At 46.6% G+C, this 144,179-nt stretch overlaps 3 protein-coding genes and 2 pseudogenes across 5 annotated transcripts in view; 2 read left to right on the forward strand and 3 right to left on the reverse strand.

Annotated features, from left to right (window-relative positions):
- SLC28A1 (solute carrier family 28 member 1) overlaps positions 1–19,747 on the reverse strand; it is a 97,454-nt gene extending 77,707 nt beyond the window's left edge. The window contains exons 1-6 of one of the 2 annotated variants that reach the window (XM_025391996.1): positions 19,631–19,747; positions 17,589–17,702; positions 16,520–16,631; positions 15,514–15,602; positions 13,998–14,089; positions 3,024–3,207 (exon numbers count right to left, since the gene is read on the reverse strand). In XM_025391996.1, coding sequence (XP_025247781.1) covers positions 3,024–3,207; positions 13,998–14,089; positions 15,514–15,602; positions 16,520–16,615 — 461 coding nt within the window. In that variant the 5' untranslated portion in view covers positions 16,616–16,631; positions 17,589–17,702; positions 19,631–19,747. The remainder of the gene's footprint in view (positions 1–3,023; positions 3,208–13,997; positions 14,090–15,513; positions 15,603–16,519; positions 16,632–17,588; positions 17,703–19,630) is intronic. The other variant, XM_025391995.1, reaches the window with a different exon arrangement.
- Positions 19,748–30,607: 10,860 nt separating this feature from the next.
- ALPK3 (alpha kinase 3) lies at positions 30,608–91,109 on the reverse strand. The gene is given in 19 exon segments (XM_025392047.1): positions 30,608–35,953; positions 36,701–36,749; positions 39,403–39,626; positions 40,433–40,521; positions 41,141–41,421; positions 43,938–43,973; positions 44,107–44,234; positions 44,626–44,773; positions 45,494–47,639; positions 66,398–67,652; positions 68,253–68,370; positions 80,034–80,155; positions 84,597–84,635; positions 90,343–90,514; positions 90,517–90,694; positions 90,696–90,749; positions 90,751–90,832; positions 90,834–90,955; positions 90,957–91,109. Coding segments are annotated over 19 exon segments (5,742 nt in total). The 3' UTR covers positions 30,608–35,607.
- Positions 51,439–51,556, forward strand: LOC112629596 (annotated as a pseudogene).
- A 10,489-nt stretch (positions 91,110–101,598) lies between the features above and the next one.
- The window catches only part of ZNF592 (zinc finger protein 592), a 56,851-nt gene continuing 14,270 nt past the window's right edge, over positions 101,599–144,179 (reverse strand). The window contains exons 2-11 of the mRNA XM_025392236.1: positions 143,673–143,781; positions 131,584–131,713; positions 125,053–127,291; positions 119,029–119,207; positions 109,939–110,115; positions 109,504–109,663; positions 109,103–109,390; positions 108,768–108,880; positions 108,001–108,136; positions 101,599–106,138 (exon numbers count right to left, since the gene is read on the reverse strand). Of these exons, the coding sequence (XP_025248021.1) occupies positions 105,608–106,138; positions 108,001–108,136; positions 108,768–108,880; positions 109,103–109,390; positions 109,504–109,663; positions 109,939–110,115; positions 119,029–119,207; positions 125,053–127,272 (3,804 nt within the window). The 5' untranslated portion in view covers positions 127,273–127,291; positions 131,584–131,713; positions 143,673–143,781 and the 3' untranslated portion in view covers positions 101,599–105,607. The remainder of the gene's footprint in view (positions 106,139–108,000; positions 108,137–108,767; positions 108,881–109,102; positions 109,391–109,503; positions 109,664–109,938; positions 110,116–119,028; positions 119,208–125,052; positions 127,292–131,583; positions 131,714–143,672; positions 143,782–144,179) is intronic.
- Positions 113,343–114,201, forward strand: LOC112629102 (annotated as a pseudogene). Its single transcript, XR_003120532.1, has 2 exons — positions 113,343–113,472; positions 113,525–114,201. The product of XR_003120532.1 is annotated as a centrosomal protein of 70 kDa-like (transcript).

Raw genomic sequence — 144,179 nt, forward strand, 5'->3', positions numbered from 1 at the left:
CTATTATTAGCAGCAACATGGACGGAATTGGAGATCATTATGTTAAGTGAAATAAGCCAAGCACAGAAAGACAAATACTGCATGTTCTCACTCATATGTGGGAGCTTAAAAAGTAGATCTTATGAAGACAGACAGTAGTTTGGTTGTTACCAGAGACTCTGAAGGGGAGGAGGGAGGTGGGATGACAAGAAGTTGATTAATGGGTACAAATATATAGTTTGAGAGAAGAAATAAGACCTAGTGACAGATAGATGAGTAAGGTGGCTACAGTGTACAATAATGTATTGCATATTTCAAAATAGCTAGGAGAATTTGAATAGTTCTAATATAAAGAAAGACAAATATTTAATTTGATGGATATCCCAAGTATGCTGATTTGATCTTTACAAATTATATGAATGTATTAAATTATCACATGTACCCTGAAACTATGCACATTTATTAGGTTGGTGCAAAATGTATTGCATAACGGCAAAACCACAATCACTTTTGCACCAACCTAATAATATTATGCAGCAATTTTTTAAAGTGTATTTTTGTTTGGTTGGTTGGTTTGGTTTTTTTTTTTTTTTCTTTTTTTTTTTTTTTTTTTGAGACAAAGTCTCACTCTGTCACGCAGGCTGGAGTACAGTGGTGCAATCTCGGCTCACTGCAACCTCCGCTTCCCAGGTTCAAGGGATTCTCCTGCCTCTGCCTCCTGAGTAGCTGGAATTACAGGTGCATACCACCACACCCAGCTTTTTTTTTTTTTTTTTTTTTTTTGTATTTTTAGTAGAGACAGGGTTTCACTGTGTTAGCCAGGATGGTCTTGATCTCCTGACCTCATGATCCACCCGCCTCAGCCTCCCAAAGTGCTGGGATTACAGGCTTGAGCCACCATGCCTGGCCAAAAGTGTATGGTTTAATGGTTTTTAGTATAGTTACAGATTTGTGCAACCATTATCGTAATCCTAGGATATTTTCATCAGCCCAAAATGAAGCCCCAAACCACTGGCGGTCACTACCTCCTCTTCCCATCCACCCTAGCAATCACTAATCAACTCTCTGTCTCCACAGATTTCCCATCACTAATCAACTCTCTGTCTCCACAGATTTGCCCATTCTGGACATTTCACATAAATGGAATCATGCAGTATATGGTTCTTTAAAACTGGCTTCTTTCACTGAGCATGATGTTCTCAAGGTTTATCATTATTGTAGTATTTATCAAGACTACATTCCTTTTCATGGCCAAATAATATTCTATTGTATGGATATATAGATTTTCTTTATCCATTTTCCAGTTGATGAACATATGTGTAGTTTTCACTTTTTGGCTATTATGATTAATGCTATATGAAGATTTGTGCACAAGTTTTTATGTGGACATATATTTTTATTTCTCTTAGGTATATACCTAGGAGTGGAATTTCTGGGTCATATGGTAAGTCCATGTTTAACATTTTGAGGAACTGCCTAACCATTTTCTTTTTTCTTTCTTTTTTTTTTTTTGAGACAGAGTTTTGCTCTTGTTGGAGCAATGGTGCTGGAGTGCAATGGTGCGATCTCGACTCACTGCAACCTCTGCCTTCCGGTTTCAAGCAATTCTCCTGCCTCAGCCTCCCAAGTAGCTGAGATTACAGGCGCCCACCACCATGCCTGGCTAATTTTTGGATTTTTAGTAGAGACAGGGTTTCGCCATGTTGGCCAGGCTGGTCTCGAACTCCTGACCTCTTGATCCTCCCACCTTGGCCTCCCAAAGTGCTGCGATTACGGGCATGAGCCACCATGCCTGGTCAGCCATTTTCTAAAGCAACTGCACTGTTTTGCATTTCTGCCAGCAGTGTCTCAGGGTTTCAATTTCTCCACATCTTTGTCAACACTTGTTATCATCTATCTTATTGATTATGGCCATCTGACTGAATATGAAGTGGTATCTTATTGTGGCTTTGCTTTGCATTTCCATGATGGCTACTGATGTTGAGCACATTTTCATGTGATTTTTGGCTGAAATGGGTTGTCTTTTTATGGTTGAGTTGTAATTCTGCATACAGTTTCTTTTTGCAGACATATGATTTGTACATCTTTTCTCTCATTCCATGAGTTGTCTTTTCACTTTTTTGATAGTGTGCGTTGCATCAAAAAGTTTTTAGTTTTTATGAAGTCCAGTTTATCTGCATGCATTTTTTTAAAGGAAACTTCGTATCAGTCCCTCAAGTGGAAAACCATCATCAATGACTTGTCATAGAAAACCATTGTAAACATAAATCACAAATGTATTTAATAAAGAGAAGTTAAATGTAACAGTAAATGTACTTATAAATAAAATTTTAAATGTGTTCATCCACAGGCTGGCTCAAATCATTTTGCTGTGGTATGTGGATTTCACTTTGGGAAAGTGAGAGTCACCCCTGTACCCTTGCATCCCCCTGACTTAGTCTTTGGGTATCTTTGGCCACCAGCTTCTTCATCAACAAAATAGAGTACTGAAATAGATTGGTGGTCTTCAGACTTTTTTTTTAAGCCATAGAAACCGTTTTCTTCCCCCCAGCCAATTTTTTTTGCGAACCTTGGCTTACAAAACACATAAGACTCTGCTGGCTACATCAGAATTCCCTGGAGGCTAATGAAAAATACTAGCACCTGGACCCCGATCGAGCCTGCTGAATCCCACTCCAGGGATGGTCCCTGCGGCTTTTTGTCTCACACTGCCCAGGTGATGTCTCACACTGCCCAGGTGATCTCAGGGAGGTACTGATTTGGGCCCTCCTTGCTCCAGGAGCTGGGATCCCTGAATGCAGGAAACTGTTGAGTTCAGTTTTCATCCACCACAGTCACCTGCTGTAACTGGGACTACGAACTGGTGAAACACCAAAAGATGCTGCTATGTTTGAAGTCACCCACAAGCTCCTGCCCTGGGGCCCTGGAGAGTTCTCCATGACACAGAGCCTTCCTCTTCCTCCAGCCCTGGCCATAACCCTGGAGCCAACCCCTCAGCTCACGGGCCCTCCCTTGTCCTGCCTCAGAGCTGTGAGCTCACTCACCTCTTAAACCAGAGCAGCAGGCGAGGATGGTCCTGAGGCTTGAGAAACCTCCTTAGCTTTGGCCCCAGAAACCGTTTCAGCAGGCGGTGGCCCAGGAACGTGAGGACCACACAAGTGAGGACAAACAGAGCCAGGGCCCTCTGGAAATCCAGGAGGCAGGCCACCAGCAGGAAGGCAGCGAACGCTGGGGGACGAGAGAGAGGAGGGGTCAATGGCCGCGACATCACCTCTTCAGGCCCCTGCAGCCCCGCCCATGGACTCCACCTTACTCCACCCAGATCGTGGAGGGCAGGAAACTCACCCAACCTCACTGAGCCTATTTCCTCATCTGGAAATGAAAACAACCATCACTACTGTGTCAAAAGTAGTTAGGAGTTACTGGCAGAAGGCATTGTGAAAGGGCCTTGTAAACTGTAAAGTGCTTACCAAATATGAAGGAGATGTGTAAGGAGGCCGCAAAGCCAAACAGCAAGAGGTGCTGGGCATCAGTGGAACATCTGCTGTGGTCCAGCGCCATGCTAGGCCCCGTGGAGGAAGGAGACGAGCCCATCAGCTACTCCATGAAGGAGTTCACATATGTGTGCTGGGACTGCGTCCTGAAATGTTCATCAATGACCGCGCTTCCTAGAGTTTCCTTTCCCTTTTTGCTCTTCTCTCCTTTGAGCCACTCAGCCAGTACATGCTTATGCCTCAGAAAGGCGCTGAGGGGGAGATGTCTCTCCCTAGATTTTTTTTTTTTTTTTTTTTTGAGACAGGGTCTCACTTTGTCGCCCAGGCTGGAGCACTATCTCGGCTGACTGCAACCTCCGCCTCCTGGGTCAAAGCAGTGCTTCTGCCTTAGCCTCTCGAGTAGCTGGGATTACAGGTACCCACCACCAAGGCTGGCTAATTTCTGTATTTTTGGTAGAGACAGGGTTTCGTCATGTTGCTCAGGCTGGTGTTGAACTCCTGGGCTCAAGTGATCCGCCCACCTCAGCCTCCCAAAGTGCTGCGATTATGCGCCTGGCCTCTCCCTGGCTTTGGAATTTCAGAATCCAGGATCCTCAAAGAATGGAAAGGATGCTTAACCATGGATAAAAAATGTGATCTGAAACATCACGAATAAAGGTAAGTTCTACCCAACCGCTCTGCTACCAGGCAATAACAAGGACAATGGTATCACAGAGAAAGCACCTGAGCCTGGCAAGGCTGCCAAGCCAGGTGTGTTTGCAGCATTGCAAGCAGCGAAGCCTTGTGCCTGGCTTCCTGGTGGAGCCCCAGGGAGGTCCCAGGACTGCAGAGAGAGGAATGCCCACGCGGTGCATGGCAAGCCAGTGAGGCTCTGCAGGCACCAAAACAGCTGAAGTGGTCTCCATGAGAGGCCTGAAAAGGAGAGAGGTGGGAGACCAGAATGAGCCCACCATGGGGAAGAGGGCGTCGCCATGGTCACCTGCAAGGATGGAGGACCCAGGACCAGCTGGAGAAGTGGACAAGTGAGGAGATACTTGAGGAGTAATAATAGATAAGCCCCCCTGGTAACCCCCAGAGAAAGGGATGAAGGAAGATTCCAACTGGACAGAAATTGAGTTCCCGTCACTCGCTGGAATGATAAAATTGAGGGAGAAGATAAGTTGAGTCATAAAACATAAAATGACCCTTCTCTCACATGGAAGCTTGTGGGCCAGAGTTCCAACCTGAACGGGTGTCACTGAGACACATAGGTGGAGCCCCACAGGGTGGTGCTGGGGCTGCTGGTACCAGCCGTGGAGGTTCAGGGGAGGCGGACCTGGCCAGGGAGAGGATCCGTGGTCGCCAGGAGGTGAGCTTAGCACTTCAGATGCACTTTCACAATGAATCCTCACAAGACCCCTATAAGGTGGGGTCTACAGTGATGCCCACTTGGAGAGCGAGGCCTCTGAGGCCAGCCAAGATGAGTGCCTCACACAGGGAGGGCATGGGGCGAGGAGGCCAAGAAGGTCTGTGCACCTCAGGTCCTGTGCTTTGTGGTTGAGGCGGGCCAGGAAGGCTGGGGGAGTCTGGGTAGACCAGGACAGGGACTCAGGGAGAGGGGGCAGTGTGGAGGAGTCCTGCAGGCAGGGCACAAGGACAGTAGTACTCTTGGAAGTATTTTATTCATCTAGGATCCATTCACAGGGATTGGTTTGGGGACGGGCAGGACCTGAGCTAAGCTCCTTGAAGAACTCCCTGGGACTTTGACTGGAACAGCCAGCAAGAGGCACCCCCTTCTTCTAAGACTGGGGACACCAAGGCCATCCTTGTTAGTCTGGTGCCAGGGCTGTCGCTGTACCCATGGAGAAGGCCTACCTGAGGTGAGCAAGCCACTGTCACAGATCAGGAGCCAAGTCCTGAGAATGTGAGCTTCATTTCTCTATCACAGCTATTCCCAGAACATCTGTGAACAGCCTCCCCAGGAAAGAGGTGATGTAATAAAGATATTGAAAAGCCAGAGAAATCAAAGTCACCCAGAGACAGTCACTGCTGACCATTGCAAGAGATCATTTAATGATTCAGTTTGCATTCCTGAAAGCCATGGCAAACGTGGAAATAGGATGAGAGGGATAATTTTCATTCTCTACTGAGAGAATTCAATTGTTCTTCAAGAGAAACAAATTGGATCTGAGTGAAGGAGGCAGCCAAGGAAACAGAGACGGTCCTGGCTTCAGACCCTGCCAAAAGTGGACGTCACCATCTCTAGGAGGAAGCTGTGAGGAAGCTGTGAGGGACATGGACCCACCCCATCTCAGCAGATGACCCTACTTTAAAGTTCACCAAGCAGACCAGGTCATTGCTGTCACCTCTCTCACTGTCTTTCCCCTCCAGAGCACCTATAATGAGCTCTGCATCTGTACCCATCCTCCTTTTTCTTTTTTCAAAATTTATTTTTATTTTTAAAATTTTTTGTAGAGGTTGAGTCTTGCTGTGTGGCCCAGGCTGGTCTCGAACTCCTGGGCTCAAACAATCCTCCCACTGCAGCCTTCCGAAGTGCTGGGATTACAGGCATGAACCACCTGCCATGCCTGGCCCCTCTTTAATTCCAACCTGTCAGGATGAGGTGAACTTGCTCCTGAAAAGACCCACCCCTCCCTGTGGGGTGGGGAGCTCTTCTACTCTGTGCCAGGGGACCTTGCTCCATCGGTCATCTTTTCATCTCCCATTCCTTCACGTTCCTTCTACAAACTCCCCACCTCAGCTCCTACACACAAAGTGTCTCCCACCCTAAACTCATGCTCATCCTTGACACTTGGTCACATGCTGCCCATTCATCCTCCCCGCCTGACCTCATAAAAATTGATCAAGGCTGGGCGTAGTGGCTCACGCCTGTAATCCCAGCACTTTGGGAGGCTGAGGAGGTGGATCACGAGGTCAGGAGATCAAGATCATCCTGGCTAACACGGTGAAACCCTGTCTCTACTAAAAATAAAAAATATTAGCCGGGCGTGGTGGCAGGCGCCTGTAGTCCCAGCTACTCAGGAGGCTGAGGCAGGAGAATGGTGTGAACCCGGAAGGCAGAGGTTGCAGTGAGCCGAGATAGCACCACTGCACTCCAGCCTGGGTGACAGAGCAAGACTCCATCTCAAAAAATTAATAAAAAAGGTTGGTTCCAAGATGGCCGAGTAGGAACAGCTCCAGTCTGCAGCTCTCAGCGTGAGCGATGCAATAGATGGGTGATTTCTGCATTTCCAACTGAGGTACCAGGTTCATCTCACTGGGGCTCTCACTGGGGCTTGTCAGACAGTTGATGCAGCCCACTTAGCAGGGCGGGGCATCGCCTCACCCAGGAAGTGCAAGGGGTCAGGGAATTCCATTCCCCAGCAAAGGGAAGCCATGACAGACGGTACCTGGAAAATCAGCACACTCCCACCCTAATACTGTGCTTTTCCAATGGCCTTAGCAAACGGTGCACCAGGAGATTATATCCTGTGCCTGACCTGGAGGGTCCCACACCCACGGAGCCTCGCTCACTACTAGCACAGCAGTCTGAGATCAAACTGCAAGGCAGCAGTGAGGTTGGGGGAGGGGTGTCCACCATTGCTGAGGCTTGAGTAGGTAAATAAAGCAGTCCAGAAGCTGGAACTGGGTGGAGCCCACCACAGCTCAAGGAGGCCTCCCTGCCTCTGTAGACTCCACCTCTGGGGGCAGGGCATAGCTGAACAAAAGGCAGCAGAAACTTCTGCAGGCTTAAACGTCCCGTCTGACAGCTTTGAAGAGAGTAGTGGTCCTCCCAGCACAGAGTTTGAGATCTGAGAATGGACACTCTGCCTCCTCAAGTGGGTCCCTGACTCCCAGTACCCTAACTGGGAGACACCTCCCAGTAGGGGCCAACTGACACCTCCTACGGCTGGATGCCCCTCTGAGATGAAGCTTCCAGAGGCAGGATCAGGCAGCAACATCTGCCGTTCTGCAATATTTGTGGTTCTGAAGCCTCTGCTGGTGATACCCAGGCAAACAGGGTCTGGAGTGGACCTCCAGCAAACTCCAACAGACCTGCAGCTGAGGGTCCTGACTGCTAGAAGGAAAACTAACAAACAGAAAGGACATCCACACCAAAACCCCATCTGTACATCACCATCATCAAAGACCAAAGGTAGATAAAACCACAAAGATGGGGAGAAACCAGAGCAGAAAAGCTGAAAATTCTAAAAATCAGAGTGCCTCTTCTCCTCCAAAGGAATGCAGCTCCTTGCCAGCAATGGAACAAAGCTGGATGGAGCATGACTTTGATGGCTTGAGAGAAGAAGACTTCAGACAATTGGTAATAACAAACTTCTCTGAGCTAAAGGAGGATGTTCGAACCCATCGCAAAGAAGCTAAAAACCTTGAAAAAAGATTAGACGAATGGCTAACTAGAATAAACAGTGTAGAGAAGTCTTAAATGACCTGATGGAGCTGAAAACCGTGGCACAAGAACTATGTGATGTATGCACAAGCTTCAGTTGCCGATTTGATCAAGTAGAAGAAAGGGTATTAGTGATTGAAGATCAAATGAATGAAATGAAGCAAGAAGAGAAGTTTAGAGAAAAAAGAGTAAAAAGAAACAAATAAAGCCTCCAAGAAATATGGGACTATGTGAAAAGACCAAATCTACGTCTGACTGCTATACCTGAAAGTGACAGGGAGAATGGAACCAAGTTGGAAAACATTCTTCAGGATTTTATCCAGGAGAACTTCCCCAACCTAGTGAGGCAGGCCAACTTTCAAATTCAGGAAATACAGTGAATGCCACAAAGATACTCCTTGAGAAGAGCAACTCCAAGACACATAATTGTCAGATTCACCAAAGTTGAAATGAAGGAAAAAATATTAAGGGCAGCCAGAGAGAAAGGCTGGGTTACTCACAAAGGGAAGCCCATCAGACTAACAGTGGATCTCGCAGCAGAAACCCTATAAGCCAGAAGAGAGTGGGGGGCAATATTCTACATTCTTAAAGAAAAGAATTTTCAAACCAGAATTTCATATCCAGCCAAACTAAGCTTCATAAGTGAAGGAGAAATAAAATCCTTTACAGACAAACAAATGCTGAGAGCTTTTATCACCACAAGGCCTGCCTTACAAGAGCTCCTGAAGGAAGCACTAAACATGGAAAGGAACAACTGGTATCAGCCACTGCAAAAACATGCCAAATTGTAAAGACCATCAATGCTATGAAGAAACTGCATCAATGAATGGGCAAAATAACCAGCTAACATCATAATGACAGGATCAAATTCACACATAACAATATTAACCCTAAATGTAAATGGGCTAAATGCTCCAATTAAAAGACACAGACGGGCAAATTGGATAAAGAGTCAAGACCCATCGGTGTGCTGTATTCAGGAGACCCATCTCACGTGCAGAGACACACACAAGCTCAAAATAAAGGAATGGAGGAAGATCTACCAAGCAAATGGAAAACAAAAAAAGGCAGGGGTTGCAATCCTAGTCTCTGATAAAACAGACTTTAAACCAACAAAGATCAAAAGAGACAAAGAAGGCCATTACATAATGGTAAAGGGATCAATTCAACAAGAAGAGCTAACTACCCTAAATATATATGCACCCAATACAGGAGCACCCACATTCATAAAGCAAGTCCTTAGAGGCCTACAAAGAGACTTAGACTCTCACACAATAATAATAGGAGACCTTAACACCCCACTGTCAACATTAGACAGATCAATGAGACAGAAAGTTAACAATGAGATCCAGGAATTGAACTCAGCTCTGAACCAAGTGGACCTAATAGACATCTACAGAACTCTCCACCCCAAATCAACAGAATATATATTCTTCTCAGCACCACATCACACTCATTCCAAAATTGACCACATAGTCGGAAGTAAAGCACTCCTCAGTAAATGTAAAAGAACAGAAATTATAACAAACTGTCTCTCAGACCACAGTGCAATCAAACTAGAACTCAGGATTCAGAAACTCACTCAAAACCGCCCAACTACATGGAAACTGAACAACCTGCTCCTGAATAACTACTGGATACATAACGAAATGAAGGCAGAAATAAAGATGTTCTTTGAAACCAATGAGAACAAAGACACAACATACCAGAATCTCTGGGACACATTTAAAGCAGTGTGTAGAGGGAAATTTATAGCACTAAATGCCCACAAGAGAAAGCAGGAAAGATCTAAAATGGACACCCTAATATCACAATGAAAAGAACTAGAGAAGCAAGATCAAACATATTCAAAAGCTAGCAGAAGGCAAGAAATAACTAAGATCAGAGCAGAACTGAAGGAGATAGAGACACAAAAAACCCTTCAAAAAATCAATGAATCCAGGAGCTGGTTTTTTAATTGATAGACCACTAGCAAGCTTAATAAAGAAGAAAAGAGAGAAGAATCAAATGGACACAGTAAAAAATGATAAAGGGGATATCACCACCGATCCCACAGAACTACAAACTACCATCAGAGAATATGATAAACACCTCTACACAAATAAACTAGAAAATCTAGAAGAAATGGATAAATTCCTGGACACATACACTCTCCCAACACTAAACCAGGAAGAAGTTGAATCCCTAAATAGACCAATAACAGGCTCTGAAATTGAGGCAACAGTTAATAGCCTACCAACCAAAAAAAGTCCCGGACCAGACAGATTCACAACCGAATTCTACCAGAGGTACAAAGAGGAGCTGGTACCATTCCTTCTGAAATTATTCCAATCAGTAGAAAAAGAGGGAATCCTCTCTAATTCATTTTATGAGGCCAACATCATCCTGATACCAAAGCCTGGCAGAGACACAACAAAAAAAAAGAGAATTTTAGACCAAAATCCCTGATGAACATCGATGCAAAAATCCTCAATAAAATACTGGCAAACCGAATCCAGCAGCACATCAAAAAGCTTATCCACCACGAACAAGTTGGCTTCATCCCTGGGATGCAAGGCTGGTTCAACGTATGCAAATCAACAAACATAATCCATCATATAAACAGAACCAAAGACAAAAACCACATGATTATCTCAATAGATGCAGAAAAGGCCTTTGACAAAATTCAGCAGCCCTTCATGCTAAAAACCTCTCAGTAAACTAGGTATTGATGGAACGATCTCAAAATAATAAGAGCTATTTATGACAAACCCACAGCCAATATGATACCGAATGGGCAAAAACTGGAAGCATTCCCTTTGAAAACTGGCATAAGACAGGGATGCCCTCTCTCACCACTCCTATTCAACACAGTGTTGGAAGTTCTGGCCAGGGCAATCAGGCAGGAGAAAGAAATAAAGGGTATTCAATTAGGAAAAGAGGGAGTCAGATTGTTCCTGTTTGCAGATGACATGATTGTATATTTAGAAAACCCCATCGTCTCAGCCTAAAATCTCCTTAAGCTAATAAGCAACTTCAGCAAAGTCTCAGGATACAAAATCAATGTGCAAAAATCACGAGCGTTCCTATACACCAATAACAGACAAACAGAGAGCCAAATCATAAGTGAACTCCCATTCACAATTGCTTCAAAGAGAATAAAATACCTAGGAATCCAACTTATAAGGGATGTGAAGGACCTCTTCAAGGAGAACTACAAACCACTGCTCAACTAAATAAAAGAGGACACACACAAATGGAAGAACATTCCATGCTCATGGAGAGGAAGAATCAATATTGTGAAAATGGCCATACTACCCAAGGTAATTTATAGATTCAATGCCATCCCAATCAAGCTACCATGACTTTCTTCACAGAACTGGAAAAAAAACTACTTTAAAGTTTATACAGAACAAAAAAAGAGCCTGCATTGCCAAGACAATCCTAAGCCAAAAGAACAAAGCTGGAGGCATCATGCTACCTGACTTCAAACTATACTATGAGGCTGCAGTAACCAAAACAGCATGGTACTGGTACCAAAAGAGAGATACAGACCAATGGAACAGAATAGAGCGCTTGGAAATAATACCACACATCTACAACCATCTGTTCTTTGACAAATCTGGCAAAAATAAGAAATGGGGAAAGGATTCCCTATTTAATAAATGGTGCTGGGAAAACTGGCTAGCCATATGTAGAAAGCTGAAACTGGATCCTTTCCTTACACCTTATATGAAAATTAATTCAAGATGGATTAAATACTTAAATGTTAGACCCAAAACCATAAAAACCCTAGAAGAAAGCCTAGGCAATACCATTTAGGCCATAGGCATGGGCAAGGACTTCATGTCTAAAACACCAAAAGCAATGGCAACAAAAGCCAAAATTGACAAATGGGATCTAATTAAACTAAAGAGCTTCTGCACAGCAAAAGTAACTACCATCAGAGTGAACAGGCAACCTACAGAATGGGAGAAAATTTTTACAATCTACCCATCTGACAAAGGGCTAATATCCAGAATCTACAAAGAACTTTACAAATTTACAAGCAAAAATCAAACAACCCCATCAAAAAGTGGGCAAAGGATATGAACAGACACTTCTCAAAAGAAGACATTTATGCAGCCAGCAGACACGTGAAAAAATGCTCATCATCACTGTCCATCAGAGAAATGCAAATCCAAACCACAATGTGATACCATCTCACACCAGTTAGAATGGCGATCATTAAAAAGTCAGGAAACAACAGGTGCTGGAGAGGATTTGGAGAAATAGGAACGCTTTTACACTGTTGGTGAGACTGTGAACTAGTTCAACCATTGTGGAAGACAGCATGGCGATTTCTCAAGGATCTAGAACTAGAAATACCATTTGACCCAGCCATCCCATTACTGGGCATATACCCAAAGGATTACAAATCATGCTGCTATAAAGACACATGCACACATATGTTTATTGTAGCACTATTTACAATAGCAAAGACTTGGAACCAACCCAAATGTCCATCAATGATAGACTAGATTAAGAAAATGCGGCATGTATACACTATGGAATACTATGCAGCCATAAAAAAGGATGAGTTCATGTCCTTTGTAGGGACATGGATGAAGATGGAAACCATCATTCTGAGCAAACTATTGCAAGGACAGAAAACCAAACACTGCATGTTCTCACTCATAGGTGGGAACTGAACAGTGAGAACACTTGGACACAGGGTGGGGAACATCACACACTGGGGTCGTCATGGGGTGGGCGGTGGGGGAAGAATAGCATTAGGAAATATACCTAATGTAAATGACAAGTTAATGGGTGCAGCACACTAACATTGCACATGTATACATATGTAACAAACTTGCATGTTGTGCACATGTACCCTAGAACTTAAGGTATAATAATTAAAAAAAAAAATTGATCCCAAAAGCCATTTACACTTGCTGTCTGCACAGCCTCTTCTCCCATCTGCTCAAATTCAGTTTCTGCACCTACACCCTAAGTCATCAACGGCCTCCTTGTCCCAAAATCGGTGGACATGGCTCATTTTGTCCTGCAGGTCTTGCAGAGATGCTGCTGATCTTTCCCTCCTTGAAACCCTTGCTCCTTTGGCTGCCACCAACCCCTTCTGTGTGGCTGGTCTCCAGGCTTCTGTCCTTGACCCACTTCTCAATTCATTCTCCAAGTGTGCCTGGGGAGCCTCCTCTCTCTCTCAGATGGCCTGGCAGTGGTACCTCCAACAAACTGCCCAAATTATCCCCCTTCCTTCCAAGACTCCCTCCTGCACGCATGTTCTCTAGCTCTGTGGAAGCCACCATCATCCTCCCATTACCCGAGCAGGCCCCTGGGGCAGCCCTGATTCAGGGTTTCCTTCGTCCTGCACATCCAGTCATTCCCAAGTGCAGCTAGTATTGCTTCCCTAGGACCTCTTCCATTGCCCCCGCCCACCTTCCCCAGCTTCATTCTCACACAGGCACTGCAGCCCTCAATGTCTCCTTCTCCCCATCTTTCCTGCCCTCCTTCCAGGGTCCCACAGTGTGAATTCCACCTTGATGCTTCCCTGTTCAAACCCTTCAGTGGCTCTCTCTGGCCTTGAGGGTAAAATCTAAGTCCCTGAGCATCCTCCCATCTCCCTACCCACTCCCCATCCCGGGCCCTTTCCTATCCCTCCAGCCCCATCCCCTGGCACTCCTTGTCTAGAACTTTACCCTCCAGACCTTAGAGTGCAGACATCGAGGTTTATCAAAACCCACACCCTGCCAGTTTTCACCTTTGCTCCTGTGACTCCTCTGTGTGGAGTGCCTTTGCCCTCCTTAGTGTCCTTCCCCTACACCTGGCTAACTCCTACTCAGCCTGTGAGACTCCAATGTCACCTCCTCCTGGAAGTCCTCCCTGACCATCCCCCATCCCTCCTTGGTGCTCCCAGATGACATGCTGCATTATGTGGAAATATTTCTTCCCCCTCCCTTACTGATGAGGGAGTGCCTTGGGAACAAGATCTGGCCTGGTTTAATGGATGCCTCAGTACCCAGCAAGGGAACTGGCCCTGAGTTGGTGCTCAACAACCATTTGTTGAATGACTGGGTAAGTGAATAATCCTGCCCTGAGACATGGATAACTGAGGCAGGAGTCATCGTGTCCTGGGTAGTGCTGGGCCCTAGGCTCACCAGTGCAGAGCAGGCCTGTGCTGATCCATCGAAACAGCTGCATGTGCTCCCTGCAGAAACTTCTGGCTCTCAGGGCTGGCTGCAGGTTCCTCCTGGGAACAGGACCAGTAGGGTCCATGAGTGCATGAGCAGACCCCACCTGGGGGAGATCCTCAGCACCTCCACTCAGGTATGTCCCTGGTAAAGTGGCAACAGGGGCAAGCCAGGGCTTGCCTTGACATCCTCACAGGGTTGCAGGGCAACCCCAGCTCAGGGCGAACAGAGAAATGGCTCAGGCCTTCCTGCCTCTGTGGCAGCACCTACAGGCCCCCCTACCCCAGTGATAGTCCCTGCCTCCAGGGCTGGGGAGGAAGTTCACTGAAAAGGCAGAACCTCATCAACATACAGAAATGTGGCTGGGGGGCGCGGTGGCTCATGCCAGTAATCCCAGCACTTTGGGAGGCCCAGGAGGGTGGATCGCTTGAGCCCAGGAGTTTGAGACTAGCCTGGGCAACCTGACAAACCCCGTCTCTACCAAAAATACAAAAATTAGCTGGGCAGGTGGCGTGCATCTGTAGTCCCAGCTACTCAAGAAGCTGAGGCAGGAGAATCGCTTGAGCCCAGGAGGGGCTGAACCAAGATCATGCCACTGCACTCCAGCCCAGGCAACAGAGTGAGACCTGCCTCAAAAAAAAAAAAAAAAAAAAAAAGAGAGAGAGGAAGGAAGGAAGGAAGGAAAGAATGAAGGAAGGAAAAGCAAGAAAGAAAGAAAGACAAACACGGATGGCTGCCTCCCCTTCCCTGTCGTTCATCCACGTGCCCATGGGACACACATTGAGCCTACTCAATGCTAATTGGAATCCACCCACCAGCTGCCATTTTAAGGAGCCTCTCGCCCCCTCTCAGTCCCCACCTCCCACCTCCTGAGAGGGTTGGGGAGGCATTCTTCCCATACCCCCTGCCCAGGCAGAGAAACGGAATCCCTCCCCCACCACCACCCCCTACCCATCACGGTGTCCTTAGCTCCACATCTGGCCAGCAAGGACCCAGACTGCCCAGACATCAGGAGGCAGAGTTCTAGGCTCACCTCAGACACTTGCTGCCTATGCCACCCAGGCTGGTCCCTTCCCCTCTCTGGGCTTCCACCTCCCCGTGTAAAATCAGGGGCCTTGCCCAGTTCAGGATTTTTAACCGGAGTCTTGGGACTCCCCAAGGTACCCCAGAGACTGAATGGGGGGAGAAGGCAGAAGGGGAGGTTGAGAGGGAGGTCTAGCTGGTTCAGAGCAGGCCCCACGGTATATACTGGGGTTCCTGATGGGATTTCATGTGAGCTGCTCAAAAGCAGGTGGGGAGCCCATGATTTGGCTCACCCTTGAGTCTAATGTGCTTGTGTGTGTTGGCTAAAGCGCCTTTATTCCTTCCTTCAACAAAGGTTCACGTCCCCACAACTCCCATCCGCCAGTAGGCCCGGCTCCACATCCTGTTCCCAAGCAGCCTCCACCCCAGGCCCACCCTTGTCTCTCCAGAGATCACCTACCACCTGGAGAAGCGCTTCGGCGCCGCCTCGCTCCAGTTGCTCCTGATCTCGGTGGCGCTCAAGTCGCTCCCAGGGAGCTGGCCTTCCTCCTACAGCCAGCAGGGGGCTGTCAGGGCAGCCTGCCCCTTACCCGCCCACAGGAACTTACAGCCAGGGGTCGGGGGCCACAGTGAGACCCTGGCTGAGGAGGGGACTGGGCTGGGGCACAGGGAGGAATTAGAAGGCTACTGAACTGAATTCTGCAAGGCAGGCACTGAGCACCTACTGTGTGCAGAGGGCTCTGCCAGACACATCCTGCCCTCAGCGAGCTCATGGTCTGCGCAGGGACAGACACCTGCCGCCCAGCTGTGACTGGAAGGGACTGAGAGGAGGCCTGTAAGGGAGGCCCCAGGCAGGGCTACCTCAACGCATGACCTCAGGGCACCATGCACCCCCGAGTCTGTGGAGCTGTTTTGGGTGGGGGGTGGGCATTCTTGCAGATGACAGCATGAAAGGAGCACCCCAAGAGACAAGGGCAGTGAAGGGGAGGGGGCTTTGTCAGAGCAGGCTGGGAGGGTGCAGGGTATCCTACTAGACTCCAAGTTCTGGGTGGTGTGCCTCGACATGACCTGGCCACTTGAAAGCAAGGACAAGGCTCCTTGAAGGCTGAGATTTCCTTAGAGACCCCCTCCCCCGTCATCTGGTTTTTATTCTCATTCTGTAGGTAACAGCTCAAGTGTCACTTCCTCATTGGGGCCTGCCCTGCCCTTTCAGACTAGGACTTTCAGACTATAGTGCACACAGTACGTGCTTAGTCAATGTATAATGACTGAAATAAAGGGGGCTGCCTTGTGTTGAGGAGGCCAACACACTGGGAGGTTCCTAACTGTGTGAGCAAGGAGGTGAGAAGGAGGCAGAAGAATGGGGTGTGAGGGAAGGTGGTGAGCAAAAGCCTCACCCCCTCGGCAGCCAGACTCAAGTCAAAGAGGCTGAGGGGTCAGGATGACTGATGGGGAAGGGTACAGACCAGGCTTTCCAAGAAATCAGCCCCCATGTTCTCCAGACCCTTGGCCACAGGTGTGAGAGAGATGGACTGTCTTCGTCTTGAGGGGTCGTTCTCCATGTTCCAGACCTTCCAGCTGAAAGACAAATCAGCGAGGCCCAGCGCTGAGAGGGAGGCCAGGCAGGGCCCAGGTTAGGGGCCTGGGCAAGTGGGAGAGGGCGGAGTTGGGGGAGCAGATGCCTGGCACAGCCAGAGCCCTGCCTGGGGGCCACCTGTGCCATCCCAGAGCTCGCCCCTCCTTGTGACTGGGACTGCAGCCTTGGCTTCCCAGCACATGGATGAGGTACCCCTTCCTTTTTCTAGAGACTGGGTCTCCCTATGTTGCCCAGGCTGGTCTCCAACTCCTGGGCTCAAGCAGTCCTCCCACCTTAGCCTCCCAAAGTGTTGGGATTACAGGTATGAACCACCACCCCAGCCTGCACCCACATCTGAACCTGTGAGAGGCAAGTCCTTGTGAACTCTGGGAGTTCCAGGCAGAAACAGCAAATTCTGCCCACTTCATAGAGAAGGAAAGTAAGGAATTATATACAGCATGCATATGTATCTGATACAGGCATTTTTCTGAAGAGAGGACCTAGCTTTCATCACTCCCTACAATGGGTTAAAACTATTACCATTAAGCGAGATCTTCATTGTATTCTACTTTTCCATCTCTGAAAGATGGAGGTGCAACATCCTTAAAGGCATCATTCCAGTCCCTGGATCCAACTATACCTGAAACCAATCCTACCCCTGGACTTTTCCATTGCAAAAATCAATATAGTTCATTTTTTGCTGAAGCTCAGTTCATAGGCTTAAATTCCTCTGTAAATAAGAGTGCTAACTAACACCTCCTCTCTCCCTACTCTTGTTCCCACTCCTTTTTCTCCCCTTGGGGAATGCCCTACTCCATCCAAATGTAAGCCCAGTTAGGCTGACATACTCAGAGACTCGTGTACGTGCATGCACACACACAGGCAGAGCCTGGAAATGCCCCAGATCACACACAGACACACAGCGGCGCACACAGAGGCAGGGCCCTGTTTCTACTCACGTATCTGCGGTGAACAGGTCGCTCTCAGAGAGAGAGAAGAACACGTCTTTGTGGGGACAAGCTGGATCCAACCTGCTTTTGCTCTGGCTTGCCTTGTCACTTCAGCAGAAATTCCTGGGCAGAGTCCAGGGTCGGAGTAGGTTGGGCCTGCCACCCAGTTCTGCCCAGCGCCTCCCCAGAGGCCAGGGCCACAGCCAGGGTGGGAACCCCAGCCCCATCTCAGGGATACAGGAAGCAGGCCCACTTGCAACCTGGCTCCCTGAAGCTCCTGCCCACTGGCTGCTGCTTCTCCAGCAGAGATGCCCTCCTCTGCCCTCTCCCCAGTTCCCAAACTGACCTCTTCCAGGCCTACTAAGGTCACCTCTTCCAGGAAGCCACCTATGTGATTATTTCCCTCCCCCTCCTTGCCTCCCGTGGCCTCCTTTCCCCAGCCAGGCTGTTAGCTTTCTGCATTTTATCTTTCATTTTGCATCTTGATCTATCTCCCTTTCTCACCTAATGGGGATTTATTATAACAGCAACCAATTTTCCTATGCTGGAAAATGAGGAAAGCAGTGTAGCTGTCAGAAATAGTAAAAGTGTTTCAGGTCTGTCAAGAAAACAAAACCAAATCACACCATTTCCCCTTCATTTCATCTTTGTTAAATGAATGCCTAAGCCAACAGCGTGCAAAGTGAAGGACTGAACGCTTTAGTTTTTCAGTCCTCAAACTAAACATTAAACTCATCTGATGGGATTGACAATATCTCTTTAATAATTAATGGTATGCACTCAGGACAAAATCCTTTATGATGCATAAATACTTCCTAGTACTGGCACATCCTGGTTGTTTTGGAAGTTTGGGGAGGATGGTGGATGGATACCCCCTCTCTTTGAAAACATTTTTTCTTCATCTGTCATTTGAATTACCAAAGCATTACAAGTGCATCACTAAACATTGAAACACTGGAGAAATATACAGAATAAGGGTTTAAATCCCCAGAGTCTGAGCCCCCAGGGATGACCACTGTTGAGTTTGTGGCATTTTTCTCCTTTTTTTTTTTTTTTTTTTGAGATGGAATTTCACTCTTGTTGCCCAGGCTGGAGTGCAATGGTGCGACCTTGGCTCACCACAACCTCTACCTCCCAGATTCAAGCGATTCTCCTGCCTCAGCCTCCCAAGTAGCTGGGATTACAGGCATGCACCACCACGCCTGGTTAATTTTGTATTTTTAGTAAAGACAGGGTTTCTCCATGTTGGTCAGGCTGGTCTCGAACTCCCGACCTCAGGTGATCCACCCACCTCGGCCTCCCAAAGTGCCGGGATTACAGGCATGAGCCACTGCACCCAGCCTTTTCTCTCCACTTTTTTTTCCTAAATGTGTCTTATTTTATGTTACTCATTTTCCAACAGGGGATCACACAGTAACAGTGTTCTCATAATTTCATTATTCTAGCAGTATTCCACACACTGTTGAGAGCCCATGTGTTACCGTGATTGAAAACCAGCCAAAAAGCAAGACTCTACCTTTAAAAAAAAAGACGGGAGGAGGGGCGGACACGGTGCCTCACACCTGTACTCCCAGCACTTTGGGAGGCCAAGGCGGTCACATCACTTGAGGCCAGGAGTTTGAGACCAGCCTGGCCAACATGGTGAAACCCCCTCTCTACTAAAAATACAAAAATTAGCCAAGCATGGTGGCAGGTGTCTGTAGTCCCAGCTACTCGGGAGGCTGAGGCAGGAGAATTGCTTGAACCTGACAGGTGGAGGCTGCAGTGAGCAGAGATCACGCCACTGAGCTCCAGGCTGGGCGACAGAGTGAGACTCTACCTCAAAAAAAAGAAAAGAAAAGAAAACTAAATGTTGTCTCTGAGCAGGACTCCTGTCTCTGTGGGTGGTCACCACAGGGATGGGCCCGGAGCTGTCCTTGAAGGGATCTTCACCAAGCCCCAGTGAAGGAAAAAAGGACACCACCTGCTTTTCCACTTTGCCCCATGCTACCCACTTCCCCTCCTTTCTCCAGTCCCGCCTTCCCTCCTCTCCTACTGTCGTTAACTCTCACCCTTGTTTCTGTCGGCATCCAGAGGGAAGCCAGGAGCACAACACGTCCAGCAGCAACCATGCTTGCTTCGAAACATTCCCAACATTGCAGCTTATAACCAACATCGTTGTTGGCCCTAATCTCTACAACAAGGATTTAATGGGCTGTGTGTCTTGGGGTGGATCTTGAGCTTGGAGCCCAAAGATCTCTACTCCTGACTGTCAAAGTTAACTTGCTGCCTCAACTGGCGGTGGGTACTAGAACCTATGAGGAGTCAATGTGCTCCTACTTGGGAAGTACCTGGCAGGGAGTCCAGCAGCACCAGGCTGGCAGGTGTTATTGCTGTCCCGGGTGTCATCCGGGGCTGTTCTGACACACTGCTCCCCTCCTCCAGGCCAGGATACTCCGGGCTTCTCCCCTGCTCCTCCCCTCAAGGAGGCATGGCCAGCAAGGATCCCAGCCCCCAGTAAGGATCCCAGCCCCTTTTCAGGTGGAATTTGGTGAAAAGTCACAGGCTGGGGAGTTGGGAGGCTGGATAGATTGGGGTGGAGACCCCAGGGAAAGACCAACAGCTAGAGGACCTCAGGTGTCCTGGCTGCACCCATCCAGCTGTAGGACCTCAGCACATCCCTGGGCTTCTTGGTGGCCTGTTTCCTGAGGAAACAGTCTCTGAGGCCCGGCACACCCACTGGGGCCCGCTGAGTGAGACCCAGAGCTGAGCTAGGCCAGGGCAGAGTGGGGAGAGGACCGCATAAATATGCATAGATAATTTCCCTCACCATCCAGCAGAGCTCAGAAGGGTTGACAGTAAAGGGGCTGCTCTGCCCCTCCAACTCTGTCCCATTCCTCAGAGGCAACCACCTAACTTTTATGGTTTTAGTTCTTCTGCAGGCCACCTCCTGTTTTAGGGAATGATTAGTCAAAGAGCTGGAGAGAATTCCTTCTCGCCAGGCTCTGACATAATAGGTTATTTTATAAGTAGTGAGTGAAACATTCAAAAGCACAAGAACTATCAGAAGAGTTGCTCAGCAACCCCTTTATTTTCTTCTCATGATTCTGCCCACATTCATTTCTTAGCTCTTCACAGGCAAGGTCTCTTTCGTTGCATTGATTTGTGTATCCAAGCACTGGGCAAATAAAGAGGCTCATCCCTCGTCAAGTTCCATGAACATGACCTCATCATTCTTCTCTCCTAAACCTGGGATGATTGGCAGAAAGGGCATCCATACAACTTTTTCTTCTGCATTTGGCATTGAAAAATGGACTTCCTGTAGTCTCTAGTAGAAATATTGGAAAGTAGCAATAATCCTAGCACTTTGGGAGGCCAAGGCGGGTAGATCGCTTGAGCCCAGGACTTCAAGACAAGCCTGGGCAACATAGGGAGACCCTGTCTCTACAAAAAAAATAGAAAAAATTAGACAGCTGTGGTGGTGTGCACCTGTAATCCCAGTCACTCGGGAGGCTGAGGTGGGAGGATCATTTAAGCCTGGGAAGTCAAGGCTGCAGTGAACCATAATCACACCACTGCACTCCAGCCTGGGCGACAGGAGTGAGAACCTGTTTTAAAAAACAAAACAAAACAAACAAAAAAATGATGACATAGAGTTAAATACAAAGACTAAAGAAATACCTTGGGCTTTTATACTCTTTACTTGTAACTCTTCTAGTTTTCCTGTGGGAATGGACTAGCCTAAGTGTTAGAGCACACTGCTCTCCTGGCAACTACAGAGCCAGTTCAGCTGGTCCCAGGAGAAGAAAGCATTCCAGTACCCCAAAGGCTGGAATCTCCCAGTCTGCTTGGCATGATTATCCAATGGTCTCCGATATAGTTTACTCCTTGACCCACTCTACTCACTGAGAACATCTGGGCACACATGGTCATTATCCAATACAAAATGCAAGGCCAAGTCTGGGGCTCATCTACGGCAGCAGCAAGAGGCCTGGTAGAACTAGGATGCCTGGCCCCACCTGCAGGAGTGCTTAAGGCCACCAGGCAGGGCAAATTTTACCCAAGCAGTTCAGAGATCACTGTTCCCAAATATTTAATATTTAATTGATTGCACTTATAAAGTGTATTTCCCTTGTTGTTGTTTTACCTTCTATTCCTCTTGCCTCTCCAGCTCATATTAGCATTTTATTTATTTAGTTGTTTATTTATTTATTTTTGAGCCAGGGTCTCACTCTGTCTCCCTGGCTGGCGTGCAGTGGCACAAAATCAGCTCACTACAGTCTTGACCTCCCAGCAATCCTCCCACCTCAGCCTCCAGAGTAGCTGGGACTACAGACGTGCACCATATGCCAGCTAATTTTTTTCTGTTTTTAAAAAATTTCATCCCAGTTATTCTAATATTTATTTATTTACTTATTTTGTAGAGACGGGGTCTTACCATGTTGCCCAGGTCTAGAACTCCTGGGCTCAAGTGATCCTCCTGCCCCAGTCTCCCAAAGTGCTGGGATTACAGGTGTAAGCCACTGTGCCCAGCCTCATATCAGCTTTTCATATAGTGAGAAACTGAGATAGTTCCTTTTCAGTTTGATCCAGATCAAGATGTTCTGCAAACCAAGGGTCTTAATTCATGTTATGCTCTTGGGTTCAGGGGTGATGTTCCTGTCTATTACAGGTTTTATACTAAAAGCTATATCTTCCTTCTAAAGTACACTTCCTCCAGCTATTGGCCGGGGCCGTGGAGACTATTAATTTGGATTTCCTTTGCCTTATTGATCAAGTCACAGTTGATAAGCTGATTTGCTATACAGGCAAAAATGATTCCGTGATTGTTCCATCTTCTCCCCCTGTCAGAGAAGTGGTCCGATATGGCCCTCACTGGGCCTAAGGGCGAAGCCAGATACTTTTACAGGAGTAATCATGGAGAGGACTTAAGGCCTCTGGGAGGAGCCAGGAAAACAATTTACCAAAGACCAGCAGGGTCCATACAGAAGTGCTGACAAGTAGGGCACCACAAATTCAATACAATTGTTAGGTAGAACAAAAACGGACACCTGGTGTCCTGCTGTGGAGTCAAAGGCGTGGCTGCGTCTTTCACTCTACTCTCACTGGCAATCTCACTGTTCTTCCTGGATGGGCCTGCCAATCAGACACCATGACTCACTTAGAAACACTCCTTTCCATTTCACTACGCCTGTAGAAGCAAGAAAGGTTCCTGATTCCCAGGGCTGTGTTCTGTGGCCGTGGAAACCTGACCCATCACAGAAGCTCAATACTGGCCAGCTCATGGGCTGGGAGCCTCAGCTGTAGCATTTCCTGTTGGTTCCCACCAGTCTCCTTCCCCAGGGCAGTGCTGGTCCCCACAGGGATGAGAGCTGGAAATGTAGTACTCAGGGGCTTGGGCAGAGAGCTTTGTTAGCCACCCCACCCTCAGGAAATGGAGAGGCGCTGGAGCTCACAGGTTGGAGGGGAAGAGCAGTGTGTGAGGGGCCCTGAGATGGATCCTGTAGTTCCAGGAGATGGTGACAACAATGGTACCAGCTGGCACACTTAAGAGCTTGGCAGATGCCAGGATCTGTGATAAAAGCCTTACCTGCACTATCTCAATGAACCCTCACAATAACCCAGTGAGGTAGGCACTGGCTACCGTTTCCCCTACCTGTCCTCCATGGAGGCGTGTGACTGGGGAGCCAGTACCAGAAAGGGAGCAACTATTGAGAAGTTGGCCAGCCTGAGGTAAAGCCAGGGGCCACCGCACTGCATGCTAGTATTTGGAAGATCTGAGCTGGCTCTTGAGGTGTCTGCCCCATGTGACCATCTCATTGGCTGTACGGCAGGCAGGATGGATTTTGGACCCACGCTTGGACTCTACTGCTGTGGACTGTGTTCTCTGGTCAGACTCTGTGTCATCAGGGTTACTGTGCCTCTGAATGACTTCCTGGGTAAGACCCAGTGTGAATTTTGCAAGGGTTGATTTACTGGGCAGTCAGCCCCATATCCTGAATAAGAATTCAGCTGCTCCAAGGCTATACGTTTTGCCACGATAGAAAAGATGAGGCCGGGCACGGTGGCTCAAGCCTGTAATCCCAGCACTTTGGGAGGCCGAGGCGGGTGGATCACAAGGTCAGGAGATCGAGACTATCCTGGCTAACATGGTGAAACCCCGTCTCTACTAAAAATACAAAAAACTAGCCGGGCGCCGTAGCGGGCGCCTGTAGTCCCAGCTACTTGGGAGGCTGAGGCGGGAGAATGGCGTGACCCCGGGGGGCGGAGCTTGCAGTGAGCCGAGATCGCGCCACTGCACTCCAGCCTGGGAGACACAGTGAGACTCCGTCTCAAAAAAAAAAAAAAAAAAAAAAAAAAAAGAAAAGATGAGCCCTCACGCAGTGGCTCACGCCTGTGATCCTAGCACTTTGGGAGGCCAAGGCGGGCAGATCACTTGAGGTCAGGAGTTCAAGACCAGCCTGATCAACATGGTGAAACCCAGTCTGTACTAAAAATATAAAAATTAGGTGGGCATGATGGTGCATACCTGTAGTCTCAGCTACTTGGGAGGCTGAGGAAGGAGAATTGCTTGAGCCCAGGAGGCGGAGGTTATAGTGAACCAAGATCACACCACTGCACCGCAGCCTGGGCGACAGAGCAAAGCTCTATTTCCAAAAAGAAAAAAAAAAGAAAAAAGAAGAGCCGCCAGTGTGGTAGCGCATGCCTGTGGCCCTGGCTACTTGGGAGGCTGAGGTGGGAGTATTGCTTGAGTCCTGGAGTTCGAGGCTGCAGTGAGCCATGATAACACCACTGCACTCCAGCCTGGGCAATACAGCAAGATCCTGAAAAAAAAAAAGAAAGAAAGAGAGAGAGAGAAAGGAAAGAAGGAAGGGAGGGAGGGAGGGAGGGAGGGAGGAAGGAAGGAAGGAAGGAAGGAAAAAGAGAGAGAGAGAGAGAGAGAGAGAAAGGAAAGGGAAAAGAAAAGAAGAGAAGAGAAAAGAGAAAGAGAAAGGAAAGGAAAGAAAAGAAAAGAAAAGAAAAGAAAAGAAAAGAAGTCCCAGTGAAATTTCTCTGTCAGCGAGAGCCAGCACAGCAGGATGCCAGATGGATCTTATGCAGATTCCTTAGCCTGAGACGGGGATTCTGTTCAAGTGATTTATGGGTGAGTATTCTTGGGAGAAGGGGGAAAGGGAGGCAGAATAGGGCCAGGGGAAGAAGCAGCAGTGTGGTCTCGGCTGAGGCTTGGCTTTAGTCTGATCCCACAGAGACACTCTAGAGCCCAAACTCTCCCATGGAGTTAGTTCCACTTTGAGGTGAAGCAAGGACAGCCTTTCGTAGCAGTGCTAGTCATGGGCCAAGGATGGGGGCAAGGATTAAGAGTGGAAGTGGGGATTGCCTCTCAGGTGAGGTGGTTTCCATTTGGCTCAGGACAATGCTTCGAAATGTGTGCTCTTGGAGCAGTTGATTCTTTTTTCTTTTCTTTTCTTTTTTTTTTTTTTTTTTTTGAGACACAGTCTCGCTCTGTCGCCCAGGCTGGAGTGAAGTGGCGCGATCTCAGCTCACTGCAAGCTCCACCTCCCTGGTTCACGCCATTCTCCTGCCTCAGCCTCCCGAGTAGCTGGGACTACAGGCACCCGCCACCACACTTGGCTAATTTTTTGTATTTTTAGTAGAGACGGGGTTTCACCGTGTTAACCAGGATGGTCTCAATCTCCTGACCTTGTGATCCACCCACCTTGGCCTCCCAAAGTACTGGGATTACAGGAGTGAGCCACTGCGCCTGGCCTGGAGCAGTTGATTCTTATTCTCTGATTCTTTTTCTCTGAGCTACCCCAGCATGCTTCAGAGAAGGGGCAGCTGTGAGTTGCTACCAACTAATAGCGCCTGGGGGACGGGCTCCCTGCGGTAAAGGGCATCTGGGCAGGGCACCAGCAGCATCCACTACAGGTAGGAATAGATTGTTTCTGTTGGCTGGAAGCAGGGTGCAGGCATGGGCCCATGACAAGGCAGGGCTTCTCCCCTGTAGGCATTCTGCCTGCCTTGAAGTGGGTTAGTCTTAGGGAGGACCCTGGCTTTGTCCACAGCTTTGTTCCAATGAGAATCTTTATCAGGGGTTTGGTGGAACCAAGGCAGTTTAGTGTGAAACCAGAGTATTTAATTTGGTCAGAACTGTCAGCTGGCTGGACTCCACGGGAATGTGTCCCACGCTGAGCCTGGGTGCACTACTCCAACCACTCAAAAGCCAGTGGCTCATGCCTGTCATCCTAGCACTTTGGGAGGCTGAGGTGGGAGGATCACCTGAGGTTAGGAGTTCAAGACCAGCCTGGCCAACATGGTGAAACCCTGTCTCTACTAAACATACAATAATTAGCCAGGCGTTGTAGCACATGCTTGTAATCCCAGCTACTCGGGAGGCTGAGGCAGGAGAATCGCTTGAATCCTGGAAGCAGAGGTTGCAGTGAGCCGAGATTATGCCACTGCACTCCAGCCTGGGTGACAAAGCGAGACTCAGTCTCAAAAAAAAGTCCAGTGTCCAGAGTGGTTGACTGGACACTACCTCAGCCCAGAAATCCATGTAGTCACGTCCTGTTGAAACTCTACCGGCCGGGCGCGGTGGCTCAAGCCTGTAATCCCAGCACTTTGGGAGGCCGAGGCGGGTGGATCACGAGGTCAGGAGATCGAGACCATCCGGGCTAACATGGTGAAACCCCGTCTCTACTAAAAAAAAATACAAAAAAAGTAGCCGGGCGTGGTGGCGGGCGCCTGTAGTCCCAGCTACTCGGAGGCTGAGGCAGGAGAATGGCATGAACCTGGGAGGCGGAGCTTGCAGTGAGCCGAGATCGCGCCACTGCACTCCAGCCTGGGTGACACAGCGCGAGACTCCGTCTCAAAAAAAAAAAAAAAGAAACTCTACCATCCAGGAATATGTCTCAAATTCCAGGGTGAGGATCCTTCGCCTTCATGTGTGGTGTGTCCCCTGAGACCCTTTGGAAATAATAAGAAAGGGCCATCTCTGAACCCGGTCAGTTCTGAGATCAGACATGGGAAGTGAGTTTCCAGGGCCTCTGGATGTCAGTAGGGGGCGCCTCCTGTCCAGAGGTAGCTCCAGCCCAAACACCAAGAGCCTCTTCAAGACAGACACTGCCATCCCATTGAATTCCAGACATCTTGTATCCACCACTGAAACTTAACAACGCAGCTTGGATTTGCCTCAGTTGAGAGGCACCCAATCCACTAAGGCAGCTCCTGAAGCAGAAGGAGGTGGTTGGAGTCGCTTTGTTGGCCTTTCCATTTCAAGAAAGGTCCAAAGAAGGGACCAGCAAAGGAAGTTGAACGGAAGCTCACCACTAGACAGGCTTCGGGAGACCAGAGCCCAGGAAGCCAGAGGCCAACTCTGTTGCCCCCCAAATCCCACCCAATTACAAACAAGTCATTCTTGTTTTTTCACTTCTAGTAGCAACTTCTTTTTTTTCTTTTCTTTTTTATTTATTTTTTCTTTTTTTGAGAGGGAGTGTCACTCTGTCACCCAGGCTGGAGTGCAGCCTCCCGAGTAGCGGGGACTACAGGCATGTGCCACCATACCCGGCTAATTTTTTGTATTTTAGGTAGAGACATGGTTTCACCATGCTGGCCAGGCTGGTCTCGAACTCCTGACCTCGTAATCCTCCTGCCTCAGCCTCCCAAAGTGCTGGGATTACAGCCGTGAGCCACTGCACCTGGCATCTGTTAGCAACTTCTATACATAAAATAGATAATAGATACATAGATGATAGATATTAAAATATCAATATAGCTACTATTTTTATTAATTTACTTATTTATCTTCTGTCTGTCTGTCTGTCTGTCTGTCTGTCTATCTATCTATCTATCTATCTATCTATCATCTATTCATTTATTGTTGCCCAGGCTGGAGTGCCGTGGCATGATTATGGCTCATTGCAGCCTCAATCTCCTGGGCCCAAGTGATCCTCCTGCCTCAGCCTCCCAAGTAGCTGGGATTACAGTCACACGCCACCACACCTGGCTAATTTATTTTGTCTAAAGACGGGGTTTCACTATGTTGCCCAGGTTGGCTTCAAACTCCTGGGCTCAAGTGATCCTCCTGTCTCAACCTCCCAAAGTGTTGAGATTGCAGGCATGAGCCATAGTGTCCAGCCTTTATTTTCAACTTTAGACATTATCTATTGACTCTCTATATAACAAAGATTTAGCTTTACATCACTATTCTCAGTTCTTCTCATAATATTCCACTGGGGATCAATTATTCCTCCCGCGTCGGCTGGCAGGGCAGAGCAGAGAGCTGGAGGAGCCTGTTTCGATGACATCCTAAGCTCACCAAATCTGAGAATTTGCATTTTCTTGAACCATTCCCTTCAGAAGAAGAGGATAATTGACTATCAGGTAAACACAGTGTCCAGTCTATTGAATGATTAAATTTCTCATTTAAAAAAAAATTTTATTTATTTATTTTGGAGACAGAGTCTTGCTCTGTTGCCCAAGCTGGAGTGCAGTGGCACAATCTTGGCTCACTGCAACCTCCGCCTCCCGGGTTCAAGCAATTCTCCTGCCTCAGCCTCCCAAGTAGCTGGGACTACAGGTGCCTGCCACCTTGCCCGGCTAATTTTTGTATTTTTAGTAGAGACGGTGTTTCGCCATGTTGGCCAGGCTGGTCTCAAACTCCTGACCTCAGGTGATCCACTCACTTCAGCCTCCCAAAGTGCTGGGATTATAGGCGTGAGCCACCGTGCCCAGCCAAATTTGATTTTTTAAATAGAGACAGGGTCTCAAACTCCTGGGCTCAAGTGATCCTCTCACTGAAAATTAGCAAGGTGAGTTTTTCATGTGTAAGTTCCATTTTACTGTAAATTTAACCAGAATGAGATAGCCTCCCTCAGTGATCAACTCAGGGGTATCAAGTTACAAAACTAAAACCCAGACCCTGCCCTGGGGTAAATTTCCCAATTTAGTGCCACTCATCAAGGCCTCTTGGGCCCCAGCCTGAAGGCCTCTCCATGGTGATAACCCTTGTGTTGAGAGCATCTTTCACATGTCCAGTGGCTGCTCTCTGGGGTTGGAATGAGCTAGGACTCTCTTACTTCGTATTCTGTACTAACAGTTTTTCCGGTAACATTACTACCCCCTCCGGTTTTTTGTTTTTTTGTTTTTTTGGTTGGTGGGGGGTGGGCAGAAATCACCCCTCTTTCCCACAGTACCTCTGCTGCCCCAGGCCTCAGGGATACATGTGACTCAAGCCAGGCCAATCCAATTCTCTTTCTTGAGTGGAGACACACAGTAACAAAAGGCAGTTGGGATTGAGTCATGAGAAGGGTGCACTTAGGGTGATGGTCAGCAAGTTCCTCAGGCCAAAGTCCTCAGAGCTGCCCTGGTTACCATTGTCCCCTAGGCTTGTCATTCAATTCTTCTTTCAGACCAGTGGGTTACCCTGGCATCCTTTTATTCTTACTTAAGTTAGAGCCAGTTTATTGCTGGCAGTCAGAGAACTGTAACTGATGGTGACATTCACAGGGAAGATGTTAAAGGACATGGACTCTCTCCTTTTCCCAGGAAATAACAGGGGTTTTGGAATTGGTTATGGAGGTAAGATAGGGTGAAGAGCATTGAAACTCCTGTTCCTATTCAGGGATGGGAAAGTAGCCGCCTTTGTACATCACTGGATACTTTTTAAAGCTAGACGATGGGCTGGGCACAGTGGCTCACGCCTGTAATCCCAGGACTTTGGGAGGCCAAGGCAAACAGATCACTTGAGGCCAGGAGTTTGAGACCAGCCTGGCCAACATGGTGAAGCCCTGACTCTACTAAAAATACAAAAAAAATTTAGCAGGGTACGGTGGTGGATGCCTGTAGTCCCAGCTACTCAGAGGCCGAGGCGTGAGAATCACTCGAACCCAGAGGCAGAGGTTGCAGTGAGCCCAAGAGTGCACCACTGCACTCTAGCCTGGGTGACACCCTGTCACACATGCACAAAACGAAGCTAGAGGATGATCATTAAAATCCTCCCACCTCAAGGCATGGAATGAAACTCAGGACCTTTCTATTACTGGGTAGAAATTCCCTTATGGCTTGGAGCCATAGAGTTTGTTTAAAAACAAACCCAGAGTCTGATTCTGCAAAATTGCTAGATTCACCACCAATTGAATTCATAACCTCATTCGGTTTCAAAAAAGGGTGGCATCCTGTCAATTGGATTAATGATATCTGGGAGTATTCAAAGGACATAAATAGGACAGCCCTCCAGAAATATTTCCTTCCAAACTCCACTACTAGAAAAGGTGTACCTCTCTCTTGCAGAACAAAGCAAACACTTTCCCCATCACTCTCAGCAAAATATCACAAGGACAGAAAACCAAACACCACATGTTCTCACTCATAAGAGATAGCTGAACAATGAGAATACATGGACACAGGGCAGGGAACATCACACACTGGGGCCTCTCAGCGGGTGGGGGGCTGGGGGAGGGAGGGCATTAGGAGAAATACCTAATATGAATGACAGGTTGATGGGTGCAGCAAACCACCATGGCACATGTATAACCTATGTAACAAACCTGCACGTTATGCACATGTACCCTAGAACTTAAAGTGTAATAATAATAATAAAAAAAGAAAGCAAACAGTTTCCCTCCTGCCCGACACCACAAGTTATACCAGTAACCAGAACCCACACTTAGCATATCCCAGGGGTTGAGAGTCTTCATCAGATCAGGAAAGAGAAGAGTGATATTCTGAAGAAACTGCATAAACTGGCAAATACATTGTCAAAAAATACAGGGTACATTGGTGGACTTTTTTTTTGTTTTTTTGAGACAGGGTCTCGCTGTGTTGCCCAGGCTGGAGTGCAGTGGTGTGATCTCAGCTCACTGCAGCCTCGATTTCCTGGCCCAAACAGTCCTCCCACCTCAGCTCCATAAATAGCTAAGACCATAGGCATGAACCCCAACGCCTGGTTAATTTTTTTTGTTTTGTTCTGTTTTGTTTGTAGAGACGGAGTCTCCCTATGTTGCCCAGGCTGTGGTGGACCTTTTAAAGGCTGTATGACCAAGACATAATTTTGGTTCAGGTTATCTTTATTGATATATTCACTCACCAGAGATTCTACATTCTATGTAAAAGCTCAAATTGCCAGATACAGTTCTTACTATTTTAATCTGGACCAAATGTTGGCCCATGCTAAATTATATCAAAAGACCAAACATCCAAGAAAGGCAGGAATTCAAAGATTTCAGAAGATAAAAATGCTTGATTGGGTCCCTGGCATGCACCCAGCCCATCAACCCCCTCAGTGCCCTCTGGCAGGACCCAGAAGATGAGCTCCCTTCTTGTGAATTTATGACAAATAAATTCACAAGGCTCCGCTGATTTTCCTCTCTAGGCCTGGGAGGCTGCTTGGAAGAGCTGCTGGGAATGTGGGCTCCCTGATCTCAGCAGCTGAGATAGACAGAAGGAACAAAATAGGGCGCTCATCGTAATGGGCAGGACATGGAAATCAGACCTTGAGCTGTGGGTCCCAGGAATGAAAAAGGCCAGATGCCCCTAGGATATGGCCTAGTAATGACCTTAACTAAAGATTTCTGGGTCAACAGGTCTGTCTCAAGTGCCAAAGTCAGTATCTCCCACTTGATTTCCAGACCTTAAATGGAGAGGAAGTCAAATGTCTTTTTGAAGGAAAAACTTAACGCTTAGATGCATGTTGTGAACTTTCCTTGCAGCCTTCCCCAAAGGGATCTGTATCCATTCATCTGGGACTACAGGAGGGATGGGAAATCGGCAGCTGCCTAGTGCCTTGGTCAAACATATGTGAATCCGAGTGGGAGATAAATCATGTGAAAATGCCAAGGTCCGCCCCTTCTATAAAGTTCTAGGGGTTGAGGGATCTGTTTGAGGTCAGAATGTTTCCTTCATAATGTAGGACAAATGACTGTATGTTGAATCCCTCACCACTAAGGCCTAATTCCAAGCAATATATGTCACTTTGGGGCATCTTGTTCTAACCCATTTACCAACTGACCTAGAATGCTGCCAGCTTTGGGGTGGGCCTAGAGCAGGCGAAGGCATTCCAGCTGGGAAAGTCTTTCGTGCAGCCAGCTTTGCCATCAGGCCATGTGACCTGGCAGGTCAATGGTACGTGAGGTATCTGTCCATCGGTGGCATACCGGGGAGCCATATATAGCTTGCAGTAAGTCCTGACAAGAAAATATGATAGGAGAACCCAGGATTTGGAGTCAAGCGATGCTCTGGCCGACAAGTAACCATTATCCTTGTGCAAAATGCCCCTCTGGCTCACCACTGGGCTCTGGGGGAACCTAAACACTTGGCCCTGGCACACTCGTTGGCCATGCTGCCCCTCGTGAAATGGTTATCTGACCACCTAGCCGTAAATTCTGGCATAGCCAGTGTACTCTGTTATCAATGGGACACTGTCGCTCCAGGCTAGGGCTCTGAAGGCACCAGCAGGTCATGTGTGGGTAGCTCACTCACTCTCCACAGTGCTTCCTCCCGCCATACTGCTGAGCTTCCCCCTTTCTACATTTGTGGCTCTGAGAGGGGCAGTAATTTGTCTTGGCCCTTTTGGGCCCTCGTTCTGGATTTGAATTTGCTTTTCTAACCCATCACGCCTCTCCTGCCATCAATATCCACGGAATTATCAAATGCCATAAACATCATGTGACCTCCTCACATACTGCACCCAACCACAGAATTCCCTTTACAGCTAAAAGAAGAGTAATAGGTTGATGGGTAGGCATTCACTCATCCTCTCAGGAACCCACAAACCAGCAGCAGCTGGCTTGAGAGTGTGGTGAAATGGTTTGTTGAAAATTCAACTATGGCACTAGAAACAACACCCCTAGAGGCTGGGTCAGGACTGCAGGAGGCAGCATGCGCTTGGAGCCGGCAACCATACCTGGCGCTGTTTCTCCTTCAGGGATAGGATGCAGTGTAGAGACGGCCCTGCTATTGCTAGATCTCAATGTTTTTCTTACACCTGAGGTTTGGGACCGGGCTGGTGTGGAGAGTTTAGTCCCCCAGCAAGGAGCACATCCTCAAAGACATAGTAGCAGTTCAACTGAATTGGAAGCTGAGGCAGCCACCGGGCCATTTCAGGCTCATTATAAAGAGGTCATGGGAGTATCTAGAATGATTAACCCTTTCAAGGGAAAATATGATTGCTGTTACGTAAAAGGGGGCAGGAGTAGAGATGGACATGGGGGGATTCCTGGAGTTCATCCTGGGACTGCCATGTCCAATAGTAAATGCCTGTCACACAGGTAGGACCACTAAGGAGCTTCAGAACTGAAGGTTTGGGTCACTCCACCAGATTAAAAGTCCATCATCATAAACATGAGTTCTCATGACCAGTTCTAGAAATGGACTGTAGACTTTACCCATTCTTCCTTTCTTGCTGGATTATATAATTTTGGTTGAATATGGTTAATCTACAGGTTGTAGAATTTCAAAATGGAATTGTGGTAACACTGAAAGAGGGAGATTATCCCTATTGACAATGGACTTTGGAGAATAGGAGCCGTGTCATTACCCCTGGAATTCGAGGTTAGATATGATCTTGAATTCCCTAAGCAGAGGGAAATGTGGTTTTGATTATATGTGGGAGAGTCATCATACATGAGATGGGAAGAACAGCATGTGTGTTAGGAGCATCTTCAGGGTTTGCCTACCAAACCCTTTCTACCCTTCCGCACTCCACCATTCTTCTGGTAAGAGTCCGCGTCCTTTGGAAAACTGCCTCCCTCCCGCTCTATGAAGCCCTGAGCTCCAGGCCAGATTCCTTCACTTGGAAATTGAATCTTGAGTGGAAGAGGACCCACTAGAACCGATGGCAAGCTATGCCAACCATAGCAGCTCCTGGGAGGCAAGCCTTGGAGCTGCCCCAGCTCCCACCCTTCCCAAGGCCAATTGTTCAGCTATTCTTTTGGTTCTGTGAGCTATCCGAGCATCTTTCCCATGAACCCTTTTTCCTTGCTTAAGTTGGTCCAAGTTCATTTCTGTTGGTCAAAACTCAAGAATCCTAACAGGTAGTCTCTCCTGAGATGGCCTCACACATCTTTGCCTCCAAACATCTGCCAGCTCAGGGTCTGGCATAAAGTAGCGCTCAGTATATGTCTGCTGAATGAGTGGGTGAATGAATAAATGAATGAACAGTACTCCAGCTCTCAGTTCACCAAAGGAATCTGGATATACAGGCTGGGAGAGGTGGGGACACACTGGGGCAGAAGATGTGGAGTGACCTGAGCACAGAGGAGGTAGAGAAGTCAGAGATGTTACCATACAGGGGAAATGTAAGGCAAGGGGAGGCTCCAGGTGGGGGTGGGAATGAAAAGCTTCTCTGCCGCTTGAGAAGCAGGAAATGGTCAGCAAGTAGCTGAGAGGCAGGTGCTGGTGGGCTCCTGGGCTGGTCTTGCTGTAGCCAGAGACACAGGGCGTTTCCAGAGCCCCCAGCTCTGCGCTTTCTTCCTGGATGGCTTCCTTTGTGTTCCTCTTCTGAATGAAGAGCAATTCCAAGAGCATAAGTCCCCAGACACCCTGCTAAGGGGCACACAGCAGCAGCTCAATTGTGCAAGAAGCACAGGCTGTCTTTCTGTGGCCACAGAAGACTGCGACTGAACTTCGGTCCAGGAACCAAAATATAGATTCATTTTTCCAGTGGGCCTGGGACTACAGAATGCCCTCAGAGAGCTTGCCTGGGAGAGGGGGACCCTGACTCTGTGGACCTCCAACCACACCAGATGAGGGCAAGCAGGGCACACAATGCTGCCTTTATTGCATTCCAAGGGGAGCAGGCTAGCTGCAGACCTACCCCATCCCAGGCCTCTGGGAGGGATGCTCTGGAAGGACCCAGGCTGCTGGGTCCTTGGGAGCCCATACATGAGGTCCAGAGCTGGGACCCCAGAATCAAGAGCTATGGTTGGGGCAGGAGTCCTAATTCCCAGGCACAGAGACTCTCCTCCACTCAAGTGCATGGATAGACTGCATCCCTCCTACAACACCCAAGTGTACTCCCCATGGGGAAGGGACCTAGCCCTCCATTCCTGGTTGAGAGGGGATGTGAAATTCACTGTGACCCCACTTCCTTTCAGTGTGGAGTGTAAGGTCTCTCAGAGTCAACACCTCTCTCTGGCTACAGCTTCTGACACAGCCCTCATGCCAGCTCTCACCTCATGAGCAAAGAGCCCATGAGAAGTTGGGGAAGAGAGTACTGAAGTGGGGTGAGATGCCAGAGGTTCTGTTCCTCACCTGGGTATTGGTAGGCAGGGAGTGGGGAGCCCTCAAGCAAAGGGCCATGCGCAGAGTCATGAAGGGCAGGCAGCAGGCTGCAGCTGGGCCCTAAGACAGGGATGTGGCCAGGGGGTGCAAGGGAGCATGGGAAGCAGGCGAGTGAGTGAAGGGGGAAGAGCATGAACACACATCATCAAAGGCCACTGCACAAGGACGTGACAGGCTCTGGAAGGGCCCTGAGCCCCATCTGGGCTCAAGGACAGGTTAGTTGCAGGGTAAGCTGAGATCAGTGAGCCAAAGTAGCTGGAAGGAGAAGATACCCTGAGAGTCACCAGGCCAGACTAGCAGAGGAAGTCTGGAGCCCTGAGGACAGGCAAGATCAGGGCCAGGCAAAGGCAGGGGAGTAAATGCTGGCCTGCATGTCCTCACTCAGATTATAACATCTGCTGCCTGACTGGGCTGGGGCAAGGGCTTGGGGTGCAGAACTCATGCAGAGGACTCAGGGGAGCCTCCAGCAGTGGCAAAGTGTAAACTTCAAGGAGGGCCTAGGCTGCCAGGCACTCGGAGGTGGGGCCTGCTTGAGGCCTGGGAACCTTGGGTGACAGTGGCACCAGAAGAGGCCAGTGGGCTATGTGCCATGCACCAAAGCCATCTGATGAGGAGCTGATTCACGAGAGCCTGCTCAGAGAGGTCCCCAAGTGGTGCCTCCTTCGTGTACCTTCTCCAGTTAGTTCCATTTTTGGAAAGTCTCCTTCCGGTTCAAGCTGCTTCCTGGTTGGTCTGCTGCCGGGTGGAGGCCCCCAGCCTCCTCTTGAGGCTACCGCATGCCCTGGGCCTTGGAGCCCTCCTCTTGGGTGGGAGGCTGTCCCAACAACTGAGCGGCAACCGGCTCTGAGGCCTGAGGCGCAGCCTTGGAACTTGCAGCACTCTTCCGGGTGCCCTGAGGACTAGGGAGGCCTTTCTTCTGGGGCTGAGGACTCAATTGGGAGCCTTTCCTGCCAGCAGATGGACTCTTAGAGCCTTTGGCTTTGGCTTGGGGGTGGGCCACCTCAGGGCCCTTGAGGGGTGTTAGCCCCAGCAGCTCACAGTAGGCGTTGCACTGGTGGGAGGAGGCGAACCGGTCCAGCAGGGCAGGGAAGCAGCTTTCCTTGAGGCCCTGGTATCTGCAACCGGACAGGAAGAGTTGAGTGGGGGTCCCAACCACAGACACAGTTCCTTGGGGGGCTGACTCTGGGGTGGCCATCATCAGGATGTCGTGCTCAGGGTACATTCTACCCTATCTGAGAGTGATGGGGAGTCTCCCTTGGGTGCTACCTCAGGTGGCAGCAGCCAAAACCTCAATTTTTCTTTTTTTAAAAAATAGAGACAGAGTCTCTCTACTTGGCCCAGGCTGGTCTCAAACTCCTGGGCTCAAGAAATCCTCCCTCCTCAGCCTCCCAAAATGCTAGGGTTATAGGCGTGAGCCACTATGCCTAGCCCAAGGCCTCAGTTTTAAAACTGTGGTCTTATTACACCCTGACACATGGAATCCATCACGCAGGACTTTAACTGGCATAAGGATGGCTTAGCTTCTTAACATAAATTGGAGCAGACTCGAGGTCCACACTCTAATCACAGGGCCCTTACTCATCGGCACCTTGGCAACCATCCTCAAGCAAGAAGGGAGGAGTATGTGCGAGCTGTGAATTGCAGGGGACCCCATGTGTGGCATCAGTAATAGCTGCCACACCAGGCCAGAGATAAGGTGTGGGGACCAGTAGCCTCTAGGATGTTACCACATGGCCATGGGTGTGTCTGGGACCACTTGGCCCCAGGTCCAGCACCTCAGGGATGGAGAACCAGAAGGACTTAGGACATTTTACACCCAGAGAAGACCCCCAGAGGGCATTCTGTCCCCAAGAACCACTCACCCTCGAAGTTTGGTAGCAATCTGCACATCAGTCATCTTCCAGTCAACCCCTGAAAAGAGAGAAAGTTGGGAGTTGATGCCAGCCTGGGCTGGTTCTAAGCCCCCACGTCTCCTGCAGGAAGAGATAGTGGGGGGCTTAGAACCACGTCTCTTCCTACTGGAGACATGGGGGCTTAGAACCAGCCCAAGCTGGCATCAACTTCCTGGGTGTCAGTGCAGGTGTGTCTTCAAGCATCTTCTCGTGGGTCATCACCACCAGCCTGTCTCACAGCGTGCAGGTCTCTGGATTATTACTAGGAATACTATTCGTATTTTTACAAGTGAGGAGGAGAAGCTCAGAGTTAAATGACTTGAACAAAGTCATACTCAGTCATTCAATAATTGAGCTCTGGCTATGGGCAATGGCCATTTGACTTAAAATAAGGGTTCAGTTTTTTTGGATTCCTAGAGCCAAAACTCTTCCAGCTATGCAATCCTGCCTCTACTGGGATTAGACCAGGTCACAAACTGGACTGGCCTCTGGCTTTGAGCTAAAACCTTCTTCCTCTGAACAGATCAGTAGTTTGTCCAGACAAAAGAGACAGATGGGAATGAGAGGATAAATCAGGGGTAGACCAGCGGAAATGCAACACTACAGAAGATTGGTTTCTGCACCACTTACAAAGGCAGCAAGCAAACAAGAAGCTAAGATGGTCTTCCAGGTTAAGACAGCCTTGGAGTCAGGCAAAATGATGATAGAGAAAAACGTTTTCACTGTGGTCAGGCCACCAGGTATCTTAGCATTCACACATTAGGTTTAGGATGTTCTTTCCCCCATTTTCAATCTGTCCAGAGTATTTTGCTAGGAACTTGCCTTTCACTAACAGGGCTGAGTACCATCATATGATAGACAATAACAATTGTGGCCTTTAGAGTCAGACAGACCCAGATTTACATTTCAGCTCTATCACTTTTGAGCTGTGGGAACTTGACAAGTCACTTCATATCTCTAATCTTCAAGTATAAAGGTGAGGATAATAATGACCATCTTACAGGGTATTGAGAATATCATAATATGTGTAGGACTCTAACTTAGTGTCTGAAACATAGGAGTAATGTGATAAATATTAATTTCTTTGTCATTTCTCTTTTGGCATTCATAGCATTCCATTTTGTGTAATAATGATGATCTCTCTCATTTGCACAGAATTTTAGTTTGCAGAAGGTCTTCACAAATACAGTCTCATTTAATCCTCATAAAAAATCTGAATGCTAGGTAGGAGAGACATTATTCCTAAAGAGGGAAAGGAAACTGAAGCTCAGAGAGACTGAATGACCTAACCAATGTGAACTTCAGTTTTCTTCTTTGTAAAACAGACTCAGCTAGAAGAGAATGGGGCTTTGACTTAAATCAAATTTATTTTTTTCTTTATTATTTTTTTGAGATGGCGTCTCGCTCTGTCACCCAGGCTGGAGTGCAGTGGTGCAATCTTGGCTCACTGCAACCTCTGCCTCCCGGGTTCAAACAATTCTCAAGCTTCACCCTCCCAAGTAGCTGGAATTACAGACATGCCCCACCATGCCCGGATTTTTAGTAGAGATGGGGTTTTACTGTGTTGGCCAGGCTGGTCTCAAACTCCTGGCCTCAAGTGATCCACCCTCCTTGGCCTCCCAAAGTGCTGGGATTACAGGTGTGAGCCCCCACGCCCAGCCGACTCTAAAGCCTTTCTACTATACCACGTTATCATCTTATAGTAGAAACTGGTCTACTCATCACAGCTTCTTGAGGACAATGACTATTCCTAATTCAACTTTTTATTTTTTCAATATTTAGTAGTGGTTGGATGGAAAAAGGATGGAAGCATGAATATGTAAGTTAACCAATAGGTTGACTGATAATGGCTTAATGTTACCTAGCCCTCCCTCCCCCCCAGTATACGGAGTTATATATATAATAATTATTGTATAATTTAATCCCAGTGAAACACACATTTGAGTCAGTTTTATATCTCTGGTCTTTAGTTTTCTCACTTATTTACCACAGAGACAAGATTTAATAATGCATGATAATCCCAGCAACCTTTCCTTCCCTTAAGCATTTTCTCTGTTCCTCTCCCCTGTCCAGTTCTGCTTAAAGACAGTAGGCCTGGAGAGAGCTGGTTGAAGAAGGAAGGAGGGTTCATGCCTGCTGGCCTTCCTTTGTTGGGGAGTTCTGGGTAATGAGGGGCATAGGAGTAAAACTAAAAAGAAGCAAGACTAAGTTGCTTTACATAACAAAAAGCTAACAAAGATGGAGGAGGAGGAGACACAGTAAAGCTACTGTGCTAAAATGGAAGGGAGAGTTTGGGAAGTTTGGAGAGTGAGAAAGTCTACAGCAAAGCTGCAGGGAAGGGAAGAAGGGAGGTTTTGAAAAGGGTGGTTGTGGGTTTTGAATTAGACCCCATGTAATGATCTTTGAAATAAATTCCTTTTTAATTTTAATTGAGCCTGGACTGTGCTCCTTTAAATGCAACTGCAGTGATAGACTAGGCTACATGAGGTATGTATTAGTGTTGCGTGCAAAATGGTCCCTGTCCAATCTACTTTACAAGATTATTGTGAAAAGCAAAAAAGAATAAAGACAAAGGTGCTTTGTAAACGATTGTAAAGCACTGTGGCTCTGCCTCCTCTGCATGCTTTCACATCCATGCACATGCACACCCGCGCACCCTTATACCTTCATACCTGCCAAATCTGTGACAAGGAAGCTGCCATTTGTCCACTGATACAGCCAGTGCTGGAAGGTCTGGCATTTCTGCATGGCCTCAGAGCTGCTAGATGCTGTCACAGCCCCAGCACAGCCCCATTCCCGGGAACAGTAAGACTCCAGGGGCTTGCCCAGGTCTTCCTCCAGGGTAGCATATGGGATATTGTTTGCAGGCCGGTAGATCAGATACAGTGGGATGATCCTAAACATAGTTTCACCTTGCAGTAAGCAGGAAGTATGGCCCAGAGAGCTCCTCCCTCCCATCCAATTCTGTATTCTTGGACCTAAAAGAAGGGCCCTTCCAAGAATGGAATTCTCAACTCTGAGCCCAAAGGACAGCAAAGGAAAGCAACTCCACCCTGAGTTCAGGAAAGGAAATGGTATTTTTGGCTTCAGAGTCCTGTCCATTCTCCTGGTTAGTGGGATTAGAACAAAACCCTGCTATGGGCATAGGCAGATTGTGTGGCTTGGGTGAGGGACTGGGGCACGTATATGTCAAATAGAAGGAGCACCTTTAGAGAGGATTCAACCAGATTGTGGTTCTCTGCCAGTGGGACCCCAGGTACGCAAAGGTTGGAGTTCAAGTCTCAAAATGGAAACAATTGCCATTTATAGCTGACTCCTACAAAAATCCACACTGACTCCGCCTGCCTACCACAGAAGGGTCCTGACCAGTCTGTCTAGCTTAGCTCACCCCATCACCTTCATGGAGTCCCAGAAACTGCTGTGCCCAAACTTTGCAATCAGCAACATCGGCGCTAAAGAATGAGGAACTGGGGTGGGCAGGAGGAGACTCAAGTCTAGAGCAGAGGCTTTTCTCAAGTGGGAAGTAAATGAGGTCTCTATTTCTAGATTTTTGTGAGGCCACTGAGCTGAGCACGGGGCTGTGAGCCTATCTGCACATGGGCATAACCCAGGTTGCCCCTGGGAGGCTGTGAAATCACTGTCTTTGCAGAAGCCCAAGTCAACAGTGCTGCACACTGCACGTCCTCCTCACTGTGTACTTACTCAGGCACCTCCCCAAATCCAGGTGCGGCCCGGGCTTCTGCTGCGAAGATTTTGCAGTACTCCCTACTCATGTTCTGGATCTTGCACCCCTGTGGATGAGGGAACCAAATATGGTCAGCAAAGAAATTCCCCAGTCCTCCACTGTGTCTACCCCTATTCTGTTAGGGAACCGAGAGGAGGATCCCAGCCCTGGGGGAGGAAGGGCTTACTCCTCCCTGCTCCCCACTCTGCACCTCATTTTCCTCTTTTGTATAACAAGTGGCTTTTGACTTCTTTTCAAACTGAGATTTTCGGGTGATTTCCAAACTATTTTCAGGAGTTCTAATGGTATGTGACAGTGCCCCAGAGACCACTCTGTGGAGAACCAGGAAGACGGTCCACCCCACCCACAGCACCTCCCTTTCATCCCACATATAAACAAGGCTTCCATGAGAGATTATGTATGGAGCAGGGGGAAGGTTTCTGCTGCAAATACAGAGTTTGAAAACTATGGCCCAAGTTGTTTTGAAGCTCTCAAGCTCTCTGAGGCCAAGCATCTGAATTCTGGGCTGCATCTCAGGCCTTCCACAAGGTCCATCCTAGGAGCCTCATAAGGTTGAGATTGAGATGCCTTCTGCCTTGATACTGGGCATCCCAACAGGACCTGAGCTGGGAAAGGGTAGGGGGTGAGTGAGTAAAGGGATGGGGCGTGAAGATGGGACATAGTACCTGGATGGTGACGTCGTAGTTTCTGCCCACGAGAGAAGTCTCACTGCTGGGCCCAAACACAAGCAGGCTGGACACCTTGATGATGCACGTGCGGCCCGACTCGAAGATGGGTTCCAGTCCGTAGATGACCTTGGCCTGGGAGGCCTTCCGAAGGACACACCCATATCCACCCCCTCGGAGCTCCTCGCTTACCAGTCGCCCAAAGAGCTTGTCCCCCCAGCAGCCAGAGTCAGCCAGACCCTTAGCAAATACCATAGGGGTCATCTCAATCTCTTCTCCAACTGAAGGGGAACAGGAGAAATGTGGGACACCAGGAGCTCCTGTCTGACCAATGTGGGGCTCGCAGGGAAGGAAAAGGCCAGAAGAGCCTCCCACCCTGCCAACCTGCTGGGCTCACTTTCTGTTCACGCCTGATCTTTGGGCACATTGAGTCCCTACCAGACTATGAGCTCCTTGGGGCAGAAACTCTACTTGATTCAACCCCTGCCATCTAGTGGTACCCGTGTGGTATCCATCACATAACCCCTGCCTTCCACAAAGGATGCGTTTGTGGAAGGCAGGGGTTTTCTGTGGCAATAGCAATCAATACAGAATACCAGAATTACTTTGTTTTAGAATTCATTGTTTTGATTAGATGAATACATGACTCCATTTCAACCAACATGTTTGACTGAAACAAAAAGTTTGCAGGACAAATCCAGCAGCAGTGAGTGCCCAAATTGTGACCGTTAAATATAATTTCCCATTAAAGGGAAACTAGAGCTTTCTAAAGAAATGGTTGATTCCAGGTCTAGGCAGAAAGTGTACAGCAAGGACCTGAAATATCGTGTGAGACCAGAAAGCAAGAGAGCTAGCAAAAGCTATTAGAGACTTGGCAGAAGGACACAGGGGCCAACCTGAAGGGGCTCCCTTGGGCCAAAAAGGAAACAATCTTGGCAACAAAAATAATTACTGCAACATGTTGAATATATCACATATGTTAAAAATCCATGTATTCATAGTGGTGACCGAAAAAAAAAAAAAAATCCAATCTCCTCCCTCAAACAATAATCTCACTGGTCACCTATGGAAAATGGTAGGGCACAAACTCATTATTCTAGTAACTAAAGGGAAAAGAGCAAATATTTATCCTTCATTTCCTGTTGGAACTTATGTATTGAGATAACCAAATAATCATCCCCTTTTTACAGAAAAAAATCAGCTAATGAATGAAGAAGAAAAGATCAAATTAAACTATCTCCATGTTGCAACTGCTAATGAAATAATAGCTTTAGGCAATAATCAGTGACTGCTAAAACCCCTAGATAACAATAGGGTTTGTAACAGATTGTTTTTAACTTTAAAATGGGATGAATCACACAGATACCACCAGAATGAACCAATGACCAATCTTAACATTACTAAAACGAAAACAATCTGACATTATGTGCCTCCAGATAGGATGCAAAAGGTATACACAGCACCTGTGAGTTATTCTTGCAAAAAAAAAAAAAAAAAAATCACACCTGAATCTGACCGAACGTCTAAATCTGATTACCAATTTAGAAGACGCACGTGCATGGGGGAGCATGTTAAATGGGAACACAATCAACAAAATCCAGAATGTTAGAAATTCTATACCAGTGACTTTAACAAATACATGGCAAAGGAAGAAAACAAATAAAGTAGAAGAAACTGTTAAATATTAAGAGAGACTTGGGAGCTGCATCAGCCAAAAGCAATGAGTGGTTCCTGATTCAAATAAACCAACGTATATGAGACATTTGGGGAAATCTGACTGGATGTTTGATGATATTAAATAATTATTATTTAGTTTTGAGGTTGAGGTTATATTTGATATTGATTAAACTTTATTTGATTACTAAACAAAAGTCACTAATTGGCACTTTGGGAGGCCAACGCAGACGGATCCCTTGAGGTCAGGAGTTTGAGACCAGACTGGCAAACATGGTGAAACCTGTCTCTACTAAAAATACAAAAATGAGCTGAGTGTGGTGGTACACATCTGTAATCCCAGCTACTGGGGAGACTGAGGCACGAGAATTGCTTGAACCCAGGAAGCAGAGGTTGCAGTGAGCCAAGATCAAGCCACTGCACTCCAGCCTGGGTGGCAGTGAGACTCCATCTCAAAACAAAGTCACTAGTTGGATAAATGAGTGATTAAAAGAGTGAGTGAATGAAGGAATTAATGCATTTGTTAGCAAGTACAGCTCTAAACATCTTTTCATCACTGGTTGCCTTCACAGTCCCAAGCCTTAGCCTGTCTCTTGCAGGAGCAGTACATATCCATCCCTATTTGAGCCCTTCAAATGTGTGTCAAACTTTGCGGGTATTTCATGATCACCAGGGAGTTTGCTGAAAATGCAATGTTCCTAGGTCCTTCCTAGGTCATTAAAGATGTCTGCAGTGCAGCAGGGACCAGGAAACTGCATTTCTAACAGGTTCCCTGTGTGAATCTAATGCTGGGGTCCACAGAGTACTGTGAGAAATCCTGGGTAGGAGCTGGCAGGACAAGACATGCCCTGGTGGCTGGTTCTGCCCTGGATCAAAGACTCTGACATGGACAAAGGGCACAAGGGTGAACTAACTCCGGTGCAGTGGCCCCCTTGGCCACTTCTTCCCCCACAACCTTCTGATACAGCAGTCCTCCTCTATCATCTCCCCAAGCCATATCCTAAACTAGGAGACAAAAGGGAGCAGTATGTGGATTGGGATCAGACTCCAAGCCCTTAAAGAGGGTCCTCCCTGCAGATGGCAGGGGTAGGACCACCCCACCTTCCCCAGGGGGGCACCATACCTTCACCTTCTTCTCTGGAGATGAATCCTGACAACACTAGATACAGAAAAAGAAGAAAGCAGCGCCTTCAGGCTGCTGTGCTGAGAGAGTGCCTTCTCTCAAAGATGACGGCTGCCCACCCCCCAGGAGCCAGGCCAGGCTGAGACCCCGGGCCACGGGGCACACTCACCCTCAGGGCTGAGGCAGAAGTCGGTGGAGGCCGAGCCGTGCTCGTTGTGGATGGTGCACCGATACACGCCGCAGTCTACGGGGGAGGCCTGCACGATGGCCAAGGCCGCCGGCCCCTCATCCCCTGCGCTGCAGATTGGAGACCCTACTCATAAGGGCCATCGCCATGGCATGGGGGCAGACTGTGGTCCTAAGCATCCTTGGAGCCCACTCTCAGAGGCTGCTGAGAACCCCAGCTCTGAGAACTCTGGGGAAGCAGCGCAATTCCAGGGCCAAGAGCTGGTACTGAAGCCCACAGATCTGGTTTGCAGTCCTGACACTTACTAGCTGTGTGGCTTTGGACAAGTGGTTTAAAGAATGCTGAGCCTCCATTTTCTCATCTCTACTATGGAAATAAAAGGACCTCCCCTGGTTATTGTGAGGATTAATGAGGCGATAGGCTCAAAGCGTTAGGACAGTGCCCAACAGTATTACTGCAATCAGGGAGCCAGGTCAGGTGATGGTGGTATCGTTGGCTTACCTCCTGCCCACCTCGCCCACTGGGCACTGATCCTTGGCCCATGTCAAGACTGAGTCACTAAGAATGTTGAAAAACTGGCACCAGAGTTTCAGGCTACCGGAGGCATCAGGAAACTGCTCCACCCGAATCTTCCGGATGACCTGTGGGGCTGAGAGCAGGGTCCAGTCAAGAGGGGAACACCACCTCTCCTCTGGCCATATCCTTGCTTTCCTGGGTGTCCTTGGTGGGAAAGGCTGGGAGAAAACAGGATTCAAGTCTCCACACAGACCTACCAAGGTGCCTCATAGCCCCCAGGTGCCTCCTGCCTATATCTCAGGCTTCTGCCCTGACCCCCAAAGCACACATCTCAGCTAGACAGAAGCCCCTACTCCACCTTGACCCCAGGCTGGGAGGGGCTCCCAGCTGAGGACCCAGACAGCAGTTGAGACAGGAACTTCAGTTTGCATTCTAGGTCCCTAACTCTAGAAGCCTGCATTTGAATCCTGTCCCCACCACTCTGTAATCATGCGACAACTCTGTAAAGGGGAATTGGTGATGATGGAGAACTAGAACACTACTGAAGCCAGGAAGCCAGGCCCTATGCTAAGCACTTTACCCATTCCATCCCATTTAAGCCTCACGCCATTGCAAAGGTGGTACTATTATCTCCACTCTATGGAGTGGCAGAAGCAAAACAAGAACTAGGCCTTTCAGATTCCAAAGGCTGTGAGAGAAGGGTACCTTTACCAAGGTAATTTGTGAATCCTGAGGAGGGATATGCTATCTGTCATCGGGTGGTGCTGTTAGCAGCAGCAGCGGTGTGCTGTCCGTGGCTCCATGGCGGCCCTGTCCTGTGAAGTCACCCCCCGCCTCCCTCCCCATTGCTCACCTTTCAGCAGGTCTTTGGCTTTCCTGGGCTTGGCCAGTGTCTCCTGCTTGCCTTCATCCAGGGCCAGCTCTGTGTTCAGACCGCCAGCCTTGGGGCTGGGGCTGAGGTCTCCTGCCGTCAGCTCCTCCTCTGCCCGAGGCACCTCCAGCATGGTCGCCTTTCTGCCCTGCGTAGGGGAGCGTCTCTCCCGCCCTGGAGTCCCTGGGGACCCAGGCACCAGGCTTTTCCTGGGCCCCCGGGGGGAAACCGTGGGGCTCTCCCTTTCTTCAGGTGTGGTCGCCTCCCCATCTCCTGCTGCTCTGACCTTAGGGAGAAATCTCTTCCTCCGGGCCCCTAGAGCCAGTTCCTCAGGTGTAGCTGCCGGGAGACCTGTCAGAGCCTCCCCGGGGAACTTCTCCTCTTGGGAGGGTTCCTGGGCTATGCTCTCTGTTGAGGGTCCCGGCCCAGGGACTGCCTGCCCACCTGCCTCCCCCAGCCGATCACCCACGCTGCTCTCCTGAGAGGCCCCCAGGAGGCCAGGCCCCTCAAGGGAAACCTCTCCCTCACCCTCACTGGCTCCTTCTGAGGCCAGTCCAGGGCCCTCCTCGTCTACCACAATGGCAGGGACAGTGAGGGAGCTGGGACCAGGACCCCAGGAGCCTCGGGCAGCAGCAAGGGCCTGGCGGCCAGCCTGCACCTCGCGGTCCAGGAGGCCAGTGAGGCGGCGGGAGGTACAGGGGCTCAGTAGCAGGGTCTGTGCACTCTGCACCAGGTGGTTGTTCTCCACACGCTCCAGGATACGCCTCGATGTCCGGGGACTCAACCCAGCCACTTCCACAGTGGGTGTCAGAGTGGCTGAGGGCGCCAGACCTCCGGTAGCTGCCCCGACCTGGGACTCTCCCCCTGCTCCACTCGTCTCTGTGCTGGACAGCTTTAACAGCAGAAGCAGGTAGTTCTTCAGGGAATCTATGAGGCCAGGGTCACAGCTCCGGGGACCTGGGGTCCGCCCCTCCACATCTGATACCTGGGCACAGGCCCCCTCATTGCTGGTGGCCATGGTTTCTGGTGGGTGACTCTGAGTGGGGGTCCCCGGCCCCAGGTGCAGTGTTGGGGCAGAACTCATCAGGGCCTGATCCTCAGAGGGCAGGAAGGCAGCTGTGCTCCTGTGCTGATAAGTCAGGGTACTGCTCGGCCCCTCCTTTGGGCTAGCAGTCAGCCCAGTTCCAGGAAGAGAAGGCATTGTGGGTACCTCCTGGCTCAGGCCAGCTGGAGGACAGCCACCCTGATCCACACACGGCACTCCCCCTGGCTGCTCCTCCTCGGGGCACTGGAACGGGCTGTCCTCCTGCTTGGCCTCGACTGGCCCTGATGACTGTGGCCCTTGGCATCTCTCTCCTCCCACCTGCTCCACACTCCCTTCATGGGGCGGTTGTGCTGGGAGCATGAGGTTCCCTGACAGGGGACCCAGCACAGTTTGCTCATGGTTCCTGGAGGCTGTTACTGCTGCCTCCTCAGATCTGGGCAGGAAACCAGGTTTTTCTGGGATACAAGACCCTTCTGGGATCTGTGTAAAACATTCAATACTCAGAGGAGCTCTAGGACCCTCTGTAGGTGGGAGTTCGGGGGTTCTGGATGGTGGGCCAAGGCTGGTCACTGCCTCCTGCTTTGACTGACCTTCCGTGGCTGTGGGTGCACTCCCTGCTGACTGCATCCCCGTCTCTTCCTGCATCCTTCTGTCTTCCTGTGTGCCCTCATCTGCCTGGGCCTTCCTGTCTTCCTGTACCTTCTCACCTGCCTGTGTTGTTTCTAGCTGTGTCTCTGCCCTTCCCTGTGTCACCATGCCCTTCTGTGCACTCCTGTCTGACTGTGGCCTCTTACTTTCTTGTGTCCCAGCATACACCTGTGTCTTCCTATCTGCCCATGTCCTCTGGGCTATCTGTGTTCCGTCTCCCCTGGTCCTTCCATCCACCTGAATCTTCCCATCTGCCTGCACATTCTTCTTGCTTCCAGTTCTCTGGTTAGCAGATGTTCTCCCATCCTCCTGGGTTTCCATATCCATGGGTTCAAAGATACCTTGACTTCCAGAGGTGCTACAACCAATGGAAGCTACATCAGAGCTGCTGCTGGCCGACACAGTAGGAGCCATGGTTGTCTGGCATTCCAGGACCTGAGAACACGGGGACAAAAGCAAGGATTTAACTACATGGACATTCAGATATCTTTCCAATCTGGCATCCCAGCCTCCTCTGACCTCATCCACAACTGCTCTGATGGGAATCTTGCTGCCTGGTTTCTCAGGTCTGCTGGAAGTTGGGAGGCAAAGACATGTGACAAATTCCCAAAGCCCCATCCATGCCCGCCCACCCTAATCTCTGATCTCAGTATCTGGACTGAGGAATATCTAGCATCCAGACCCAGCTCTTGCCCTTCCCACCTCTTCCTGAAGAAATCCTGCCTTTCCTGAAAGACGTTGCTCATGGCTTATTCCACCCCTCACCCCTACCACATGAAGGAGAATATCCTCTCCCCAGGGCTCCCAGAGCAGTCCTTCTCCTGTGGCACTACTTGCCTTGGATAGAATTATGGGTGAAGTGAGACAGTGCCAAAGGATGTCCCAATAATGGCCTCAATGTCCCGGCCTCCACCAGTAACATTGAGTGAGTGGTAATAATGGATGCCATCAAAGCAGAGAGGATTAAAGTAATTCTGAATGGCATCTATGCCAGGAAATTAACGAAACATTATAATGTTACCCTTTTGAACATGTATTTGCAAAGCACTATGCTAGGCCCCTGTACATGATATTATCCCACTTACTCCTCATACAGTATGAATACTTAGGAGAATCAGCCCCATTCTAGAGATAACAATGAAAGAAGGCATGCGATCTGTCCACCAACAGGTAGTCAGTAAGTGGCAGAGTTCAGATTTGCAGCTGGGTGTATTTCGCTCCAAATCCCATGCTCTTTGTTGTTATATCATACTGCCACCCACTTTTAAAGGACTTCGTGTCAAACATGGTGGCGTTTAACAGTGATTTGCCTCTTTTCCTCCAAGATATCATCAAAACCACTAAAGTAAACATGAAATAAACAAAGCAAAATCCTTTGTTAGTGAACTGGAGGCAAATAAAACCTAGTCTCAAAAAACAAACAAAAGGATAACGGCTTCCAAAAGCCAACAGATGCAGACACTGGGAAGCTGAGGAGGAGCAAAGTGATATGGGGAAATAAACAGGGCCACAGCTCAGCGCGCGGGGAGTGGAGCTGTTCAGCAGGTCTCAAGACGCTGGCAAAATCACAGCTACTGTAGACAAAGGTCTCATCCCATGGTTATAAACCCATAAGTCCACATGCAACAAGAGCTGCAGGGTCATGGAGGCCTGGGTGGAAACTGGCCGAAGACACGGGAGCTGAGCAGAGCAGACAAGGAGAAGAGATGGAATGGAGGAGGCAGATCTCAGAAAACACTGGCAACTACACTCCTGAAGAAACCTCTGGAAAATTGCTAAGCCAAGAACATTATGTTTTAGCATACAAAGACTAAAGGAATACTGTTCCCACAGGCCATGCTTGAGGAAATCACCAGGGAAGAATGCAGTCAACCAAAAGATGATTGAGGAAACAACAGCAAAAGAGCTGACGATAAGCACTAAATATATTTCATTTACATTAACATATATATTGATGCATATTAACATATAACTGTAGAAGCAAGACTAAAATCAAGTGGGGTTTAGAATGGCAAATCAGAATGTCAATGTTCTATGCCCTGACGATACAGATACAACAGAGCCAGCATGAAAGTGGAAAGGGGAAGAAAATAACCAAGTGAAGTAACTTCCTTGAGTGTGTCACCTGTAAAAGCCAGGCACCAAAGACATTACTCAAAGCTGAAAAACCAAGTAACAGAAATAGAGGATATTTACCTACATAAAGATAATCACTTAGAAATCAAACTTTAGGTTAATATGAGATAGAAAACGAATGAAGGCCGGGCACAGTGGCTCAAACCTGTAATCTCAGCACTTTGGGAGGCCAAGGCAGGCAGATCACCTGAGGTCAGGAGTTTGAGACCACCCTGGCTAACATAGTAAAACCCCGTTTCTACTAAAAATACAAAAAATTAGCCAGGCATGGTGGCACGCACCTGTAATCCCAGCTACTCTGAGGCTGAGGCAGGAGAATCGCTTGAACCCAGGAAGCGGAGGTTACAGTGAGCCAAGATTGCACCATTGCACTCCAGCTTGGGCAACAAGAGTGAAACTCTGGCCCATATAAAAGAAGATGAATGAAGAAAATGCAGAGAAAAAGTGAAAACACTGTATTATTTTTCATCATAAAAAATTAGTGGAAACTGAGTGAACAGATGAAATAATTAATGGTATTATATAAAACTGAAATTATAACATAAAAATATTTTTAAATATCAGAACCACACACAAAATCAAAGCAATCAGATCACAAAATGAAAGACTTTTAAATATATATAATTAAAATGTATGTAAATTAAGTGTAGAATTTAAAGTTACTTTACTAAATTAGGAATTTTCTGTTTTTTAAATTTTTAATTTTTAAATTTATTTTATATTTTAAAATTAGAGATGGGGTCTTGCCATGTTGGCCAGGGTAGTTTCAAACTCCTGGCCTCAAGCAACGCTCCCACCTCAGCCTCTTAAAGTGCTAGGATTATAGGTGTGAGCTACTGCACCCAGCCTAAATTCAGAATTTTGAATGAATGGTATGGATGTGGGAAAAATTGGTTTGGCAAATATCAGGAATAAGTCTGACTGAAGGATTTTTTTTTTTCTGAGATAGGTCCTTGCCATCTTGCCCAGACTGGCATGCAGTGGCTATTCACAGGCAGGATTATAGCCTCAACCTATTGGGCTCAAGTTATCCTCCCACCTCAGCCTCCCAAATAGCTGGGACTACAGGCTGACTGAAGAATCTTTTTTTTTTTTTTTTTCTTTTGAGATGGAGTCTTGCTCTGTCATCCAGGCTGGAGTGCACTGGCATGATCTTGGCTGACTGGAACCTTTACCTCTTGGGTTCAAGCGATTCTCCTGCCTTAGCCTCGTGAATAGCTGGGATTACAGGTGTGTGCCACCACACCCAGCTAATTTTTGTATTTTTTAGTAGAGATGGGGTTTCGCTCTGTTGGCCAGGCTGGTCTTGAACTCCTGGCCTCAAATGATCCACCCGCCTCAGCCTCCAAAAGTGCTGGAATTATAGGCATGAGCCACTGCACCCGGCCTGACTGAAGAATCTTAATAAAGATGCTCTTCCAACTTCTCTGACAACCAGATATTAACAGACAAAACTGCCTTGGTGCCAACAAACAGCAGTTAGTAATATACTACAGCCTCTTTTTTATCTTTTGATATTCTAGGATTAGAAAATGTTTAAAGACATAAGATCTATAAATCTACAAAGAAGGTGCAGACTGTGCATACAAGCCTGTTGCTGTTCACAAGACTCATGGAAATAGAACTTCTTGATGAAAGCTACCCTCACTCCGAACGCACTCTCAGCCAGATCAATCCCTCAGTTCTATTGAACCTACTTCTTGATCTCAATATCCATTTCCTTCATCTCCACTGCAAACTGCTTAATCGGAGCTGCCAACAATTCTGTCTTGCCTGGACTACTGTAAAGCCTTCTAATTGATATCCATGACTTTAGTCTTTGCCTCTGCTAAACTCTTTTCCTCACTGCAGCCCAAATGACCTTTCCAAAACACAAACCTGACTGTAACACTCCCCTCTTAAAAAACCTTTCAATGGCTTACCATCACTGACAGGATAAAGTCAAAAAACCCTAGCTTCAAAGAGCAAAAAGTTTAATCACACAGTAGCCCCTTCTTATTTACGGTTTTGCTTTCCATGGTTTCAGTTAACTGTGGCCAATCTTGGTCTGAAAATATTAAATGAAAAATTCCAGAAAGAAACAATTGATAAATTTTATAGGTCATTTCAAAGAGGCTGTGAAACCAAGAGCTCTTAATGCTGTGACCAAAGATGGAAGTTCTCTATAGGATGCCATGGCACTCGATGGTGGTACGTTTTCCTGTGGAGATTTAAGACTTAGGTGTTATATGACATAGTAATCCATGATTGTTGCCATGGGAGAGTTTTAAAGATTAACCAAAGTAAAAAGAAAAAACAAATTGTAAAATTTGCGCTGTTCTGAGCAGCATCATAAAATCTCATGCCATCCCACCTGGGATGTGAAACAACCCCTTGTCCAGTATAACCACAAGGTATACACTAGGCTGCCCATTACCCATTAAGTAGCTGTCTTGTTACCAGATCAACCGTCCTGGTATCTCAGGGCTTGAGTGCAAGTAACCATTATTTTACTTAATAAATGGCCCCAAAGTGCAAGAGTAGTGATACCAGCATATTACTATAGCTGTTTTATTTTATGATTATGGTTGTTAATCTCTTATGGTGCCTAATTTATAAATTAAACTTTATCACAGGTGTGTATGTATAAGAAAAAACATAATATATGTAGGGTTTGGTACTATCCACAGGGTCAGGCATCTGCTGGGGATCTGGGAAAGTATCTTTTGTGGATAAGGTGGACTGCTGTACTCTCTTGGCCAGGGTTACAGGCATCGCACAGCCTCTACAGATGGCAATTTGGCATTATCTATTAAAACTAAAAATACTTATACTCTTTAACCCAAAAATTCCATTCCTAGGAATTTATCATACAGGTATACCTTCATGTGCAGATGGACTTATATACGAGGATATTTACTGCAGCATTGTTTATGATAGCAATAGACTAGAAATCACCTAAATTCCAACAATACAGGACTGATCCAATGAATTATGGTATATCTACATTCCAAATAAATAAAACAAATATCCAAATAAAAAAGCAGGGTAAAGGATAGAAAATATAATACGCAACCTTTGTGTGGAAAATACACAGACACACACACATATTTTCAAATGTTAAAGAAAACAGCTCTGAAAGGATGCCCAAAGAACCTGCTTTGGCAACTGCCTTCAGGAAGAGGACCTGAGCAGTGGGGATAGCGAAGTGGGGAGACTTTTTCTCTATATATCTTTTGTACTTTTTGAATTTTATACCTTGTGCATGTGACATACAGTTAACAAAAATACAATTAAAAATGAAAGTATATATGGAAATCGACACTTGTGTGATCAGTGAGGCCCGTCCCTCAGCAAGAGTCCCAGATCTGTCTCTCCAGGTTCATCTCTTGGGTCCCTCCGCCCAACACTAACTTAACTGTACTGACAAATGTGCTATTTTGTAACTCCTTTATGTATTTTTTTCTGTGCCAGACATTCTCACCTTTCTCCTTGCCCTGCTGAAGGACTCCTTCTCATCCTTGAAGACCTCATTCAAGTTTCTTTTCTTCTTTAAAGACTTCCTGAGTTCTCTCCTCTATCCCAAAAAATGTTAGTGGCCCCCATAGCAAATTTACCTAATTCTATCATTACACCCCCATTCTGTGTGGTAGTTATTTATTTCATGCATATGTCACCTGCTAATCTGTGAACTCTTCCCCTCTGAAGAGGGCCCAGTACAGGCCTAGGAGTTGGAAATCAATAAATACATGGTGGATGACTGAATATTCTCTGTACAATTCTACAAGGGCTGACCCCTCTTACTAAACATTATGATGGAGGGTGTGTGTGTGTGTGTGTGGGTGTGTGTGTGTACATCTATATCTGGAACTGTGTAAAGATATGAGAAGGAATGTCATATATTTCTTAAAAATAAAAATGGTGTGAGCAGAATGAACCTAGTTGGCTCTATGTAAGCTTTTTTACTACAAGTGATATTAGGTTTAATTTGCCATCCTGTCTTCTTCCCTCTTCCCTCATAAATTCTCAGATATTAAGGACTCAGTCTATGGCCAGGTATGGTTGCTCATGTCTAGAATCCCAGTGCTTTGGGAGGCCACTGTAGGAAAATTGCTTGAGGCCCAAAGTTCAAAACCAGCCTGGCAACACAGCAAAACCCTGTCTCTACAAAAACACAAAATACTTAGCCAGGTGTGATGGCATATGCCTGTAGTTCCAGCTACTCTGGAGGCTGAGGTGGGAGAATTGCTTGAGTCCAGGAGTTGGAAGCTGTAGTAAGCTATGATCACACCACTGCACTCCAGCCTGGGCAATAGAGTGAGACCCTGTCTCTTCAAATAAAAACATAAAAATAAAAAATAAAAAGTTTTATTCACCTTTGCATCCTTCACAGTGCCAAACAAATAAGGGAAAGAACAGGAAAGAACAACCGAATGAAAAGTGTTATGGTTTATAACCCTCTAAGGGGTCATGGCCCTGGAACGCTGGTTTGGGAGAGCAAGGGACAAAACCAGGACCTTAACAGGGATGGGGCAGGGTAGTCACTTTTGCATAAGTTTGGTAGTTTGTAATTTTTAAATAATTGCTCTATTCCATATAAGTTGTTAAACTTATGTGTAGTTTTTCATAGTAGTCTTTTTTTTTTTTTTTTCACCCTGTCAATCCTTACAGGGGCTGGAGTGATAGCCCCTCTTTCATTCTTAATACTTGTATTTTGTGTCTTCTTTTTTTTTTTCTATGTAAGTCTTGCCAGAGGTTTATTGATATTATTTATCTTTTCAAATAATTAGCTTTGGGTTTATTTTCTCCACAGTTTTCCCGGTTTTAGTTTCATTGTTTTCTGTTCTTTTCTATCTATTTGCTTTGGGTTTATTTTTTTCTCTTCTTTTTCTAGTTTTCTAAGGTAGCAACTCAAGTTATTGATATTTCAGATCTTTTTTCTTTTCTAATATAAACATTTTAATGCTATACATTTTCCTCAAGGCACTGATTTAGCAGCAGCCAACATTTTGGTATGTTGTATTTTCACTTTCATTCAATTTAAAATGTTTTCTAATTGGCCTTAGGACTTCTTTCTTGGCCCATAAAAGTATGTTCTTTAAGTGTTTAGAAATTTTTCTATTATCTTTCTGTCATTGATTTCTAGTTTAATTTCATTTTGATCAGAGTGTATACTTTGTATTATTTCAATTACTTCACATTTGTTAAGATTTATATTATGACCCAGGATATGATCTATTTTGGTGAATATTTTATATGCACTTGAAAAGAATGAGTATTCTGTTGTTACACAGAGTATTCTATATATGTCTATTAGACAGTTGGTTGATAGTGCCATTCAGTTCTTTTATATCCTTACTGATTTTCTATCTACTAGTTCTATTGATTACTGAGAGAGGAGTGTTAAAGTCTCCAACTATAATTATTGTTTTCTCTATTTCTCTTTTCAGTTCTGTCAGGTTTTGCTTTGTGTATTTTGAAGGTATGTTGTTAGGTGCATACATATTTTTTATTGTTATGTCTTCTTGAATTGACCCTTTTATCATTAGATAGTTCACTATTTTTCCCTTAGTAATTTTTTTTTTTTTTTTTTTTGAGACAGAGTTTTGCTCTTGTTGTCCAGGCTGGAGTGCAATGGCATGATCTCAACTCAATGCAATCTCCGCCTCCTGGGTTCAAGTGATTCTCCTGCTTCAGCCTCCCAAGTAGCTGGGATTACAGGCATGCACCACCACACCTGGCTAATTTTTGTATTTTTAGTAGAGATAGGTTTTCTCCATGTTGGTCAGGCTTGTCTCAAACTCCCGACCTCAGGTGATCTGCCCGCCTTGGCCTCCCCAAGTGCTGGGATTGCAGGCGTGAGCCACTGTACCCAGCCAGTAATTTTCTTTCCTCAGAAGTCTACTCTGTCTGATATTAATATTGCCATTCCAGCTTTCATCTGATTAGTGTTTGCATGGTATATATTTTTCTATTATTTTACTTGTAACTGATCTATATCATTATATTTGAAGCGGATTTCTTATCAACAGCATCAAGTTGGGAAAGTTTTTCTGGTCCTGTCTCACAATCTGTCATTTAATTGATATGTTTAGACCATTTATATTTAATATAATTATTTATAGGTTTAGATTTTGCTCAATAATTTTATTATTTGTTTTCTATTTGTTTCCTCTGTTTTTCCTTCCTGTGTTTCCCTATTCTTGCCTCCTTTTAGATTAGAACATCTTTTAGTATTCCACTTTAACTTATATAGTTTGATTTTTACTATATCTCGTTGTATAGTATTTTTGTTGTTGCTCTAGGGCTTATAATATACATACTTAACTTTCCACAGTCTACTTAGAGTCAATATTTTACCACTTCAAGTGCCATACAGTAATCTCACCACCATATAGGTTTCTTTACTCTATACCCCTTTATGTTATATTTGTCTTATATATTACATTTGCATGCATTAAAAAACCTCCAGCAGATAATGTATTTTTTTTAACTTTTTACCTTCAAACATATTTTAAAGAAATCAAGATGAAATGATCTATTATATTTATCAGGATATTTACCATTTCCATTGCCCTTCCTTCATTCTTGATGTTTCAGGTTTCCTTCCTTCTGGTATTATTTCCTTTCTGTATGAAAAATTTACTTTAGCAATCCTTTTTTTTTTTTTTTTTTGAGACCAAGTCTGGCTCTATCACCCAGGCTGGAATGCAGTGGTACAATCTCAGTTCACTGCAACCTCAGCCTCCTGGGTTCAAGTGATTCTCTTGCCTGAGCCTCCTAAGTAGCTGGGATTATAGGTGCTCCCCACCAAACCTGGCAAATTTTTTTTGTATTTTTAGTAGAGAAGAGGTTTCACCATGTTGGCCAGGCTGATCTCGAACTCATGACCTCAGGTGAGTCTGTCTCAGCCTCCCAGAATGCTGGGATTACAGGCATGAGCCACAGCTCCCAGACTAGCAATTCTTCTAGAACAGGTCTGCTGACAATGTAGTCTCTTGTTTTTTCCATTATCTGAGAATGTCTTTATTTCACTTTCAATATTTCAAGATATTTTTGCTAAATGTAGAATTATAGGTTGAAAGTTCTTTTTTTTTCAGCATTAAAAAAATATGTTGTTCCACTTCCTTTTGGCCTCCATTGTTTCTGATGAGAAATCTGCAGTCATTCAAATCATTGCTCCCCTATAAATAATGTATTACGTTTCTCTGGCTACTTCCAAGAATTTTTCATTGTCTTTACTTTCCAACAGTTTGGCTATGAGGTTTCTGGATGTGGAATTCTATGGGCTTTTCCTGTTTAGGGTTTGCTGAACTTCTTGATCTATAGGTTTGTGACTTTTGCCAAATTTTGAAAGTTTTCAGCCATTATTCCTTTACGTATTTTTTTTTCTGCACCACTGTTCTTTCTCTTTCTGATTATCCAGTGACACAAGTGTTAGACTTTTTGATACTGCACCACAAGTCTCTGAGGCTCTGTTCACTGATTTTTCTGATTCTCTCTCTCTCCCTCCCCCTCTCTCTCCCTCCCTTCCTCTCTCTCTCTCTCTGTGTGGGCTTATGTGTTCAGATTGAATAATTTCTATTGCTTTAACTTCAAGTTCACTGACTTTTCCCTGTCATCTATCATTCTGTTGTTGTGCTCAACCAGTGAGTCTTTTTATTCAGTTATTGTAATTTTCAGTTCTAAAATTGATATTTGGGGCTGAGGTGGGTGGATCACCTGAGGTCAGGAGTTCAAGACCAGCCTGGCCAACACAGTGAAACCCCATCTGTACTAAAAATTCAAAATTAGCCAAGTGTAGTGGCACACATCTGTAATCCCAACTACTCCCTCAGGAGGCTGAGGCAGGAGAATCTCTTGAACCCAGGAGGTGGAGGTTGCAGTGAACTGAGATCATGCCACTGCAGTGTGCCAGGCATTCCAGCCTGGACAACAAGAGCAAAACTCTGTCTCAAAAAAATAAAAAATAAAAATAAAATAAAATTGATATTTGGTTCTTCATATCTTTTACCTTTTCTTTTTCTTTTTTTTTTTTTTCTTTTGAGACAGGGTCTCACTTTGTCCAGGCTGGAGTGCAGTGGTGTGATCTTGGCTCACTGCACCCTCAACATTCTAGGCTCAAGTGATCCTCCCACTTCAGCCCTGCAAATAGTTCAGCCTACATGCACATGCCACCACACCCAGCTAATTTTTTTGTATTTTTTGTAAAGACAGGGTTTTGCCATGTTCCCCAGGCTAGTCTTTTACCTCTTTGCTGAGACTCTATCTTTCCATTTGTTTCCAGAGTATTTACCCTTACTTGCCACATTTTTTTTTTTTTTTTTTTTTTTTGAGACGGAGTCTCGCTCTGTCACCCAGGCTGGAGTGCAGTGGCCGGATCTCAGCTCACTGCAAGCTCCGCCTCCCGGGTTCACGCCATTCTCCGGCCTCAGCCTCCCAAGTAGCTGGGACTACAGGCGCCGCCACCTCGCCCGGCTAGTTTTTTTGTATTTAATAGAGACGGGGTTTCACCGTGTTAGCCAGGATGGTCTCGATCTCCTGACCTCGTGATCCGCCCGTCTCGGCCTCCCAAAGTGCTGGGATTACAGGCTTGAGCCACCGCGCCCGGCCACTTGCCACATTTTTATAGTAAAGTCAGATGATTTTAAAGTCAGATGATTCTAACATCTGTGTCACTGTGGCATTGGTACTCTTTGATTGTCTTTCCATGCAAGTGGAGATTTTCATGATTTTTCATATGCCATATAACTTTTATTGTATTTGGATATTTTAAATATTACAAGACTCTGATTCTTGTTTAAATCTTATGGAGAGTATTAACATCTTTGTCTTGGAAGGCAATCTACCTAGTTGTGTTCAGGCTACAAATTTCATTCAGGCCTCTGAGGTTATAGCTTCAATCTCGGTTATATTTTCCAAGCCTTTCCGGTGCTATTTGGGGTTTTCTTATTGTTGTTGTCTTGTTTTTGAGATGAAGCTTTACTCTGTCACCCAGGCTGGAGTGTAATGGCACAATCTCAGCTCACTGCAACCTCTGCCTCCCAGGTTCCTGGGTTCAAGCAATTCTCCCACCTCAGCCTCCCAAGTAGGTAGGACTACAGGCATGTGCCACCATGCCTGGCTAATTTTTTGTATTTTTAGTAGAGAAAGTGTTTCACTGTGTTAGCCACGATGGTCTCGAACTCCTGACCTCAAGTGATCTGCCTGCCTCGGCTTCCCAAAGTGCTGGGATTACAGGCATGAGCCACCACACCCGGCCTGCAGGGCTATTTGGATCCGCCATGTGTGTGTGCCACCCAGTGGCCAGTGTGGGACTTGAATGATGGTTCATTAGTGTTTTTATTCTCAAAGTGTTTTATTCTCCAAGTATTTCATTCTCAAAGTTTTTCATATGCTCTTCAGAATCAGATCCATGCAGGAACAGCTTGGGAATGAGCCCAGAAATGTAAAAAGAGTTTATAAACCCAGAGGTCATTAATGATTCTCAGAGGTCATTTTCCCAAGCTTTTCCCTCTCCATAGTTTCCCCCATAGGGCCCCCTTTTTCAGTCCTCTGGCCAAATAGCTGGAGCTTCTTTTACCCCTCTCTGCCACATACTTTCACACATGAGTGTGTGATCTGCATCAAGGAAGAGACCCAGGAGAAAAAAAAAAGGAACAGGGGCTTGTCCCACTCTTAGGATCACAGCTCCTCTGAATGGAGAGGGAAGATTCTCTTCTCTCAAAGTTTTAGGCGCCTGTGACCTCTACTGCTACCACTGTCACTGCCAAGAAATCTCTTTTCCATTCCTGAAGTCTGATCTAGAGAGCTTCTGGAGCTCTCTCTGCCCATGTCAATGTTTACATCTGGTCTCGAACTCCTGGCTTCAAGTGATCCGCCCATCTCAGCCTCCTAAAGTACTGAGATTACAAGCATGAGCCAGTGTGCCCAGCAACCTGTGGGCCAATTTCTATCTTTTGGGGACTTATCTTCATTTCATGCTGAATATTACATTTGAAATACTTTTTAAAAATAATTTGAGGCTTAAGATGATGCTGTCATCCCCAGATATGATTTTTGTTTGCTTCTGCCAGGTGCCTGAGGGCACTAAGTATCTTGAACCACCTAATTCTAATTTCAGGGATTGAGATATTTCTTACCACATGACTTGGAGCTCATCAATACCTCAATACTGTGAGAGTAATTTACTTGATTCCCCTTTCTCCTAGGGTACAAACCTTCAGGGTCCCAACCCAAAACCCAGGGGGCTTACAAGGGCTCCCACTCTTGAGACCATGGGCTCTAATTTTTGTCTCCTTAGTCTCATGAGACTATCTAAACTATTGCTCAGTCTCTCATTCTCCTCTTCTGGCATAAGAAATACCTCCCAGGACAAAAGCTGTGTCAAATGCTGGGACTACCATTCTAGATTTCTATCTCCTCCCAGATCCTGGCCCAGTAATTCTTCACTTTGTCAGCTCTCCAGTGCCTTCAAGCAGATATTTTTATATTTTGCCTAGCTTTTCTAGTTGTCCTCAGTAGTTGAATTATCTAACCCAGCACTACCAGAAGCTGATATTGAATAACTGTTAGTTCTCTTCCTTTTCTGTGTCACTCCTGGCCTTAGATAATGTTACAATTGGTGCTAAACAAACCAAAGCAGTACACAAGACATAGAAAGGAAGAAAAAATGTTGAGAAGCTTTCAATGCATTTAGGCATCAAAATTAGGATAGGATGGTTTTACATTCCCTCTCTAGCCCACAATCTCACCTTTGTTTCATGCTATTCATCCTTCCCAGAATGTCTTCCTTTTTCTCTTTCAGCTAATTCCTTTCCACCTGAGAATATTATCTTTTATATTTTAAAATTATATTAATTTTTTTAATATGGCATTTCCCATAATAAATCTATACATGATGCCAACGAGTCTGGCCTCTTTCTAGATGCCTTCACTGGTGACTCCAGACCACACCATTCTCCCTCTCTGAAAGTCCTCTGTTGTCATCATTCACCACATCCTCTTTGCACTTCTTTCTAGTGAGTCCAGTCCCCTCAATTCAGTAGATAATTCTTCAAGGCAAGGATCATGTCTCTCCTCAATCTCCCTCAATTCAGCAGCTCTCAAAAGATATTTATATCCATGTCCTCCCTGAAAACTAAAGAGCCCTGATTGTGAGAGGAGAGTTCCCATGCTTTTGGAAGATCATCCTCAGGACCTTCAAGGCTTCTCGAAAAGAGACACTTAGGTCTCAAAGCATTCAGCAGGGCTCTCCCACACCTACATGGTCCTCTCCAAGGATTTTGGCAGATGGTGCATTCTACCATGTTCCCCTATGTACCTCAGCTCCAGAGATCTGAGGCAGTCCCAGAAAAAAAAATCTCATAAAAAGCAGACTTTGAGGGCACTGAAGGCTAGTTTCCATTCATCAGCTACCTCCTGCCCAGAGAGAGAGCTGTGTGAACAGCATGCCTGGGCTGGAGGAGAAGCAGACATTCTTAACAACTCAAGATGCCCCAGCTCTACCATCTGTTCCTCACCCATACCCATGAGAGACGCCTAACTCGAGCTTCCAGAGGTACCCCTATTCCCAGGAAAGAAAATCAAGACGGAGTAAGAGGGCACTGGCATAATATCCCAGAAACAGGGACCCTGAAAGTAACAAACCCTAACAAGAGACACGCTGGGCTCAAATGAATTAAAAAACAAACAGAACTTAAAAAGAGAGATGAGAAAGAAGATTTGGATCATGGAAATGGAGACTGTGGTCCCAAATGAGAAGGCTAAATACTAAGGTATTGGTTCTTCCAAAGTTTTACTAAAAGCCCATTCAAAATACAAATATGCCTTTAGTTATCCACAAAAGGATTTAACAGGCTTTATAATCTTGTTAAATGTAATTCATGACTATTTAAAAAATGGTGAACAAAAAATTATAAAGTAAAAAACAATGGTATCTAGGAGTTTGGAGAATTTCAAACAATGATTCTATAGTTTTCCTAGAGGAATAAACAAGAGATAATAGTTAAGAAAAAATTTTAAAGGAGTGTAAGAGAAGAACTTGCCCTGCCAGAAAGCAAACCTGTAAAAATTCAAACAAGATTGTCTTATAAAAAATCAACACACAGATGAATGCATTATGACAGATGTATATGTAGGAATTAAAATTGGCTCTAGTATGTATAAGAATTAGTGTATCAGGAAAGAAAAACTAAATAATAGATATGGTTTGAATATTCCACAAATAATGTTGAGGAAAATGACCTATTAGTCAAAAATCAAGCCAGAGACTGATGCTATATTATACACCCAAATACATTTCAGATTAACTTAAAAATCAAATGAAAGAATTCAAACAACAAAAATTAGCAAAAATACAGATTACTACTTAATCTAAGACCAGGGAAGGAAAGCATAAAAACTATGAAAAAAAGGTTAAAATATTTGTACTATACCATCTTATATAGTCATTAAAAATAAAGTTCTTTTGAAGATTTTTTAGAAATCATGGCAAATGCTCATGAAATGATGAGAAGAAAGCAGGATACTCATGCCTTTAATCCTAGCACTTTGGGAGGCTAAGGCAGATCATGAGGTCAGGAGTTCAAGACCAGCCTGGCCAAAAAGGGTGAAACCCCGTCTCTACTAAAAATACAAAAATTAGCCAGGCATGGTGGTATGTGCCTATAATCCCAGCTACTAAGGGGCTGAGGTGGGAGAATCGCTTGAACCCAGGAGGTTGAGGTTGCAGTGAGCTGAGATCATGCCACTGTACTCCAGCCTGGGCTACAGAGCAAGACTCCATCTAAAAAAAAACAAAAAAAAAGAAGAAGAAAGAAAGAAAGCAGGATATAAAACTGGATCAGAATAAAATGCATATTAAATGGTTAAAAAGGCCAGCGCACTGGCTCACACCTGTAATTCCAGCACTTTGGGAGGCTGAGGCAGGCAGATCACCTGAGGTCAGGAGTTTGAGACCAGCGTGGCCAACATGGTGAAACCCCGTCTTTACTAAAAATGCAAAAAATTACTCAAGCGTGGTGGCAGGTGCCTCTAATCCCAGCTACTCTGGAGGCTGAGGCAGGAGAATCGCTTGAACCCGGGAAGCGGAGGTTACAGTGAGCTGAGACCACGCAGACTCCAGAGACAGAGCGAGACTCTGTCTCAAAAAAAAAAAAAAAAAAAAAAAAACAAAAACAAAAGTGTAAAAACCTACATAAACTACATATACACATAAAAAGATTGGTAGATACACCAAGATGTCCCTTCATCTCTTGGGTGATAATCATCTCTGGATGGTAGATAATAGGTGGATTTTTACTTTCTTTTTTCTTTCTTTATTTCTTCTTTTTTGAGATGGAGTTTTGCTCTTGTTGCCCAGGCTGGAGTGCAATGGTGCAATCTCAGCAACCTCTGCCTCCTGGGTTCAAGTGATTCTCCTGCCTCAGCCTCCTGAGTAGCTGGGATTACAGGCACCCACCACCACCCCCAACTAAATTTTGTTTGTATTTTTTCTAGTAGAGATGGGGTTTCACCATGTTGGCCAAGCTGGTCTTGAACTCCTGACCTAGGTGATCTACCCGCCTTGGCTTCCCAAAGTGCTGGGATGACAGGCATCATTGTGCCTGGCCTTACTTTCTACTTCAAGTTTTCAGAGTTTCCTCCATATTTTCTACTATGACCATTTTTTTAATAATAAAAATATAACTGTTTTTTCAAAAAAATTTGGCAGGATGAGAGTATGAAAAAACAGACCAGGCTGTTTTATCACACTTGTAATAGCAGCACTTTGGGAGGCCAAGGTGAGAGGATCACTGGAGCCCAGGAGTTCGAGACCAGCTTGGGCAACATGACAACACCCTGTCTCTACACAAAATTTTTTAAAAAAGAAAAAAATAGCCAGGCATCGCAGCACACGCCTGTAGTCTCGGGCATGGAACCTGGGAGGCTAAGGCAGGAGAATCGCTTGAGCCCAGGAGGTTGAGACTGCAGTGAGCCATGATCGCACCACGGCACTCCAGCCTGGGTGACAAACAAAGCAAGTTCCTGTCCCAAATAAAAAAAAAAAAATCAAATTCATCCACTAAAAAGCAACAGCTTAAAAGTATACATACTCAAGCCTGTAATCCCAGCACTTTGGGAGGCTGAGACGGGCAGATCACGAGGTCAGGAGATCGAGACCATCCTGGCTGACACGGTGAAACCCCGTCTCTACTAAAAAATACGAAAACTTAGCCGGGCGAGGTGGCGGGCGCCTGTAGTCCCAGCTACTCGGGAGGCTGAGGCAGGAGAATGTCGTAAACCCAGGAGGTGGAGCTTGCAGTGAGCTGAGATCTGGCCACTGCACTCCAGCCTGGGCGACAGAGCGAGACTCCGTCTCAAAAAAAAAAAAAAAAAAAAAAGTATACATACATAGATGTTAAACGTGTTTCACATGTATGACCTATTTAACAATTTTTTTAAGTTAAAAAAAAAAAAAAGGTTTTTGGCTTTGTTCTGTATCTGTGGGTGGTTTTTTTGTTTTTTTTTTTTTGGTTTGGTTTTTTTTTTAAGACAGAGTCTCTGTAGCCCAGATTGGAGTGCAGTGGCGCAGTCTCGGTTTACTGCAACCTCCGCCTCCCAGGTTCTAGCAATTCTCCTGACTCAGCCACCCAAGTGGCCAGAATTACAGGCACATGCCACCATACCCGGCTAATTTTTTGTATTTTTAGTAAAGATGGGGTTTCACCATGTTGGCCAAGCTGGTTTCAAACTCCTAACCCCAAGTGATGAACCTGCTTCGGCCTTCCAAAGTGCTGGGATTACAGGCGTGAGCCACCACGCCTGGCCTAACCATGAGGTTTTTGTAGGAGCAGTGGAACCAACACAGACAACTTCTCAGTTACCACACTGCCTGAGCCCCTCCTCCTACCTTTGAGAGGCAAGGAAGAGGGGGCTGGTACTTCCTCCTCTGGCCCTACCAGGAGGATGCCACCATCTGGTATGCGGTTCCTCACCCTTTAGGCAGAGAAGCTAGATTTGCACACTAACTTGGCCAACAGGCTGGTCCCTTCCTAAATGAGCTATGAGGGCCTATGAGAGCCATCTCTTCCAAAAGGCCCTGCTGTCCAGCCTGTGGGCTGTTAGGCATGTGCAGCAGCCCTACAAAGCCTTCCCTGGGCCACTGTGAACTTACCACTCCATTGGCCAAAACTACGTGAGACCAGGCATGAGGGGGGCAAGAGTCAGGAACAGGTTCCAGAAAGTCTAGTTTGAAGTCCCTGAGGTTTGTTCCACTCCAAAGCCCTCTGAACTACTGTTCCTACAGTCTGACCTTAGCACCCATGAAATAAAACCATTTCCCATGGTCACCCTTGAAACTAGTCTTTCTCTCCTTCCCGCCATGAAAGTTCTCTCCGTGGGAAAGCCCCTCCTGTTCTCCACAAAGCATCCTTTCCCCTTTGCTCCCCTTTGCTCTCTGCAAGGTGCTGTATCAGCTTGTCCCTCATGTGCTTCCCTTCACTGCTCCGAGAAACCACCTGTCCTCTGTCCCTATCCCTGGGAAACACTGCTTTCCTCCTGTTCCCCCATGAAGCCATTCCCGGATCCAAAACTCCTGCTTCCTCTACCCCAAGAAAGTCTCATCTTAGTTCTCACCAAAACCAGAGGCTGTCTCCACTTAAGGTTATCAGATTTAGCAAAAAGAAATACTGCGCTGGGCATGGTGGCTCATGCCTGTAATCCCAACATTTTGGGAGGCTGAGGTGGGCAGATCACTTGAGATCAGGAGTTCGAGATCAGCCTGGCCAACATGGCAAAACCCCATCTCTACTAAAAATACAAAAATTAGCCAGGCATGGTGCCTCATACCTTTAATTCCAACTACTTGGAAGGCTGAGACACAAGAATCGCTTGAACCTGGGAGTTGGAGGCCGCAGTGAGCTGAGATCGCACCACTGTACTGCATTCCAGCCTGGGCAACTCCATCTCAAAAAACAAACAAACAAAAAACAAACAAAAAAAACAAAGAAAGAAATACTAGACACCCAGTTAAATTGGGATTTCAAATAAATAACCAGTATTTCTCAGTGTAAATATGTTCCATCTATTTTATCCACCCCAGCCAGCTCCACTCTTGAAATATTTCTCCTTCTGTCACTCATAAGAAACACTGTCTTCTTTCTGTTCCACTATAAAACACTCTGTCTCCCAAAACCTCTGTGAAATAATTCCCTCTAAGCCCCTGAAACATGAAGCAATAACCAAAAGGGACAAATTGTTTCTTTCCTGCCCTCTCAATCCCGCCCCTCAAGCTCCTTAATGCTGCCACCCATTGCCTCTTTGGGGAGTGGACACTCCACTACCCCTGTCTCCACACAAAACATCATCTTTTTTCTGTGGGTTACCTGTTCCCTAGAAGGTGATGGCACTCCTGTTATCAAGTAAAACACTTTTCTTCTGTTTCCCACCATAGTCGTATCTGATCCCAACTGCCACTTACTTAGTTCTTAGTGGGCACCAGATTCTTACAGCAGCCCTATGAAGTAGGTATTATTATTATTATTATTCCAGTTTTACAACTGGCTCCAGATCACACCATGTTAAGGCAGTCAGATTTGCTTATAGGTATGCCTGACTTCAGAACCTTAGATAAACCCAGATTTAACCAGCATTTCCTGGACATTCAGCTTTGTTAAAAATCTCATGAGCAGCCAAGTTGCCACCTGCTGTACACTAGAGCACACACCTGCTCCTCCATCTCCCCCATGAAACACTGTTGCCTCAGCAAAGCCCACAGAAAGCTCTCCACTGACCCCCTTTCCCACCCCAGAGAATACTATCTTCTTCCATCTCCCTCCAGGGCACAGTCCCCTTGGCTGTGAACTCCTACACTCCCAGAAGAGGGTCACAGTCAGGCTGTGCTGCCCACATGCCTGGCATCAGGAAACGGGCTGGGGCGAAGGGCATGCCTGCGGTCCCTGTAGCTGGCACTCCAGTCCCTCCCCACCCCTTTCTATAAATAGCCCACCGCTCACTGGCTGCTGGAGCAGTTGCAGCAAGTTTCCATGAGGTCAGCTTCCCAGAGCAGCCTCCAGGCACCCAACACCCACACTTACCTCTCCTGGAGTCCTGTGGCCTGCTTGCCCCTGCAGTGGGCTGTCCCGGGTGCCATGTCTCCGCCGGGCAGGGGGTGTTGGCACCTGGACAGAGGCCTGAGGTGGGGCCTTCCCTAAGCTCTGGGCCCCACATTCTGGAGCTTGACTCAGAGAAGAAATGGGCTTACTGTCGGTGGTGGCCTCTCCTTTGGGCTTTGGAGGGGCGAATCTCTTTCTGTTGAAAGGCCTAGTGGGCTGGGGGGTGAAGGAGTGTGTGGGCTGGCCAGGAGCACCAGGCACCCCCTCATCTCTAGCCCCAATGGGTGCCTTCCCCTTGAGACTCTCTCCAGGCGCCTGGACACTCAGGGTCTGGGGGCCGTCTTCCCCCGGAAGTCTGACTGCCCGGGTGTTCTCCAGGTACATGTCCTTCAAGGAGAAATACACTTCCTGGCCTGGGCCCGGGCCCGGGCCAGGGGCCAGGGCCGGGGCAGGGGCCTTCTGGGCCTTGTCTGGAGTGCCCACAGCAGAGGTTGGCTTCCTGGTACTATCTGTGCCAGAGGACCCAGGCCCCCGTGCAGCCCTGCCTCTGGGCTGGGTCTGAACCTGCTCCATGCCCGCGGGCCCCTGAGTCCCGCAGGAGTCAGTCACGTCTGAGTTGGGGATGCAGTTTTCTGAAGAAAGGCGGCTTCGGGCTGCCTTCTCTAACTCTGGCTTCCGCAGGCCTTGCTTGGATTCCTCATCTTTCTTTTTCTTCTTGGCCCCACTCTCCTCTTTGAGGACTCTCTGAGGCCCCAGCTCCATGGCGTCACAGATGTATGTGAGCAAGCCATGCTCTCCGTCCTCCCCATTCTCGGGGGCAGCCTCCCCGTTGGTGGTCACTTCTCCAGAAGCAAAACTGTTGATCAGGCCCAAACCTGAGTGCTGAGCAGACTCAGTCTCTCCCTCCTGCCAAACCGCCAGGGTCCCACCCTCAGGCTCCCTGGTAGGGACCGAGGGGTCCAGCGCTTCAGCCCCACTCAGTCGCCGCTTTCGCTGGAAGCGGTCGGGGCTGAGCTTGCGCAGCGTGTCGGCCTCCCCTGGCGCCGCCTTCTCGTGCTTCCAGCTCTGCTCGATCTCGCGCAGCTTTGCCGCAGCCTTGCGCTTCAACTTGGCGAACCAGCGCTGGTGGATCTTGTACTCGGTCATGGTGCCCACCTCCAGGACCCCTGAGCAGGACACAATGCCCTTGCTGTTCTGGGCAGAGGCCTGGTAGATGGCGGCATCTTCTTCTCGACACCTAGAGGTAGGAGCGTGAGGTGCCACCTCTCCCCTCCTGGGAGGTGAGAGCCCCCACACCCCCCAGCCAGAGCCGTTCAGAGTCGGACATGCTTCCCCCTCCCCACTGCAAGCCCTGCTGTGTGCCACGCCCCATCTCACACGTCACAACATACAACACCCTCCATTACAGTTGAGGGAACTGAGGCTGGCAAAAGGGTGGCGGCTGACCAAGGCCATACTGTCCCAGGAGGGATTAGACTTGGGGTCCAGGAGAGCTCCGTTCAGAAGCATGTGACCAACACAGCCCCTTGTGAAGTCATGATGATACAGTTGCTTTTTTTGGCTGCTGACCTCATGGAAAATATTTCTGTAGGTCAGGACCTCCACTGGTTGCACCAGCTCTCTGTCAGGAATACTCCCACCCTGGCCTTAGGAGCTCCCAGACACTGGAAGGCAGATGTGGTTCACCAGGTGGTTCAACCACACAGCAGAACCCCGCCCGCCATCCCCAGAGAGTGCCTGGGCATCTCCATCTAGACTACTCCATTTCTGAGGGCAGGACCCCAGCCAAAGGGCCCTCGGGAGGGCAGAGAGAGCAAAACAGGCCCTTCTCCCTCACCTGTACAGCTGCAGTGTGTGGCGGTTGCCCTGATGAGTGATCTCATATTTTGGCAAGCCACAGTAGCGGTCCAGCTCCGTATCATCCTTGTACCAGGTCACCTCTGGCTCTGGGTATCCTGAGAAAGAAGCAGGAGATTGGGTTGCAGGAAGGCCAGTTCCAAAATAATGGGAAGAGGCCAGGCACCGTGGCTCATACCTGTAATTCCAGCACTTTGGGAGGCTGAGGTAGGCAGATCACCTGAGGTCAGGAGTTTGAGACCAGCCTGGCCAACATGGTGAAACCCAGTCTCTACTAAAAATACAAAAAAAAATTACCCAGACATGGTGGCGGCCTCCTGTAATCCCAGCTCCTTGGGAGGCTGAGGCAGGAGAATCGCTTGAACCCAGGAGGTGGAGGTTGCAGTGAGCCAAGATCTTGCCACTGCACTCCAGCCTAGGCGATAGAGTGAGACTCCATCTCAATAATAATAATAATAATAATAATAATAATAATAATAATGGGAGGAGAGAATACGAGGCCATGGCTTTCCAGACCACCTGAAGAGACTGGACAGGACCACCTGCCCCAGGCTTGCTGGAAGAACAGAGCCACCGTATGATAGCTCAGCTTATTTTTAGAAGCTGGTCCCTGTCAAAGCTGAAAACAATTCCCCCTCAGCAGTAGGAAGGAAAATATGGAGGAGAAACTTCCTAGCTTCCTAATGGGAAGGGAGACAAGGAGTTTCCAGAAATCCCTGGCTCCTGGGAATAAGCTTCCTTCTATAGTGGCCCGTTCTACTTCCTCAACTGCAGTAAGGGCTCTATCTACAGAGATCTCCTCCCCCATGTCCCACAATGAGCATCTCTTCCAAGAGCCCTCCTTTCATTTCAGGTTCCTGAGCTGTTAGGATTATTTGACAACATGGCTAACGCATCTATCTGTCCCCCCATTCATTCATTTACCTATCGTCCATCTGTCCACACATCTACACCTTCCTACCCACCCTGTCACTGCAGTGACACCGACTGAGGTGTCTGCCCAGCCCCTTCTCGGGCACTTCCAGCCCACCCACAGGAGGAGCTCCCAGCTGTTACTGTCACATATCCCTTATCTCTCTGTCCATAGTTGATTGGTTCAGTAATGGACAGCAAATCAGCTAATCTAGCTAATTATTTGACCAAGTATTTGGGAATTAGGACCTACAGTCTACCATTGTGTCTGGAAATTTAGCTTCAAAAGAGTAGAGCAGCCATGTTCTGCCACGTGGACTGAGAAGCAAACACTACAGTGAGAGATGGAAAAAGGAAGTCGATGTTCAGGATTGAATAAGAAGTGGAAGACAGAGAGAGTTCCAAGATATTTCCAAGTACTAGTTCCATTCCTTGCCTGGGCACAGCTGCCCTCCTCTTGTCAATTCCATAAGAAGCCCCTCTGGACTTACCAATGAATGCTGATTCATATCTTAAGCTGACTGATCTGCATTACTTGCTCGAAATGAGACTGCTAACGTACATTCACTCAAAGATATATATTAAGTATACATGAACAGCAAGCTAGGGTTATGAGGACACAGAACCACATGAGACAGGGTCTCTACTCTCCAGGAGATTATTGTGCGAAAGAGAAGGTGAGACATGGCCAGGTGCAGTGGCTCAAGCCTGTAATCCCAGCACTTTGGAAGGCCAAGGCGGGCGGATCACGAGGTCAGGAGATCGAGACCATCCTGGCTAACACAGTGAAACCCTGTCTCTACTAAAAATACAAAAAAATTAGCCAGGCATGGTGGCAGATGCCCATAGTCCCAGCTGATCAGGAGGCCGAGGCAGGAGAATGGCGTGAACCCGGGAGGCGGAGCTTGCAGTGAGCCGAGATCACACCACTGCACTCCAGCCTGGGCAACAGAACAAGACTCAGTCTCAAAAAAAAAAAAAAGAAAAAAAAGAAAAGGTGAGACATGGCATGCACCCGCACAAGGCAGCAATGCACCTAGCATCTGCACAGGTGCTCTGCCTTTCCTACTGCCTACAGATACACCATGCTCCTAAGTAAAGCTTCCCCTCACTGGATCCTACCTGCTCGTGCCTAATCAAGGACATTTCTCCAGCAATTATTCCAGCTCGCTTCTGCATCATCAAATTTTTCCTCTCTGTTACATCTTTCCCATCAGCGTACAAGCCTGCTCTACTGTGTCTTTAAAAAGAACTTCCTTTGACCCCACAGCCTCCTCCAACCCCTGCTCTTATTTCTCTGCTCTCTGCTTTACAGAAAAATTCTTTGAAAGGGCTGCCTGTACTCACTGTCTTCATTTTCCTTACTCCAGTCAGACTTTTATAGCCTCTCTTGCACCAGAATTGCTCTTGTCAAAGTCACCCATAACTTGTACATTGCCAAATCCAATTCCTATGCCCATCTGCCTAATCCATCAGCAGTACCAAACCCACTTCCTGAAACCTTTGCTTCACTTGCTTTTAGGACATCGCTCTTTCTAACTACTCCTCCTACTTCACTGGCTGCTTTTCCTGAGCTCTTCATCAGTCCTCCCCTCCCACCTAGACCTGCCCCAGAGCTCAGGCCCCAGAACCATTTTCCATACTCTATCCCTACTCACAACCCAGAAGGTCCTAATTCTGTCCTGTGGCTTTCAAATATATGTATGCTTATGGACTCCCAAATTTCTATCTCCAGCCCAGTCTTCTACCCCAGTCATTATTTCTGACTGCATACCTGGCATTTCCACTTGAAGGTCTAAGAGGTATCAAGCTTACCATGTCCCATCCAAGCTCCTTAGTCTGCGCTCCAAGCCAGTTCCCACAAATCTTAGTAAATAACAACTTCATCCCTATATCTGGTTCAGGCCAAGACCTGGAGGCAATCCTGTATTCCTTTCCTTGTCTCACCTCTACTCCATCAAGCAATCTTGCTGGCCCTCCCTTAGAATATATATCTAGAATCTGATCATTCCTTGCCATTCCGCACCAACAGCTTGGTTCACATTCCCGTCACCTCACACCTCAATTCCTACAATAACCTCCTCACTGATCTCGCTGCTTGGCTCTCTTCAGCCCATTCTCAGCAGAAAAGACAGAGTGATCCTTTTAAATAATGTTAGATCATGGTGCCCCTTTGCTCAAAACACCCCAATTAGCTCCATTTCACGCAGCCCTCATGATCTGGGCCCTGTGACCATGCTGGCCCCACCTCCCTCCACTTTCCCCCAGCTTGCTGTACCCACTCATGTGGTCCTGCTGGCTTGCCTCACACACCATAGGAGCACCATGCCTTGACTCCTGCAGGGCTCTGTTACTTCTCTAGAGAGGCCTTCCCTACCACCCTGTGTAAAGCAGCAACACTGTCTCCCAGGCACTTGCTATTCCTCTTACTATGTTTATTTTTCTTCATAGAACACATTGCTACCTGACATATTATACACTTAGGAGTGTGTTGGTTTACGTCCATCCTTTCCATGACAAACATCAGCTCCATGACAGCAGGGACTTATCTGTGTTATTCACTGCTGTGTCCCCAGTTCCTAGAATAGTCCCTGGTATGGAATCAACACTCATTAAATATTTATAGATGAATAAATGAAGCAATGCACTAAGTGCTTAGGGCTGCAGAGAAGGGAGCAATCACCTCTGGCTAGAGACTCAGGAAAAGCTTTTGTAGTGAGTGGCACCTGAACTCAACTTGGAAGGTGGGCAGGATTTCAGGAAAGATGGGTTCCGTCCCTCCGATCTCCTGCTTCCCCTCAGCTCTCACGTCACCTGTACTTCCCCTTCACAGCACTAATCACAATACTGTCATTGACTACTTCCTTGCCTATCTCTCCTGCTAGACTTAGGTCCCATGTGGGTAGAAACTGTATCTTGTTCACTGCTATATCCCCACCACCTAAGACAGTGCCTGACACTGGTGTGGTAATTACTTAAAAGAAATCTGTGGGACGATAAGTAAATGAGTGAGTAGGGTGAACACACAAGGTGGATGGGAAGGGCATGCCTGACAAGGGAACCCCAACAGGAGACGGGGAGGGTGACAAGCAAAGGGCATGCTGGGGAACTGCGTACAGGAGCAGGGAGCAGGGGTGGCGAGGCTGCAGCAGCGTCGGCCAGGAACAAACTCTGGGCAGCCCTGGCTGTAAAGCGAGCCCCATGTTTCCACTGTGAGCTAAACCCCCTGGTTACATCACTGTGTGTGTGGCCAGAGCCAGCACAGGTGTCCTCACCATCCTGTGAGATGATCTCATCCCTACAAGGGCCCAGCTCAGAGCCTCCCTACCCCATGACCCACCCAGCACAGCCTCAGTCTCCAGGGCATCTGAGTCCAGCCAGATGCTCGGGCAAGAGGGCAGGGGTGGGGCAAGGAGAGAGGAGCTGAATGGACCCCACAGCCCCAGGGCTGGGGCCTCAGCCTCCATGCCACCCTCTGGTGCTGCCTCTACACAGCGGGGGCCAATCCAATAGCTTAGGGGCTTCATAACCACAATGAGCTTTGGAAGCAAATTTATTTGGGAGAACACATTGCCTTGAGCCCTGAATAATGTGAACTATATCCTAAAATGCATAAAAGCAGGAGGGCTCTGGGTCCTTCACTCCCAACTATGCATTTGTGCATGTCCACAGGCAGGTGTGCACATACTTCCAGCCCTGGCCAGGAGAGCCCACAGCAGCACTTGAGCCTGTGGCCTTCCCTCGGCCCCTTCACACCCTGTGACATCTGTTTCACAGCCAGCAGACCTGACTCAAGAACCCACCTTGGAAACTTGCAGCCTTGTCCCAACCATTCCCAGTTCACAGAAGCTCTGATTCAAAAGAATAATGAATGGAAATGTAAAGTTTTCAAAAAGCTTTCAAATACATAGAATTTCATTTGACCCTCAGAACACTCCTGTGCAAATGATTGCTAACATTAATGAAGACTTACTATGTGCCAGATACTAAGCTGAATACTTCTCATGTATTATCTCATCTAATCCTCACAAAAATCCTATGAGGAATGCACTCTGCTACTAATCTCCAATTTAAGGACAAGGAAATCCCAGCTCATGAAATTAAAGCTCTTGTCCAAAGTTATCTAGCTAGCAAGTAGAGAGCCAGAATTCAAATCCCTCTCTTCTATAACACAGGCCAGTATTTTACTTCCTATTTTACACAAAAAGAAAATGACGCTCAGAGAAGCTAACACCCAGGGTCACACAGCCAGCACGTGGCAAAGCCCTAGGTTTCCTTTTCCTTTCTCCAGTACTCTTTCCACTGGGGTTTCTGGGACCAATATATAAGTTTTTGCTCCCAACAGTCATTTTTAGACTTACTTCTCTAAAAAAGTTTCTTCAGGAACATGGTCCTGTTTTAGAAGACTCAATCCCTTTGTACAACCTGCCCACTGTTGATGCTTCCTCCTTCCAGCCCAATATGAACATGTGCACCCACATGCAAACACACACACACACACACACACACAACATAGAATCTACAACAGAGTTGAGGAGAGTGGAGGAGGGAAGCCCCTGTGCTGGAGAGAGTGGGCTGCCTCAAGGAAGACAGTAGCACTCTGACCAGAGGGGCTCCTGGGGCAGACAGGAGCTAGCGGAGGCCCACTATCTTCCCATAAGCCTACTGTGAGTTGGAAGAACCCTAGGGCCTTGCCTCTCTTCTCCGTGACCCCAAGGGCTTCCATCACAGGTCAGCCAGCAGGAGCACTGCTGGCACAGATGACTCTCCCTCACCTGGACTAAGTTCTGACCACCAGGAAAGCATCACCTCTGCCTGGCAGGGCCCTGGTGGGCTCACTCATCCTAGCCTTGTTTAGGAAATGCTATCAGCAGTGAGGAAGGAAGAGTGCACGTGTGGTCACTCTGGAGACAAGCCAGGAGCAAAACAGCAGCCTCACACAGAGGCCAGTCTCAGCCAGAGATCCACCTCTCCAGTCTAGAGAGCTCCTGTGTCTAACCCTGACTCTTTAGTTTGCAGAACCTTCCACGTTGCCCCTCCTCTCCCCCCTCCCCTCTCCTACAGCCTGCATTTTCTCCTTGCTAATTGGAAAAGGCTTGTTTGAGGTGTACTGTGGTGATCATAGAGACCTCTTTCCTAATGTACTACACAAAACTCAGGAAAGCTGAGATTCTGAATGTATGTGAGGATGAGTGGGGGCAGGAGAGGAGAAGATCAACAATGGACTAAAGTATGGATATCAGAGGTAGCCAGAGCCCCAGAAACCTTACAGACTTCATTGGTAGTGTTGTAGATCTTGGCACAGTAGGTGCTATGATATACACAGTAGGTAGGTTGTATGATATACAACCATATATCATAAAATAAATCTCTGAGCAGCCCTGCCTGGTCATCATGAGATGTGGCAGAAAAGGTTGCTCCTTTGGATTGGGCTTGAAACAGGGAACAGCTTACTTCCATGATGACACTGGGAATATTTGATAAAATACTCATGATTCTATAAGCCAGACTCATGTCTGGCATCTCCACATTGCTCTCAAACTCCGTGGCTACAAAGAAAAGAATGGAAAAGGAGAGGAAGGAGAGCCATCTCTGACACCTGCACCTCTCAAGTGGTCCCAGGTCCCCACTGCAGCTGCTGTTACCCAGGTATCAAAGCTGTGGCTGAAATGAACAGGCAATGTGGAAAGTAGAAAAGATACTGGTTTTGTCATCAGCACAGTCAAGGTTCACTGTGGTCATCTGATATGTACTGAGCATCTTTGTGCCAGCTCTGGAGAGGCATGATGTGTCAGGTGTGTGCCCTGTCCTTGTAGATGTCATGATCTTGTTGGGGAGAGAGATGTGTAAACAAAAAAACTATGTGGTGGAGGATGGAGCAAGAGCTCTCCTGGAAACACCGGAGATGACCTCCCAGAGGGCAAGCCCCTTGAAAGGTGAGAAGGCTTTTGCCAGGCAGAAAACGAGTAGGCTTCTAGGTAAAAAGGCAGAATGAACATGCCATCTATCTTCACACCCTTCCTCAAGCTCACTAAACTGCCCTGAAAAGACTTTTTAATCAACGAAGATGAAGTGAACAGGCAAGGAGACTAATAGGAGCAACAAAATTTTGAAACTTAGAAAGCAGATGGACAAGTGGAAACTGACTTAGCAGACTCAAGACAGCTCAACCCTAAGCTAGCAGTGGAGAAAACTGAGAACTATCCTTTTGACACCAGAAAATCCCCAAAGGGCCTAAGAATTGGCAAATTGGTACCTCTGGAACTGGGAGAAAGAGGAAGGAAGAAAGGTTAAAAGGTGCTTAGAAAATAGATCTCTGGAACCCTTCACCCATTCTATCTCACTGGATGACTGCTCCTTCCCCACCACAGCCAAAGGTGAAGTTTATTATTTGGAAATGTAAAAGTCTGCCCTGAGAGTAAGCCAGCATAACTGAGGGCATGACTATTCTATGAAAAATAGAAAAATGTAATAACCATGTATCATAAAATAAATGTCTTATGCTGAGAGCCCACCCAGCCCTCTGATCTGCATAACTCCCAGAAAACCTTTTGCTAGGAAACCTCACTAGTCCAAGAGGAAGAAACTAAAGAAACTTACTTGGCAGTTCCCAACAGTAGCTACCTAGATCACCCTACAGTAAACAGCCAAGTTTTCAGGCCCCTCCTCCTTGCTCAGAACCTCTGATCAGCTTGTAAGTCTCCTACTCTTGCTCACTGTCTGACAGCCAAAGATTTCTAGATATGGGAGGAAAGCCTGTAATTGAAGATTGATGACAAAATTAAATTAAACAGAGAAAAAGCAAGACAGAAGAAAAACTACGCAAGGAAAAGGAAACTTTTAGTAAAAACTATCATTAATAAGCGTCTCAGACAGCTAAGAAAAGATACTACATTCATGAAAAGTGCAGGATGCTTACAGAAAATGACAAAAATTAAAACCCTTGGAAATTAAAATTCAGTAGAAGAGTTGAAAGATAAAACTGAGGAAATCTCCCAGAAAGTAGAGCAAAAGACAAACAGATGAAAGGGGAATAAAGGATAAGAAAATAAAAGTCCATGTCCAGGGGAACAGCTATCCAAACAGGAGTTCGTAAAGTAAGATGACAGAAAACAGGAGGATAAAATCAAATTTCCCAGAACTAAAGGCTCTCCGTTTCCAACTGAAAGCATCTAAGCATGTTCCAGGGTGAAGAGACCCATATCAAAATACATCATTATGAAATACCAGAACACTCTTACAAGCTTCCAGAGAGAAAAACTGGTCACATGCAAGGAATTAGGATCAAACTGTCTTCTCACTCTGAAAAGCAATATTGGAAGCAAAAAGATAATGGAACAATGTCTAAAATTCTGAAGGAAAATTATTTTCAGCTTCTAATTCTATACCCAGTCAAATTCCCAAGAAAAAGTAAAGTAGAAAAAAAGAGGCCGGGCACACTGTTTCATGCCTGCTATAATCCCAGCACTTTGGGAGGCCAAGGTGGGAGGATTGCTTGAGCCCAGGAGTTTGAGACCAGCCTGGCAACATAGTAGGACTTAGTCTCTACCACACACACACACATACACACACACACAAAATAAGCTGGGCGTGGTGGCACATGCCTGTGGTCCCAGCTACTCAGGAGGCTGAGGCAAGAGGATCACCTGAGCCAGGGAGGTTGAGGCTACAGTGATCTGTGATCATGCCACTGCACTCCAGCCTGGGTGACAGAGGAAACCTTGCCTCAAAAAACCAACCAACCAACCAACCAACCAACCAACAAAAACATTTTCACACACAAGGAATCCAACATCTGTTTCCCATGTACTCTTTCTAGAAAGCTACCAAAACAAGAATGTAAATCAAGAAAGAAAAAAATGTAGAATACAAAAAGCAGGAAAGTTATCACAGAAGAGAGGTAAAGCAAATCTAGAGGATAGCAACTGTGTACCAGATACAGGGAGAAATGAAGGCACATTGGAGCAGAGGGACTCAAGGGAGAGCAAGGTCCAGGCCTTGCCATCACCATGCCCTCTGCTACTCCACCATCTTCAGGACCTGATGAAACCACTCGGGCAGTATTCAATAAAGCAAAAAAAATAAACCAACAAAGGAAGACATGAGATCCAGGAAGTTGAATTAACCCCACAGAAAAGCAAAGGGAAGACCCAGGATAACAGCTGTGTATCAGGCCCCAAAAGGCTAGCAGTTCAGATAAAAGAAGAATGGAGAGCTCCAAGAGGAATATCTCCAAGGGAAGTAACTGCCAGATTACTGATGTCATTGACCTTGCAGAATATTGTCTTAAGAGGCTATTAGGAGGTATAAGAAAAATTAGCAACAGATACCAAAAAAAGAAACAAATGAAAAACTATGGAAAGTACTAACCTTAGGAAAAACAAAAGAAAAAAAATATGCATAGTATGCTACAATGTTCAGTTACAAATAATATTGCATAGGCATAATAAGGTAAACAGTAAAATTGATTTAAGCAAAAATTATGATATAACTGAAGCAGGATAGTTTTAGAAAACTATCATTAATAAGAGTCAAGGAAGTAACCATGTCCTCAGGACACAGCAACCATCGGGACCATACAGTCAACACAATTAAGCCCTAGCATGGGCATTGTAAAGTTCATTAAAGCAAAGCTATCTCCAGTAGGGAAAGAAAGCAGGAGCATTTTGATTTTACCTGTCCTCAAACTCACCCTTTGCTCATTGTAATAGTAAAAAACACACCCCTGGGTGGAGATTTAAGATGCATGTCTCATTAGCATGGGTGTGGTGGCATGCGCCTGTGGTCCCAGATACTCATGATGTTTGAACAAGCATGTACAGCTACTGCGCATGTGCACCCAGAAGACCACCCAGAACATGCTTACGAGCAACACCTCTTCCTACCGCCTCATGAATAATCATGTAAAACTTACAGAAAGGTAGTTTCCCTAGGTACCAGTCTTTGCTGTCTCATCCTCACGAGAAGCCCCAGCTGAATCTTCTCTCTCTCAGGTGTCCTGTCTATTCTGCACCTAACTTTTACAGTATTCTTTTTCCTTTGCAATAAATTGTTCTATCTCCTTTGCTGTGTGTCTTTTGTTTAAACCTTTTTAAACTAAGAAGATGAGAACCAAAGTCCCACAATTGCTGTCAACATAATTATATGAATAAGATAAGTTTAGGGAAATAGAGAAAATGATGGTATAAAAGAGCTAATTCCTCATCTACCATAACAGGAAGACAATAGAGAACATCTAAAACTGAAGAATTTCACGTAGTACTCAGCATGATGGAAATGTATACATGCCAGAAGAAACAGCTAAAAGCTGAAAACAGTTGCTTCTGGGAAGACAAATTGAGAGGGGTGAACTGCTGTATTTTGAAGTATGCCTTTTAGTATAATTTGAAGTCTTAAATTATGTGCATATATTAATTTGACAAAGTAAAATTTAATTTTCTTTAAAAAGAAGCATTAAGGACTTTCTACATAGAGAAAATCAGATGTGCAGAAGCACGAAGCTGTGAAAGAACTGGGTGTTTCTAGGAAACTCTAAGTGCCACAGTAACACAAGAGATGCAGGTGGGAAGCAGCATCAGATGCCGGAGAGCAAAAGCAGTGTCTCCCTCACCAGTGCTGCAGACTTTGGCAATGCATCAGCCTCTTTCAGCTTCCTCCTTGGTAAAATTTGACTAAAAATAGCACTTACTTCATAGGGATTTGTAAGAATGCAATGACAATGGAAACAGACAACTTGTGAAATTCACCATATGCCATACAAAGATATGGGATGAATACCTATGTCCCTCGGAGCAGAGAGTGTTCTCAGTCTGCAGCTCAGAGGGTTGAGTAAGGGTGAGAACTGCCCAAGTGAGAAGCTGTTTACTGGCTGGGGTAAACAAGTCCCCCAGAATTAGGGAATGTCACAGCTGGAAACCACAAATGCCCTTGACTTACAGAAACAACAGGCTCTCCAGAGGGAGCCTGGGCCTGGGATCTGATAGCTGCACAGCTGGGAGGGGTGGGTACCCATTCATGGGTCCTGCAGGCCCTGAGGCTGGTCAGGTTGGAGTCTCTACTGGGTGGTCTGGGGGAGAGGCAATGTCTGGAACCACCCTCCCAGCACTCCCACCCACTATCCTCCCCTTCCAAGGAGTATCACTCTGCTTCCTATTCTGCCAAACAGTTGCTTCAAATTCCACCATGAAGCTCAGTGAAATGCAAATAACAGTAGTCAGTTTCTAACACTTATATGGTACTTACTGTACATCAGGTACTACTCCAAACACTTTGCATGTATTAACTCATTCAATCTCAATTAACCCTATGAAGTGCATCCTATCATTATCCCCACTTTACAGATGAGGCAGCTGAGAGGTTATATAACCTGCTCAGTGACATCATTGGAAAGGGGATGAGCCAGGACTCTAAGCCAGGCAGTCTGCCTCCAGGGTCTGTAGTCAGAATCACCACATGCAATTCTCCTCTCAGGCTTGAGACTCCCAACCGTCAAATTACTCAACTATAACATGGGGATACTCAGGGAGATGGCCTCAAAGATCTCTTTCCATTGGAGTACTTCTTTTCGTGCAATTAGTCCATTAGTCATGGATGTATGCCTGAGGGTCAGGAACCTTCACCGAGGACAGGTTCCAAAGAAGAGTAGGGTATATATGTGGCTCCAGAATGGGAGGAGCAAGAGGCACCAGCCCACACAGGGAGGTTAAACTGGAGAGAAAGCTCAGAAAGTAAATATCACCTCACATAGTTTTGTGCACACAGCCTTTCCACCCCACCATTCCTGTCCTCACAGCCTCCTTGGACCCTGCTCTCTGCAGAGGCCCTGGCATGCAGCATACAGACTCCTTACCTGTGACGATGCAGGTGAACCTGACGTCGCTGTCCTCAGACACAGCCCGGGACTTAAGTGTGGTCTCAAATAGCGGCTGGGTCTCCTCTGTGAGCTGAGCAATGATGGAGCAGAAGGTGCTCCTAGGAGAGGCAAAGAGCTATTCAGAGCTGGCCTTCCCCACAACAAACAGCACAGCCTGGCCTGTCCAAGGTAGCTTCCATCTCACCACGCCTGTTCATCTTCCTGCGGCCAGAGCTCCAGCACCCAGGCAAGTCTTTCTTCAAGGCAGCCTGTGCCTCTTGGCTAGGCTGGGGCCAGGTATCAAGGGGTTGAATGGAATCCTGACCCAGACCCATTACAATAGGCAAGTTACTGACCATGGGCCAGGCTCCTGAGCATGCCATGCTACCAGCTGAGGCATCCCATCCCATCATTGTTGGGGGGGGGGGGCCTTATTTCACCTTGCACCTTTCATCTCCAGGGACACTGGTGCATGAGGGAGACACACAGATAAGTAGGTCAAGCCTCGGAGATGGAACCCCCAGCATAGCAGAGCCTCCATTCATGCCAAGAGGGGAAGGCCAGCCAACCCTCAGTGACTCAAGGTCCTAAGAGCACAGGAGCCTCTCCTAGAGCTTGGGCTTAGGAAAAACGCTCCTACATTTGTGAGTGCAGACCCACAATGGACAAAGAATAAGCTGGCCAATGCTAGGGGTCTAGACCCAAAGGTGAACTCTAATTCATAAGGGTATCAGAAAGGAGAGACCCACCCCAAATGAAGCTGAGAAGCATCCTTGGAAAGCCAGCTGTGGCTCCCCTGCTCCATCCCTGGATACCACATGCTGAAGTGAAACATGGTTGGCTGCTCCAGGACCAACCAGCAGGAGTGCCAAACCACAAACAGATCCACCCCTGCAAAAGCCAGAACTTTTAGTTCCCTTCTCCAGTCCATCTCCCAGATTTCAGGGGCATCAGTAAGCACTGAGTCCAGTACAAACTCACCAACAATGCTCAGGGCTTACAGTCTTCTCCTTCCTGGGCCCAGGAAGCAAACCACCATGTCAAACCCTTTCAAGGGCCAGCAGAGACACAGTGCGTTCCTAGGTGTGAAGCGCCACCACATAGCCAGGTTGTGTGGTGCACAAGCCATGCCCGGCCCTCCCTCCCCAGGCATACATCCCATTGTGAGCAGCAGAGAGGACTGTGAGGGGGGCAAAATGAAGAGAAGCAGGAGAAACTGTAGTGAGAAAGACACATCATTCAAAGGTGCCTTTCCCTGTGCCTCAGAGGAAGGGATGGTCACCCAAGGGCAATGTTTGTCTGTCCATGGCCTCTCTGCCAGGGGCCAAGAGAGTCTGTGGAAGCAGAAGCAAACAGGATCTAGGACCCCACACACTTTGTGGGGAGGGGTTCCACATTCAATGTATCTTTTCTGTGAATATTATTCTAGACTTGAGTTTGAAGAGAAGGGTTGTACCCCAGAGAATATCTGGAATCAAGTAAGACTTCTGGACTGATGGGGGTCCCGCTATGGTTTCACCACAGGAATGCAGATACCTGGGCGTTCCTGGAGTTGACAAGGGCCCTCCCCGACAAAGATCACCCATAAAGGGGATCCCAATCTCACATACCTGAACATTTGAGCCAGGTCCGCAGTTAGACATATTCTGTAACACTCCCTACAACCTTCCGTCACCTACAACTCATCTGTGCAATAAACTTCTTTTCCTTTTCTTCTTAAGCCACTCAGAAATAGAGGGTCCTCAGGTCCTAGGCTATCAACTCCCTGAACACTCAGGAAGTGTTAATATCTGAAAATGTTTCTTGCTGCTATCATACTAACAGCAATTTCTGATTTGGGGAAATATCAAATCTCAATCAACAGTTTCTAGAAACCACCAGGGTAAACATAATCCTACTTCCATGAGTCTGTAGTTAATTCAAACCATCCCTAATTATGTCCTCCCTGCATAATTTGAATACTATCTCATCCATGACCTTGAGCCTGGATCCAATATTCAGTTGAGACTCCTAGGTATGAAGCCGCTTGGACAAGTCTAAGGAAATCATTTCGGCTACTGGATAAGTGAGACAACAGGGAAGCTATGCTTTAAGAAAATTTGCAGAGACAAATGCTCATGCTAGATATTGAAAAACGGGCCAGGCGCGGTGGCTTATGCCTGTAATCCCTCCACTTTGGGAGGCTGAGGCGGGCAGATCACGAAGTCAAGAGATCGAGACCAGCCTGGCCAACATGGTGAAACCCCGTCTCTACTAAAAATACAAAAATTAGCCAGGCGTGGTGGCAGGCGCGTGTAGTCCCAGCTACTCAGGAAGCTGAGGCAGGAAAATCGCTTGAACCCGGGAGGCAGAGGTTGCAGTGAGTCGAGATCGTGCCAGTGCACTCCAGCCTGGCGATAGAGAGAGACTCCTTCTCAAAAAGAAAAACAAAAAAAAAAGAAAAAAACAAGTAGTTATTTTATTTCATTATTCTTTTTGAATGGAAAAGAAACATATCTTCTCAAACTTTCCACATTAGGTCCTAAGCTGTATTACAAAAATGTTTACATTAGAAAACAAGTAACAGCCGAAAGGTATGGCTAGATGAAAGCCTTCTCTTTAGGGAAGTGGGCTTGGGGTACATTTGGAGGCACAGGGAGTCACTTTATATACTGTCATGTTCTGCTGAATGTCACACAGCTTCTCATTGCCACAAGCTTTCTGTCCCCGTCCTCCAAACCACTCGAATGTGGGATAGACTCTGAGTGTGCTGCGCCCTATGCCCTGGAGAGCCAGGAAGTCCACACATCTGGAAATGGTCTTGTCCAACCCTGACGAGTCCTTCCAACTCCATGACTTCATAAGGATATCACAGACTAATCATATGTCTCTAAGGAACACCAGAATCATTGGTTTTCATGATGTTCAGCGGAACCTAACCTTGCCCTTAGGTTAGGTTTGGTTTGCCCAGGTCCTCTCCTTTCAACGCTTACCACACTCCACTTGGAATTAGTTGTGATATCCTCAGTTCCACCCATGAGCCACACAGAACAAAGTCTCCTCAGTGTTCATCCCCATCAAGGACCATGGACATAGTAGTTGCTAATCATGTCTGTAAACATTAGCTATTCAGAAACCAGTTAGCTATTCTGAAATCTTTCTCTGGGTGAAGAAAATGTAGCTAACTCTCCCCAAATCTATCAGAGTCTGGGATGAGGCCCAAGTGGTGGGAAGGAGCCAGGAAATGTTCCCATTTTGATTGTAACAGTCAGTTCAGCCAAGGGTAAAGAGCTGTCCTTCAGTTCAGGAGGCAAGAAGACAGTCATTCACCAGCAAACCTGGACCATGAGCCTGCTCAGACCTTTCCCTGACTCTGCAGCAGATTCAGAGAATAAGTTATGCAGGAATACACTAACGTGGTATTCTCTGATCTCACAGAGTTCAGTCTTCAGGGATGGGGAGGAACCAAAGAAAAGGAAAATTCAGAGAAACAGGAGGTAAAAGGAGAACTTAAATGACTGCAGAAAAAAATTTTAAAAGGCAGTTGCCATGGTTAGAAGAAGATAGACAATAAGGTATCACACCTAGATATGTGGTTCCAAAAACATGAAAACCTAGAATTGGGGCCAGGCACAGTGGCTTATGCCTCTAATCCCAGGACTTTAGGAAGCCAAGGCAGGAGGATCCCTTGGAGCCAGAAGTTCAAGACCAGGGAATACAGTGAGACCCTGTCTCTACAAGAAAATTTTTAAAAATTAGCCAGGCATCATGGTGCATTCCTGTAGTCCCTGCTACTCAGAAGGCTGAGGCAGGAGGATCCCTTGAGGCCAGGAGTTCAAGGCTGCAGGGAGCCATTGCATTCCAGCCTGGGCAACATGACAGAGCAAGACCCTGTCTCTAAGAAATAAAAAACCTGGCCGGGCGCGGTGGCTCAAGCCTGTAATCCCAGCACTTTGGGAGGCCGAGACGGGTGGATCACGAGGTCAGGAGATCGAGACCATCCTGGCTAACACGGTGAAACCCTGTCTCTACTAAAAAATACAAAAAACTAGCCGGGCGAGGTGGCGGGCGCCTGTAGTCCCAGCTACTCGGGAGGCTGAGGCAGGAGAATGGCCTAAACCCGGGAGGCGGAGCTTGCAGTGAGCTGAGATCTGGCCACTGCACCCCAGCCTGGGCGACAGAGCGAGATTCTGTCTCCAAAAAAAAAAAAAAAAAAAAGAAATAAAAAACCTGGGATGGGGAAGAGGTAGGTCATGTGACATGACTGGTGGCTCCCTGTTCTGTTCCCATCATGTCTCCTAGGGACACAGAGATGTCATTGCAGGCATCTCAGAGACCCCTGCCCATATTTCTATTCCTGATATCCTGTGCCCATCTCAAATGGCCCATGCAAGCATCAACTCTGGCCCCCTGTGAGAGCCATGTTCACCTGAGTACCTTCTTGCACTCTCCCCACCCGCCCTCCAGCTCTCCCCTCACCCCATGCAGCCTGGTTAGTGCACGAGCAGTCACTCAGTGGCCCCTCAATGCCCAGACCCAAGAAAAAAGCAGTCAGAGAAATGTAGTGCAATATGCATTTACCTTCCAGAGCTGGGGTGAGACAACCGGTTGCTTGATAAGCTAAGCAAAAACAGCAAATGGAATCATTAGGCCAAAAAAGCAAGGAGAAGGAAGTAGGCGAAATCAACAGTCGCAAACTATTAATCGGCCACCTTCTGCGGCCCAGAAGCCTTTCTATTAAAAGGGACCAGCTGTCTTAGTTGGCCTGCTCCATTTAGCAAGTGGCCTGACCACCGGACACCAATGTATCTGAAACCAAGAGCTCATTAAATGCAGCAAAGTCCAGGAAAATGGTTAGGCAGAAAGGAGGCCCCTTGTGGCTGTGCTTTGAGAAAGGTGTGTCCCAGGCATTTGGGTCACTGCCCCAGAGAGGGAGGCTTACAGCTGCCTGGCATGTTTCCCCACCCCACAGCATACCAGCCTGGGGGCAAGCTCCTGCTTCAATTCTTGGCCTTTGGGAGAAAAGAGCCCCGTTCCTGGAAATCCCCTGAGAGGCTAGGAGAGAGAGACAGGTGGCTTGGAGAACACCCATCATTAATATGTTAAAGTATGGTTAAAGAGGCCACGCAAGGCAAACCAGCTGGGAGAGTGAAAAAGAGAAAAACAAAGCAGTTAATTCAGCAGGAGCTGGGAGGCACCCAGCTTCATGGTCCACACAAGGCCCATTCTGCCTGAGGCCCTGATCATCCTTCCTGCCTGGGGCAGCCAGGAAAGGCCACTGCTTAGGGCACTAGGATGAGGACCCACATAGGACCACCCCTTACTGGAGTTCTAGCCCACTTACTATGAGCCAACTATTCCCTCTCCCTCCTCCATTCCTGATACAAAAATCTCCAGTGGGGCCCTGGATCCCAGCTCCTTGAGAGATGTCAGGGCTCACCCATCCACACTCCCTTCAGCTGTCCCTATCATGAGAAGAGCTCTCCCTTCCTTATCAGCAGCCCAGCCTGTTCAGTGGTGCTCACGGTCTGTGTCTCTATGAGGATCCCATCTCTTTATAACCACAAAACCAAACCCATCCTTTTCCCTAAAACCTGGCTTCACCCCTAACCCCGGGCTCCTGGGTTGGTAGATACCTCCAGCATTCTCCCAAACTCCTAAGCTCAAAACCTGCCATCTTGGATTACTTCTTCTTCCCCAACCCCAAATCCAGTCCGTCCACAATTCTTGTCCCTTCTTTCTCCCCTTCTCTCTACTCTTGTTGTTGCACTACAATCTAGACCCTCACGGCTCCACACTGATGACCACCTCAACCCCTTCTCCTTAACCCCTCATATAACCCACTTCTCTAACAAAATGCTGCAGTCCCCCAGTGTAGAGGACACTGAGTCTCCACTTCTTGACTGGGTGGGTGGGGGCCTCCCTGATCTACTCACACTCCCACGACAACCAGGTTCCCTCTACTTCCCAATGCTCTGGTGCCACCATAGCCAGGCCTGTCCCTTATTGGCATGAAAAGTCCTTCCTGACCCCTGAGCCTTCCCTTTTGTCCTCCCTGTTTGGAAAGTCCTTCTTCCCTCCTACTGCTCAATTAAATCCTGCCCATCCAGCCTTCAAATCTAGTTCTTGTAGTTTCTGTGGCTCCTAGCACAGTGCTGCACAGACAATGGGTATTTAACTGCTGTTCTATAGAAGGGAGAGAGAGAGAGAAAAAAAAAAAAAAAAGAGAGAGAGAGAGGAAGAAAAAGAAAGAGGAGGAAAGTAGAGTGGGGGGCCTGGGGAGAGAGGGCAGGGGAGAGAAAGGCATTTTTCAAGCAGGAAGGGTGCTGCCCCCCAGAGGGAGCTGCTGCTCCAGAAAAGATGGAAAGGAGTGTGCTAGAGTGCAGCTGCCTCTGCTCAGAACTTTAAAAATCCTCTGGAGGCCGCCTGGGCAGAACCTCCCATGGTTCCAAGGCACTGGCCAACTCCATCCTTTCCTAACCATAAATTTCCTTTGTCCCTCTCCTTTAGGATTGGGAGATTTCTTCTTCTTTGGGTCTGGACTTCTTCCCTGGGAAGGAGAGGGGGAGAGTTAGCTTTCTAATTCAGAAAGGAAAATGACAAGTTCCACCTACACGTGGGTCAAGAAATGAGCTGGGACAGAGGACCCCTCCCCCAGCTCTGCTGCTCCTGGACCAACCATCCTGCCCTCTCTAGGCCTCGCCCTTACATCATTAGTCAGGTCAGGAGAAACCCTGGGCTAATGGAGGCACCTGGTCTTCAGAAGGTGGAAGACCTGCCTGTGCCCTGCTGGCTGGACCACAGCTAGGCTCAGGGCTGTCACCCAGGCAGGGGAGCTCCCCATTTACTGCCTCTGAGGGGGAGCCGAATGAGAGGCATCAAATGTTGGGGCAGAAAAACTTTAAAGAGTTCTTTATGCCACCTTCATCTCACAAAATGGGAATTCATACATAAGCAGAATAGGAAAAAAGAAAAAAGTTGGGGGGTGGGGTTGGAAATCAGGGCCCAGAAAGGAAACGTCTCCTCATAAAGGAGTGAAGCTGGGACTGAGCACAGTGGCTCATGCCTGTAATCCCAACACTTGTGGGGCTGAGGTAAGAGGATCGCTGGAGCACAGGAGTTCAAGATCAACCTTGGCGATATAGCAAGATCCCATCTTTATAAAAAATAAATAATTAAAAACTAAACTTGGCTGGGTGTGGTGGCTCTCGTCTGTAATCCCAGCACTTTGGGAGGCCGAGGCAGGCAGATGACCTGAGGTCAGGAGTTCAAGAACAGCCTGGCCAACAGGGTGAAATCCCGTCTCTACTAAAAATACAAAAATTAGCCGGGTGCGGTGGCAGGCATCTGTAATCCCAGACTACTCAGGAGGTTGAGGCAGGAGGATTGCTTGAACCTGGGAGGCGGAGGTTGCAGTGAACAGAGATCACGCCACTGCACTCCAGCCTGGGTGACAGAGCAAGACTCCATCTCAAAAAAAAAAAAAAAAAAACACCAAACACTAAAAGAGTGAAGTAGGCTACGGAAAACCAGAACTGACCACAGAAGCTGGGAGACTCCATCCCTCCCGGCTTTCATCTACTCCGGGACATAAAAGGCCTTTGGACAGTCCTGGCCTGATACCTCAGGTTCCCTAAAAGCCCTAGACAGCCTGGCTGACCCATGCTGAACAGCAGAGCTACAGGTTCTGTGACTTCTCTGAGTCCACCTGGACCAGGGCCTCCAAGAATCCAGGGGGCAGGGGCTTCTGGAACTTCTGAATATCCCATAAAAGCTAATTAATCATAACTGCTTCTACTCAACTGTTGTGGCCCCTTAACTTCTCTAGCCTACCCACATCTCACTGTCCTATGGGGGTGAGGTCCCAGATGCCAGGTGACCTAGGGGCTGGGCCTACAGTTTGGTGGAACTATCTGCTTGTTGGACCTCTGACCCCAGTGGGCATTGGAAATATTCTTGCACCGACATGGACTAGAACCCTTTCAGAGCTGTGGGGCAGAGAAAGGTGCATGGGGAGATAGGTTCTGGGCCCTCCACCAAGGCCTCTGGTGTCCATCAGCTCAGCTGTCCATCAGCTCCCAGGGACAGCCCCTCCTCACAAGGGCCCATGAGAATGATGCCTGGAGAGCTCCATGACACATCTGTGTGAAGGCAGATCCACATGTTGGAGCCAAGAGAGTGGGGACAGAACTTGCCTCTCAGTCAAGGACTCAGGACTCTGGCATAGTCAGGGCTCAGCTAGGCTGGAGTCAATATAGTTGGCAAAATTCTCCAGGGACTGTCTTTCTCCCTGTCTCTAGGGAGCTCTCCCCACCCCCACAGGCAGTGAGGCTGTTCTGAGGGACAGCAGACAGTACGATGGCTCCCTCCAACACAGGTCAGGCCTTGCTAGAGAAGCAGGAATTGCCCCGCCCCCTCCACTCCCCACTGCAGCCACAGTCACATTCTCCCCACTTTGGCCGGAGGCTTTTCCAGAAGCCTGATAAATCTGGCTGTCCTTGTCTCTCAGAACCTCTGGGGGTCTGTGGCTAGCTGGCAGGAGCAGTAAAAAACTCTGCAGGGGCAAAACACAGCCCAAAGTCCAAAGCTCTCTCCCACTCCTCCTGTCTTGCCCCCTCCAGATACTTGATGAAAGAGACTCCTTTTAAGAACATTCCCATTTAGGTCCAAAGGGACTTAAGCCAGCCACTTCTATCCCACCTCTAGCTCTCAGGCTGGCACAAGCTTTGTGCTCATGAGGTGTGCAATTAACATTTATCTATCATACAACTGCACAGTCAGGCAGCAGCACTGTGTCCACTCTCCAGTCCTTTTCCTAAAATCCCAGATCCCCTGCCCTCCCCATTCTGCCTGGTTTTCAAGGTACTATTTCCTCCCTTCCTTCATTGCTGCTGTCTCCAAGAAGGACCCTGGTTCTGCCTCTTCTGTTTGTTCCACTGGTATTGACAAAGGCCAAACACAGGAGGCAAAGCCCAGACAAATCACTGTGACAAGTGTGAGGCTCCCACAAGGGAGTCAGCTTCTCTAAGGGCTGGAATTAATGTCCAAATTTCATTCCGGTTTATCTGTAGAGCCAGGAGTAGGAAAAAGGGGTATTCTTTGCTGGCAGCCAGGGGCCTTGTTGAGTCTGACTCAGTCACTAACATCAGTCCTCAGCCCTGCCCCAGACATATGACACCATTTGACGAGTTTTATGCAGAAACTGGTTCCGGTTACATTTGAACTTTCCCAACTCCAAGGTCAATAGGACTCAGCCAATTCACGAGGAAGTGCCCAGGACTTTTCCTGAATGTCCTTGATGCCTGTTTTTATGCTGTTTTAAGAATGGAGAACAAGAGGTCTCTGGACAGCCTCTTGGAGGAATGACTGTTTTCTGTATAATACACAAGCCAAGTTCTCAGGCTATGAAACAACCACTATCTCAACACATTTCCCTTTGGAAAATAGACTCCAGAAGTGGAGGGAAACTGAGCTGCCCACAGAGGGCAGGAAGTGTCTGTCTCCATGGCAATGCGCGTGTCCATGTGCGTCTGTGTGCCTTTGATTGCCTGGATGCGTGTCTATTGTCTTTGTGTCTTTATATCTGTGGGTGGCCTAGCTGCTAAACCAAAGCTTCCATACCTCTTAAACTCTTGGAAGACCAGTGAAGAGCTCATTAGTTCCACACCTCCCTTGGCATTTCCCTTCCCCAAACTGGACAGGGCACTTCGCTCCCTCAGAGCTGCAAGTCCTTAATTCCCGACATCCCCAGACAGTATGTCATCCCACCCCCTATCTCACCAGCCCCAACTCAGGTCCTGGGGAGGACCCAAGTTCTGGGCCCAGTAGAGGAACCTTATTTACGAAGCTTTATTTCTTTCTGGGGAACCTCCCCACCCTGAGCTAAGTAGCCCCTACTCTGGGCAGCCCCCCAGCACCCTCTCCCTGTCCCCACCAGTTCTCTCCCGCTCCCTACCTGCCAGGGAGGAATTTCAGCCACTCTGACTTTCCTTATCTCTAACTGTGGAATCCCAAGCCAGGGAATAGCAGGGTAGGGGCGGGGGAGATAAAGAAAGCCTTCAGACCCCATGAAATCACTCCAAAGTGGAGCCTTTGTCCTCTCTTGAGCTTCGCACTGCCAGAGGCCTCAGGCCCGTGGATCAGGAGGGGTCACAAGGGGCTATGAAGGCTATTCCAGCTACCATGTCCCCAGACCCTGGGCCTTGGGGCTGGGAGGGCTCGAGGGCGCAGGCCCAGCCCAGGCCTACAGGGACCAGGCCGCCCTCACAGGGACTGATCCCAGGGCCTCGCCCAGCCCAACGCCACCCTGCCCCTCGGTGCCACTCACCTGGTCTCCGGCCGCACGCTGAGCAGGTAGCTCCGGCTGGCTGGGCTGGGGATCCACACGGGGCCGTCGTCCTCACCGTCGCCCCCCGCCCCAGACCGCCCACCCGCGCCCCAGCCCCGGCTGGGGGCCCTCCGCGACCCCATGGCGCCGCCGTCACCGACCGCCGGCCCTCACCCGCCCCTGCCTCGCCAGTCCTCCAGGCCCCGGCCTCCGGGCCCCTGCCCGCCGCCGCTGCTCCCGCCCGCGGCTGACGCGAGCCCCTATTTATAGCCGGTGGCCAGGCCGTCGTCACCTGCTGCTGTCCCTCCCCCACTCCCCCGGCCCGGCCCGGGCAGCGCGGCTCGGAGACTCTGCGGGGGCGCCGGGCGCTAGGCGCCCGCCCCAGAGTTGGCTCCCAGTGCGCTCCCTGCTCCCTCGGCGGGCCTGGTGTCTGCAGCAGCGCCTTGTCGGGCGAGGCCCGGGGAGCCTCGGAAGGAAGGCGCAGCGTGAACATGGAGACCAGGACAGGTCCCTTCGTGGAACTCCCAGGACCCGGCTCCCGGCTGGCCTTCCTCCCCTGCTCATGTCCCGTTTTGCATATGAGGGGTCCACGAGGCCTGGCCGGGGCCAGGGGGAGCCAGGTCAACCGCTGGCCAGCTTGAGCTGGACCGCAGGAGACCAGGGAGCCAAAGAACCGGCCCTCTTCCTGGCACCAGCCCTGACTGACCCTCGCCTTGCCTCGCCGGTGGCTGTTGGCCCAGCACGTCGACAAGCCCAGCCACCTTCATTAGTGACCTGAGTCCCTGAGAGGCCGGAACCCCTTGGGATCTCTCTCTCTTGTCTCCCCCCACACCCCAGTATCTAGCATAGATTAGGGGCTCAATTAATACGTCTAGAATAACTGAACTTCCTTCACTCCTTTGGCCTCCATTTCTCAGCACCAGAGGGGGAAATGGGCTGAGTCCTGATGCCCAGAAAAGTAATCAAATCATGCAACAATTTCCAAGAACTAGTGCCAAGCCCTTCCAAAACCTGGTCTAAATATTGAAAGTGCCCACAGACTTTTTATCCATCCTTCTTTCTGCTCTTTTCCTGAGAGCATCCAGAAAGTACCTGAAGCTAAATGACTGTAATTGTTAGAAAGTGGGAGCAAAGGAGTCCAACCCCTCTGTTTTCAAAGCTGTACCCATCCCCACTACTTTTGGAAATGGCTTTCCCCTACTCCGTGTGGTTCCAATGGCAACTACCTTGTTCCCACATGATCCCACTCCTGGCCTCAGTTGACTGGCATCAAACTCAAGCCAGGCTATTCACGGTACCCCATCTCCCTGACTACAGACCCTGGCTGTGCCAATAAAGTTCTTCTCTAAATCATTTTTTTCTTTTTTTGAGACGGAGTCTCACTCTGTTGCCCAGGCTGGAGTGCAGTGTCGGGATCTCAGCTCACTGAAAGCTCCACCTCCTGGGTTCCTGCCATTTTCCTGCCTCAGCCTCTCGAGTAGCTGTGACTACAGGCGCCCACCACCATGTCCCGCTAATTTTTGATATTTTTAGTAGAGACAGGGTTTCACTGTGTTAGCCAGGATGGTCTTGATCTCCTGACCTCGTGATGTGCCTGCCTCGGCCTCCCAAACATGAAAACATTTTTAACTGGAATTGGGAAAGAAAACCAGACCCTCTGTGGTGGAAAACTGAGCTGTGAGGCCACAGCTGTCAGCAGCCATGTTTCCTGCTGTGTGGAGTAAGCCAGTTTACAGTGAGGAATAAGGAAGCTAGCACAGAGAGAAGCAGAGGCGAAGGACACAGGGTCCTGATGGCTTTCAGGTGCCCTTGTTCAGGTGTTCCTGGGGTCCAGCTTTGTCCCTGGCCTTCCTGCAGGTAGGCAGTTCAAACTTTCCTTGGAATCTGTGTACCAAAAAAGTTCTCCCTTTGCTCAAGCTATTTTCAATTTAGGCTTCTGTTGGCAAAAGTATCCTGACTGATACTAAAGTGTTCTCTCCTAGTGATCCCAAATTCATCTCTTGATCACATGTCCCCATTCATTCTTGCTCTTGGCTCTCTGGAGGTGCACAGAATCTTCAGTCATCTACAGGGTAGTCCTTCAAATATTTGAAAACCCACTTGGAGTTTTGGTTCATTTGTTTAAATCATGTATGCTGGTTCAAGCAGCAGAGAAAAAAAGGGGGTGGGTGGGAAAGCATGTGTCAGGTTAGGGCATGTGTCAGGTTAGGGCACAGGTGCTAGAGGCAGGGGTCACAGGATCTCTGCCTGCAAGAAGCTCACAGTCTAATAGGTGGGACAGGCAACATACGATGCAGGGGAAAACATACAATTCTTAAACTATGTATAGGGAAGCACCAAAGTATAGAGAAAAGGGTGGTTAGTTTTGCCTGGATTAGGACAGTTTTACCATGAAGGAAGTAAAGCTTAGAAGGATTTTGTAAATTACATAGGTCCTCACCAAGTAGACTGTTATGGGTGGCGAGCAGGAGGAACTGAATATTCCAGATAGAGGGAACAGTATGTATAAAGATATGGAGGACTGAAACAGCCTGGTATGCATGTCACTTGAGTATGAAGTAGACAGGAAAGTAGAGAGAGGATGACGAGGCAGGCGCTAGAGCCTTGAGACCCTGCCTAGCACAATGGGGACTCTGGACTTCCCTTCCAGGCCATTTCTCATATGACAATGGATATGGTGCCACTAGTTACCCACTCCAACTTACCAATTTCCTCTGGAAAATGTGGCCGCTGTAGAGGTTAGACCATAGCAACCTACAACTAAATTCGCACCTACATTAGTGTGGGTCTGGGCTCCAGACATTAACAACTTCCCTGACAGACAGCCAAATTATTTCACTGACTCAATTTTTCATTGAGCATGTGAGTTTTCAACAAAAACCACTGTTCATCAAAGTTTTCCCCACTCCTAAAGTCTTTTTTATCCTAAGTATACAATCTTACCTGTTTTTTTTTTAAGTTAAATCTCATCTTCCTACTCTTATACTTCCTTTCCTTCTTATCTATTATATCTTTTAAAATTCTGCCCATCATCCAGTGCTAACCTATAGGAGAATCTATCCTTCCCTTCTTTTTTTTAAGAGACAGGGTCTCACTATGTTGCCCAGGCTGGTCTTGAACTCCTGGGCTCAAGCGATCCTCCTGCCTCAGCCTCCCAAAGTGCTGGGATTATAGGCATGAGTCACCACATCTGGCCAAGATTTGGAACCCAGCTTCCTGCTATCTGCAAATTTAACAAGCACATTTTTTCTGTCTTCAACCAAGTTCATGACAGGGGTCGAGCTGAGTAAGGAATGTCAAGGCACTCAGGGATGGAGAGGTCAATAATGTCTTTCCTTTCCAAGTTTACAGTCTAACAAGAGAAAGAGGACGTGGAAAGTGGTGTTGTCTAACAAGGCTAAGAGTCCAGAGACTAACCCTACTCTTCCACTAAGTAGCTGTGTGACTTTGGCCAAGTGGCTTGCCATCCCTGAGCTTTAGCTTTCTCCTTTGTAAAATGGAGTGGGGCATTCCACTTATGATCCTGAAGGTCATAGCTGTTCATTCAGCAAGTATTTATTAACTATTACTTGTGACGCATTATGCCAAGTGCTGAGGGTACAGAAATGAGTAAGTTATAGTCTCTGCCCTCAAGAACCTCTCAAGCCTGAAGAGAGAACAATTAAAACAGAATCATTACAAATCCTGTGATAGAGGTTTGTACATGGTGCTGAAAGAGCACAGAGGAGCACATGCCTTGGTTCTGCATTAGGAAACAATACACGCCAGGCACAGTGACTCACATCTGTAATTCCAGCACTTTGGGAGGCCAAGGCAGGAGGATTGCTTGAGTCTGGGAGTTTGAGACCAGCCTGGGCAAGAAAGTGAGATCCCATCTCTACAAAAAAAATTTAAAAATTAGCTGGCCACACATCTGTAGCTGCTGAGGAGGCTGAGGTGGGAGGACCACGTGAGCCCAGGAGTTGGAGCCAGGTGTGGTGGCGGGCACCTGCAGTCCCAGCTACTCGGGAGGCTGAGCCAGGAGAATGGTGTGAACCCAGGAGGCGGAGCTTGCAGTGAGCCGAGATCGCGCCACTGCACTTCAGCCTGGGTGACAGAACAAGACTCTGTCTCAAAAAAAAAAAAAAATCAGAGAGGCATAATGACTTGTGCCAAGGTACCCTACAAGTTGGCCATGAGGGGGACCAGAATCTGGCGCTGGTGGTAGAAGTAGGAAGGGGACCCTGCTTTGCCAGTGTGATTGCACCACTGAACCCCAGTCCGGGTGACAGAGCAAGACCTTGTCTCAAACAAACAAAGTAAACAACACAGTACAAGGCAGTCAGTGTTTACCATGTACTGAGGAAGCACTGTAGGAATTTGTTATTGGTACCAGGATCCCATCTCCCAGTTATTTCGAACTTCCCAGGGCCCCAGAATAAACTGGGTATTTGTAGTAGGAAAATCTTGGGCCTGTTTTTGTGTTAGTGAACATACTCAGTGAAACAAAGGAAGCTGCTCCCTGTTAGAGAATGGTGGAATCTCCCAGGACACTTAGATCCTACTACGTCAGGCCCTCTCAACAAGGTCTGAATGAGTTTGAACATGCTTTCTCTTTTAACTTAGTTCCATCCCTTCCCCTTCCTATCTAGCCCCCTCTCTTCCAATGCTAACAAAACTCAAAGGGGACAATCCATCCTCCTTTGAAGCATTGCCCATGGCATGCATTACCCAATCCTTAACCCCAATATTATTAGCTGTCACATTCCTCATGACCATTCACCTGAACTGATGAAAAACAATGGTCACCTCACATCGAGTGCAACCATGGCAGACTCTGGTCCGCTGCCATCATCCTAGCCTCTCTAATGACAGCCAACACCCTGGTAGAGGTCCAATGACCTTGTCGTCACAAAGAACTTCACCCTCACTTCCCTTTCACATCTCAATCAAATGCCCACCACTTGAACCTTGCCACCACAAATTTCTCTACCTCTAAAATGTCAGCTCCCCTGTAGCCTCTATGATCTTGAGCTCCTTCCTGGCTGGCTTCTCTTATCTACCCCCACCTCATCCCCACACACACATGAACACAGTACAAAGTGGACAATAACTTCAACTACACCTTCTTTAGGGAACTCATTGCACTCGCCCTTGATCTTCTACTAAATTTACCTGGCAGGTTCCTAACCTGGAATTAGGTTGTGGGCTTCTTCCTGCTCCAGGGTTGCCCAACATTTCTCAGGCAGCGTGGCAATCCTTTACATTCTAAGTCCAGTCTCAGGCAGCGTGGCAATCCTTTTATATTCTCCCAAGCTTACCCTTTCCTTTCCCTACAGCAACTGTTCAAACAAGATTACAATCTCCCCGTTGCCTTCCTCACTTGTGATGGTCAACTGTTCCTTCAAAATACAGGGGAAAGTGAGACCATTGGGCAAGAACATCAACTTTAAAGGACAGGCTGTCAATATCATCCCTGTGTCACACTAACCTCGGCTTCCTACATTTTCTTCCCTTCCAAGGCTCTCAAACTTCTGGCCTTCTCAGCAGCCCTACTGTAACAGCTCTCTGCCTCCCCTGCCTGGCCTCCTTCCCTCCTTCCCCACGGCCTATGATGATGATCAAATGTTTGCTTCTAAAATATTTACCCATCTTTTTTTTTTTTTTTTTGAGACAGGGTCACCCAGAGTCACTCACTCTGTCACCCAGACTGGAGTGCAGTGGTGTGATCATGGCTCACTGCAGCTTTGATCTCCTGGGCTCAAGTGATCCTCCTGCCTCAGCCTCCCAAAGTGCTAGGACTACAGGCACACACCACCACACCCAGGCAATATATTTTTAAAAAATTTTTGAAGAGACAGTGTCTCCCAATATTGCTCAATCTGGTCTCAAACTCCTGGGCTCAAGCGATCGTCCTGCCTCAGCCTCCCAAAGTGCTGGGATTACAGGTATAAGCCACCATACCTTGCCAACCCCATCTTTCACTTCACTATCAAACTTCTCAAAAGAGCCCAAGGGGAGCCAGTCACATATCAAGCAATAATGGGTTAACACAATTGGGTTATGAAGTTGCAAACATTGGCCTCCTGTACAAGGTAGAAGCAACCCAATGACTAGAGCTGAAACATAAGGTCAGAGACAGGCCCACCCAATGACAGTGGCCAGATGCCAGTCCCTGAGGGTTAACGTGGAACTCCTGGGGACCACAGTTGGTCCCCAGGCTTGGGACAGAGAGAGACTAAGGGGAGACACATGCGGCCCCATCTGTGTGGAGGAGAGGAAATGGCGGGGGGGAAGGGACTGATCACAGTGCGCAGGAAGGGCCATCATTAAGTACTCCCTACACCTCTATTCTCTCCCTGCCACTGCAGGGCCTCACCACGGTCTGGACAACCCTGGTGGAGGGGCCCTAGCCTGTGCCTGCACATTTCCAGGGAGTGAGAATGTGCTACTCCTCCAAGCAGCCCATTTCATTTTCAGACAGATTTTCCTTTTATTCTGAGTCAAATTTTGCTCTGGAGCCACACAGAAGTCTAGACTCCTTTTTGATACGATAGCCCTGCAAAGATGTGAAAATACTGATCATGAAATACCTCTTTTCTTGATGAAACATTAAATGCCTTCAACAGCTCCTTGAGCAATATGGCACTGAGAGCCTCAGGCCATGCAAGAAGTTCCTCTCTGGATGCATCCACTTTGCCAATGTTCACCTCAAACTCCTGTGCCATGAATGGTAATACCTCACATGTGAGCTTTTTAGGGCAAAGTAGAGTACAACGATCATCAACTTCATTCTGGTCAGAAGACTTACCAGGTCTTATTTTGCTTCTTTGGCACCCATGTGGACTCACACTGAGAGGGCCTTCTCCACAAGCTGTGGCACGGGTCTGAGGTCAGGGGTCACTGAAAACTTCCTTATGAAGCATCATTGGCTTCCACTCCAGTCCTCAATGCTCCTCAAACCACATCTCAATGCGGGTCACTGACAGCATGGGAAATTAATCAAATACCTATCCAACACCTCCAGTTTCCTCTATTTTTCCTTCGCTTGGTTCCACTCATTCTAAAGTCTTAGCTCTGAGTTTAACAAAGCCCAGTTCTTTCTGCTGATCCTGCCCTCCCGTGGGAACTTACTGCCTTGTGCTGCAAGCTGCCCTTCCTGCCAGCTGGTCTGCAGGGCTCTTTGCTGCTTAACTGACCTCCCTCTAAGAGCTGCCACAGCTCCCAGCTCAGGCAGCTGAGCCTCTGTTCCAAGAGGGTGGACACTCCAGGTCCTACTGCTATGGGATGAGCTGGCCACTCTGGCATGCTTCTATCCAGGGACTGGATAGCTGTGTGGCCACAGCTGTGCTTTGGTACATGGACAGCAATTAAAGGATTACTGGCAATGAGAAGTCAGTCCTGATTCTCACTTGATTGGAAAGGGAACTTGGGACTCAATGATAGAGCTGCCACAGCCAAGTGTCTTCCCCAATCTACCTGCTCTGATTCCATCCAGGACTGCCACAAATCTAGGCATGTCCCAAAATAAAGCAATCATTAGATAAGAGCGTGAGTGTGTGGTCAGGGGCCAGCAATTAGTCAGTTGGGCCCAGGATATAAACTTCATTATCTTCAAGTGAACCTAGAAAAGGCTCTTCCCAGCCCAGGCTTCTCCTGGTCTTCTTGCAAGGTAAACTAGTCTTTTTCCTCCCTTTCAAGTCTTTGTCTTTTTCTAAGGAAGTCTTTGAATCTCAGCTCTCCTTTTCCTCAACAGCTGTATCTTCTCATTCTTTAATCCTGCACTTTGGGAGGCTGAGGGAGGTGGATCACCTGAGGTCAGGAGTTCAAGACCAGCCTGGCCAACATGGCAAAACCCCATTTCTACTAAAAATACAAAAATTAGCCAGGCGTGGTGGCAGGTGCCTGTAATCCCAGCTACTGGGGAGGCTAAGGCAAGAGAATCACTTGAACCCGGGGGGCAGAGGTTGCAGTGAGCCAAGATAGTACCACTTCACTCCAACCTGGGCGACAGAGCAAGACTCTGTCTCAAGAAAAAAAAATTAATTCCTCCCAACAACTGCTACCACAATTACTGCTCACCCAAGTGCTGCCGTTGACAAATCAAGCCACTACCTCCCTTTTGAGCTCAATAGCACCATTTCTGTCTATCACTGTCTTTAAAACTGCACCGTTTCCAGGTTCTAAACTCTCCATCTGTTCAAATTCTCCTGCCTGCCCCTCCACAAATTTCTATCCCTTTTCCCACCATTACCTCCCCACACAACCCCCACTTTCCATCTTCTCCTTTTCCTCACTTTTAAGTCATATCAAAACCCCTTCTCCATAGGAAAAGAGTTTCTTAGAAAGCAGCACCTACTTTCTTGTTCAGATACCAAGAATATTCAGCTCTGTTATGCACAATGGATCTTAGGGGAAAATTCTAAGCAAATTGTTCTATAGACTAAAAAAACCCCACAAGAAAGTAGGGATTATGTGTGTGTCCTGTGCTATAATTGAAAGGGGAGACCTAGAATCAGTGGGGCTTCCAAGTTTAATGAATGCCAGATTGAAGAAGAGCTTAATCACTTTCTCCAAACATCAAATGCATCATCTACTACCCCCATTTTCATACAGAATAGAGGCAAAGCCTATAGGATTAAGTCTGAGAAGATCTAGTAGGTCTGTACTTGATCTCAGCCAAAAGGCCAAGAAGCAAAGCGATTTAGTAGATCTGGATGATCACTCTACGTATGATCCCACATCCATTCATGAAACACACTGGTGCTGCAGATCCACTGTTACTTGGAGACTCATTGTGACGGAAGCTTCTCCTAGTTAGAATGGATTTACATGGCTTTATCACATCCTTCTGCATCTCTTTTCCTTATGGTCAATTAAATATTTGCTGATTTTAGTATTCATGCACTGGAAACTCAATTTAAATCTGTAAATGGGTATATATAGATATAGATATAAAATAAGATCTTTTTTTTTTTTTTTTTTTTGGAGACAGTCTTGCTCTGTCACCCAGGCTGGAGTGCGATGGTTCAATCTCGGCTCACTGCAGCCTCCACCTCCCGGGTTCAAGAAATTCTCCTGCCTCAGCCTCCTGAGTAGCTGGGACTACAGGCACCTGCCACCACGCTCAGCTAATTTTTGTATTTTTAGTAGAGACGGGGTTTCACCATATTGAGCAGGCTGGTCTCAAACTCCAGACCTCATAATCTGCGTGCCTCAGCCTCCCAAAGTGCTGGGATTACAGGCGTGAGCCAAAATAAGAGCATTTTTAAAGGCCAACACATGACACAACAAACCAACTCAAGAATTCACCTGGACCTAGGACCCTAATGAAAAATGCCTGGTGACAGAAGGATTTAAAGATGCTTGGAAGTTATGAAGCAGACCAAGTTCAAACTTCAAAAGGCTTGACCAAAAAAAAAAAAAAAAAGCGAGGTACCGTGGCTCACACCTGTAATCCCAGCATTTTGGGAGGCTGAGGCAGGAGGATCCCTTGAGCCCAGAAGTTCAAGACCAGCCTGAACAATATAGCAAGACCCCATCTCTAAAAAGATAATAACAAAATTTGCCAGGCATGGTGGCACACACCTGTAGTCCCAGCTACTTGGGAGGCAGAGGTGAGAGGAGCACTTGAGCCCAGGAGCTTGAGGTTGCAATGGGCTATGATTGTGCCATTGCACTCCAACCTGGGTGACAGAGCCAGACCCTGTCTCTTAAAAAAAAAAAAAAAAAAGTAATAAAATTTAAAAACTTATAAAACTTAGGATGATTAACAAAGAGACTTTAAAAAAAAATAGGTACTCACAAAGAGCTAGAACTCTGAGAAAGCATAAATACAATGCAAACTGAAAAACAAATAAATGTAAATAAAAATGATATTGTCTTGGAGGGGCTGAGTAAAAAGGGATCTTTTCCATTTGTGTATGCATCTAGGTCAAAAGTAAACAAATAAAAAAAAATAAGCAACAGAGGAAATACGAGTTCTTGCCTTTGGGAAGGTCTATTTTGACATGAACGTATATAGAATGAGAAGATAAAAATCAAGATCCCCAGAGATATAAACCAACCCCTTCATTTGACAGATAAGAGACCAAATGACTGTCAGTTACAAAAATGAGACTGCACCCTAGGGCATCTGATTACTAGTCTGATTCATATTATGACAATGATCTTCTCCATTCTATTACTCCACCAGTGAGTTTACTCAAGAAAAAAATTGGGTTAAACTCCCAAGGAAATAATTCTGCAGAAGCAAGAAGCTATATGCTCAGGACTCTTCATTGCATTGATGAAGTAGGGAATTTAAATGTTAAACAGGAAATGGTCAATTATATTGATTTGGCATGATCAATAGAACTCTGAGAAAGCATAAATATAATGCAAACTGAAAAACAAATAAATGTAAATAAGTGATATTGCCTTGGAGGGCAATATCAAAATTGATCAAAATCAAAATACTGCCTCCAAGGCAGTATTACAATTACTGAATTATTGAATTCAATTATTGAACATGATGATTTAGGCCGGGCACAGTGGCTCACACCTGTAATCCCAGCACTTTGGGAAGCCCAGGTGGGCAGATCACGAGGTCAGGAAATCGAGACCATTCTGGCTAACACGGTGAAACCCCATCTCTACTAAAAATACAAAAAAAAAATTAGCTGGGCGTTGTGGCAGGCGCCTGTAGTCCCAGCTACTCAGGAGGCTGAGGCAGGAGAATGGCATGAGCCTGGGAGGTGGAGCTTGCAGTGAGCCGCGATCACGCCACTGCACTCCAACCTGGTCGAAAGAGCGAGACTCCGTCTCAAAAAAAAAAAAAAAGAAAGAAAAATAAAATGATGATTTAAAAGCCATATAGAAACATGTACTGGACATTTTCCGCGTTCAGTGGAGAAAAGTAGGGTACAAAATCAGAGACAGTATACTGTTAGTATACTGTCTGAGTGTGAATTCCAGCTCTGAGTGTGAATTCATCCCTGAGTGTGAATTCCAGCTCTGCCCCTTATTAGCTCCATGGCCTTAAGGAAGTCATTTAACTACTCTGAACCTCGATTTTACTGTCTCCAAAAGAATAATAATAGTATGTATCTTACAGGATTGTTGTGAAGCTAAATAAAAATGAATGTGAAAATAATGTCTGCCATATAGAAATGTTCAATGTTAACCACTGATACTGTCATAATTATACCATAAATTCAATTATGAATGTGCTGAAAAAGGATTGGAAAGTTATAGGCAAAAATGAAAACAACTGCAATGGTAGGAGGAAGAGATTATAAATATGTGTGCTTTTTAATTTTCTCTAAAATGTTACATCATTTTCCAATAAAGAAAAAAGCATTTTAAGTAGGAACCTTAAAACCAAGCATTTTAAGTAGGACCTGGGTCTCAACTTTTCCCTCCAGGGGCCCAAGACTTCCTGTGCCCAGTTCCTAAGGCTCCTGTGGCATCTGTTGGAGAAGGTGAATAGTATCCTGAACCCCTTAGTCAGAACACATTCTAGAATCTAAAAGCTGCTGTCTTGATCAGATCAGACCCCAAGAGAACAGCAGTAGCTACCAATTGAATCAGATTCATTCATTCATGCAGGCATTCACTCATTCATCCATATAATTTTTGAATCACTGTTATATGCAAGGAACTTTTAAAGAATTACTCTGACCCAATGTATGAATTTGGAATAATCTCCAAAATACTATATAAGAAAGCAAGCTTCAGAACACTGTGTATAGAATTCTACTATTTGTATTAAAAATAGATATATAAATATACATATTTATAAACTTGTAAATGCATAGAATTGCTCTGAAAGGATACACAACATATAGATAACAGTGATTAACTCTGGAGAGGGGACTAGAGGCTGACCTCCATGGGGAAGCTTACCATTTATTGTATACCCTTTTGTATTGTGGAATGTCTTACCATGTATATGTATTAATTTTTCAAAACAAACAAAAAATAAAAGAAATTGCCTGGTGCTGAATATACAGTGGTGAACAGGACAGAGGTTCCTCAGTCTTGGGGAAGGCAAAGTTTTGAGCTTACTAGGCCACAATTATTAATTTTTTTAAAACCAGACTGTTTACATAAGTTAAGGGGAAAGTTCTTTCTACAACAATTAGCTTATAATAATTCAGCATATCATTTTACAGAGATAAAGCAGTTGGAAAATAAATACTAAGTAATTTGTCAAGTCTTAGAGTGTATTAAGTTGTAGTTTCTACAAGGGTAGGGATCTTATCTGTTTAATTTGATCAGTAGAGCATTCACTGCAGCATAATGTGCAGATAAACGCTTGTTACAGCAAGCATTTTCTGATGATGACAAATGATAGCACAACCATTTAAAAAAATCTTGCAAAAGAAAAAACCAGAAGATATTGGACTCTGTGTTCCCTGTGAGGGTTAGGCAACCTTTTCTAGATAGTCCTCAAAAAATGATGGTGTTTAAATGGCAAGGCAAATCCCAATGAGAATGAAAGGTTGTAGAGATACCACATGTGTTTTGGAATGTCACAGCGTGATGCTCGAGGCCCTCCTTGGGGTGACAAGGCACAGATGGACTCCAAAGAGAACCTGGCACTTGGCGGGGCACCCCAACTGCATGGGAAGTAGGAAAACAACATCTCGGGGGCTGCAAACCACTGACAAGCTGGCAGCCTGTCAAAGCAGCCTTGGTCACTAAGGAGCACAATGGTTGACAGGCTTGACTCAGCACCATCACTACAGGTGGCCTCTGCACATCGTTTAACCTCTGTAAGCCTCGGTATTCTTCTCGGTAAAATGGAGGACAACTGTGAGATCTTTGTGAGGATTAAAGGAGAGAATCACTAGAAAGTGTTCAGCAAGATGCTGGGCACACAAGCAGGGCTTAAAATGCTATCTTCACTCTTACTAAAGAATGGCTAGGTGTCTGGGCCACTTTATAACTGCTAATCAGCATCTAAGTCCAAACAGCAGACAAAATGTGCTCCACCCTCCATGCCCTAAGGTCAAGTAAAGATTTTCCCACATTCGTATAGTGTTTTACAAACTAGAAAAGACTTTCACATTCATGAGTTCACAAAAGCCCGTGAAGCCAGTTGGATGGGAATTACTAACTCTATCGTGAAGGGGAAGAGAGAGTGAGGTTAAGGGATTTGTTAAGAGCTGGCTAAGGGCAGAATCCAGGCCAGGACCCAGGTTTTCCAGGGAGTGGCTCAACATTTTTCCAACTCATGCTCTTCCCAGGAAGGAGATGTATATCTGGGGTCAGTACAGGTAGCCAAACCTGCAATTCTACCATCTCTGCCTGCTCTCCAGCTACCACTGTGTCTGAGCAGGAAGGGTTCAACCAGTCATTTCAAACCCTTCCATCAGCCTTCTCTGGAACCTGTTCCTGTGAATGGACCCAGGGTACAGGGATGGCTTCCTGCAACTAGAATTAAGCATGGGACAACAGCTACGGCAGGGCTAGGTCTGGCTTTGCAGGTAACTGGAAGCAGGCCTGGGTTGCCCCACTGCCAGTATGGGAGACAGGGAGGTGGCAGCCTTGCCAGGAAGAGCAATTATTAAAAGGGTGCAGACAGTGAGAGTCTCTCTGAAAGTGAGGCAACCTTTCCCACTGCCATTAGCATTTCCACTAAAAACTTGGCATTTGATAGAGGAAAAAAATGTATTTTTTTCAATTGTGAAAAGGCCAGGCATATTTATCTGACTTAATAATTTATAATTGATATTTAATGCCTCCTTGAAAGATGACCTCTAGGCACCCAGCTAGCACCCTCTTCCCTTTACTAGATCCTGCTGGGCCCAGCCCCATGCCACCTGGGTTAGAGGTCACAGGACACCTCCACACAGCCTGTTTCTCCTGCTAGGGTGGGCCCTGACTCCACCATCAGTGAAAAGACAGCCAGTCTTCCAAGTCTAATCCCAGTTCTGCCACATCTGAGTTCTCTGTGGCAGCAGCACTGCTGTAAGAAATAAGAAACCTCTTGAATGCTATAAGAAAATTATAAAATTCCTCTTCTCCACCCCCTTTTCCCTTTTTACCAGTAAGGGGTTCTGTTAGGTTGAAAATCATGTGAAGGAAAGATGAAGGTGCCCAGAAAATTTCGATAGGCCCTAAAGCCAATGCCACTAGCCTGGGGGAGATCTTAGAGATCTCCACATGGTGGAGTCCCTCCTCTCACCCCTTCAGAAGGTCTCTAGAGAACTAAGAAGTACAGGGCTCCTGGTTTCCTAACCACAAGCTCCAGAATCTAGAGAAGACCTTCCTTAGACAGTAGGAAGTGTTGTCCTCCCTCAGAGATGGGACAAACAGGGGAAGTCTGGGAAAGACCCTTGGGTGGAACAGGGTGGGGCCAGGCTCACTTGGAGAGGAATACAAGAGCCTACCTGCATGGTGAGAAGATTTTTTATTTGAAATATAGTCTGAGCAACATGAGTGTAGCCAAGAGGAGGAGGGGCTGGCCTGCCTGGGGCAGCAGCCTCTCAAATGGCACGAGAGCAGGAGTACAAATATTCCAATGTCTGTGTGCCCCAACCCCACCTGTCAGGAAAGGCAAAACGGCAGAACAAAGACCCACCCACAGCGCCTTCTCAAGGAGTCTGGCTCTTGGTGCCTGCCTGCCTTTGCCTTACCTCCTGCTCTCCCCAGGTTCCAAACAGAGGTGTGCAGCAGAGGTTTCTCCCACCCCACCCACAGAGACATGATGAGCCAGTGTGACAATTAGTTCTCAGGACTATTTTGAGGGAAAAGAATCAAAGACAGGGAGGAGGGGCAAGGTAATCAAGGGCCCTTGCCAAACCAGGCTAGGCAGAGCTCTCCCAGAGGGACTGTGTCAGCACCCCTCATTTCCCTCCTTCTCAGGATCTAAAGGCAGGAAGGCGAGCTGGTGTCTGCAGGAAAATAGAGCTCTGAGGAGCGCCCTGGCTGAAGGCAGCAAGCGGGAACCTCCCAGAAGAGCACAGCCACTGTGGCGTTCAAGCCTAGTTGACAGCATTGGGGTTGGGCCACATAAGCAGCTTGGGGTTGGAAGGACACAGACAAGAGATGGGATACCAAGAAGCAGCACAAAGCCATAAATAACAGAAGCAAATTCAGAGCTGTGAGGGTCCTGGCCAACCCCACATTTCCTGGGGCTGGGGGATACCCAGCACTGGCAGCTCAGGGCAGACACTACTCCAGGGTACAACCGGCCACACTCTCACCGGGGGCAGAGCCTTTTATTTTCCACGGTCCGCACGGCAGGTGGAAGACGCTTTGGCACCATCCCTGACCATGCACACTGCAAGGTCTCCAGTCACACCTGAGGGGATAGTGCGTGGCTGTCCTGGTCCTGAGAGGCCTGTGGTTGACTATGATCATTGTGGCCACCATCGTCCTCAGGGGCCTGGCCCAGCAATCTCCTCACCTCTGGGTCAGCCAACAAAGGCTCACCGGCACATTCTTCCAGTCCATTCTCTCTAGTCTCCATGGGCACCTCCTCCCCGGAGCCCTCCTCTGGCTCTGCCACCTCCACTGCCATCTCTGCTGCCACCACCTCCTCTTCCTCTTCCTCCTCCTGGTCTCTCACCTTGTGGACAATGAAGAGGTGGCGGCTGAGGGAGCTGGCAGAGGTGTAGCACAAACCACAGAGGAGACATTGGGCTGTGGAGCTGTCCGCCTGGTGCTGAGGTATGTGGCTCTGAAACTCGAGCCCCGAGTCTGTGGCAAAACTACATTTCGCGCACTGAAAAAGGGACTTGTGCCTTTTGGTGGAAGAGACGGTTGCGCCATTGCTGGTGCCTGGAGCGTCCCCTACTCCACTGACTGGTCTTTTCAGATGGTTCACCTAAAAGGAGAGACAGCGTGAGCACAGTCCAGGCCAAGCCCTGGACATGAGCCCCCAGAGGTAACCATGAGTCCAAGGACTCAAGGAAAGCACCACCCCGGCCAGGGTCACCCTAGCCCTGAATGTTGGTTTATGTTTGGTTTGTTTCAATTCTTTGTTTGTTTTGTAATGTAACATATGCATGTGTCACAATACTCCAAAGGCATGGGAAGGGTATAGAGACTATCCCACTCCCCAGGCCTGCTCTCCAAAGAACATATTACCTGGGTTTGTAGCTCCTCCAAAAGGTATCCTATGCATATACAAAAACAAAACTATTGTCTTTTGCAAAATGATGGCATGCCATGCATACTTTTCTTTTTATTTTTGAAGCAGGGTCTCACTCTGTTGACCAGGCTGGTATGCAGAGGCACAATCACAGCTCACTGCATCCTTGACCTACTGGGCTTAAGCGATCCTCCCACCTCAACCTCATGAGTAGCTGGGACTACACCTGGCTAATTTTTTTTTATTTTATTTCATTTCATTTTTGAGACAGGGTCTCATTTTGTTACCCAGGCTGGAGTGCAGTGGCGTGATCACAGCTCACTGTAGTCTCGACCTCAGGACTTAAGCGATCCTCCCACCTCAGCCTCCTGAATAGATGGAACTATAGGTGCACACCACCACACCCAGCTAATTTATTTACTTATTTATTGTAGAGATAGCGTCTCCCTATGTTGCCCAGGTTGGTCTCGAACTCCTAGGCTCAAGTGATCCTTCCACCTTGGACTCCCAAAGTGATGGGATTACAGGCATGAGCCACCGTACCTGGTATATGCATGCTTTTCTTCACCCTGTTTTGTTTTTGTTTTTGTTTTTTTACTTAACAACATATATTGGAGTGTGTCTCCATAGGAGAACATAGAGACTTCATTCTACAGGCAGCACACTAACCCACTGTGGGAATGAGAAGTCCCCAATGGCTGACATTTAGCTGAGTTCCATCTTTGTTACTGCACACAGTGCTGCAGCAAACATCCTTTAGCAGACTTCTTTATGCCCAAGGCAAAAGATCTCTAATAGATAAATCCTAGAAGCAGAATTGCTGGATCAAAGGGTATGTGCATTTTGGGGGAAGGGAGGATATGCATTTTACAATTGGACAGGTTTCGATACCCCCAGCTCCTATGCATGAAAGGGCCTTTGCCAACCACTGACTTGCCTAATCAGATGGTTCTGATTAGGCAAGAAAGTTTTAAGAATGCCCTGAAACTCCAGGCAGCTCTTAGGGCTTCCCAGACACCCCTGACCCTTCTGTGGAACAGCCCCCCTACCATGGTGTGGAGAGAGGCTGCAGTGAGGAGGAAAAACCAGGCTGCTCCAGAAGTTCACAAGAAATGAGAATAGGGCATGGGACAGGGATAAAGTCATAGGGCAAGGGGCCAGGATAGCAAGTTCTAGGCCTGGCTCCTCCTATAACTAGTGAGAAAGTTGGGGGGTAAGTTGGTCAAACATCATTATCCTCATCTGACAAGGTAGTTCTACGTGCACACGCCTCAGGACTGCTGTGAGACAGAAAGAGAATGGTATGTGTGAAAATGTACCAACGTCCACAGAGCACAGCACACCCCTACAGAGGGGGCCATGGTGACAGGGAAGCAACAGTAACAACAGGCTGACAGGCCACCTTATGGGTCTTTGTCCTTATCCCCTACTTGTGTCCAGTGCCAGGTGGGTCACACAGGACTAGAGAGTGACCCACATTGAGGGAAGCTGTCACTCTGGTTGCTCCATGGCCACAACAGTAGCCTTCTTAATGCCCTTCCAGCTCCAAGCCTCACTGAGCAGCCAGCTCCAGTGGGCAGGGAGCCCATACTCACCTGAGGGGAATGTCCACCTGGAGGTTTGACTTTGGACGTTTGGCTCAAATCAGGGTTTCTGATGCCATGCATAAGGCTGATGTGGCTCTCCAGGAGGGAAGGCCGAGGAAAGCTGGGGCTGTCCTCTGTGCAGTACCTGCAGAAGCACAGCAGAGAGGTCAGGTAAGTGCCCGGGCTGCAGGCTCCCTCAGTGCTATTCACACCAAGGCCAGGAGGGAGAGAGTCTGGAGCAGACTCCTGGGCTGGCTGGTGCTGGGATCCTCAGAGAGATTCAGCCAGCAGGTCAGCCAAGGTGGCAGACAATAGCACATTAGAATACTTGCATTCTTGACACCTGGCCCTCAGCCACAATCTCACTGAACACTCCCTGATGTCACTGCCCACAGACCCAAGTGCTAGGCTAGTAGTCATAGTGAAAGGGCCTGGGTATATCCTAAGGCACAGGCAGATGGTGTAGAAGCCTCTCAGTCCCAGGGGTGCATGGTCACATCACCATCCCTCCTCTTAAACCTCAGGGTGCTTCGTGACTGATGGGCTGTGCAGTCCTGGGCTAGAGAGTGACACGGTAGGGCTCAGGAGCTACCAGGTTCTGGAAGCTGATTTCTGACCTGCCCCTGATTTCTGACTTAGCTGCAACTTCTTCCAGTTGGAAATCACTTCTCTCTTGTCTTAGACACCTGATCTTGCAGCAGAGAAAAGACCCAGTGGTGCCATGGACAGAGTCTTTTGAACCTCAGGCCTCCTCACTACCATCCCCAGGGACTCACCCGCAGGTGTAGACCTTCTTTACTGTGTCGTGGTTGTTGCGGATGTGTTTGCGCAGGCTGTTGGGGGTGTGGAAGGATAGTTCACACTGCCGGCACGGGTACCGCTTCAATGTCTGAGGAAGGAGGTGGCAACACACAAAGCATCAGAACTGTAAGATAGTTCTGGGTGCATCTTTCTTCTCAGATGCTATAGGCAGAAAGGAGGATAATCCCAAAGACCTCAAGATCTGTGGTACCCACGCTGCCCAAAGCACCAGGAACACTAGGAGTTCTGGTCTCACAGAAAGAAGTCCAGAGGACTGGGCTCTGCATTGTGACTGTGTGGCTGCACTTACCCGACCGTGGCTCTTTTTCATGTGGGACACATAGCTCTCCCGATCTGGAACCCATTCCTGGCACTCCTGGCAGGTCCAGCCAGTGTTCCTCAGCCGAGGCCTGGCTTCCACTCTGCGGTGGGCTTCAGGCCTACCCCAGCGGCCAGAAGGCAGGGAGCTGCTCCGAGCAGCCACACTAGTGGCTGGGGGCTCAGTGGGAACTCGAGAGCTGGGGCGGCTTGAGGATGTGTCCACTGAAGACTGGAGGCTTGACAGCTCATCCACATTTCGGGGAACACCGTGAGTGCTCTGAGGATGGGGAGAGCGATTACTGACTGGGCAAGGGGAATGATGCACAGAGTCGGACCCCCAACCTGAGGCATGTGCCCTCCTCCCCAGCCTCCTCCCACAAGGCATCCCACCTTGACATGTTGCATCAACTCCGGCTTCTGCACGAACAAGAGTGGGCACTCAGGGCACTTGAAGACGCCCACCTGCGTCTTGCTGACATTCTGGTAAAAATGCTGCTGAATGTGCCTCTTCTTATTGAAGACCATTTCACAGGAGCACTTATAAATGAGCCTGATGAGACAAGCCCCAGGGTGTGAGGTGGCCAAGGCACCACGCAGCCCCTCCACCCATCTCTGCTCTCTCTGAACCAGGGTCAAGTTTGGGAAAGCACTACCCAGGGGAGCAGCCAATGTGGATGCTCCCCTGCGTCAGGACATCCTTAGTATGACCCCAGGCACCTCTGCCACTAACCCTAGCTCCCTCACCCATTCCTATGCCACCCACTACAGCACCCAGGCTACTCCTGTCTGCCCCACAGGGCCTGCTGGCCCTGGAGCTGCACTCACTGAGAGGGTCTGTGGGGCTGGGTAGGGTGCTGGGTGGCACTGTGGTCCGCGGTGCTGCTGGCAGTCTTGAAGGCCATGGGGCAGAATGCACATTTGTGGAAAACCTGGCAGTGTCGCTCCTGGATATGGCTTTTCAGCAAGGCCAAGGTCAGGTGGACGACACCACAGTGGATGCACCTAGACAAAAGTGGGGTAGTGTGGGTGGAGTAGAGGGAGTACCGGACCCAGAGGCGGTGCTGCAAGAGGAGGGATGGAGAAGAGGAACAGAGCTATCCAGGCACCTTCTCCCTCCCTCAATCACTCAGACTTCCACCCTCCACAAGTATATCCTGAGGGTCTGCTTGCTACAGTCTGGCACAACGTGGCCACACAGGGGCCCCCAAGCCCAAGGCCATGCCTTGTATAGAAGGGAGAAACCCCAACCTTCCCTGCACTGGCCAGAGGATATTCTGCCAACCAAAAACCTGAGCCTACCTAAGAGAAGTCGGTGGAAGTGGAGAGGGAATAAAATGGTTCAGTAATGGCATAAACAGTATTTAAGTGTGAGACAACTGCAGAAGTCCAAGAAATTCCAAAGGAGGCTGCACAAAGCCCATGCCTTCCCACAGGCTGGTGGTACGAGTAAGCAGGGATGGCCACTTAACAAAACATACAGTCAGGCAATGCTATGCTCACCAAAACAACAACTACATTAAAACAACCCTTAAAGTCCAGGAAGAAATACTCCATAGTGTTGTTCACTGGAACTTGTTGTGATGAAGGAATGGTGAATAGTTCCACTGGGGCAGGCACACTAGGTCACGCCTGTAATCCAAGCACTTGGGGAGGCTGAGGAGGGTAGACCATACGAGACCAGAAGTTCAAGATGAGACATGGCTGACATGGCAAAACCCCATCTCTACTAAAAACACAAAAATTAGCTGGGCATGGTGGCACGTGCCTGTAATCCCAGCTACTCAGGTGGCTGAGGCAGGAGAATCGCTTGAACTCGGGAGGCAGAGGTTGCAGTAAGCCAAGATTGTGCCACTGCAATCCAGTCTGGGTGACAGAGCGAAAACCTGTTCCCTGGCTGGGGGGAGAGGGGGGAAGCTCCACTGTTCATGTGGCCATGTGGTTATTTCAATTAACAAAATAAAATAAAAATTCAGTTTCTTAGTTGCACTGGCCAAATTTCAGGCACCCAGTAGCCACAAATGGCTGGTACTATACTCTACTGGACCACATAGCTCAAAAGTGCTGTGATACCTTCTTAGTGGAACTATGGGGATAACTTTTCATTTCTTTTTCTCCCTACCAATTTGTATTTTCCGAGTTTTGTTTGGTGGATACATCTTTTTTACAATGCATAAATAAGATAAACAATTGTCTTAAACCATTTTTCTGAAATTGAGGCCATATGGAACTTGTTTCAACTTCACAACATCTCTCTATAAATACTGCCTTCCCTTTTTTTGATATCAGAGAATAATATGACCTGCATCCATAAGATTACTAGTGACCTGCATCCATAAGATTACTAGTCCCTTGGCCGGGCGCGGTGGCTCACGTCTGTAATCCCAGCACTTTGGGACGCCGAGGTGGGCGGATCACGAGGTCAGGAGATTGAGACCATTCTGGCAAACATGGTGAAACCCCGTCTCTACTAAAAATACAAATAAAAAAATTAGCCGGGCGTGGTGGCGGGCGCCTGTAGTCCCAGCTTCTCGGGAGGCTGAGGCAGGAGAATGGCGTGAACCCGGGAGGCGACGGAGCTTGCAGTGAGCAGAGATTGTGCCACTGTACTCCAGCCTGGGCGACAGAGCGAGACTCCGTCTAAAAAAAAAAAAAAAAAAATTACTTGTCCCTTTCCTGTGTTCAGTCTTTCCTCCTGCCTATGAACACACACAGGTCTCCCCTACATGAGGAAACATCTTTCCCCTCTCTGCTATTTCTTTTTATCTTCCTTTTGTGGCAATACTGTCTGCCCTCATAATATTGACATCCCCATAGGCACTAAAGAGAGGCAGCTGCTTTGCTAAAATAAAAGGCATGCCTTCATTTAAGAATTCTTTGACTCCTGAATGTTACCCTTCATTTTACTACATATATATATATATATATATTTTTTTTTTTTTTTTTTTTTGAGACAGAGTCTTGCTCTGTCACCCAGGTTGGAGTGCAGTGGCACAATCTCGGCTCACTGCAACCTCTGCCTCCTGGTTTCAAGCGATTCTCCGTCTCAGCCTCCCAAGTAGCTGGGATTACAGGCACCTGCGACCACACCCAGTTTACTTTTGTATTTTTAGTAGAGACAGGGTTTCACCATGTTGGCCAGGCTGGTCTTGAACTCCTGACCTCGGGTGATCCACCGACTTCAGCCTCCCAAATTGCTGGGATTACAGGTGTGATACATTTTCACAGTCCACATAAATCACCACAGAATCCTGAACAATCTTTTTTCTTCCTTGTATGTATTGGAAGGGAAGGGTAGAGAATCACCTTCAAAAATTTAATTAGCAACGAAGAGCAGCCCACAGAACCAGAAAGCTTTTTGCAGTGAACTCCATAGAGCATTCATTACTAAATTTGTGTATGCTTTAAATTAGGGCTTCTATACAAGCTACTTACTTAATTTTCCTTTCTCTCCTGCTAAACAGAAGAGTGAAACCAACTTCTAGCACACACAAGTATTTCCACACTACAAAGTATTATGAGGAGAAAAAAGCACATAATTCCACATTCATCCAAAGTGGCCAAGTACACCTGATATGTGTAAAGAATCTCTTAAGTGGCTTTATTTGTGCCGTTTGACCAAACTCCTGCAGAAACAGTAGAAATATATCCTTCTCGAATGCTACTGAAAATTCCTTCTATGTATCTTGTAGACATTTCTTCGAGAAACCTCACTGAAAGTGAGAACACATGCAAAGTACCCTCAATGAAGGACTGAATCCAACGGGGTTTACAAGTTGATGAGAAAGTGTGCAGAAAAGAGTGCCAACCATATGACACTGCACTTGACCACAGCTTAAGAGAAAATAGGCAATTATAGAATCATATGTTGTGAAATATGTAGTTTTAGAAAAGATAAACAACATAAAGTATTTAACTTTGTTAATAATCAGAAATAAGAAAATAACATTAAAACAGTCTAAACTTGCTTCCTTATGACATCATTAGCCACTCTCCAAATTATTCACAAAGAACAGAACAATTTATAAAATTCTGAAATATATGTGTATGCATATTTTACATAAAATACATATAAATTATATATATATTTATATTATATAAATAACCATATATAGAGACTTTTTACATTATCATCAAGTAAAAGCAAAAATAATACAAAACATAAAATAATATTGTAAAACTCTGTAGTAGACTTCAATAAAATGGAACATAGGTATCTTGAGAATGTACTAGCTGGTGGGAGGTGGCGACTGAGGAAGATGAAGATCCAGTTTCGGACATGAGACTTGTTGGGTGATCATTTCATTGAGATCAACCTGAATGACCAGGTGTAAAGTGCAAGAGTAGTATGCTATGACTGAGGCAACTCAAATTTTTTAATTGCCAATGTCTGTTTCTTTTGATTCTACAAAAGAAACTATGTTTCTGGTAGCCCTTAAACCTCAGGATTCCAATCAACCGTCAGATAGACTCATGACTGAAAAACAGCAGGAAGAAGCAGAATGGGAAAGCATAAATGTGCTATTGATGATGCATGGCTTAAAACCTTTGTCTCTAGTCAAAAGAACAGATCTCAAAGATCTCATCATTTTTGACAAACAGTCATCACAAAGGATGAGACAGAATTTGAAATTGTTGGTGGAAGAAACCTCACGTCAACAGAACATGATACAGGAGCTTATAGAAACTAATCAGCAGCTTAGAAATGAACTTCAGCTAGAGCACAGCCGAGCAACCAATCAAGAACAACGAGCTAATGACTTGGAATAAATTATGGAGAGTGTGAAATCCAAAATTGGTGAATTGGAGGATGAATCACTAAATAGGGCTTGCCAGCAACAGAATAAAATAAAAGATCTTCAAAAGGAGCAGAAAACTTTATAGGTGAAGTGCCAGCATTATAAGAAAAAACGAACTGAGCAACAAGAAACTATTGCTTCTTTGCAAATGGAAGTCTGTAGATTAAGAAAGGAGGAAGAAGATCGCATTGTCACTCAAAACAGAGTGTTTGCCTATCTGTGCAAAAGAGTTCCTCATACCGTCTTGGATAGACGGTATGTAATTTTGCTACATAAATTGATGTGTAGCTAGATTCATGGTTTTGTTTGTTTGACCTGATTTTATCTTGGGAGTGGTTATAACTCTTATAAACTAGAAAAGCCTCTCTCTCCTCCTCTTCTGCATTGTTTTTCTGTGCTCATCCTGTTTTTGTTTGTTTGTTTGTTTGTTTGTTCTAGAGGTCCTTTGGGGAATGGAATTGAACATTTACTAAAAATAACACTAAACTTTTAAATAAATTCATAATTAATCAGACATTTCTCAAAATAACTGATCCTTTTAGTGAAGAATAATATTTAGAGATCACTGTATGGGTTTTGGGGTTGCTTAGTTTTATTATGTTATTGATTTTAGGAGTTTTTAGTGGAAAGAACCAGGGACTATATATTTTGGAGGGGACTATATATATTTAACCCAGCTGAAGTTAAGACAGTATTTTTATTTAAATTCTGATTTTACATTTGTAACTGTTGTCTTTTCTACTGAAAATCATTCTTAAGAACAATATTATAATTATTTGCTATATCTGATAATACATAAAAATAGTTTCAAAATATTAAAACTAGAATTACTAACAATAAGCCTACTGAATGAAATTTAAATTTCTGGCATTAGGAGATATACCTCATGTAAATGATGAGTTAATGGGTGCAGCACACCAACATGGCACATGTATACATATGTAACAAACTTGCACGTTGTGCACATGTACTCTAGAACTTAAAGTAAAATAATAAAAAAAATTTCTGGGCAAAAAAAAAAAAAAGAGAATGTACTAAAAAAATTAACATACACAGAATGGGAGAAAATATAAGCAAATCTGACAAGGAACTTGTATTCAGAAGATATAAAAAACTCTTACAACTCAATTATAAGATGTCAAATAACCCAATTCAGAAGTGGGCAAATGATCTGAATAGACATTTCTCCAAAGAAGATGGAGTCCAGGCCAGGCACAGTGGCTCACGCCTGTAATCCCAGCATTTTGGGAGGCCAAGGTCGGGGGATCACCTGAGGTCAGGAGTTCAAGACCAGTCTGGCCAAAATGGTGAAACCCCGTCTCTGCTAAAAATACAAAAATTAGCCGGGCATGGTGGTGGGCACCTGTAATCCCAGCTACTCAGGAGGCTGAGGCAGGAGAAGTGCTTGAATCCGGGGAGGGGCGGAGGTTGCAGTGAGCCGAGATAGTGCCATTGTACTCCAGCCTGGTCAACAGAGTGAGACTCTGTCTCAAAAAAAAAAAAAAAGGTGGAGTCCAATAAGCACATGATCAACACTGTTAGTTAACCATCAGGGAAACAAGATACTATTTCACACGCATAAGGATGGTTACAAATCAAGAAGACAATAACAAGTGTTGGCAAGGGTGTATAGAAATCAAAACCTTCATACACTGCTGGTGGGGATGTAAAAATGGTGCAGTCACTTTGGAAAATAGTCTGACAGTTTCTCAAAAAGTTAAACAGGGTTACTATTTTTTTCCTTTTTTAAAATTATATTTTAAGTTCTGGGATACATGTGCAGAATGTGCAGGTTTGTTACATAGGTATACAAGAGCCATGGTGGTTTGCTGCACCCATCAACCCATCACCTACATTAGGTATTTCTCCTAATGCTATCCCTCCCCAATCCCCCATCCCCTGACAGGCCCCGGTGTGTGATGTTCCCCTCCCTATAGAGTTACTATCTGACCCAGCTATTCTACTCCTAGGTATCCAAAGCAACTGAAAACATGTCCACATGATAACTTGTACATGAATGTTCTTCAGCAGCATTATTCACATTATTCATTATTCATGAAGCCAAAAGGTAGAACCAACCCAAAGGTCCATCAGCTGACAAATGGATAAACAAAACATGGTGTATCCCCACAATGGAATCTCATTCAGCCATAATAAGGAATGAAATACTGATATATGCTACGACATGGATGAACCTTGCAAATATTATGCTAATATTATATAATTCCACTTATATGACATGTCCAGAAGAGCTATGAGACAGAAAGTAAATTAGTGATTGCCTAGGGTTACGGGGATGAAAGAAGTGGTGGAGTGGTGGATATTAAGTTTCTTCGTGGATAGTAAAAATGCTCTAAAACTGTTTGTAGTGATTGCACAACTCTGTTATGAACACTGTAGTGTTGTGTATGTCTTCTGACTTCAACTGCAGATCACTGAAAATTTTAATATCACTATCTTCAGTAATCCCTTTAGCTGAATCACAACATATTTGGTCTGGCATTCCTTACAAAAAGGTTTGATAAACTGAATTGCTTTTGAGATATTTCTTTTTACTTGTACATAAGAAAATATGTAATTAAAAATGAAAAGTATTAACCCATCCATACAACTAAAAATTTCTTGGGCCAGGTGCGGTGGCTCATGCCTGTAGTCCCAGCACTTTGGGAGGCCAAGCCAGGTGGATCACCTGAGGTCAGGAGTTTGAGACCAGCCTGGCCATCATGGTGAAATCCCAGCTCTACTAAAAATACAAAAATTAGCCAAGCATGGTGGCACATGCTTATAATCCCAGCTACTCAGGTGACTGAGGCAGGAGACTCGCTTGAACCCGAGAGGTGGAGATTGCAGTGAGCCAAGATGCTGCCACTGCACTCCAGCCTGGGTGACAGAGCGAGACTCCATCTAAAAAAAGAAAAAGAAAAAAAAAAAAATTCTTGGGTTCAAGATTCTATTTAAGTGTTGATTGTATTACTATTTGATTGGATTTGATCTCAGAACAAGCAGCATACACTTAAATCAAGGCTAGAAAGGTATTTTTAAGTGTTGCAGGATACTGTAAAAACATATTCAGATGTTTGGTTTAAAATGTAGCCTGGGATGTTGCCAAGCAATGCTCTTCAGCAACTTGGTGGTAAGTGCTTTGTATAATCCTGTCTTAGGTTTGTCTTGTTTTTAATGTACTTTAGACACTCCATCCTCCATAAGATGAAAAAGAAATCAGTCTACATTTTTAAATGTTTATACCAGCCAGGTGCAGTGGCTCACACCTGTAATCCCAACACTTTGGGGAGTTGAGGTGGGAGGATCGCTTGAGCCCAGGAGTTTCGCAACCAGCCTGGGCAACATGGTGAAATCTTGTCTCTATAAAAAGCACAAAAAGTTAGCCAGGCATGGTGGTGCGTGCCTGTAGTCCCAGCTACCTGGGAGGCCAAGATGGGAGGATCACCTGAGCTCGGGAGGTCAAGGCTGCAGTGAGCCACGATCACACCACTGCCCTTCAGCCTGGGTGACAGTGAGAGCCTGTCTCAAAAAAATATAAAAATAAAATGTCTACCCCAAGTCAGAAATGTGGGAGTCACTGCAAAACTTTAATATATGTGTTAGCTTCCCAGAATGATCTTTCTAAAACATACTAGCCAGATTACTACCCTGCTGCAAATCTTTCTGTAGCTCCTCAATGTCCACTGGAAAATGCCCAAATGCCTGCCAAGAAATATAAGGTCTTGCATAGCCTGGGCTTGCCTTTGCCAAACTCCTCATCCCTCATTTCATATAAAAGCTATTATCAAATCTTGATGCTTCTTCCTAAACCCCTCTCAAATCTACCTTCTCTCCATTCCCACGATCATGGCTTCAGTGAAGCCCTCAGCATCTCATCTGGATCATCACACTTGCCTTTCAAGAAGTCTTCAGTCTCTCCCCTCACTAATATATGTATTTGCTTCCCAGAATGATCTTTCTAAAATACACTAGCCAAATCACTCCCCTGCTGCAAATTTTTCTGTAGCTCCTCACTGTCCATTGGATAAAGTCCAAATGTCTGCCAAGAAATACAAGGTCTTGCATGGCCTGGCCTCTGCCAACTCCCTAGTCTCATTTCTCCCCACTCCCACAATTCATCCTGACATTCCTCTATACAACCATACTCATCATTCCTGACACCCCTTTTGTGTATGCTGGTATTCCTGCTCAGGCCCTTGCCAGATACGGTTTCCCCTTCTTCTGCCTGAAAATCTCCTAATATCTCCTTTAGGAAGCCTTCCTGACCATTTCTCTATTGTGGGACTTAGCACTCTGAGTTATAATTACTTATGTTCTTATGTTTGTAACCTACCAGGGCAAGCGCTGTTTCTTAATCATTTTTGTATCCTGAGTGTCTAACACAATGCTAAAGACAATAATAAGTACACACAAAAAAGTCAAATGAACTTAAAACCAAAAAAAATTTAATGTCAAATAGCAGAAAACAAATTACAGATCAATGAACTCTAGAGGGAAGCTTTTTCCCTCACTTTAATCTTTTTCCTGAAAATGACTTCTTGCTTATGTTTGACACAAAGGAGGAGATTCCATTTAAAATAAGAGTTTTCTTGATTTTACCAAGAGGCTGATCCTTTCTTCCAGTCTCAGGTTTTGCCTATTTTGCCACAAACTGACAAAAATTAACAAAAAGAAAGATACTAAAGCCCTTTGAGTTTGGCATCTTGCAGCCCCATTTGTTAAAACCTGCAAACATTTCCAAGTACTGTAATTAGTACATTCATTAATGAAACAGTACTTTACATTTAATGTGCTGAATGTGATAACTTTGTGAGCAAATTAAACTTAGATACTTTTAAAAAGCAAATAGACAAAGTATTATATGTATTCTAATCTCCCCAAAACTTCAAAGCTAATTTTTTAATATTTAAGTTTTTTAAACTCCTTATTCTTCTCTCTCTTGCTCTTCCTGTCTGCTACCAAATAAAAAATGTCTGTCCACATACCATACAATGCTCTTGTCCTGTTAGACTGAAACTCAAGCCTCTTAAGACCAAAACTATCTGAAATAAGTTCTGGTTTAGGAAAAGGACCAGCCATTGGGCAATACCAGGACAGCAAGCCAGGCAGCACCCACCTGTAGCCCACCTTGCGGGCATAGTGCAGGCAATTCTCCTTTACATGGGTCTGGAAGTAGGCAGAGCGGCAGAGGACCCCACACTCCGGGCAGCAGTAGGGGGACTTGTGTGCGTGAATCCGCTGGTGGGCACAGAAACTGCACTGGTTGGGCAGCAGCATCTGGCATACCTGGCAGGTCTAGGAAAGAACACCAAGAAAGCAGATCATGCAGGAGCCATAGGCCTGTGGCTCTCCAACACGGGCTGTCTGGCTTTCTAGCACATGGGTCAGAATAACCCCTTCCCCCAACCACTCTCTCTTCCAACTCTCCCGGACACTTCTGACAGTCCTAGACCTCATTTCGAATGCTGATATTGATACCCAAGAAAGCTTTGTCTGATACCCTATTAATTGGAGACAGACCTGACTCTATTCTCTCAAAGACCAGTTCTGCCCCTAGGACTGTGTTTCTTTCCTGTGGCTTAGCAGAGGACCAGCTTTTCCTTTGCAGAGGCCGAAAGCACATCTTGAATTCTAAGACCTCACTGCACTGCTAGACCCACCAGGGTCTCTGTCATAGCTCAGTAGAGGCAGTTCTTGCCATCTACCCCCAACATTGGCCTGGTAGAGACCTGCTCAGCACCTCTAGTCAGGTAGTTCAGTGACTTCCAAAGTGGATCTGAGACCACCCTGACTGGTACTCAGAAGGCTCTCAATATAGACTGACTGAATAGTCTTGTCAGTTTCCATTGCTCTAGCCCTGTTTGCCCACTCTGGGGGATAGGAGAGTTGCGGGGGTGGGGGGTGGGGGTGGGATGGGGGGCAGGGGTTCCCTGAGCCACAGCTAAGCAAATATACCCACAGACAAGGTCAGATTAGGTAGCGGCTCCTTTGTTCTCAGCCCCAGGAGAAAACCAGGGGAAGTACAAGTCCTACAACCAGACTCCTTGAGCTCTGATGGGCAGAGCTCTGACAAGCAGCCAGCCCAGAGGGAAAAAGTAAAAGACTTAGCTGGTGCCTGCAGGCTGGAGAGGCCCTTCTTAACTTCTTAGTAAAGGGGACACCTGTCCTACTCACAGAGGGAGACACTGATGTGGGGTCAAAGGAGTTGCCTAAAGGGATATAGAAGCCAGCTCGAAGGGGCTGCCACTGACCAAAGATAGGATAACATGAGCATTAAAAAGAATGACTGAATATGTAAATACACTGAATATATAAAAACAATGAGCCACTACAACATAAAACTAATAGAGGAGGTCACCTCAAAAATACTAGGATGGCTACTGTTTGAAAGAACACAAAATAAGTGCTGGAGAGGATATGGAGAAACTGGAACACTTGGGCACTGTTGGTGGGAATATAAAATGGTGCATCTACTGTGGAAAATAGTACAGTGGTATCTCAGAAAATTAAACACAGAAGTACCATATGATCCAGCAGTGCCACTTCTGAGTGTATACCCAAAAGACTTAAAAGCAAGGTCTCAAAGATAGATACTTTTATGCTCATGTTCATAGCAACATTGTTCACAATAGCTAAGATGTGGAAATAACTCAAGTATTCATCAATGGATGAAAGGAAAAACAAAATGTGTTATATACACACAATGGAATATTATTCAGCCTTAAAACAAGAAGGGAATTTTTTTTTTTTTTTTTTTTGAGACAGGGTCTCTGTCACCCAGACTAAAGCGCAGGGGCACGATCTTGGCTCACCACAGCCTCCACCTCCCAGGCTCAAGCAATTCTCCTGCCTCAGCCTCCCGAGTTGCTGGGATTACAGGCATGCACCACTACAGCCTGGCTGATTTTTGTTTTTTAGTTTTCCAGTTTTTTTTTGTTTTTTGTTTTGTATTTTTAATAGAGACAGGGTTTTACCATGTTGGCCAGGCTGATCTTGAACTTCTGACCTCAAATGATCCACCCACCTCATCCACCCAGGAAGTGCTGGGCTTACAGGCATGAGCCACTGCGCCCAGCCAAAAAAGAAGGAGATTGTGACATGCTACAACATAGACGAACCTTGAGGACATGACATGCTAAATGGAAAAGCCAGTCACAAAAAGACAAATGCTGTGTGATTCCATTTGTATGAGATCCTAGAATAGTCAAACTCCTAGAGACAGAAAACATAAGGGTGGTTGCCAGGGCTTAGGAGGAGGAAGATAAATGGGGAATTGTTTTTTTGTTTGTTTGTTTCTTTTTTAAAATGAATACAGGGTTTCAGTTTTGCAACATGAAGAGTTCTGGAGACTGGTTTCACAACAATGTGAATACACCTAACATTAACACTACGGAACTGTACACATCAAAATGATTGTGATGGGAAATTTTACGTTACATGTATTTTACCACAATTTTAAAACAATAGAAGAAGGACTCTTAGAACACCAATTGAGATTTTCAGGGTATCAACTCACAGCTCTGAGAACTGTTAATTAAAAGAAACAAATTATCCCATTTTCCAACATAAATTATATTTTAGAGTAACTAAAGAGCCCTCATGGAAGCAAAAAAGATACTTTATACAGAACTCTAGCTAATAAATGCGAAAGAAACAAAGAATTAGAAAAATATCCTTTGAAACTCAATAAAATTAGACTCAAACAGTGATTACTGATGGATAATTAGGTAAAAGGTTGGGAGCTTTACATTGAAGGGATCAGAATATTATCACCTAAATTCACTCTCATCAATTCAGCATCATTAAAAGTGAGACAATCAGGCACTTTGTGCCTCCTTAAGTTATGAAACAGGAAGAACACAGCACCCTCCACTCCCACCCTCCATCAAAACTGACCTGAATCTAATCAAGTCTTTACTGCTAACTTCTAGTCTACAGAAAAAAATATGGGACATGGAGGAAAAAATTCCTTGCATGAGGAAGTAATCAGCAAAACTCAAAGTTCTGGAAAACTTAGGAAGCAATCAGTTAAACCCAGAATTGTTCTGGAGAATGCTCAGAACACATGACCCAGTTTCTTCAACAAGTCAATGGCATGAAAAGAGGGTGTCTACTAGGATGGAGTGGGAAGAGGTACTGTTCCAGATTGAGCTATTTATGAAACATAAACAAATGTGATGTGTAGCCCCATGTTCAGATCCTGACTCAAAATAATCCCAACTGTAAAAAGACATTTTTTGACATAACTGGAAAAATCTGAATATGAACATATAGTAGGTAATATTAAGGGATTGTTACTAATTGTGTTGGGTGGAATGACAATATCCATCTGGCTGACATCCTGCCCCACCAACGTAGCTTGGAAAGCAAGAGGAAGGATGAAAGACTCCCTGGGTCACTCCCTGCGTCACTGCAGAGGGAGGCATGCTCCATTCAAGGGCAGACTCCCAGGAAGAAGATGGAAAGCTCAAACCAATGCTGTTCCCGCAGTCCCTGCTGTGGTGTCGAGCGCAACCTATCTGTCCACCCCCTGCCCTGGACACGTGGGCTGAAGCTAGGTACTGTCCTGTGGAAAACTCAAGCCCAGCAGCCATCAAGCCTAGTTTTTAAGCCCATAGCTCAGGGTTCACCCTTTCCCTGAGACTCAGAAGCCAGTGGTAAGAGGTTTTGTGAGGGATTTGGAGCTAGCTGAGAGAGGCCTGATAGCCTTCTGTGCACTCCTTCCCTTCCTGTCAGCTGGTGCTCTTCTCCAGCTCCCACTAGGGCAGAATGACACAGAGAGGATGTAAGATGAGAAATATGCCATGCCAGCCTGGGATCCTACACCCAGACCTCTGCTTCTTCGAATTTTAGAAGATGCACAAGGAGGCCCGGTGTGATGGCTCATGCCTGTAATCCCACCACTTTGGGGAGCCGAGGCAGGTGGATCACTTGAGGTCAGAAGTTCAAGACCAGCCTGGGCAAACATGGCAAAACTCCATCTCTACTAAAAATACAAAAATTAGCCAGGCGTGGTGGCGCACACCTGTAGTCCCAGCTACTCGGGAGGCTGAGGCAGGAGAATCACTTGAACCTAGGAGGCAGAGGTTGCAGTGGGCCAAGATCGTACCACTGCACTCCATCCTGGGTGACAAAGCAAGACTCTGTCTCACCCAAAAAAAAAAAAAAAAGAAAGAAAGAAAAAAGAAGATACGTAAGGACCAGTGTGAAAAACTCCCAGGCCCAGGCATCAGATCTCCACTGCCAAGGGTCCTCATGGCCCCTTGACTCAGATAAAATAAACCTGGCCAAACTCAACCATGCTGGGGCAGCAAGAACACTGAAGCCCCAGGGGAAGAGACCCAGAGTGACCATACCCCATCTGACGCATCAGAAGAAAAACGCAAACTGAAACAGAGCAGGGAAGATGAGAAGCCATAGTGGGATCCTATAGAACCTTCTGGCCCTTTTCGGGGGCTGAGTCCTCCAGAGAAGCCCTACAGGTCCACCAAACTCAACCTCTGACCTCTACCCTAATATTCCCAAGACCAGCCTCATGCATAACAATTTCCTCTTCTTCAAACCCACTCTGCTCTCTCATACTCCTTTGCTCCCTATACTCAGAACACCCTTGCCCCTCCTACTCCTCCAAACTCATCCTTGCAAGCCCAACTTAAATGTCACCTCCACGCAGCATCTTCCTCATGCATGGAGTCACCATGAATTAGTCCCTCTGAAGCACTCTATGCAATCAGGTTTACAACCTTGGTTTAGCCCCACTCAGTCGGCCACATATTGTAGCTGTTTGGGTGGTGACCACTGCCTTTGCTAGGCCACTGTGAACTCCTAAAGGTGAGACTCCCTTCTGCAGGCATCCCCTGGTTGGCACAGACCCCCAGCCCATGCACAGTGGTGAACACATGCAAAGCTCATCAGCTACCAACACATGCACAGACCCCTGGCTGAACTGAAGCAAAAAGAGCATTTTGCTTTCCTCCCACCAGGCCTCTGGAGCATCAGCTTAGGGAAGCACCATGAGGGGTGGGTTTGGCTGTGTCATGAAGAGAACCACCTTCTGGAGGCCTCCTTCTTCAGGGAAACCACTAACACATAACACAGACACAGAAGGCGCCAAAGGGTATTCTCAGTGCAGAAGGCCTTTTTTTTTTTTTAAATGAATCTCATCAAGCATAACCAAGAATCAAAACAAGCAGATAAACACAGTTGCTTTCCTGGAGTGGTGAGAATGCAGTTGAAAGAAGGAGGCTCCAAAAACCTCTGCCACAGGCCCCACATGTCTGTCCACTCTCCTTCCTTCTACCCCAGCCCTGCCATTGGCCCTACTGCAGTTTCCACAAAAGGACTGCAAAAACAGCTATGTCACTGGACTGCAAAAACAGCTGTGTCACTGCAGGTCAGAACAACTTATTAAAGACACAGTTCTTTGGCTGGGCACAGTGGCTCACACCTATAATCCCCGCACTCTGGGAGGCCAAGGTGGGCAGATCACTTGAGGCCAGGAGTTTAAGAACAGCCTAGGCAACATGGTAAAACCCTGTCTCTACCAAAAATATAAACATTAGCTAGGCATGGTGGTGCACGCCTGTAGTCCCAGCTACTTGGGGAGGCTGAGGCACAAGAATCTCTTGAATCCCAGAGGCAGAGGTTGCAGTGAGCTGAGATCCCACCAGTGCACTCCAGCCTGGGCGACAGAGCGAGACTCCGTCTCAAGCGAAAAAAAAAAGACAAAGTTCTTAGAACAGACTGAGGTGCAGGGGCGGTGACTCACCTATCTCTGTCCCCAAGTTCCTTGGTCACATGCTAAGACTGTGCTGACACCTGCCAGAGACCAGAGGGAGATCATGCAGTAAAGACCTATCTCCGGCCTGACACTGGGCCTTGACAGACCCTTTGAGGGAAAGCTAAATGGAAATGGGACATGTCCATAAATACACTTGCTAATTTAGGGTCTCACCTCAGTAATGGGCAGGACACCTTTTCCAACAAACACCAAGCACTAAATATTCAGGCAGACGTCCTCTTCTAAGACTCATAAGATTCCATCACTGCCCCCATATCAATGAGCTTTCCTCTCCATGCCCAGTCATGGAACCTGTGTGAGCCAGGGGCCCGATACCCATAACAGTGAGGGTCTGCTTACCAGCCCCTCTGTCTCCTCTGTTGTCCTCTGGAAATGTGCAGCCAGGACCATGTAGTCCCGCATCTGCTTGTGACATTCAAGACACTTGATTGAGTACCGGATGAGCCTCACAGGGTCTGGGTAGAGTGGCAAGGCTGGAGGAGGAGGACTGGCACTGCCCGAAGTGAGGCCATGTTTGGGAGACGATGAAGGGGCTGGGGCTGCTGGTGCCGTGGAGTTCACAGGGGCCGACACGAACATTTGGTCTGCAGAGATGGGCTTCACCAGCAGCTGGGAACACTGCATGACGAGCCCCTTGCTCTTGTGGTCACGGGCATGCCGGAGCAGGCTGCACTTGTTGAAGAAGAGCAGCGTCTTGGAGCACAGTGTGCACAGTACCTCAATGTGGACGCTCCGCCGGCCATAGTGCTGGCTCAGGCTCTTCTCTAAGGCAAATGCGTCTCCACACTCCAGGCAGCAGTACCCACTGGCCGGCACGTGGATCCTGCTGTCCGCAGGCGGGCTGAGATTTGGCGCGTAGAGGGGCACGGGGTTGGAGCTATGGAGGACCTTGTTGAAGACCTCTACAATCAGTGGAGCAGCCTTTTTCACCTGGTGGACCAGGGGCACCGACATTTGTGTAAGCTGTGGCTGGCTCCGTCTTTGCACTGAGGACTTGGCTGTCACTGATGCAGCAACACTGTGGGGAACGAGGTTCAGGTTGGCCAAGTGCACGGCTTTGGGCAGGAGGTTGGCAGGGGCCAGGGTGGATGCCTGCAGTGCTGTGCTCTGTTGCTTCTTGCCTGTCTGTGAGCCTGGGGCAGCCCCCTTTGGGACCTGAGGCCCAGAACTGCAGCAGGGAGATGAAGAGTCACTGGCCTTTGTCATGCTCTCGTCCCCTTTCCTGGCCCCCTGGGGGCTCCCTGAATTTGTGCCTGCCTCAGGAAAGTGCTCTTCCACAGGCACCTCATCCCCTGGCACCTCGCTTGGGGCCTCAGCAATGGCGCTCCCTAGAGGTGACCCAACAGGGGACTTACTTGGATCATCAGGATCTGGCAGGATCCTTGTGACAGTCCGTTTGATTTCCCCTGATGATGTCTTAATGGTTTTGATTCTCACTTTGGGAATTGCTGGTGGGGAGCTGGCAGCCACAGACGGTGAGCCTTTGCTGCTGCTATCACTGCAGATGCTACGAGGGCTGTCTGATGGCTTGATACTTTTTCTAGTGGCCTCCAGAGGGCTCCGGGGACTCTTTGGTGACTTGGGCATTTTGGGGCTACCTTTAGAACCCTCTTTAGCGGGCCCTGAGAGATCCTTTGTGTGGCCAGGCTGATCCTCCTTAGTGACACTAGCCACTCTTTTGGCCTGCAAGGCCACCAAGGCTGCCACACAAGAGGACAGCTTGGAATGAGCTGGCTTTAGACGCTGCCTAGGGGGGACTGATGAGCAGGTACCAAGCTCCCGGGCAAGCCCCTTGGACTCTCCGACACTGTTGCTAGGATGGCTGTTGAACTCCAAAGCTTCCCCAAAGAATTGAGTGGCATCTGGATCCTTGTGAGGTTCCACTGCGTTCTGCCCACCTCGCTCGTGTTCCTGCTGGCTCCCCAAAGGCAGGGGTTCTGGCTTGGGTTCTTTCTTACAAAAATGATCAAACATATGCAGCTCTGGAACCGGAAACTTAGCCAGAGCCTCCAGCACTGGGCCCCCCGCAGCTCCGCACCCAAGAGCGGGTGGGAAATAACTGTCAGAGTGTTTGGGCTTTATCCCGAATCCGTTATCTTTGATGGGATCCTCAGGTTCTGGGCTGGAGATTGGACTGAACTGGTTGAAGGTGGGTAATGGCTCTGACTTGGGAGGCTCCAGTTTGCCAGGGAAACTCCTGGCACTGTCTCCATTCATAAAAGTAGAATCAAATTTCCCACAGTTGTGGGGATCTGGAGGCAGATCTGAGCCCCGGAATCCATTGTGTAGGAGACTGGGAGTAATGTGGTCCTTCTCTGCTTCAAACGACTCCTGGCGGCTGGTGTTCTTGACAATGACACTCACGGCCGGCACATCAGGGGCTGATCCTGAGTGAGATAAGGACACACTTTCATCCATACATATGCCTGGAGGTTTGAGGGGACTCTCATTCTCCTCACTGGGTGTCTGGATGGCCTCCTTGGCATCAAGGCTGGTGGGGTCTGGGATGTCAAAGGCAGCCAGAAGGTCATCAAAATCTGGGGTTTTCATATCCCCCATGGCTGGATGCTGGCAAGGGCTATAACAGAAACAGAGAACAGAATCAGTGACTACCAGGGTCCCACTGGACCATCTTCACTACACACCCATCAAACTAATGCACACACAGCCAGGACACCCATGCAAAACCCCACATACTATGACAGGAAGCCACCCACCTCAGTTTTACCCCAACAGGTTTCTAAAATGCTGGAGAGGTGGGGGCAGAGATGGAAAGAGTAGTGAGATGTAGCGACAAGCCTGCTTGGATGATCTTAAACCTCAGTACCTGGAAACTGACAGCTAGTTACAAAGCCACAAAGAATATGCTCCTACCATACTCCCCCAGCTTCTCAGGGAACCTCATCCCTCCATGATCATGTGCACTAGCAAAAAGCCACTCAGCACTTCCAGCCTTTAGAAAACTACTGATTAATACATAGAACCTGGCTATAACTTCTTCTGCTAATTTACTCTTAGCAATTACTCACTAACTTTATATAACTTTGGGGGTTTTTGCTGCATAAATTCAATCAAATCCAAAATGATTTGCTATTTGTGTTGTCTTATTAATAAACTCTAGAAAATTACATCATCCCTAGGTATTTTTTCTCTGTTCAGCAGACACACTTGATTCCTTTTCACCCTAAAACTGTTACCAGTTGGTAAATGCTCCTCCATTAAACCTGAGGAGCAAGGTGACTTGCAAAGTACCAACAGTTATCAAATTGGTCAGTTGACAATTTGGGGGAAGCCTAAATTCTATTTTGACTTAATATACAAAGAATAAGATAATAATTCTATTTTAACTTCATGCACCTGGTTCCTTCATGATCTGGGGAAGCAGAGCTACAGAACTACTGCAACATGGGAAACACAAGGCCCTAGAGAGACCTTCCATTAGGAAATTCTCATAAAACTCACACTTAAGATGAAACATGAAACTGGCTGGCTCAAACCTGCTGGAGGGAGAAGAAAAACCTCACCATGTCCCTTTAAAACCTGGATCTGCTTCAGCATTCCAGGGCCTTTACTGGCTTACGTGTTTCTTATGTCACATTTATGTTGAAAACCTTTCAGGATGCAGACTGGCACAATTCTTTTAGAAAGCAGTATGGTAGCTTCACAGAACCAGAAAAGTGGCAAACGTTAGGTCCAGGAACCCCACTTCTAGAAATTTATCCTAAGAACAAAAATTCTCAAAAACTATATGCAAAAATGATATGTTACAGCATTATTTAAAAAGCACAAAAGAAAGTGACACACACAAAAAGAATTTAAATGTCTTAAGACCAAAAAAAAAAAAAAAAAACTTAATAGGCTGTAATGCAGTCATTAAAAATTCTCATTATGGGCCGGGCGTGGTGGCTCTTGCCTGTAATCCCAGCATTTTGGAAGGCTGAGGCAGGCAGATAGCTTGAGGTCAAGAGTTCAAGACCAGCCTGGCCACCATGGTGAAACCCTGTCTCTACTAAAAATACAAAAATTAGCCAGGTGTGGTGGTGGGCGCCTGTAATCCCAGCTACTCTGGAGGCTGAGGCAGGAGAATCACTTGATCCCAGGAGGCAGAGGTTGCCATGAGTCAAGATCGCACCACTGCACCCCAGCCTGGGTGACAGAGTGAGACTCCATCTCTAAATAAATAAATAAATTAATTAATTTTAAAAAATTCTCATTATGAAATCTATATAGCAACAAGGACAATTACTTATAATGTCAAGTTTAAAAAGACTAATACAAAAATGTTGTCAGACTATAACAATGTAAAATTATGCATGCATTTGAGTCAAGATTTAAAAAAAAAATGAAAATGATTATGTGCAGAGTAGTGGAATTACTATTGGGTTAGTTTTTCAAAACTTTTTTAGGGGGCTGATAGACTGCTTTTATAATTTTTAAAGGGAAAAATAACAACAGTAACAACAAAAACCCACTCAGAACCACAGGGCAGCAGGTGGCATAGCAGAGGTATATCTCTTACCACCCCATGGGATCAACAGGTTTCCAGCTTTGGTTCTTGCCCCTCTCCCAACTCCCAGCAAAACACATCTGCCTGCATAAGAGTTCTCACAGAAAATGAAAATTATACTCCCTCCCATTGGGAAGATATCTAATTATGGTAATAATAAAGTGCAATACCAATTATCTAAACATGGGTTGGCAGAATACACCACTGGAATGAGATATAAAGTTTTGAACAGAACAAATGTTTGTCTCTTGGAGTAGGAGGTGTTGGAACCCATAAACAAGAGGAACATACCCGATGTCACTGAAAGCAGTGGGTACTCAATACCAAGTGACTTACTATGCAGGGTGATCATAACTATAAGGAAACACCTGCATGATATTTGCTTTATAAGCTTCTTTTTTATTTCTTTTTTGTTCTTTCTTTTAAATGTCTAGGAAAGGCTAGGCACAGTGGCTCACTCCTGTAATCCCAGCACTTTTGGAGGCCGAGGCAAGTGGATCACCTGAGGTCAGGAGTTCGAGACCAGCCTGGCCAACACAGTGAAATCTCGTCTCTACTAAAACTACAAAAATTAGTTGGGACACGCCTGTAGTCCCAGCTACCTGGGAGGCTGAAGCAGGAGAATCACTTGAACCCAGGAGGAGAAGGTTGCAGTGAGTCGAGATCTTGCCACTGCACTCCAGCCTGGGCAACAGACCGAGACTCCATCTCAAAAAAACAAAACAAAACTGTCTACGAAAAAAAAGATTGAGGGGAAAGGGCAGAACAGATTTCCCAGCTCTCACTTAGGAGATGGAGAAAGCATGTGGGAGAAGAGGAGAAGTTGATTGCGTGTATAAGGATTAGCTGGGAGTTTGCTATTATCTAATATGAAGTTGCAGAGGCTTGAAGCAGAGAAAGATTACATCAGAAGTAAAGCTCTCCTCATAGAGAAGTCTCAGGGATTGACTGAGAATGGTCAGAAGTAAAGTGAGTATCTTTTGCTGGAAAATCAGAGCTAGTAAATGGTGTGAGAGCTCAATATTAGCAGCAGAAAAAAAACTTTTACAGAGATTTTAGGTCAGGTACAGTAGCTCACACCTGTAATCTTAGCACTTTGGGAGGCCAAGGAAGGAGGATCACTTGAGCCCAGGAGTTTGAGAGTAGCCGGGGAACACAGTGAGACTCTCTCTATTTTTAAGAAGAATAAATGTTTTAAATGCCAAAGCTGAAAGCCTTTAAAAGCCAAAGATCACATCCTGTTTTCTATTTAGCCCCAGTAAGAAAAACCAAAAACAGCAGTAATCAATAAGTGTGAATAAGGTACTCTACCGTGCACCTACATGTTTATATTTACTTGAACCTTGCTCTAAAGCATCACATTGTTTTTAAATAGAAATTAATCAAAATGTACCCTGTTATAAAGCAAAAGAAGAAACTGTAAAGAAAAAAACAATAAAAAAGTTCTATTTACCAAAAACCTGCCAGCACAAAGTTAAAAGGCAAACAACAAATCAAAAGGAATATTTGCAACATATAATTATCCTTGATATCTTAACTAAGACATAAAAAGCCCTCATAGGGGGACCTCCTCTTTCGGCTTTGGAGCCCCCTCCATCTGTCTCTGTACAAGGGAGTTTCTTCCTTCTGTCTTCTCCCTTCCTTCTTGCCTATTAAATGCTCCACTCCTTAAAACCACTCCACGTCGTGTCTGTGTCGTTTTCTCTAAACCGGCATGAGGACCAAGAACCCTAGTGTTCCTCCACTCATCAGAGCCGTATCATTTTGGTGCATGGGCCAGGAAAGGAAATTCAATCATCAGACTGCAATCAAACTCCAAATGGTGCTACAAACTGAACCACACATGGACACGCCATCTTCTGAGGACTCTTAGATCAACCCCAGGAGGAGCCCTAGCTGCTGTTCCCCATTTGACGTCCCTTTTCAGCAGGAAGTAGCCAGAAAGAGTCGTCGCCCAAAACCCCCTAACAGAGTTAGTGTGGCATCTCCACAGTGGGGGAGTGTTGTAGGAAAAGGGGTCACTGGGAAGTTTTAAAGCATCTCTGGAAAAGTTTCTTGTAAAGCCCGGGCTCTTAGAGCCAGGCCAGCAACCTTTGATATGCAAGTCGGCCATTAGAAACTGGGTCCACCCAAACATGGAGATTCCCGCAGCCTTCTTGCCCTTTCCCTGCAAGTTCCTGGCAACATGGCCACCCCCACATATCCTCACGTGTGTAGAACGTCATGGCATCATGCATTTGTATATTAAAAGACTAGGGTGGGAGGGCCAGCTTTTTCTCTACGTGAATGACATGACTAGTCAAACCAATCCTCTGAGCCCTATGCAAATCAAACACCGCCTCCTCCAGCCTCTGCATATATACCTGACCAGTATCCGTGGCCGGTGGGGACCTCCGTTTTCGGCTCTGGAGCCCCCCCTCCCTTTGTCTCTGTACAGGGGAGCGTCCTCCTTCTGTCTTCTCCCTTCCTTCTTGCCTATCAAACTCTCCGCTCCTTAAAACAAAAACAAAAACAAAAAGCCCTTACAAAGCAATAAATAAAAGATAAGCAACCCATTAGAAAAATGAGTGAGGGTGATGAGCACACAATTAAAAGAGGAAAGACAAATGGACAGACTAGAAAAAATACTCCAGAATGGAGTTAGGTTACAAGAATATTCCAAATGTTAAAAGTATCTCGGCTGGGAGTGGTGGCTCATGCCTGTAATCCCAGCACTTTGGGAAGCCGAGGTGGGCGGATCACGAGGTCAGGAGATCAAGACCATCCTGGCTAACACGGTGAAACCCTGTGTCTACTAGAAATACAAAAAAATTAGCTGGGCATGTGGTGGCAGGTGCCTGTAGTCCCAGCTACTCAGGAGGCTGAGGCAGGAGAATGGCGTGAACCCAGAGGCGGAGGTTGCAGTGAGCCAAGATCGTGCCACTGCACTCCAGTCTGGGCGACAGAGCTAGACTCCGTTTCAAAAAAAAAAAAAAAATAGTATCTCAACAGATAAAATTATTTTCTCTTTTGTTTATCTTCATTTTAAAATTATTCAAACTATTTGTTTCAAATTGCATTACTTACGTAACTTCATTATTTTTAGCACTTTGGTGGGAGGCCAAGGTGGGATGATGGCTTGAGCCTAGGAGTTCAAGACCAGCCTAGGCAACATAGTGAGACCCCATGTCTCACTGAACAAGCTAGATAGATCCAGACCTGGTGAGCTCACTGAGTGATCTAGAGTGGCCTAGTCAAGAGGCAAGGCAGGATCACTGGTTTGGAGGCTGGGAGTAAATTTCACTCAAAGGTGAGATAATGGAATTTGCAACAATATGAACAGCCCCCTTGGGGGTAAAGAACAACTCCAAGACTGGCAGACTGACGACTATACCTTCTCTCAGAATAAGTTTCTACCTAGGGAATATCTGGAAATATTTTTTAAAGATGAACATAAATCCTATTGTTTATTACAGGGTCTACTAGTTTGCCCAGGAAATTTTACCAAACATTTAAGTAAACATATCAACTAGATGTGGGTAAGGAGCATCTTAGTTTTGAAAGGGCCTCAGCATGCCAAATCACCCTGTTGGAATTATTTGAGGGTATAAAAACAATATGATTCGGCTGGGCGCAGTGGCTCACGCCCGTAATCCCAGCACTTCGGGAGGCTGAGGTGGGCAGATCACCTGAGGTCAGTTGGACACCAGACTGGCCAACATAGTGAAACCCACCTCTACTAAAAATACAAAAATTAGCTGGGAATGGTGGTACGCACCTGTAAACCCAGCTACTTGGGAGGCTGATGCAGGAGAACCTCTTGAATCCAGGAGGTGGAGGTTGCAATGAGCTAAGATCACGTCACTGCACTCCAGCCTGGGCAACAGAGCGAGACTCTGTCTCAAACAACAACAATAAAACCCAGTATGATTGGCTGGATACGGTGGCTCATGACTGTAATTCAGCACTTTGGGAGGTTGAGGCAGGGGATCCCTTGAGGTCAGGAGCTCGAGACCAGCCTGGCCAACATGGTGAAACCCTGTCTCTACCAAAAACACAAAAATTAGCCAGCTATGGTGGCAGATGCCTGTAGTCTCAGCTACTTAGGAGGCTGAGGCAGGAGAATCACTTGAACCTGGGAGGCAGAGGTTGCAGTAAGCCAATACTGCGCCACCGCACTCCAGCCCTGGTGGCAGAACGAGACCCTATCTTAGGAAAAAAAAAAGAAAACAGTGGCTAGGCGCTGTGGCTCATGCCTGTAATCTCAGCACTTTGGGAGGCCAAGGCGGGTGGATCGCCTGAAGTCAGGAGTTCGAGACCAGCCTGACCAACATGGCAAAATCCTGTCTCTACTAAAAATACAAAACCTAGCCGGGCATGGTGGCACACACCTGTAATCTCAACTAGGGGCAGGAGAATTGCTTGAACCTGGGAGGCAGAGGTTACAGTGAGCTGAGATGGCATTATTGCACTCCAGCCTAAGCAACAGAGTGAGGACTCTGTCTCAAAGAAAAAAAAAAAAAAGTATGATTATATATAATTATGGCAGAACTAGTAGACTAGTAGACAAAATTTCTACAGACTTTAAATACTAAGATCCCACCAAAAAAAAAAACAAAAACAAAACAAAACCAGAACAAAATAACAACTGACTTCCATGAAACTTGGGTGAAGGTATGTTATCTGTGTGCATCCGTATATATGTCTTCATGTAATTCTCATTCATGGGGAAATATAACCAGTAGAGTTTTTAACCCATTGACTAGTTTTGGACTAGAGCTTTACGCTTTCATAAATTACCTAGAATGGTGGTTTCCAACCCGTAAGGGAACCCAGCTTCACATCCACATATGTGTTCTCAAGGACCAGCCATTAGACACACCACTACCGAATAATGACTCATGAAAAATTTATTTTAAAAAGGAAGTCTTCATAATTATATAAATGCTTTGGGACCCAATAATCTAGCAGAAGAATGTTAGGATGTAAGTTTCATGAAGGAAGAGGCTTATCTATTTCACTCATCACTGGATTCCCCATTAGGTACTCAATAAATATTTGTAGAAGCAATAAAGTAAAACCTTCAAGTTTGCAAATGGCCTTAAAGCTGTTCCTAATCAAAACGCAAAATTAAAAGACAGGTTCTCATGAGGCTGTATAAATAGGCAAAATTATAGCAAGTGACCATCAGTGAAGGCAAATGTGAAGGAACATTCAGGGAAAAGCAATACCAATTATACTTTTAGAATAATGGATTTTAAGCTACACTGTTCAATCAGCTTAGACTGTTCCCTTAAGATACCACATTGCATGTTTGATCACAAAAGGTCCAGAAAATGCTGGGCATTATCAGAAAGAACACTGTAAGCAAATTAGAACTTGTGATCCTGCCCTTATTCAAAACCACTCTGTGTCTGTAGCTACATGTGCTGTGCAGTTTGGGTTGCCTATACCTCAAGAAAAACATACCAGAGTTGGAAGAGGTCCTGAGAAATCTCAGAGATTGAAGTTATAAAGTAAATGAAACAGCTTTCTAATGACAGCCTAAAAATTAGAGCTCTATTTTTTTTTCTGGAGAGATGAAAATTTAGGAGAAAGGGGAAAGTATAACTAAATTATAGGTTTGTTCATCAAACCTCATAATACTAGAGAGAAGAGGGCAGTATTTTGAAGTTTGAAATAAAATATGTACTGGGCTTGGACATTCCCAGGGTGCTCTGTAGATCTTCACCCCTGGATGGGGACAAGGCAGGGCCCCTCTCTGAACTGACCTTTTTATTGGGAGAATTAAACCCCTGGTGGGTGGTGACTTGTTAAAAAAGAAATAAAAGATGTAGACAAAAGATGATTTTATCTATTGTCAGAAAATATCCTGAATTATCACAGGTACAAAAATATATAAATGTAGTAACATTCACATATTCAAATCTAAAAATAAAAAAGGTTCCGAGGAACTAAGAACAAGGACTTAACACTGAACCCATGAGCTTTTTCCCCCTCTGCAACAAAGCCTTCAAATTTCAAGTAACATTAAACTTTGTTATCTCTTACTTCAGCAATGCTAAGTTCAGTAATAGTAGATTAATAAAAGTTCAGTAACAGGACATTAAGGAGGCAGAGGCACTCCAAAATGCATTAAGAAAAATTTGATCTCTAGTCAATATATTCTGTTTAATAAGACAAGGAAGCAAATAAAATGTTGTAGATTTATAAAACGAAAGTGAAAGGCAGCATGATTTAAGGAACACTGAACTGTGAGACAAAAAAAACCCACAAGTTTTCTTGAATTTGCCATTGTTCATTGTATTAGGACTGGAAGAAAGGATGGATGGATGTTTTACAACCTGTGGGTGAACTTTCAACCCTGCTCCCCCACATGACTGACGATGGCTTAAATACTGGTATCATCTGTGTTGCATTATTGCTTGTAATTGTTAAGAGTTTTTATTTATTTGTCTCACTCTGTCGCCCAGGCTAGAGTGCAATGGTGTGATCATAGCTCACTTCAGCCTCCACCTCCTGGGCTCAAGTGATCCTCCCGCCTCAGGCTCCTGAGTAGTTGGGGTTGCAGGCATGCACCACCATGCCTGGCCAGATCTTTTAATTTTGTAGAGACAGGGTCTCCCTAGGTCGTACCAGGAATGGAAGCAGACAAGGGGAAAGTCAGAACAAGCAAACAAGTTCAAGAGTAAGCTGCTGCTCCCAAGATGTGCAGAGCCTCTGCCTGAACTCGAGCAGGAACATTAATCATCGAGACACCGCTTTCATGGGTGGCAGCGAAGGGAACTCAGTGAAACTTCAGTAGGATCAGAGGAAACAGAAAAAAAGAGCCTCAGAACAAAACCCCAGACTGGGAATGGTATAGCTAAAAGAATAAGGAATTGTGACCACATGGAATTGGCTTTCACTCCTATGGTATCAATAATTACTTGCGTGAAGACCCTAGGTAGGCATTGGTTTAGTATGTAAAATTAAACTAACTTTAAAGATCTCTGAGTCCTTGAGCAGGCCAGGCTGCAATGGCTGGGCAAATTAATCTAGAACTTACGGATTTCTATATAAAAATTAACTGCTAAGGTGGACAAACAGACTCCATAGCATATACATCTCACTGGCCTCTTGAATACACATCTGAGGCCTGATTATAGGTCTATGTCACTCCAAGTCTCAGATGTTCTGAGTCAGTCAACGGCCAATGTTTCATTTTATGAGGCACCTGCTGTTCAAGCCAGCAGCAAAAAATGGCCCAAAGAGATTCTCAGCAGTACATAAGAAACAGCTGTCCCAGTGGGCTCAGGCAAAAAAAACCCACCTTTTTTACTTGTCTTTCCTCCACTTAGTGTAGCCCCTCTAATGTACATATTGCCATAAAATTTGCTGTGAAACATACATCTGATCACCAAGATGACCCTGTTCAAAATCTCCATGGTGTTTGGGATGGAGCTCAAACCCTTCAGCCTCACATGGAGGATGCATTCCAATGTGGTCTCTGCCCCTCTCCAGCAACTTGTCAGGATACCTTTCATTCTGACCCCAGTGGTGGTTATCTCACACTCTCTCATGCCTCTGTGCCAGGGTTTGAGCTATCCCCCTGACTAGAGAAGAATACCTGATACCCCAACCCACCAGGGCCCCAAACACAAACCTGCCTAAGAACTCCTCATCCCCAAGCTTCGGCTCCAGAGTTCCCTTCTGATGCCTTCTCTGAGTACTGCAACTCCAGTCCTCTGCCCTCCTCCTGCTCCACTTTTCTCCTGACACCCAGGCCTCTCTTCCTCTGTGGCAGCACTTCTCACAGGGGGTTGGAATCATTCGTTTGCTCGTCAGTCTTTGCCATCAGTATGTGAGCGACTCCTGTGTTGGGGTCATGTCTTTCTCCTCTATTTCCGTGACCTAACACACCTGGCTCCCCATGGCAGGTGAGTTGTCACTGCTCCCACTGCTCCCAGAGCCATTCCTGGATGTCTCTTCAACCCCCTGACTGATGTACCTGCCCCTGCTTGCCCTGTGCAAGGTGTCCTTCGCCCAGAGGCAGCTTCTCCTCTCCCCCTGCCATGCCTTTTCCACGCCAACTGAAGATTGCAAGGACAGAATTATATTGCAAACATTCTAACAAGACTCACAAGATGTTAAAGCCGAAGGGGCCCTTAGAAATTATCTGGTCCAGGGGCTTCCAAATGCCTGTCTGAAGGCTGCTGGTGGACAGACTGCAAAAGAGTAACATGGGGAATGACTTAAAAATACAGATACACAGGCTCCACCATGAAAATTCTGATTCAATAGGTCTAGGATGGATCCCTGCTTTTGGGGTTTTTTTTTTAAAGCTTCCCAGGTGATTCTAGTGCACTGGTCTAGTCCAAACTCTTCATTTTTTAAACATGGAGAACTGAGGCTCAGAGAGGGGAACCGTCACCAAATGCTAAGACTTAGGACTGGCACTGAAGGCACAAAGCTGAAGGCCCAGACCCTGCTCTTGAGCACCTACATATACATAATCCACTGGAAACATCTTTGGGCACCACTGAGGCTCATCAAGCGCACAGAATTCCCACAGAAGTCACCTCACTCTCCCTTTTGCTCTATTTATTCTTCCTCACATCATAATTTTCTACCTTTACTGTAGTTTACTGAACATTTCAGTAAAGTGTTCTCTTTCCTGCTATTTTATAAGCCCCTCAGTAGACACTCACTAAATTATTATTTCTAGATTTGGATCTGTACTTGGATATCTAATAGGCACCTCAGATCTACTATGTCTAAAATCTAGCTCTTGATTTCCTCCTACAGCCTTCCCCATTTCAGTAAATGAAAATGCCATTCTTCCAGCTGCTTAGGCTTAAACCTCTTTCTTTCACACCCTTCATCCAATCCACAAGCATATCATGTCAACACATCCTTCAAAATATATTCAAGTCCAGCCATTTCTCACTACCTCTACCATCATCTCTCTCCTGTGTTCCCACAAAAGCCTGCCAATTGATCTCCTTGCTTCCACCCTTGCCTCTACTAGTCACTCCCAACACAGCAGCCAGAGTATTGCTATTGAAACGTACGTTGCCACTGGGCACAGTGGTCCATGCCTGTAGTACCAGCTACTCAGGAGGCTGAGGCAGGAGGATCACTTGAGCCCAGGAATTTGAGGCTGCAGTGAGCCAGGAATGCACCTGAGGATAGCCACTGCACCCCAGCCTAGGCAATACAGTGAGATCCCATCTCGAAAAATAAGATAGTTTGTTTTCAAATTTTTTAATATACGTTAAGTTCTAGGGTACATGTGCACAACGGGCAGGTTTGTTATATATGTATACATGTGCCATGTTGGTGTGCTGCACCCATTAACTCGTCATTTACATTAGGTACATCTCCTAATGCTATCCCTCCCCCTCCCCCCACCCCACGACAGGCCCCGGTGTGCAATGTTCCCCTTACTGTGTCCAAGTGTTCTCAATGTTCAATTCCCACCTATGAGTGAGAACAATTTTAAAATGTTAAAGCACACATCACATCATGTCCCTACTCTCTTCAAAACCCTTCAACACCATCCCATCTCCCTCAGAGTGAAATCCCATCTTTCCCACAGCCTCCACAGCCGGGATGAAGGCACTGCCCCCGTCTCCTATGCCTCTCTCTCACCCAGTCTGTCCAGGCACACAAAGGCCTCCTTACATTCTTCAGGCATGCTGGTCATGCTCCATCCCGAGCCTCTGCAGTCACCATTCCCTCTGCTTGAAACATTCTCCCACCAGATCTCGGTGGGCTCACTTCCTCACTTCTTCAGGCCTTTAATCCAATGTCACTTTGTCAGGAGCCTTCCATGACCATTCTACATGAGATACCAATCCCCAACCCCACCGTCAATCTTTATCCCCTTACACTGCTTTATTTTCTTCCCAGCACTTATCACCACCCAGCATATATTATATAATTGTTCATTACCTTATTGTCTTTTTGTAAATTCCAGTGTGTTTACAGGAAGGTAATCCACCATTAGAAAGGAGGAACAAGCCAGGTGCAGTGGCTCACGCCTATATTCCCAACACTTCGGGAGGCTGAGGTGGGCTGATCATCTGAGGTCAGGAGTTCGAGACCAGCCTGACCAACATGGTGAAACCCCATCTCTACTAAAAATACAAAAATTAGCCAAGCATGGTAGTGTGCACCTGTAATCCCAGCTACTCAGGAGGCTGAGGCAGAAGAATTGCTTGAACCCAGGAAGTGGAGGTTGCAGTGAGCTGAGATCATGCTATTGCACTCTAGCCTGGGCAACAGTTCCAAAAAAAAAAAGAAAGAAAGGAGGAGGAACAATTTGACAAGCTCATTTGTCCAGAGTTAAGATTGTTCAAGATAGTCACAGATTCCCAAGAGGGTTTATTATGAATCAAACATTTTGCAAATATGTAAATTTTTGTTTCACTTCTTAAAATTTTAGAGAGACCTTCAGTGGTCACAGGACTTCGCGAGTGGGAAGGGGTCTACCTAAAGTGCCCTTGTCTATGAATCCTGGATCCCTGTAATGGCTGATTAAATTAAATATTTTATCAGTGGGGAGTGTCCATTGGCCGATGTCCCATAAGGTCATTTGTTTTGAGGATGGGATCAGTGTGACACCAGAGGAAAGAAAAGGCTAGCTCTGAGAACCATAGGGAAGAGGTAGGTACAGGGTGGGCCTGAGTCTTAAGAAAAAAAGACACAAAAGGCTGGGCACAGTGGCTTACACCTGTACTCCCAGCACTTTGGGAGACTGAGGCAGGTGGATCACTTGAGGTCAGGAGTATGAGACCAGCCTGGCTAACATGATGAAACCTTGTCTCTACTAAAAATACAAAAATTAGCCAGGTGTGGTGGTGCACGCCTGTAATCCCAGCTACTCAGGAGGCTAAGGCAGGAGAATCGCTTGAACCCAGGAGGCAGAGGTTATAGTGTGCTGGGATCGCGCCACTGCACTCCAGCCTCAAGCCTGGGCGACAGAGCACAACTGTCTCAAAAAAAGAAAGAAAAGAAAAGAAAAGAAAGGAAAGAAAGAAAGAAAAGCAAAGGAAAGAAGATAAGAAGATACTGGCTAGGCACTATGGCTCGTGCCTGTAAGCCCAAGCAAGAGGCTGAGGCAGGTAGATCATTTAAGGCCAGGAGTTCAATACAAGCTGGGCAACATGGCAAAACCCCATCTCCACCAAAAAAAATTAAAATTAAAATTAAAATTAGCTAGGAGTGGTGGCACATGTCTGTAGTCCCAGCTACTCAAGAGGCTGAGGTGGGAGGATTGCTTGAGCCTGGGAGGTTGAGGCTGCAGTGAGCTGTGATTGCACCACTGCACTCCAGGGTAAGTGACACAGCAAAACCCTATCAAAAAAAAGAAAGAAAGAAAAGAAAAGAAATCTAAAAAAAGAAAATACAACTCTGTGAACAAACTGAAATACCATTGAATTGTACACTTGAAATGGGTAAATTGTATGGCATGTGAATTATATCTCGATAAAGGTGCTATCTTTTTTAAAAGATAGAAAAAGACAGAACTGGAGGGAGTTGGGATTATACAAGACAATAAAACTGACTGGGACAAGTAGAAACTAGGCATTGGCAGCAACTGCAGTTTACACAGAGGTGACAATTTAGATACAAACTGATACTTTGTAACCTGTACCCCCTTTACATTTCCTTATTTGCAAACAGATCTCAGCAATAACCTGGCACCACACTTTGTTAGAAGGAAACAGGACCCAGAGATTTGAGAAAAAGGGGGACAGGACTCCTCTTGTTCACACACCATCCTGGTGTGTTCCTCCCAGTGAACTTTGTAAATGCATCGTCTCTTGGTAGTAGGGGACCCTAAATTTAAGCAAGAAGCCAGCAGCCTCAGACCTGCTATGAACCAAGCCTCAACTCCCGATGCAAAGGACCCTAGAAAACAGTGTTGGCTGGGCACGGTGGCTCATACCTATAATCTCAGCACTTTGGGAGGCCGAGGCGGGTGGATCACCTGAGCTCAGGAGTTTGAGACCACCCAGGTCAACATGGTGAAACTAAAAATACAAAAGATCTCTAAGAAAGATACAAAAAAATTAACCGGGTATGGTGGTGCACACCTCTAGTACCAGCTACTTGGGAGGCTGAGGCAGGACAATCACTTGAGCCCCAGAGGCGAAGGCTGCAGTTAGCCGAGATCACGCCACTGCACTCCAGCTTGGGCTACGGAATGAGACTCCATCTTGAAAAACAAAAAGAAAACAGAAAGTGGCCATTCCACAGGTTCACTCTTTCTTTGGTGGTTTTGAGGGTGCCACCAGTCTCATCTACCATAGACAACCTACAGTTCCAAAGCTTCCTAAACTGACAGGTCTAGAGGGACACAAAAAGCATGCTATTACTCTTAGAGGCATCTCTATGGTTGCCTTAGATCAACACAGAAGTTTAGGAGCTGGTGAGTCAAAGAGGTGCTAAAGTTTCTCTTCCAAGTGTTCTGTTCTTATTCCCCTTTTCTTACATACACACACACACACACACACACTCTCTCTCTCTCTCTCTCTCTCTCTCTCTCTCTCTTCTCTTTCTCATCCTCTCTCCCCCTATGTCTTCCTTCAAGGTACACTTTCTCTCCCTCTCTTCTCTTCCCCTGTCCTCTCTCTCTCTGTCTCTGTCTCTCTCTCCGCCCCCTGACTCTCCAGATCCTGCTCCCTCCCTCATGCCTCTCTTCCTCCCTCTTCTCTCCTTCCCCTCTCAACAGATATCTGGGTGTACTCTTTCACCGTAACTGCCCAGACCTGAGGGAAGCCAGCCTTCAGCAGAAAAGTAGGGCCCCAGCCGAAGCAGCCCTTCACCAACAATCCAGCATGGCAACAGATCCAATATCCAGGTGTTCTATATGTGCCTACTGTATGTCCCTGGTGATCCAAGGGAATGATACGGAATAACATGTCCCTATGTGCCTTTCTACAATCAGACAAATGGAATATTAAGAGCCTTCACAGAGTGAAACGTTTACAGATAAAATGGTGTGACATTTGGAATTGGCCTCAAAATAACACAGGGCAAGAGGAAGAGAGCAAGGAGGAGATACATAAATGAAACAAGATTGACCATGTAGCCAGGCATGGTGGTATGTGCCTGTAGTCACAGCTACTCGGGAGGCTGAGGTGGGAGGATTGCTTGAGCCCAGGAGGTAAAGGCTGCAGTGAGCCTTGATCGCGCCACTGCACTCCAGCTTGGGTGATAGAGTGAGACCCTGTCTCAAAAAAACAAAATACTAAAAACAAAACAAAACAAAAGACCATGAATTGATAACTACTGAATCTGAGTGAGTACACAGAGGTTTATCATATTGTTTTTCTATATTTGTACATTTCAGCACAATAGGGACCCACCCCTTTGCTAGTAGACTTTATGGGTCCAACTAAGGTAACCACCAAGATCACACACCCATCAGGATGGCTATTATTTAAAAACAAAACAAGGCCAGGCGTGGTGGCTCACACCTGTAATCCCAAAACTTTGGGAGGCTGAGGTGGGCGGATCACATGTCAAGAGATGGAGACCATCCTGGCCAACATGATGAAACTCCGTCTCCACTAAAAATATAAAATTTAGCTGGGTGTGGTGGCACGCACCTGTAGCCCCAGCTACTCAGGAGGCTGAGGCAGGAGAATCACTTGAACCCAGGAGGTGGAGGTTGCAGTGAGCCAAGATCACGTCACTGCACTCCAGTCTGGCAAAAGAGCTAGACTCTGTCTCAAAAAAAACAAAACAAAAAAACAAAAAACAAAACCAATAATAACAAGTGCCAATGAGGATGTGGAGAAATCAGATTCCTTGTGCATCACTGGTGGGAATGCAAAATGGTGCAGCTGCTATAGAAAGCAGTTGGCAGTTCCTTAAAACATTAAACAGAATTACCATATGATCCAGCAATTCCACCTCTGGGTGTATATACTCAAAAGAATTAAGAGCGGGGGGACACAAGATATTTGTACACCCATGTTCATGGCAGCATTATTCATAACACTCAAAGGTAGAAGTAACCCAAGTATCTGTCAACAGATGAAAGGATAAACAAAATGTGGTATATACATACAATGGAATATCATTCAGCTTTAAAAAGGAAATTCTGACACATGCTACAACAGACAAATATTGAATGATTCCACTTATATGAGGTCCCTAGAGTAGGCAAATTCATAGAGACAAGAAGGAGAATTGTGGCTGCCAGGGGTTAGCAGGAGAGAGAGGGGGAGTTATTGTTTAATAGGTACAGAGTTTTAGTACGAGATGATGTCAGGTTCTAGAGATGGACAGTGGTGATGCTTGCACAACCGTGAAAGTATTTAATGCCACTGAGCTGCACACTTAAAAATGGTAACTTTTGATATATGTATTTTATCATCAAAAAAAAAAAAAAAAAACAAAATCCAGGGAACAAAAAAATCTCATGTCCAAACTCTTGGCTTTTTAAGGCCAGCTCAGGTCAGCCTAGACATCATACCTTAGAGAGGATCTCAAAACAAGGGTGTGGCGAGCGTTGCTAGGGGAGCAGAGCTGCAGAGAAAGGAAAAACTTCTACCTAGGCACATGGTCTAGAGTCCAAACACCACCTAAGGAAAGAAGAAAAACAAAATGTTTTTTAAGTGGGTCTGAAGGTAAATGTTAGAGTAAGGAAAGATAGTTTAAAAAACTAATAATAATAATTCAAGTGTAAGACCCTGAGAAAAATCCTCAAACATAAATTCAAGCAGGCCACAAATGTAATCAAAGACAAAACTCTTCCCAGCTCCACGTCTGCTCCCCTCCCTCTATTATAGGATGGTGGTTCAGAGCACAGACTCTATCTGGGTTCAAATCCTAGTTCTACTACTTACTAGCCGTGAGACCTGGGGCAAGATTCTTAATCTCTGTCTGTTTCCCCATATGTAAAATGGGCTATTACAGGGATAAAATGAGTTAATAGTTACAAAGCTCTTACAACACTGCCTTTCACATAGCAAATACATGT

Source organism: Theropithecus gelada, chromosome 7b (assembly GCF_003255815.1).
Source record: "Theropithecus gelada isolate Dixy chromosome 7b, Tgel_1.0, whole genome shotgun sequence".
Taxonomy (NCBI): Eukaryota; Metazoa; Chordata; class Mammalia; order Primates; family Cercopithecidae; genus Theropithecus; species Theropithecus gelada.